At 42.5% G+C, this 144,179-nt stretch overlaps 2 protein-coding genes across 2 annotated transcripts; one reads left to right on the top strand and one right to left on the bottom strand.

Annotated features, from left to right (window-relative positions):
* Window positions 1–23,204: 23,204 nt before the first annotated feature.
* Window positions 23,205–83,970, top strand: ERO1B (endoplasmic reticulum oxidoreductase 1 beta). The gene is made up of 16 exons (XM_069484567.1): window positions 23,205–23,506; window positions 32,537–32,656; window positions 49,147–49,230; window positions 50,550–50,591; window positions 52,172–52,254; window positions 56,764–56,837; window positions 62,761–62,881; window positions 63,006–63,052; window positions 66,495–66,506; window positions 68,997–69,023; window positions 71,576–71,668; window positions 71,798–72,044; window positions 73,637–73,706; window positions 77,041–77,127; window positions 78,072–78,205; window positions 80,998–83,970. Exons 1-16 carry the CDS (start codon window positions 23,408–23,410, stop codon window positions 81,056–81,058), a joined length of 1,401 nt encoding a protein of 466 aa, XP_069340668.1. The 5' UTR covers window positions 23,205–23,407; the 3' UTR covers window positions 81,059–83,970.
* Window positions 83,971–88,992: 5,022 nt separating this feature from the next.
* Window positions 88,993–131,018, bottom strand: GPR137B (G protein-coupled receptor 137B). The gene is made up of 7 exons (XM_069484707.1): window positions 130,518–131,018; window positions 111,764–111,813; window positions 103,997–104,219; window positions 102,713–102,862; window positions 99,824–99,952; window positions 92,876–93,000; window positions 88,993–90,193 (listed from the first exon to the last, which is right to left on the bottom strand). The coding sequence occupies exons 1-7, from the start codon at window positions 130,929–130,931 to the stop codon at window positions 90,082–90,084; spliced, it is 1,203 nt and encodes a 400-aa protein (XP_069340808.1). The 5' UTR covers window positions 130,932–131,018; the 3' UTR covers window positions 88,993–90,081.
* Between the last annotated feature and the right edge of the window lie 13,161 nt (window positions 131,019–144,179).

Raw genomic sequence — 144,179 nt, 5'->3', positions numbered from 1 at the left:
GTCCCAGCTACTCAGGAGGCTGAAGTAGGAGGATCACTTGAGCCCAGGAGTTTGAGGTTGCAGTGAGCTATGATGATGTCACTGCTTTCGGGGCTGGGACGACAGATCAAGACCCTGTCTCAAAAACAAAAAAGATCTTTCTCCACTCAACATTTCTCATTACTTAAAGCTTTTAATGATTTAGAATTATTTCATGTTTTTCTATGTTGCATAGTAAAGAGAAGAAAGTTTTATGCTCAAGAGATATTTCATGGGGGAAAGGGTCTTTTTCACTTTGGTAATTTTTTTTTTTTTTTTTTTTTGAGACAGAGTCTCGCTCTGTTGCCCAGGCTAGAGTGAGTGCCATGGCGTCAGCCTAGCTCACAGCAACCTCAATCTCCTGAGCTCAAGGGATCCTCCTGTCTCAGCCTCCCGAGTAGCTGGGACTACAGGCATGCACCACCATGCCCGGCTAATTTTTTCTATATATTTTTAGCTGTCCATATAATTTCTTTCTATTTTTAGTAGAGATGAGGTCTTGCTCTTGCTCAGGCTGGTCTCGAACTCCTGAGCTCAAACGATCCGCCCACCTCGGCCTCCCAGAGTGCTAGGATTACAGGCGTGAGCCACCGCGCCCGGCCTCACTTTGGTAATTTTTTATTCCTATTACTTTTCAAAAGAAAGAGGTATCTTCAGAGAAGGCCAGAAGATGTAACGTCAAGCAAAAATTCACTCAAAGAAGTCACAGATATAAATCCAAGAAACAAATCACTAGTCTCCCCAGTGGAATAGTCCAGTCTTTGAAAGCACCAATATCCATCTAGTTCATTAATACACATTCAGCTTGCTATTAAAATGCAAAATATGTTATTACATTTTCATTCTAACACCTTTACGTTGAAACAGAACTGTTCACAAACTGTGTCCTCATTCATTAAAATAACAAGTCAACCAAAACACAGTCATGGTAGAATGGCAATGCATTTGCTAGCGTCATGGAAATGCAAATATTCAGTGCAATTTAAGTTACACGCTCTCTTAAGCATTGTATTATAGTAATCTAACAAGCAGCTCTGAAACCTTTGTTATAAAAAAACATCGTTAGCCATTTAAAATAGTGCTTCAGAAGAAAACCTTGAGCTAACAAGATCCCATACATTGGTACCGTTGTGTAGGATAAACATGAAGACATTTTGACTCGTATGACCATTTTGGAAGAAGCTATAATATCCTTTGTTAATGAAAGATCACTTCCATCTTGTTACCTTTTCCAGAAATGTCATATTTAAGTTACCTAAAAAAATAGGATATTGTAGAAACAAAATTCACATTTTACTTACAAGTAAGTCCGTTGGTTACATATATTGCCATGGCATATTGAACCTTAACAGCATTCCAGAGGAGAAAGTAGCTAAGAGGAAAAAGACAGCTGATTCAGATTAGAAAGATCATGCTATGTAAATGTGAAGTCTTAGTTTGTACTACATCGTTATAAAAGTAAATATTAAGAAATAATCAATAGCCTGCCCATAAATAAACTCAACTTATTTTAGCTAAAAAAAAAAAAAAAAAAGCATTTTTTTCTGAAACAGGTGTGAGGAAGACTGTAAAGACAAAGTGTCTTAGTACCTTCTGTTAACAGAAAGTGAATTTATGCTACGTACATACTGGTGAAGTTATAGAACAAGGTTATAAGGTCATAGATGGTGAACTGATCATCATAGTGATGAAGAACAGTCATACCTCGGTATTTGTGGGGGATTGGTTTCAGGACCCCCACAGAAACCAAAACCCGAGTATGCTCAAGTCCCTTACAAAAAAAAAAAAGGCATAGTATTTGCACATAACCTATGGTCATCTTCCCATATACTTTAAATCACCTTCAGATTGCTTACAATACTTAACACAATGTAAATGCTGTGTAAATATTTGTTATTCTGTACTATTTAGGGAATAATGGCAATAGAAAAAAATCTGTATGTGTTCTGTATGGACACAACCATCTATTTTTTTCCCCAAATATTTTTGATCTGAGGATGGGTGAATCTGAAGATTTAGAATCCTTGGATACAGAGGGCCAATTATATACAGTAAAGCTTAGGTGAGTAAGTTAAATTTTTACCATAAATGAATTTTAAAATTGTATTTTCCTATAATGAGCACATAATAAATACAGTATCCTGCAATATATTTGTAAACTTAGACTCAAAGTTAAGGGTTAAATTCCACAGGAGCAAGCAAAGAATTTTTGCACTTAAAAATAGATTATCATGAGATTGTTTTGTCCTTATTAAAAAAAAAATAGCCAGAAACTCAACTTCATGATGCTAAGAATCAGAATATGTTCAGACCTTTACCCCACTTGGCTAATGCTCGCTTCTTTTTGTTTTGTTATGATTACTGATAAGTAAATATTTTCCAGCCTTCTCTCTTTTCTCTGTCCAAGTGTAACAACAAGTTCAGTTTTGCCCTTTCAAAACTGCTCGCATCATTGATCTTTTTACCCTCTCAAGGAAATACTATCGTGATGATTTCTCCCTACGGCTTCAAACTTAATAAGAGCTAAGTCAAAGTCTAGGGTTTATAACCATCTCTTTACACGAAAGGCATCAATTCTAGGATGATCATCTGAGATAGCCTTTGGGATCAAATGGAAAATTTAAACAATATGAATGATTCGGTCAACAAATGTTTATTGGCAACTGTGTATAAAAGCTGTGATCAATAATCAGGATATTAGTGGCTACTAAATAGCTATTACATGAGGAACGACTTCTCTCTTCAAGGATGTTACAGTCTGGGTAGGCTCTGATACAAACACACCCATAAACGACAACTCACAAAGCAGAGCAGCTAATGGTGAGTAGTAAAGGAATGTGATGATGTCATTGAACTTCAAAGGAGAGAGGTTGCTTTGGCCCCTGGTAGTCAGGTTGGCTACCCCTCAGGGTAAAGATAAGAAACCCCTTGCATGGTATAGAGAGCAGTGGTTCTCAGGCAGTTGGGCAGTGTCTACTGACAGTGACTGTCACAACTGGGAAGGTGCCACAGTCTTCAAGTAGGTATAGGCCAGAGGTGATGCCAAACATCCTACAATGCCCCCAAAGGATGACAGTGCCAAGGCTGAGAAACTCTGACGTAGAGGAAGGAATGCCAAGACTTGGAACAATGGCAATACTGGCTTCGAACCATAGGTATGTCACGCTCATTCATGCCCCCTCATTATGTCCCCAACAAGGCCAAGAAGATTATTTATATCTCATTGTAGAGGAAGTTTTTAATGAAGGAGGCAAGACAACTTGAGATCTAGATGTTAATCCCCTTCTTACCTTGCCAACCCACTGTGCCAATGAATACATCATTCTTGGTGGTAAGGCTTCAAATTATGTCAAAGCACAATGATATGGACTTCGTATCACCAAAGCTGCCACTGCTGAATGCCTAATTTTCCTGATTTTCTGGCCACCATAATTCGTACCGAATCCCCAATCTGGCACCCTATCTCAACGTGACTAGCCTGGTGGTATGCCAGTGACTTTGGACTCCTTTCTTCTTGGAAAGGGCAGCAATTTTTCCTTCATCAGGACAGACCCTTTCTGCATTTGGATTTGCCTTCTCTGTCTGCCCTGTCTCTGCCAGCGACATTATCTGTGGATTCTTTTTTTGCAACAGGAAATGACCAAGAAGGAAGCCATGGCACTACAAGCCATTGAGGACTGTGAAACACAGTAGAACAGATCGGAAAGAATGATCAAACGATTTTTAGAGATCCTAAATCTGATACAAAATCATTTTGAGCCAGTTGAAACTTGGTTACTTATGGAAAGAGAAATAATATGAAATTGCAAGAGATCTATTACATTGCTTACAAGGGTGTTTGATTAGTAGTTGAAATGTCATAGAAGAAATTTCTAACTTTCTTTTTGGTAATTTGGAAAGACAGAATTCTGCTTTCATCAGTGTGCTTTTAAAATACATTAGAAACGATCTGGTTAAAAATAGGAATAAGGATCTGATAGCCCTGATTAAATATTTAAGCAGTGTTGTAGAGAAGACCGCCTTCCCTTTAGGTCTCAAGATGGCTGCTAGTAGCTTATAGGACAAGACATTTGTTCACTTGCCGATATCCCACTCATAGAATGAAAGCCCTTTCCCGTAAGTACTACTGGCCCAACTTTGGTCACTTATCCCACCCCTAAACCAATAATAGTTGCCAGGGGTTGTCACGTGGACAACTTGGAGATGGGGTTAAAGAAATGTAAAATTGAGATTGCAATCCACATAGATTTGCAGATGTGATATTATGATTGAAATGATACTGACATACAAGAGAGTGAAGATTTTGTTGGTAGCACCATGTGTCACCAACAGCTGTGACTTCAGAGATTGTCAGAGCCTAGTGATATCTTGAGTGGCAGAGAGCTTTGCAGCTGCAATTTCAGAGACTGTCAAAGCCTAGTGATGTTGAGTGGCAGAGAGCTGTGGGTGTCCTATAAAATAGAGTCAGCAGATGACTGCCGCCTTTTTGGGATACTGTGGTTAAAATGTCTTCTGAAAATTAAAGGTAAACAAAAACTATGAGTTGTCTTATAAATATTTTAAAAGGCAGCAAATAATTTTAATTGTGTCATAGGTCAACAAGGACCAGGATTGCAAATATAAGACTTCAAACTACTATGTGCACTTCTTGTTCTTTCTGGAGAGCACACCTGCTTGTCAGCAATGTTTTCTCATTCTTAGTTGAGAAATGATGAATTGTGATGCTTTTTATACTGTACAGTACACACTCTAAGCAATGCTGAATATAACATAAATCTGTAATTACTGATTACTTATGGGAGAGGCAATACTCTTAATTATGGCTTTGATGATACTGCTACCTCGGTTCATATCCACTTAAATCTGAATAGACTTTCACTATGGAGGAGACTATAGTTCTAGATTTTCCTGAGATCTTGATTAAATATGGTTTAACTATTATAAAAAATAATGAGACGTGAAGCACATCTAAAAGGAATCCAGAGTAAGATATTTTCTGAGAAAATATCAAATCAGGGGAAAAAAGATCTCAGACCACATATTCCAATTCGGAGGCTGAAAATTTTCTCATGAAGAATTATCATCCAGAAAATTCTCTCTATGAAAGATTCTGTCTTATTCACTTAAGCACATACTATTTCAGGAGTTTTTAAGAAACAATCCCTTAATAAGTCAGCAGTAAGTTGAACATCATTATAGCTTTTTGCAGGCGTGACTTTTGGAGTATATTATCAGTATAATTCTGGCATCCTGACTTACAATAGGCCAGCAGCTTGAATATAAATGTGAACTGCCTTATTGCTAAATGTTAATAACTAATTGAATATTTTAGAAGTCTGTAGGCCAACACTTGGCAAGCCAAAGAGGATAGTTCTGTGAGTTGTATGAGGCCACAGACCACCCGTGTGAAGCACTAAGGGTAGAACAATTCCTAAAGGAAGTTGAAGAATCTTTTTTTTTTTTTTTTGAGACAGAGTCTCACTCTGTTGCCTGGCCTACAGTGAGTGCCGTGGCGTCAGCCTAGCTCACAGCAACCTCAAACTCCTGGGCTTAAGCGATCCTACTGCCTCAGCCTCCCGAGTAGCTGGGACTACAGGCATGTGCCACCATGCCCGGCTAATTTTTTCTATATATATTTTAGTTGGCCATATAATTTCTTTCTATTTTTAGTAGAGACAGGGTCTCGCTCTTGCTCAGGCTGGTCTCGAACTCCTGACCTTGAGCGATCCACCCGCCTCGGCCTCCCAGAGTGCTAGGATTACAGGCGTGAGCCACCACGCCCAGCCGGAAGTAGAAGAATCTTGAGCACAAAAGTTACCCTCTTTTCAGTGGAACCGAGAGCTAATGGCACAAGAAATACTCACCTCTGCTCTTTGTGGACCATCTGTGATTAAGCTTTGCACAAGAAATGTTTCCATGAGCTAGGCCAGCTCCCTCCCTGAAGGTGGTGTTCAAAGCCAATATTCAACTCTCTCAACATTTTTAGAACAAGCAAAGGTCCTGTCTTGCCCAGAAGTCACAAGTCAATCTTCTGAGTTGAATAAAATCATAGGGAATGTTGCTGCTATTTCTGCCAGGGATTTAAGAGCATAAAAGTTATGAGACAGTTACCTTACTCCATATATTGATTAGTATGGCACTTGGCTTCCTCAATGACAAATTCCTGGGAGCTTGGCCTGTGAAAGTCAGGACAGGGAGTTGGGAGTTTGTGTTGTATACACTGCTAAGTCAATGAAGTTTCTGCTATGGTTAAGAGCATAAGCTCTGGACCCAAATGCTGTGTTCAAATTCTTTTTTTTTTTTTTTTTTTTTTTTTGAGACAGAGTCTCACTCTGTTGCCCAGGCTAGAGTGAGTGCCGTGGTGTCAGCCTAGCTCACAGCAACCTCAAACTCCTGGGCTCAAGCGATCCTCCTGTCTCAGCCTCCCGAGTAGCTGGGACTACAGGCATGCACCACCATGCCTGGCTAATTTTTTCTATATATATATTTTAGCTGTCCATATAATTTCTTTCTATTTTTAGTAGAGATGGGGTCTCGCTCTTGCTCAGGCTGGTCTCGAACTCCTGAGCTCAAACGATCCGCCCACCTCGGCCTCCCAGAGTGCTAGGATTACAGGCGTGAGCCACCGCGCCCGGCCCTGTGTTCAAATTCTGACTGTACCACTTATGTAGTAACTGTCTGAGCTTAGGCAAGTTGCTTAACCCACCGACAAAATGGAGATAATAAAATATCGAACTATTTGTTTGCTGTGGGGAATTTTTTTTTTCCTTTGGAGATAGGGTCTTTCTCTGTTGCCCAGGCTAGAGTGTAGTGGCATGATCATAGCTCACTGCAGCCTCCAACTCCTGGTCTCAAGCAGTCCTCCTGCCTCAGCCTCCTGAGGAACTGGGGCTACAGGCATGTGCCACCAAGTCTGGCTAATTTTTCTTATTTTTAGTAGAGATGGGATCTTGCTAGGTTGTCTAGGCTGGTCTCGAACTCCTGGCCTCAAGTGATCCTCCCATTTTGGCCTCCCAAAGTGCTGGAATTATAGGCACGAGCCACCGAGCCTGGCCTGGCCTATTGTGAGGCTTAAATAGGTTAATACTTAGAACAGAGCACCACATAGTTGTTTGCTATTACGGGGAAAATATTATTTTGAAAATTTGAGGAAACTGGTGCTCACGCTAATTGGCTTGTTCAAAGTCACACTGCCAAAAAAAATAGTAGGTGCTGGCATTTGAACTCCAGTTTGTTGAGTCCCAAATATAGTACTACAGGATTCTGTTTCTTTAACCCCACCCCGCATTTTCTCATGATGATATTGGGTTTGTCTGATTGTTTAATATAAGTGATATGAATTTAGTATATTATGGAAATCAATGGAGGTAACTCTAGACAAACAGCCTTCTAAATGATTGAGATCGAATTCTCCAAAGAGGAAAGCAGGTTTGAGGCAGTAGGTGAAGATTAATGAGCCAAAGCTGGTATAAGCCCTACAACCCAGAGGGCAGGGGAGAAAAGAGTCTCTCCAGAGACAGTGAACTCTATTAATAAAAAGATTTGTCCTTTTAGCATAGAAAAGTAAAAATTTTTCACTTGGTGCTTGTTTGGGACGTGGTAGGATAAATTCAAGGTTGCTTAGTAAACAGTCAGTAAAGCCCAGAGATCAAAAGAGGCCTCCTGAACTAAAGGCCCTGCAATATACCAGAAAGTTCTCTCAAAAACATGCGCAGTAGATCGACGTCTCTTTATCAGCAAAGGCCTTAGAAACAGCAGGTGCTCAAATAATAGTCATAAACCCTCAGCTCAAAAGTAGCTCAGGGATCATTTCCTTACAGATAAGGAAACCAAGGCTGGGACAAATGAACGACTTAGACAAGGTCACCCAGGGAGTTGGTGGCAGAATTAAAATTAGACTCCAGATCCCTCTATGTCAGTGGTGAGGCCGGTGACCCTGGAGTCAGATTCCACGGAGCCAAATCCTACATTGCCTCTTGTGTCCTCATTAGTTTGAGGAATTATAAACTATTTTGGAGCTTCAATTTCCTCATTCCTAAGACAGGAGGAAGAGCAGCGTTATTGCACAGTTGTTCTGAGCGTGAGATCCGTGCAAAGCATTGGCCACGAGGCCCGGCACACAGCAAACACTCGGATGTTAGCTGTTGCCTGCGACCGACTGCGGGCGCCGTGCACATTCAGCTGCATGATCACGTATGAGTCATTTAATAAATAAATGAGCAAAATAGAATAAAAGGATTGTTTTATTGGGCTGATACAGAGAGGTACTTGCAGGCCAGTTTACCATCTCCTGCCCCCATAACCCCACCAGCTCAGAGCAGTGAACACCCCAGACAACCCGCGCTTGCTAGGATTTACCAGGGGTGGGACTAGACTTCTCAAGAAACAGGTGGACTCAGGCATCCGGAGCCATCTATAATGGGTGACAAATGGGGAGTCCGTGAGGGCAGTCAGCCTCTGTGGACAGTAAATCTGGGTGCGTTTGGGTTAGCAGGCTGTGACTCCTTTCCCAGGCTGAGGGGAGAAAACCCAGCCAAGAGTAGCATTTGGCCTGCTGCTCTCTGGCTTTGAAGGTCCCTTTGCATGTCCCGGGTCACCGGCTCCCCTGGACGCTGAGTGCCTGCTTCTGTTTACTATCCAGGGCTGCTTTCTCTAGCCACTGTATCACATCCCTACTCTACTGGGGGACCTGGAGACCCCAGAACAAGGCTGCAACTACCACAATACAAGACATGTCCCTGCAGAGGCCTGGCCAAGGGAGAAGGAGCAGGCTTGGGTGTGAAGGAGGAAGGGAGGGTGCTGGGCTTTGGGGCCTTCGACTGGGGCTACTGGAAGCTGGAGGGGGGGATTTTTCAGGCCCTTTGGAGTGATCAAACTGCTAATTCTGCAGTCTCTCATCTTCTGAGATCTGTGCTCGTAGAAGGGAACAACCTGCGCCGTGCAGGCATCCACCTCCAGGGAGGCGCATTGCTGGGGACCGCAGAGGTTGCTGAATGGCTGCCGGTGGCTCTGGGCTGCCCAGGAAGCCCCTCGGAGGCACCAGGAGGCACAGGTGAGGCTCCAGCCCAGGCCCCCAGCACGGCCTGTGCCGCTGGGCTGGGCCCCATTGTGGGCTGGGGAAGGGAGACGGAATTCTTCAGGCCCCCAAGGGTGATGTCTTTGGTGGAAAAGTTAATGAAGCATGATGACAATAACGTTAATGAAATGCACGTGGACCAACATTAGGACTTTTAGATGTGTCTGTTATGCCTCTTTGGGTGAAATTCTTCATCGGTTGCTATTGTCATTCTCACTGTAACCCAAAGTGATCTTTTTTTATTGTGGTAAAATATGCAAAACATAAAATTTACCATTTGAACCATTTTTAAGTGTACAGTTCAGTGGCATCACATACATTCATAATGTTGTGCATCACCACTATTCATTTCCAGATCTTTTTCATCATGTCACACAGAAGCCCTGCACCCACTAAAGAGTAACTCCCCATTTCCTCCTGTCCCCAGACCCTGCTAACCTCCATTATACTTCCCGTCTCCATGTATTTCCCTATTCTGGGACCTCGTATAAGTGGAATCATACAATAATGTCCTTTTCTGTCTGGCTCATTTAACTTAGTATAATGTCCTCAAGGTTCATTCATATTGCAGCTATACACCAGAATTTCCTTGCTTTTTGAGGCTGAAAAATATTTCATTGTATGTCTACACTACATTTAGTTTATCTATTTATCTGTTGATGGCCTCAAATGACTTTTAAACAACTAGATATTTCATTTCCAAGATCCCTGTATTGTTACATGTGTGTGTGTGTGTGTGTGTGTGTGTGTGTTTGTGTGTATGTTTTTGTCCACAGTTCCTGGCTCAAAACCGCCATAGCCCTGGTTACAGCCTTTTGTTACAATGTTGAGTGTGTTGGGCGGCAGGAACAGGCCTCAGGAAATAGAATCTCTCTGGCCTTCACCTGTCCCAAAGGCAGGGCTCTATTTTGATTGTGGGTCAAAAGACCCTCATTCCAGTGAGGATCCTGCCCCAAACCCTGGAGGCTAATCACATTTCAACACGGTTGTCCATGAAAACCCAAGAGGACTGGGTTTGGGGAGCTTCCAGAGAGCTGAACACATGGAGGCTCTTGGAGGGTGGTGTGCCCATCCCCAACACCTCGCCCTACGCATCTCTGTCTGTATCCTTGGTAATGCCCTTTATAATAAACCAGTAAGTGTGTTCCCCGAGTTCTGTGAGCCGACCCAGCAAGTTAATCAAACTCAAAAAGTGCATTGTGGAAACCCCAAGTTGAAGCCGGTGGGTCAGAAGTTCTAGAAGTCTGGATTTACGACTGGCATTTGAAAGGGGAGTTTTGGGGACTGAGCCCTCACCCCGTGGGATCTGACCATATCTCCAGGCAGATAGTGTCGGCATTGAGTTAGAGGACACCCAGCTGGTGTCTGCTGCCCGGTGTGTGCGGAAAATCCCCCACATTTGGTCACGGAAAGTCTTCTGTGTTGATGATTGTTGTGTGACAGTGGGAGGAAAACCACGGTTTGAGTGTTTTTCCAAAACCATCCCTAAGTGTTTTTTAAAATACGTAACAGCCTTTCATGTATGTGATTTCTTCTCTTAAATTTGGAGACGTTAATTACACTTTTAACGCCCCGTGCCTTGTTTGCTCTGTAACTTTGTTTTTTCCCGAGTGGGTAATTCCCTTTATGTTCTCTTCTCCGTAGTGTCAGCTTGCCGCGGGTATTTGGCAGGTTTAGACCACGGGCTGATCTTTCTGGACGAGCCTCCCTATAGAACGTCCTTTATTTGTACACTTTCTTGGGAGAGGGAGTGAGAGTCTAGGCGAGCATCAGAGACTTGTGTCCTGGCCAATTTCTGGCAGAAAGAAGGAGGAAGCAGATGTGCTGCCCACCCTTGAATTCCAGCCCAGAGGCAGACCCCCCTCCCTGCTCATCACTCCAGGCCCAGAGGTCGGAAAGGGGAGAAGGCGGGTGGCTGGGCTTCCTTCGCTTCGTTTCCCAAGTAATCGGCTTGGCGTCATCCCAGGGCCTTTACCCCATGGGAGTAAAAATGGGTACGAATATAGAAAGAATGCTTCTAATAGATTAACATTAAATCCTTACTTTCTTTTCTTCAGTATTTCCACTAGAGAGAATCTTTTCTGGGATGTCAATAATGGATAATTAATTCTTCTGTGCACACTATGTATATATGTGTGATTTTCAGTAATGTCTATATTAATAAAAAGCAATGGCAATTTTTATTTTTTAGAAACAGGGTCTTGGCTGGGCGCAGTGGCTCTCGCCTGTAATCCTAGCACTCTGGGAGGCTGAGGCGGGAGGATCACTCAAGGTCAGGAGTTCAAGACCAGTCTGAGAAAGAGCAAGACCCCATCTCCACTAAAAATAGAAAGAAATGATCTGAACAGCTAAAAATATATAGAAAAAATTAGCCGGGCATGGTGACACATGCCTGTAGTCCCAGCTACTCGGGAGGCTGAGGCAGGAGGATTGCTTGAGCCCAGGAGTTAGAGGTTGCTGTGAGCTAGGCTGACACCACGGCACTCTAGCCCAGGCAACAGGGTGAGAATCTGTCTAAAAAAAAAAAAAAACAGAAACAGGGTCTCGCTCTGTCGCCCAGGCTGGAGTGCAGTGGTGCAATCATAGCTCACTGCAGCCTCCAACTCCTGGGCTCAAGCGATCCTCCCATCTCTGCCTCCCAAAGTGCTGGGATTACAGGCATCAGCCACTCACTGTGCCTGACCCAGGGATGGTGATTTTTAAATTGTTTTAAATGGGACATTATTTGGATGTATTTATTTGGAAGATGAGGCATTAGAAAATAGTTCTATAGTGCCAGCAACTTAGGGTTCATATTGCAACTTAAACTCACAATAAAATGATGATCCTTTCTTTTCAGGTAAAAAAAAATGTTCTCTTAAAGCTATATAAATAAGTTAATACTGGCTACTTAAACAAATATAGAACATTGGTCCAATATAATTATCAAATTAGTTCTTACCTGGGGCAATAATCATAATTTAAATATTGAACCAATGTTCTTGACAGAGAACAACTTTGTGGATGAAGATTTAATCCTCAGCAAATATTGATTAGGCAGAAAAGACAAATGAAATTTCCAAAACTCATAGATAGACTTATGAAAAATAAAATAAATGATGATGGAGTAGAAGACTTCAAACTAACAGGTTTCTTGTACTGTACTCCTATTTTAAATTATCATAATTTTTGATTGAATAAATTGTTGCAAGCCATCATAAAATCTGGCTGTCTAAGGCTGGGCATGGTGGTTCACATCTGTAATCCCAGCACTTTGGGAGGCCAAGGTAGGAGGATTGCTTGAGGCCAGGAGTTTGAGACCAGCCTGGGCAACACAGCAAGATCCCATGTCTACAAAAAAAATTTAAAAAAAAATCAGTGAGTCATGGTGACATGCAGCTATAGTCCTAGCTGCTAGGGAGGCTGAGGTGAGAGGATCTCTTGAACCCAGGAGTTCAAGGCTGCAGCGAGCTGTTATCCTGCCACTGTACTCCAGCCTGGGTGACAGAGGGAGACCTTGTCTCTGAAAAAAGATAAAATAGGATCTGGCTCTCTATAAGCCTGCATTCAAGACAGCAGCAGGTACTATAGTTCCCAGACTTTCTGGCCAGGCTCAGCTTAGTACAACCAATGCCAAGATCAGATTTTGTTCAAATTATAAAATATGATTGTTCTTATTTCTCTTTCCTATTTATCCCTTTTTCTTTTCACACAGAGGAACTGTTTGATTCAAGGATACTAAGTATTTTTGTCTGGCTCCTGAAAGAGAGAGAACTTTTTACAAAATGACCCAGAAATGAAAAATTTTACATCATTTTAAGGAAGTTCATTCAGTCCATCTTTTATTAAAGAACTGTGTAGCCTTTTAAAGAGAAAGAACAGTCACGAGGATCTGTAACCAGAACCGAATGAACCATGAACAAAAATCCACCCAGCAAACACTTTAACTTGCACCAAACCACTGTCTACTAAGTACCTATAAGGTTTGAAGAGCCAATGCTTTCCTTAACTCTATATAACACATCAAGTAATATATTGCTATTTTATATAATCTCTACCCACATTGTTCACATCTATATTTATGCAATATGTAGGCTTCAAAGTGAACATAGAATACTGCTTAAGCAAGCAAGTCGAGAGCAATTAGTATACATTTTCCAAATTCTTTCCTTTTTCACTGTCTTCCCCATCAGGTAGAATATTGAGCACTGCATTCAGATCCTAAGTATGGGTTACTTCATCAGAGTTCATTTCTCCATATAGATAACCAGGATGATGAATCTTCATCTCCATTTAACGAATACCTGTAGGATGACTCCTGTGTCTTAGTCTCTTGGCCTGGGGCTAAGCATTCAGTTGTGATCAACACAGACCCTGCCTGCTGATCTGATAGGAGGTGGAGCTCAGGCAGTGACGTGACCCATGGGGAGAGGCTGTAAATACGGAGGAAGCTTCTCACCACTCAACTGCTGTGCAACCAGGTTCCTAACAGGCCACGGACTGGGACCAGTATCGGTCCACAGCCTGGGGATGGGGACCACAGGTCTAGTCTACTTCCAAAGCTGGTAAAATGTGGCGACTGATTGCTGCATTCACTCAACTTGCAATTTATAGCTACCTTCCATTTCAGTGTATTAAATGTGGGCACACAGGACACTGGGCCACTTACTGAGTTGCTGACATTGATGTTCACGGTAAAATGGAAAGCAATAATTCTAAAATGTTTAATGTATGTTAGAAAAAGCTTTTTTAATTGGTTGGTTGGTTGAAAAAAGGCTCCGGTACAGCTCTCTGTTTTTTAGGTGGAGTCACTGAAAGTCGAGATTGAAAAACTCTTACAAGTCACGTGGCCCAATCATTCATGTGATGCTTGAGCACCCCATAACATCCCTGCTAAGTGGTTGTCCCTTCTTCGCTTACCTCTGGTGGCAGGAAAGTGACTACTTTACCTCTCCGCATCATAGAAATTAATGAACAAGAACGTGTTAGTAGGCTTCCCCTAAAAATGATTAAGAATTGTATGCAATGTTTTCGGACAGTCAAGATATCTTTCAGTTGTCACTCAAAAAATGTTTATCAGAGCTATGCTTTTTACCTAGATAAAAAATGGGGAAATGCAGGTGACATAGATACCTTGTGCAGCAGGCCGAGGTGCAGAGAATCCCAAGCTAATTCTGGTCTGAAGCACTAGTCACTCCATAGGTGAGGGCATAGAATGTGTGGGAAGTCTGAGTTGTAGGGTGCTATTCCAAAGCTGCCTAAGGAAAGTCACTGTCTTAGTCTGTCTGGGTTGCTATAACAAAAATAGCATGGACTAGATGGCCTAAACAACAAATGCTTATTTCTTACTGTTCTGGAGGCTGGAAAGTCCTAGATTAAGGTGCCAGCAGATTTGGCGTCCGGGGAAAGCCTGCTTCCTGGTTCACAGACCGCCATCTTCTTACTGTGTCCTCCCATGGTAGAAGAGATGAAGGAGCTCTCAGGAAGCCCATTTATAAAAGCACTAATCTCATTCGTGTGGACTTGACTTTCATGACCTAGTCACTTCCCAAAGGCCCCATATGTAAATATTAGGGTAAATAAATTTGGGGAGGGGGACACAAACATTCAATCTATAATGGTTACCATATCTTACTTTTCTTCCATAATCTTGACAGTGCTATGGATGCTTATCTCTAATTTAGCTCGAAGTACCTGGATTGCTGCAAGATTTAAAATCTCACTTTCCTGGTTCATAATTTTAGTCAGAAGATGGAGTCAATAACCATTAATTTTTAATAAGATAGCTGGACACAACTACTCATCAGTTTTTGTTTCTTTTTTTTTTTTTCTCTTGAAAGTACATCATACAGATAGAAAGAAGAGAAACCATTTCAGGCTAAACAATTTGATGTTTTGCTTTGTTTTAGTTTACATGGTTAGAATTAATTCCAGCTGATTGGGACTTTTCCAAGTGTGACAGAAACCTCAGAGTAGGAAACTTTATTAAATAATTATTTCACTGGGGGAGAGAGGAGTGAATAGGTAGAGTGCAGGGGATTTTGGGGGCGGTGAACCTATTCTGTATGATTCTTACAATGGTAGATACATGTTATTAAACATTTGTCAAAACCCACAGAATGTACAATACAAAGAGCAAACCCTAAGGTAAACTATGAGCTTGAGTTGATAATGACGTGTCAATGTTGGTTAATTGATTGTAACAAATATGCCACCTTGGTGGTGATGTTGACAGTAGCGAGACGGTGCCTGTGTACCGATGGGGACAGGGAAAGGTCATATGGGAACTCTTTGTACTTTCCACTTAATTTTGCTGTGAGCCTAAAACTCCTCTGAAAGATAAAGTGTATTGAAACTGATTTCACAAAGCTTTCAGATATAAACATATGTTTTGAATAAACACGTCTTCTCATTTTCAAAATGTTCTTTTTGTCATTAAAAATCTTAGAGTCTTTTTTTTTTTGATAAATTAGTTACTTTGCATACATGATAATTAAAAGTAGTACCATGAAGTCATTTGATAAGAGAACCTCTTTGGTAAATTACTTTGCACAGTGAAGAATCACTCTAGCATAGTTGTAGGATAAATACAGGAATGCCTTAAAAAATGACCACACATCAGGAACAAAAGATTTTAAGACATCATTAAAACAGATCCTGAAAATTGGGAGAACATACTTTCAAGTAATTATAATCTCTGAAATAACTGAACATGTTTTCTGTGTTTTCTGACTGTTTTTTAATCTGGTAGCAATTGCAGACTGGTGAAAATTTTCTAAGAAATAGCCAGATGATTTTATTAGATGGCAGAATAGAAAGCGAATCCCTGGAATCGTGGAAGAAAGGAGAGGCATAAAAGGCCTGTTTCATTCTTAGGGGGCCAGACAATTCCCTAAAATATAGTTTACTATGGTGGCTCATCCCATTCTTGTGGGTGAGACTGTATTAGTCACAAATAACGAGAATTCCACTGGGGTTCCAACCCTGGGAGGTATTAGGTAAGAGGCACTTAAGTGCCTTGCAGAGTACATGCTAAATCTTGTCTTCTTTCCAGAAAAGAGCACAGAGTTTTTATGTAACATTCTAAATGCAAGATTGCCATCCTGCTCAAGTAGAAGGAGACAATTTTTGAAGAATGTATATGAGAGATCATCAAAAAAGTCCCTAAATAGAACAACAGAACAATGGAAATCATACAAAATGGAAACCAGCAAGTAGGTGATTCTGTTAAGGCCAAATGGAATCCAACTCAGAGTCAAGATGTTGGTAAGCGAGAGAGAATGATACACAGGAGGTCAGGATCCTGCCCAACTGGGGCTGCACGATAAAAACCAGATTCTACTGGGGGGGGGGAAGGGGGAGGGGGATAGTAAGGCAGTGGGGGTGGGGGAGGGGAGTATGAATGTGGCCCTCTGAAAGCGGCAGCCTGGAATCAATGTATTTAATACATACTCAACTGAACTCAGGAAAAAGCAACTGCATTTGGAAAAAATAAACTTCTGGAGGCTCCCAATGACTTGGGGTGCAGATTGATAGGAGGGGAGAACTTAGTGCCAGCACAGAACCATCCCACTGGCCACCATGACCAGCCCGGCTGCGCCATCACCCTTTCTCTGTCTGCAGTCACTATCGCCATGACCTTGTCCCTTTCTACTTCCTGTGATGTTCATTCCCACACCGTAGACACTTTCACCGTGTCAGCTCTCACTGTGATTTGCCACAGGCCCTAAGGGTATTGGAATGGAGGAAGGGAGGGAGGAGAAGTCAAACAGTCCCCATGTGCAGGTAGTGACATACAATTTTGTGATTTTGTGAAGACTTTTGCATTATAGAAGTTACACAGGAGGTGGAAATTGGCAGAATTATGATTCTAGTTTTCCAAGTTATTTAGGTTTTCCCCATCATATCATATATTAACTTCTAGCATAGTACCACAATACGTTTGTTACGTAAAAGACGGTTTTTATCCAAACTACATATATCACCATGTAAACTCCTTTAGAAGTGAAAATAATTCCATTTAGAATATTTAGACATGGATAACTGATTCAAGTTTATCAGCTTTAATGCTATTAAGTGAAAATACTCAGTCACAGCTGAGTAAATATTAAAGAAAAACAAAGGAATACTTTAAGTAGAATTACTAATAACAAGCTGTAGGCTGGCCAAGTTCTTTGATTTAAATTACTTTTAATCCTTATTACTTGTCAAAAGACAAGGGGAAGAAATCCCCTGAGTAAAATTCAGAAATCTGATCACCAAGCAAAAATTCCCCTATAACTAAGTCACAGATGGAAATCGAGTTTTCTTCAAAAAATTGATGTGGTCAGTTGTTAACGTACCAGTGCTATCTACAAACACAGTTGTTTAAACACGACAGATTGCCATTACTCAGCAGGTTCATTAATCACAATTCCGCTTGCTATTAGGAGAGAAAATTACTGGTGTTATTAAATTTCCACCCCATTACCTTGACTTTTATTTAGAGCCATTCATCAATGACTTCCTCCTTTATTAGAAGTCACAAGTTAACTAAGCCATAAAGTCATCAAAGAAACACAATATACTTGATGATATCTTGGAGATGTAAAAGCATAGTGTAATTCTGTTAATTCACAAAGTTTCTTAATCTATTCAAGACAATTCTCAAGCCTTTGCTTCAAAAACCATTGGCTATAGACATTTGAAGTAGTGCTTCAGGCAAACTCTAGAAGTAATGGTTTCTAGTAATTGGCATCCACCAGTCTGAGGAGTCTGTTACTCTCTCAGTCTTTTTCACAGTCCCCAAGTACCCCTCTGTTTAAGGAACTGCAATCCCTTGCCTTAATGGAAGACGTTAGTTGCATTTTACTGCATTCTCCAGGAATATTCCTTTCCAACAAAGCCACTTCCTATCCCTCCACAGGAACGTTCAATGGCCCCATATTCAGGGTTGGTTCTGAGACGGATTAATCTTCCAAGAGAAACTGAGATCATAAACAGTATTAAGCAATCAACAAATATTTATTGACTACTGTTGATAGGGACAGTAGCCACTAAAGAGAATCTAGTACAAAAAGAGTCTTCTAAAACTTTACACTCTGGGGGGCTATAATACACATGTACACAGGACAAGCTAACTCTAACACAGAGTGGCACACTGTTAGTGCTGAATGAATTTGCGGGTAGGAACTGCCACGGGACTCTGATGACTCACTCTGGACTACAGGGGTGAGATGATTGGGCCATCCTCCCAGAGAAGAGGGGGATGTGGAGTGGGAAGGAAGGGAGGGGAAACAAAGCGGGAAGAGGGATGGGGGAAATCTTTTGTATTTGAGAGCCAAACAGAGTGAATCTGTAATAAATATAAATTTATTTTTGTGCATGGTGTCAACATGACTGCATTTCTAAAATGAATAAGACTAACAATGACTTAAGCACATTTGACACTATCCATGTGGAAAGGTGAAGCACACCGAGGTCATCCATGGTTGATTCTTTTTTTTCTTATAATAAATGAATAGTTATTAATAATTTTATAAGAAACTGCCAAACTGTTTTCCAGGTATTCCCAACAATAATGTATGAGTATTCCACTTACCCCACATCCTCACCATCATTTGATATTGCCATTTAAAAAAATTTTTTTTGTCTGTTCTAATAGATGTGTATCTGTGACATCTTTTTTTTCTTTCTGTCAAAATATCTCTTTTTTACTTTTATAATTAAAATAATTTCTTTTTTCTTTTTTTAATTTCAGCATATTATGGGGGTACAAAAGTTTGTTACGTATATTGCCCTTGCCCCCCCAATCAGAGCTTCAAGAGTGTCCATCCCCTAGACGGTGTGCATCACACTCATTATGTATGTATACGCCCATCCCCTCCCCCCACCCCCGACATCTGCCCAACACCCGATTAATGTTATTCCTAAATGTGCTCTTAGGTGATGATCAGTGAAACCAATTTGATGGTGAGTACATGTGGTGCTTATTTTTCCGTTCTTGGGATACTTCTCTTAGTAGAATGGGTTCTAGCTGTATCCAGGAAAATACAAGAGGTGCTAGATCACCATTGTTTCTCATAGCTGAGTAATACTCCATGGTATACATATACCACATTTTATTAATCCACTCATGTATTGATGGGCACTTGGGTTGTTTCCACATCTTTGCAATTGTGAATTGTGCTGCACATGGCTGATTCTGTTTGGCTCCATTGAGAATCACAGGAAATAGAGTCATGGTGGCCCTAGTGAATTGCCATCTGTGCTAAGGGCTGTCCAACCCCACCCATAATCTGTCTCAACCAAATCAATTCTAAATGATCATTGCATACAATAAGTGAGTTGTACTGATTGACATGGTTGGTCCTGACCCTTCTCAGATTAATAGATCTGGGGTCTCATAAATTCTTCCATTCAAAAAATATGGTCAGTTTTTCTGTACCCTTAGTTCCAGGTAATTAGATTCATATGACCTGGGTGGTGTTAGTAAATCATAAATGACATAAGCAACAATAGGCCTATTGTTGCTATTTCTGGTCAGCCAGTGTCCTGATGTGTGCTTTTTTGGTACTGCAGCCAGGATCTGTGATACTTTAATGAATATGTTAATACAAGCTGGGGTAAAGAAAATGAATTCAAATAGAGTACTGGATAAAAACACAAATTCCTGAAGGAAACATCGGTTGCTTTTGTCTGACCAGCATCCCTTCCCCTCTACTAAAAAGAGAAGATAGCAGCACTTGCTATTCATTTGTGCAGCTGCCCCTGGCACATTCCTTGTAGTCTTGTGGGATAGTGTATCAAGGTGCTTGCTTCCTCTAAACTCTGGAAGGAATGTGAGTTTTGACAGGAGGGACAAACGACTAAAAGTGATTGGAATTGATCAGTACAAAGGCAATGCCCTGGAAGAGACTGTCCATTGGTACCTGCTCCTTAGAGTCCCTTCTTGAATTCTGTCCTGATGGACTTCCCTTTTCAGAGACACTGAGTGGTGAAATCTTCCTCAGTAACATAAGTGATTCCACATTTTTCATTTGCTACTTTTTTTTTTTTTTTTTTTTTAACATTTAGCTGTATCTGACTTTTGTGGCTTGCAATCACAAAAGGGGTTTAGTATATGCACTTTTCCTCCGGTTTCAACTTCCAACCACAGCGTTAGGGATGGGAAGGTTCACACTGAGCATCATCTGCAGGAAGCACGGGTGATATCACATCATCGTTGCCTCTCACCGGTGCTGGTTTCAGTGTAGTCAATTTTAGAGAAAGCAGAGGTAAACAGCACAGGGTAGGAGAACAAAGAGGAACAATCCCCTCAAACCACTCATATCAATGAACACTAAAACAGATCGCAACATCATGACAAACACCTGCTATTTCCAATTTCACTCACCAAGAAAAACCTGTTTGTCCCTAGAAGTCGTGGATCAGGCTTCTGCGCTGAAAACAAACAAATATGGAGAGCATTGTTACCATTAGTTTCTGGATTAGGTAACTAAGAAGACAAAAGCTATCCGCCTCCGGCTTTAGCACTGCCTGTCTGCTTTCCTCCTTTGTCCTTTAATGGCAAATCTTTCAGGGCTCTGAACTGCAGGCCATGGATTCTGCCCTACTTATCAAAGGCACTAGAGAGCCATTAAAGGACCTGAAACTTTATAACAAGAAAACTTATAACCCACATTTTTAAAGTTTTACACAACAAAATCCCAGGAAGTGTTAACATCAAATGCAGCACAGATAAGGAATCTTGAGGAAAGCTCACCGGATTTGATAAGAGGAAAGCTTTCTCTTATCAAAGCACATTCATACCAGGGGAAGAGGGGAAATACATTCACACCAGGTGCATAGGAAGTACAGGTGTGGCAGAGAAAAGAAAAGGAGACACGGAAAAGAAGCTGGAAAAAAATCAAGCAACAATTCTTTTTGTTTTTAAGCTAGGGAAGATCTGGACATGTTTGGAGGCAGAAGGGAAAGAGCTGCTGAAGAGAAAAAGGGACGGACAGGGCTGGCTTCGTGGGCATGTGACCTGTGTAGTCACCCAAGGCCTGCATTTGACTTGATGCTCTGCTATCACTGTCTTGAAATTCTTGAACCAGGGCCCTGCGTTTTCATTTTGCATTAGGCCCTGAAAACTATGCAGGAAGTCCTGAGGGACAATACCAGGTTGTCTGGAAAGAATCCAGCCATGTAATATGAAAAATAGAGACATTTATGGAAGAGGATAAAAGGTACAAGAAACATTGTACATAGGACAATGAAGCTGCAGTCCCCTTCAAAGTAGGCACCTTGGGAACTCACACGGTTGTCCCAGCGTCTCTTAACCTAACCCATAGATGTTCAACATTCTCAGGTGTTCTGCTTGTTGCAGGCCTTCCAGAACGTGGATCACTTTCAATAGATTCTTGACCATCTTTGAAGCGTTTGTGCCACACTTTTATTTGCACTGCACTCGTTGCATTGTTCCCGAAAGCCTTCTGAATCACCTGGATAGATTCCGCAGAGGAATGTTCAAGCTTAGTGCAAAATGTGACGCAGATTTGTTGCTCTACTCGCTCAGTCATTTTTGAATGCGAGGGCCACACAGTGCACATGCTCACTCAGTGGCTTCTAGTGCTCCACTGACCTGTACAGTGAGGGTGTCATCGTTCACCCATGCGCATCCCAGTCCACTCTCCTTGGCTGCCAGATTACAACGATGTCATGCAAGCCATTCTCATCATATTAACAATGGCTGGATACTTTCTGGACAGCCTTCATATGTGAACGTGCTCTGAAAGGCATAAAGCACTATGTGGCAGGCTGATTAGTGGCCGTCCGTAAATGTCCACAGCCTAATCTCTGGAACCTGGGAATATCTCTGGTAAAAGGGACTTTGCAGGTGTGATGAAATTAAGGATTTTGAGATGGTGGATTATCTGGGTGGGCCCAATGTAATCACAAGGGTCCTTATTTGAGGGAGGCAGTAGAGTTAGTGACATAAAAGAAGGCATGTGACAAGGGAAGCAGAGGGAGTGAAGATGTGACCATGTGATGCAAGGTCACGGACCAAGGCATGCAGGTGGCCTCTAGAAGCTTGGAAAAGGCAAGGAAACATATTGTCCCCTAGAGCGTCCAAAAGGAATGCAGCCCTACGGATTCATTTTGGACTTCTGGCCCCCAGAACTGTAGAATAATAAATTTGTTCTGTTACAAGCCACTAAAGTTGTGGTAAGTTGTTACAGCAGCGATGAGAAACGAATATATACTACATAAATGTTAGATGACCTATTGCTATTTCTGTAGAAATCAAGAATATTAATAAAACTAATAGCAGTTACCATTTATTGAGCACTTCCTAGAGCGAGGCACTATCCTAGGGCCCTTTCTGTATGTAATCCTACAACCATATTTGAGGTGGGAATTAAGGCCACATAACTAGAATGTTTTAGAGCTCAAATCTGAGCCCAATCTATGTCACTCCAAGCTTTTCTGTGTGTTAATCCTCATTCCCATATTTCATCATAAACTTTGGGTTTCTCTCCATGCTTTAAAGTGCATTATATTTGCACGTGTCAACATAGGAGTGGGGGCAGGAACCGGCAGCAGGTGACATCCACGCCTGGGGCGTATAAAATAAAAGAGGAGCTGAAGCCACCTCTGTATGTTGCAGGTGACGTGAAGCTACAGATAAACTAATGAGACAAAGCAAGCGCTTCAGGTCGAAAGTCAAAGACCAGCCGAACTGCTGGTTCCTAACTTGGGTTCGCACTGGGCGAAACCCTGGAGCCTGGAGGCCGAGGTGTCCGGGAGCCACAGCGCTCTCGGGGACCGCAGCGGTCATCGCAGAGAGGCTCCTAGCCTGGTTTCCCTGAGCAACCGCCCGGGGCGCGGCACCAGCTGGCCAGGTCGGGGAAGAGGGCGCCCTGCTTCCCCGCCCGCACCTCCCGGTGTTTTGGAGGCCCGCGTGGTCCGGCCTCATTGGCCGCCGAAGGCCCAGGGGAGGCGGAGCGGCCTCCTCAGTTGTAGTTCCCGGGATGGCTCGGCCGCCGGCTCCGCCTTCCGGCTGCGGCGCTCAGGCGGCCGCCCAGGACCACAACTCCCACAAGGCTCCGCGCTCAGGGGCGGGGCCGCGGAGCCGAGGAGATCGGGGGCGGGGCCTCCCGGGGGATGAAGCGGGGGCGCTCGGCTTTCCGGCTTCACTTGCAGCTGCCGGGCGTCTGGGAGCGCGTCCTCCTGCCTCTCCACCGGCGTGCAGACCTCTGACCCTGGAGCCACTTGGTCGGCGGGAACCGTCCCCTTCCGTCGTCGCCTGGGCCGCCCGCCGTTCCCCGGCCCCGAGGGGCCCGGCCGGCCGCGGCTGTGGGAGAGGTCAGCATGAGCCTGGGGGTCCGCCGGGACGGCGCGCAGGGGGCGGCGGCCGCGGTGCAGCTGCTGGTCGCGCTGAGCTTCCTCCTGAGCGTAGTCGAGGCCCAGGTAAGCCCGAGTGATGGCGGGCGGGGAACCCCCGGCCGAACGCCCGTGGCCGCCGCGAACGGGCAAGCGGCTGTGGCGCGGAGAGGGCCGGGCCGGGCCGGGCCGGACCCGAGGTGATTTCTGACGAGCGGAAAATCGGGGGGGCAGAGACCTGACGGTCGGTCAACCGCTGGAAACGTCTGCGAACCGCCTGCGGTGCGCGGGGCCGGCGACGCTCCGGGGCAATGGCAGTCGTAAGAGGAAGATGGTGACGGTCCCGGGAGCTGGTCTCGGTTTTCTAATGTTTTAAGCGGCCGCGAATGTGGCGGGAGAGGGGACCGGGCTGAAAACCTCGGCGGTCTTGCGAAGAGAGCGCCGGTGCGAACGGTGACGTCCGTCCCTTCAAGAGTTAACGAGGGAGGGGAGGCCGAGAGTAGGCGGCGTTCTTAACAGACCCCCGAGGCCCGCCACGGCCGAGTGGGTTGGGGGGGCGACAAGACTCAACTTCCTTGAACTTCTGGACTTAGAGATTCCTGCGCCAGGTAGAGCATCCTCCCTTGCTCCAGACCGCTTGATTTTCCCCAGCTGCGCCGCGCCTGCTCAGTGGCTTCTCCCGGGTGGGAGGACCGGGGGTCTGAGTGTCGCCTCCTGGCCAGTGGGTGGAAGCTCTGGCTCTGCCACTAGTGAGGTGCCGGCTTAGAGTTTGGGGGTGTCTTTGGGAAGCGAATATTACAGACGTGTTTTCAACATGCTGGAAATCCGAGGGTTAGCTGACCACAGCCTTTTGCCTTAGGAGAAGTGTTTGCTTTTTTGTTAAATAGAATCTGAGAAGTTGAACAGATCGCCAGGTGCTGCCGTGTCGTGTCTGCACCTGCTGCTAAGTGGCAGCCCCGTTAAGACACACACACACACGGGTCTCAGGTGGCCTGATAATGAGGGGAGATGTCATTTGAAGCAGTTCATGCTCATCTAAGAAAAACTGAAGGCAACTGTGAGTGTAACCGCGTAAACATGTTTTCTTGACTTTATTGAGACACTTTTTTCATGGTTTTATGGCGCCCTCCACTAAATCCCTAAAAGACCTGAATATTCCGTTTGTAACCACGTTCGAATATGTTTAAATGAATGATTTCATAAAAATAAAAGAGGAAAACGTTTGATAGTGGAGAACATATTAAAATGCAGATGTTTCTGGCCCCACCTCCTGACGCACTGATTGAGCACACCTGGAAAGTGAGCCAGGAGTCAGCATTTTAAACAAGCCTTGAAAGTCAGTGACTGTAATGCTGTTATCCTTGGGACTACCTCTTGGACCCCACTTGGATAACACTGAAATAAATAGTGGAAATCTGGGCAGACTTGCAAAAAGTAAATTTTCTAAATTGTCTTTGGCAAAATTATTTTCTAATTACTAGTCGGGTGTTTGTTTTTGAGTGGAATTTACGTTTAGATGTTTTTCTAAAATGGGATTTCTCATTTTCCCTTTTTCTTTTTATGTAGCATATATTAATTGTATACTTTATCACCAATCTAGAAGGTTAATTTTAGATTTCTTCATCTACCACTAATTATGTGTAATTAATGTTTTTATAATTGCATCTGTACTTTTAATTTCATTATATTCAAATGAATATATATAGTTCAACAGTTAAAGACTCATACATATTCAAAGTAGCATTGCGCCAAACCGTCTTCAAAAGTGAATATATTTGGGCTGGGCGCGGTGGCTCATGCCTGTAAATCCTAGCACTCTGGGAGGCCAAGGTGGGCAGATCGTTTGAGCTCAGGAGTTCGAGACCAGCCTGAGCAAGAGTGAGACCCCGTCTCTACTAAAAAAAAAAAAAAAAAAAAATAGAAAGAAATTATCTGGACAACTAAAAATATATAGAAAAAATTAGCTGGGCATGGTGGTGTGAGCCTGTAGTCCCAGCTACTCGGGAGGCTGAGGCAGAAGGATCGCTTGAGCCCAGGAGTTTGAGGTTGCTGTGAGGTAGGAGGACGCCATGGCACTCACTCTAGCCTGGGCAAGAGTGTGACTCTGTCTCAAAAAAAAAAAAAAAGTGAATATATTTGGTTTTTGTTTTTAGTGGTACTTTTTGCTACAGTGTTTGATCAGTTTTTAGATAGTGCTTTAATCTGCAACATGTGTAAATATATGGCATCTCATTTTATTTGATACATCTCTTAGAAGTGGGGTCATTGAGGTAACTGTTCAGAAAGCTTAAAACTTGTTAAGTGAGTGACATTAAACTGGAGACTTAATACGGTCCCCTTTTGGTCTGTAAGGGTATGTTAGTATATTTGCTTCTCTATAGTATAACAAAGCAGAAGGATACCAGGAAAAGCAAAAGTGGAACTCAGCCAGTTCTTTCACTTCTTACATATAATAAATTGGTAGAAAAACAATAAAGAGAAAGGGGAGAATTAGAATTTTTGGAAAATATCTCTATTCACAAGAAATCAAAGTCATTTAAGACAGGTGTTTTGAATGAAATGCAAATATGCTTTGTAGTTGGGTGAAGTGGTAGGAACTAGAGGTATAGTGCATACAGGTGATATAACAATCTTCCTATAAAAACTAATTTTAGTCAGCTATATATTAAATTTTTCTAAATGCATTTGTGAGGTGGCATGAAATCAAGTAATACACAGATCCCCCCAACAAATGAAAAGCCAAAAAGTTGGGACTCCAGTAGTGCTGTGCCAGTCCGTTACTGAAGACCTTAAGTTTCTGCTTTAACACCTGCATGGGGTGGAGTGGGCAAGAAAGAACACCTGTCTCTGTCCAACAGGGGAAAACTAATAGGAGATATTACCATAAAGCCTGAACTCCAAACAGCTAGATCCTCAATGTGAGGGTAAGTGGGAATATGGATCCCACTGTGAGTAAGGGGAATATAAAGAAACTTGCTAGGAGAGGGAGGGGAAAAAAGAAAAACTCCCTTGGTAACCATAAGCCTGTCCTTACATAGATTTGCAAGTCAAATTCACACTACTCGTGCTGGGAAAATTTAATTTATAGCAGTTCCAGATTTGTATGCCCCAGGTTACTGGTAAAAGCAAATATCCATTCCCTCTGGAGGAATTTTTTAAGTCAAACCTTAAAGAATTCTCAAAGATAAAGTGCCAAGAATAATAAATAGCTAGCAGTAAAAAATCACAAAACACACAAGGAAACAGGGCACCATGAATCAGATATTAGAAACAGACACCAGAAACAGACACGTAATGACTTTAGATTCTGAAATTATCAGATAGATAATATTATGTTTAATGTGTTTAAAAAAGAGAAACTTGAAAGTATGAAAAGGGAACAAGAAATTTTAAAGAATGGCCAAAAGTATTAATAGTGAAACAGAAGTTCTAGAAATGAAATTAAAAACTCAGTGGAGATAAAACAGCTGATAATATACAGCTTAAGAAATGATTATTAGACAACCATTTCATGTCTGAAATTTTTCTTTCTACTTAATCATCATCACCGCCTCTTCTTCCCTCACTCTCAGATTCATTCCTCACTAACAAAATTGGAGAAATCAGAAGAGAACTTCCATAGAATAATTCACATCTATCCATTCACTAGTCTCTGTACTGACATATTTTGCCTTGGTTACCATAAATGACCTGTTTGTATTCTTATCAAAGACAACTCCCTCCACTTGTATATTAGGTCTCATTCCTCCTTTCCCACTCAAGGCCATAGCTCCAGCAATGTTCTTCTTTCTCTCTTGGATCATCAGTTTTTCCTTCTCTAGTGGACTTTCCTGTCATGATAAAATATGCTGTTAATTCTACTATTTTAAGGTTCTTTCTTGACCTACACATTCCTTTTGTCTCTGCCCCATTTTTCTGTTCCTTCTCTAGAAAAACTACTCAAAAGAATTATATTTATTCTCTCTTCAGCCTATTCCAGTCAGACTTTTGCCCTCCTATTCCTCTGAAACTGTTCTTGCAAGGTCCAAGGTCACTCATGTCCTGGTTAGTTCCTTCTTCTTTTTTTTTTTTTTTTTTGGAGACAGAGTCTCCCTCTGTTGCCCTGGGTAGAGTACAATGGTACAGTGGTGTCATTGTAGCTCACTGCAACCTCAGACTCCTGGGCTCGAGCAATCCTCCTGCCTCAGCCTCCCAAGTAGCTGGGATTACAGGTGTGTGCCATGATGCCCATCTAATTTTTCTATTTTTAGTAGAGACGAGGGTCTCACTCTTGCTCAGGCTGGTCTCCCAGTGGTTATTTCTTAAACCTTAGCTTTACCTATTGGCAGCATTTTTTCCCAGCTCATCACTCACTCTCCTTGAAATACTTTTTTATTTTGACTTCCAGGATAACTAAACTTTTCTGGTTTTCTTCCTATTTGTTGGGCCAGTCTTTCATAGTATCCTTTGCTCGTCCTCTACCCTTGACTGCTAATCATTTGAGCGTCAGGGTTCAAATCTTGTTCTCTTTCCTCTCTCTATCTTGGTTATCTCAATCTATTCTCTTGGCTTTAAATACCACCTATACTGCTGACTCTCAATCTGAGTCTCCAGACTGGGGTTCTCAGCTCTAGATCCATGCATCCAACTTTTTCCCCAACGTTTCTACTTTGGTGATTATTAGGTATCTCAAACTTTATATATCAGGAACCAAATTTTTGATCTCCCCCTCCCCCAATCTGCTTTTCCCATGATCTTTTCTCCCTTATACAAATGCTAGCCAGACTAGGCTCCTGTTGATCTCAAACATGGCAGATATATTCCTCAGGCCTTTGTAATAGCTGACAGAAGAATGAGTGGCCCAAAACTTAAGATTGGCATCTGAAGTTGGGGCCATCTTGTGGTTCTCAGCCCTTGTGAGTCTACGCTAATTCTGGATAGTGTCAGAATTGAATTGTTGGATACCCATTTGGTCTCTGAGAGTTGGAGAATGGGTTGCTGTGAGAAAACATCCCAGATTTAGTAAAAGCTAAAATCTTACTATCGTCTTCTAATTCTTTCCTTCTTGCCTATTGCATAGGGCAAACTTACTGCCTCAGGGTCTTTGCACTTAACATTTCCAATGCCTGGAATGCTTTTCCCCCAGATATCCACATGTCTTGCTCCTTTTTCTCCTTCAAGGTTTGCCAGAATTTCAGTGAGAGCTTCCAGAACTATCCCATTTTAAATGGTAGCAGCCCCAATTCTGCAATCTGTTTCCATTCCCTAGCTTTCTTCCATATCACTTTATTACCACCTAACACTTTATACTTTGTCCATTCATTTTTTCCCTCCCTTTTCCTTATGAGAACATAAACTCTTTGAGGGCAGAGATTTTTATTACTTTTTTCCTTCTAATTCTACATTTCCATCATTTAGAACAGTGCAAAGCTCATGTTAGGGCTCAATAAATATTTTGAATGAATGAAAGATAAGTGCAAATAAATTATTCAGAATTAAATCTAAAAAGACAACAGGATAATAAATATTAACGAGAACTTAAGATACATGGGGAATGGAATAAGAAGGTCTAATATGTCTAATTGGAGTTGTAGAAGACTATAACAGAATAAAGAAGCAGTATTAATTTCTACAGATCAGTATGAAAAAGATAATCCAGTAGAAAAATGAACAAAAGATATAGACAGTTCACACAAGAAGAAATACAAATGTCTTATGAAACATGTGAACATTGTACCTTATTAATGCAATTAAAAAAATGAGATATCCTTTCATGCTTACTAGATTGGCAAAAATGAAAGCATAGATTAATATTAAATATTAATAAGAATATGGCTTGACAGTAACTCTCATCCATTGTTGGTAGTGAATCGGTACAAATGTTTTGGAAATTAGCCTGCCATTCCCTAATAAAGCTGAACATGTACTTACAGCAATTCCATTCTTAAGCATCTAACCTGGAGAAACTCTTGTACATGTATATCAGGATATATGTACAAAAGTGTTTGTGTAGCATTGTTGTTTAGCCAAATCTGAAAACAATCTAAATATGGATTGTATTAATGTCCTGTTGCTGCTATAATAAATTGCCACAAACTTAGTGACGTAAAAGAACATACATTTATTAGCTTGTAGTTCTAGGAGTCAGAAGTCTGAAAATGGGTTTTACAGAGTAAAACTCAAGGTATCAGCAAGGTTGCATTTTCTCTGGAGTCTCCTTTTTCCAAGCTTCTAGAGTTTTCCATGATCTTTGGCTTACGGTCTCTTCCTGCATCTTCAAAGCCAGCAGTATACCATCTTTCAGTCTCTCTCTCTGACTCTGACCCTCCTGTCTCCCTTTATAAGGAACATTGTAACTACATTTGTCCCACCTGAGTAATCCAGTATTATCATCCCATCTCAAGATCCTTAATTTAACCACATCTTTCAAGTCCCTTTTGCCATGTAAAAATAATGTATTCACAGGCTTCAGGAATTGGGGCATGGACATCTTTGGGGCTGGTATTCTGCCTGCTATATGGATCAACAATAAAATGAATAAACTGTGATATTTTTATATCATGAAACACTTACAACAGGGAAAAATGAATGAACTACTGCAAACCTCCTCATCATAGATGCCAAAGTAAAGTGTTAGCAAAAGAAGTACATTACAGAAGAATTCACACATTACATTCAATTTATATTAAAGTTCAAAAACAGGGGGAAAACTCTTAAGTATATTGTTTAGGGATGCATTACAAAGACAAGTAAAATTAGTAACAAAAATAAAATTTGTTTTTACCTGTAGGGAGAAGGAGATAGATGTAATTAAGGAGGGACTTAAAGGATACTGGCAGTATATTTTTAAAATTTTGGTGATATACATATTTTTGTTTTGGTAGTCTTTAAAAGTTACAAATATGCACATGGTGATTTTGTGTACCTTAACCCATCCCATACCACAATTAAAATATTTTAAAGTGATAAAACATGGTGGTTTATAAACTAAAAGTCATAAGAAAGAGCAATCTTTTAAATTACTTTAAAAAAAAAAAACCTACAAAGTTTTTCGGTTTGTATTTTTTTCCCCTATTCTTATTTAGGGGGCTAGAATTTGAAGTCTTGTAGGCAGTGAGAGCAATGGGATGAAATTTGGGAGTTAGTCGTGGGATCCTGGTAAGTGAGACAGCAAAGCATGTAGAATTCCAGAGCTAGAATTCTTTTTTTTTTTTTTTTTTTTTTGAGACAGAGTCTCACTCTGTTGCCCAGGCTAGAGTGAGTGCCGTGGCGTCAGCCTAGCTCACAGCAACCTCAAACTCCTGAGCTCAAGCGATCCTCCTGTCTCAGCCTCCCGAGTAGCTGGGACTACAGGCATGCACCACCATGCCTGGCTAATTTTTTCTATATATATTTTTAGCTGTCCATATAATTTCTTTCTATTTTTAGTAGAGATGGGGTCTCGCTCTTGCTCAGGCTGGTCTCGAACTCCTGAGCTCAAACAATCCGCCCACCTCGGCCTCCCAGAGTGCTAGGATTACAGGCGTGAGCCACCGCGCCCGGCCCTCAGAGCTAGAATTCTTGATAATGATTCCCTCTTCTTTATCTCAAGATGATACAGCTCAAACTCTATGTTGTAGGGAGTTTGAGGACACATTTATACTTCTAGGGAGAAAGAACGAGAAAGAAATAGCTGGTAAGGACTGGTTTCCATTTTCTGATCATTGCTTGCGTATATTTCTCCTATGGACTACATGGATAACCTTTAACAGGCTCAGCCCCGTTTGTGTTTTTAATTAAAAATTTAAATTGGGATAGTTGTAACTTCATATGCAGCTGCAAGAAATAATACAGAGAAATCTCCCATGTACCCTTTATTTATCCCAATGTGTAACATCTTGTAAACATACAGTGTAGTATTATAACTAGGATATTGACATTGATAGAATCTACTGATCTTATTCAGATTCTGCCAGTTTTACTTGTTTCGTTTGTGTGTGTACGTATTAGTTCTGTACAATTTTATAACGTGTAGGTTCATATATTCACCACAAGAGTTAAGATACTGTACAGTTTCACCACACCACAAGGATCCCTACTGTTGCCCTTTTATAATCACACTACCTCCTTCCCACCACCCTTTGCCTCTTCAGCTCCCATCCCCTATCCCAGTCCCTAATCCCTGGCCATCAGTAATCTGTTCTCCATTTCTAAAATATTTTCATTGAAAACTCACAACTAATGGACGCGGTGAGCATTGTATGGGAGAAAGGGCACGCCTCCAATCCTGGCTTGGGTGAGGCAAAGTCATAAACATGTAACCAAAATGTTGGTACCCCCATAATATCCTGAAGTTTAAATAAAAGTTCTATAAATGTAATCAGATAGTATGTAACCTTTTGGGGTTGGCTTTTTTCACTCAGAGTAATTCCTGGAAGATAAATCCAAGTTGCACATATCAATCAATGAGTCCCATTTGTAATTTGGCCGAGGAATGTTTTATGGAATCTTTGGACTCTGAATTTACTTTGTAAATATCAATTTCTCTTCTTGAATTAATGTATACCCTGAGTACTGGATAATAGCATGGATTTTAAAGTCTGATTTGGGAATAAGTTCCATTTCTATTTTGGAAAAATTATTTTAAGGGTGCTAAACCTTAATTTCCTTGTATGTAATATAAAGATAATAATACCTTATTATCTGAGTAACTGAGATAACATAAAAATCTTAGCTCCACGCCCATCACATAAGTGTTCCGTGAATGACAGCCTAAAGGAAATATGAAAAATATGGGTTACTACAGCAATGCGTGTATTACTACAGTTTGTGACTTCTGGGTTAGTTTGGGAACAGCTTGGTTTAATGTTCCGTTGTTTCCTTGCATTTCATTTATGTTTAGGCAGAGGAAAGAATTGATTATCTTTCTTTTTGAACACTAAACAAGAAAGTTTAGTTCTTCAGAATGGGTATATCTGATCTTTCTATTTTGTATTTCATTGACCATAGTAAAAAGTAAGTGACTACTTTAATGTTATATATCTTAATCAGCAGATACTTGGCTAACTGGAATGAATAAATTATCTTTTTATGTAATTGATTTGTTAAGGTTGAAATATCAGTAATTTACATATTTTAAATTTTATATATGCATTCTAGGTTGCTGGAGTTCTGGATGATTGTTTGTGTGATATTGACAGCATCGACAACTTCAATACCTACAAAATCTTCCCCAAAATAAAAAAATTGCAAGAGCGGGACTATTTCCGTTATTACAAGGTAAGGTTATAATTTTTTATTCTGTTGATAGAAAAGATTTCTATGTATCTGTCTGCAGATGTGACTTTTATCACCCTTTTGAAAACCCATTTCAACTCCTCTCAGCACAGTATGTATAGCTTTTATCATTTGAATGTGTTAAGTATTGTAATGAAAACCTGCCAGTCTTTTTAAACACTAAGAATCTGAACTCCTTCCTATGTTAGAATTCCTTATCTTTCAGTTTGGGTTTTGAGACAGAGACTCCTCCCTCTATATAGAACCTGAAAATGCCAGGGACTTATTTTGTCAGCCGTGTATAGTAGGTTCCGCCATCTGGACACACCCAACCAGGCTTCGAGTTGTGCTGATGACAGTGTGCTAGCATTATTAGCAGTACAAAGTACCACAGCAGCAGACATTTGTTTAGTAGCTCTCTGCAAGGGCTGGCAAACCAGGCTGAGGCTACAAGTAGAACACTACCTATAGTAATATTGCAGAATTGGTTATTAAATCTAATAATAGTCTACCTTAGACCTTTACAAAATAACCACCGATAGTTTGAAGGTAGCAGTAGTCTTTAAATATGACAATAAGGCAATATTCAAAATAACAATATTTAAAATTTTAGAACAGCATTTTAAAAGCTGCTTTGCCTGTGTTCTTGCTCTCAGGATTCAATTGCTTTATAATTTCTTAGATTTTATTTTTTACTTTATTCTAAAAATTGAGCATGATTTTCTTTTATCCTGATTCTGTACAGGCTATCTTAGTTCTTTAAATATTTTTGAGAATAAAAAAATCCAGTATCTTAGCAGTTTTAAGTTGTGCAGAAAGATAACAAATTAGAGAATTAAAGATTTGGGAACTCATCCCCTTTCCCATCAGCACCAAGAATATTCAAAAAAGGTGAATATTTCTTCTCTATACAGAATCTTTTAGGAATGCATATTTCATGAATTTATTTCAAAGAGTAATCTATGCCTAAACAAACTACTGAGTATATATTATTTTAGGCATTTTATATACAAAATAAGACAAATGCTTCTTTAAATTCCCACCACTAAATCTATAAATCTGTATACATTTGTAGCTGCTTTCTCCTGCTTCCTTTCTACTATTACAGGGTGTCCCAAAAGTCTCCATACAAAGGAAAATTTTGTAAAATTTCGTAATAAATATTTTGTAAGTAAAGGTACATTTAGCTACAATTTCCCATTTTTCCTATGTTTGGTGACTTTTGGGACATCCCAATTCGATATTTTCATGGCTCCCAACTCTTTCACTCCTTTCTTGTGGGATTGTATCTTCTATTTCTGTATCTACAAGGCCTGGTCAATAGAAGTACTCAGATATTTGCATGAATATCTCAATTAATCTTCACATCAAAATTTTGTCATCAGGATTATCCACATTTTTCAAGTGAAGAAATAATGGTTTAAGTATCCTAGGTAAGGTATTTTATTTATTTTTTTTAAGAGATGGGGTCTTGCTCTGTTGCCCAGGCTGGAGTACAGTGGTGCAGTGATAGCTCACCACAGCCTTGAACTCCTGGGCTCAAGTGATCTTCCTGCCTCAGCCTCCTGAGTAATTGGGACTACAGGTGTGCACCACCATGCCTAGCTAGGTAGGGAACTTTTGTTGTCTAACAAAGAAAACAGAAGTTTTATTAAGAAAAGATATGGAATAGCTCACAAAATTGAACGATAAGCTGAGGAAGCATACTTCAGAAAAGAAGAAACTAGAGCTGGAACTAATGGCCATTCTTTTTAAGGCACCACCAAAATTTTGGATCAAATTAATCGTTTCCCCATATTTTTGCAACAGTTTATACAAGAGTCAGATTTCTGCAGGAGAGGGTCTTATTGGTTCTAGGTAGGGTCATGTGATCCCTTGACAAAAGAGGGAATGACACCTTGGTTGACAGTCCCATTTGCATGAATAAAAGTGGAGTTCTTGCTTCTCACAAGGAAATTAGGGGACTGTTACAGAAGGAAAAATGGAAGTTGGATAGACACAAATAATAATGTGGCCCTTGGCTACTCAACATAGAATTTATGCTTCCTCTTATATTAATACAGGCAGTTTTAAAATGTTCTAACCAACACAGTGAAATTATTCCATATGTACCCAAAACAGACTCATACCTTTCCCCTGAAGAGGATAGTGCCATGATCTAGTTAATGCATTTAGCTCCAAGTCTAGGATATTTGGGTGATCTGTCCTCTTCTTTTAGTTCTGTCAACCTATAAAATAAATAAGAAGGAAATTTTATCACTCCCAGTATATGTAGAATAGTGGCAAAAAAGGAAAGCTAAGAGAAGAGGTTAATTTTAAACACACACATACGTACTTATGATTCAGGAAGCAAGGAAATATAGATAGAAGCAGTAGTCTGCTTTTGTGCAGCTGGACAGTTGGCTGCTGTAGCTGGTATTTATAACTTCTCTTTTGTACTATCCATTCTATTCCTTTATTCACCAAGTATTTATTGAATAGATTACTTTGTGCCAGGTACTAGTCTAGGTACTGTGGATACAGTAGTGAATATGATGAAGAAAGCTTTATTTTGATTAGGGAAACATTAAGTAAACAACAAAGGTAAATTCTGTAGGGAAAAAAATCAAAGTAGGAGACAGGAAGTAATGGGGATTGGGAGTGGGAGAAGTAGGTACCCCTATTTTAAAGCAGATAAGAAAGAAAGGTATTTATGCTAATGTGACATTTGAGCAAAAACCTACCTAATGTGAAAGAGTAGCCATTACAAGATTTGGGAAAAGAACGTTCCAGGGAAGGGAGTAGAACAGCAAGTATAAAGGTCTCACACAGGCAATAAGCTTAGTGTGTTTGAGGAGTAGGCAGAAAGCTGGTGTAGCTGGAAGAAAGTGAATGAGAGGGAGAGTTGGAGAGATAGGTAGGGGCCAGATTTTCAAAAATAGGGTTTTATTGAGGATGTTAGATTTTATTCTAAGCACAATAAGAAACTTTTTTAATTTTCTTTTTTTTTTTTTTTTTTGAGACAGAGTCTCACTCTGTTGCCCAGGCTAGAGTGAGTGCCGTGGCGTCAGCCTAGCTCACAGCAACCTCAAACTCCTGAGCTCAAGCGATCCTCCTGTCTCAGCCTCCCGAGTAGCTGGGACTACAGGCATGCACCACCATGCCCGGCTAATTTTTTCTATATATATTTTTTAGCTGTCCATATAATTTCTTTCTATTTTTAGTAGAGATGGGGTCTCGCTCTTGCTCAGGCTGGTCTCGAACTCCTGAGCTCAAACGATCCGCCCACCTCGGCCTCCCAGAGTGCTAGGATTACAGGCGTGAGCCACCGCGCCCGGCCTATTTTTTAATTTTCTGCATAATTTATTATGATGTTAATTAATAACATCAAGTAAAACATTCATTGTCATCATTTGCTTCTGTTCATCTATTTTCTTGAACAGCCTGCCTTCCTTCTTCCAAAATGTTGCATGCCGCACTTGAGGCAAGAAGTAGTACTTTTAAAAACCACAGCTGAAGGACGTTCATCTGCAGCTACCTATATGCTCAGTACATGTGGTGGTGGTCCTAGTTTTTTCACTGCCATCTTCTATAAGTTTTTGGAAAACATTTGTCACAGTGACCTTTATACACCTTCTAAACTCATAGGCTTTGCTGCACCTCCAAGAGCCCAGCTACAGGTGGGTGCACAGGCTCAGCTGCTGTCCTGCTGGCATAACTGACGGTTTTTGCAAACCTTCCTCTCCCAACAACAGCTTGAGGGGCCGGTGGGGGGGAGTGGTGGTGGAAAAAAAGCACGATAAGAACTATTGAAGGGATTTTTGTGCAAAATAGACTGTAAGGGTATGAGACAGGAAATAGAGAAACCATTTAGAAGGCTATTGCAGCAGTTCAGATAAAGATGATACTGATTTGGAATAGAGTGCTAGAGTTGGAAGAGGTGAAAAATGATCAAACTGTGATTACATACAAAAGGTAACACCAACAAGCTTTTCTAATGGATTGAGTGTAAAGTGTGAGAGAAGTGAAATCAAGGATGATGCCTAAATTTTGAGCATATTAAAAAAATACATATCATGACCAAGTAGATTTTATTTCAGGAATACAAGGATGATTCTTTTAGATCTTCAACAAAATTCAACATACACTCTTGATTTTTCAACAAATTCAATAAATAAGAATGATGTATACTTTCCTAACGTGATGATTTCAATCTTAACATCACCATAGCCAGCATCTTACATATGGGGAAACACTAAAGGAATTCTCACTTAGGTTAGGAACCAAGACAAGGATACCCACTATCTCTGTTACTGTTGAATATGTTAGCCAGTGCAGTCAAATAAGGAAAACTAGTAGAGGCATAAAAATTTAAAAAGAATAAGTAAAACTATTTCTGTTTATAAATTAAAAGAGTATACCTAAGAAAAACTCAAAAGAATCAATAATAAAAATGAACATAAACAATAAAATATGCATTAAGAAAGCAGGCTATAAACTTAATATACAAAAAATCAATATCTTCATTAATGCAAATAAGAACCAGCTAGAAGACATAATGGAAAAGAAAAGCCCATTTACTTTAGCAATGAAAAATATAAAATGTATAGGAATAAATGTATCAAGAAATATGTAAAACCTGGAGGAAAGCTTCAAAACACTCCTGAAAGATACAAAAATAGACTTGAGCAAATGGAAAGATACCATTTGTAGCATAAAGATTTTAATTCTCCCCAACTTAATACATTATTTGATGTGATCCTAATAAAAATACCAACATGTTTTTGTCGTCTTCCTGGAGCTAGGTAAGCTGTCACAGGTCAGGTTCCCTGGGAAGCAGATTCTGAGATAGTGATTAGTGTGCAGGAGCTTAATTAGAGACTACACTTGGGACCAACAATTTGGGGAAGGAAAAAGAAAGGAAATCATGATTGGGCAGAGGGAGAAGTCAAGCTGTGATGCAGCCTCAGCGGAAACCTCAGGTGACCCTGTGGGGAATTCTTAAGATGGAATAACCCTTCAGAGTTAATTGTTCCCATTTGGGGTAGAGTTCTAGGCCTTTATATCCCACATCAATTAGACATTGGGTGAAAGCTACCATAGGAAGCGGGAGGTACAATCTCAGGTAAGGTGGCGTTCTTCAGCTGAGGTAGTCTGCCTGCAACATTTCCAAAGCTGGAGTAATTACAAGCCCTTCATTCTGGAAGGGTGATCTGAGCAGCATGTTACAGTGTACCACAGTCCACTGCTTATAGCATGTGTTAGTTATTTATTCTTGCATAACAAATTAGCTTAAAATTTAGCAGCTTAAAACAGCAAACTGAGAAGGTACCATTTGATGAAGACCTGAAGCAGGTGCGAAAGCAAGCTATGTGGATCTCTGGGGAAAAGAGCATTCTAGGCAGAAGGAACAGCAAGAACAAAGGCCCTGAGACTATAGTGTGCTCATGTATTTGAGGGACAACAAAGAGGTCAGTGAACGAGGGGAGGAGGGCAGGGGGACCAGATCATGTAAGGCATTATCAGCCATCATGAGATGAGTAGGAGGATTTTGAGCATTATTTAAAAGGATCACTCTGGTGGTTATGCTGAAAATAAACTGTACGAGGCCAGGTGTCGTGGCTCACACTTGTAATCCTAGAACTCTGGGAGGCCGAGGTGGAAGGATCACTTGAGGTCAGGAGTTCGAGACGAGCCTGAGCAAGAGTGAGACCCTGTCTCTACTAAAAATAGAAAAAAAATTAGCCAGTCAAATAAAAATAGAAACAAAGTTAGTTGGGTGTGGTGGCTTGCGCCTGTAGTCCCAGCTACTAGAGAGGCTGAGGCAGGAGGATCGGTTGAACCCAGGAGTTTGCAGTTGCTGTGAGCTAGGCTGATGCCATGGCACTCACTCTAGCCCGGGCAACAAAGTGAGTATCTGTCTCAAAAAAAAAAAAAGAAAAAAAAAAAAGAAAGGAAAAAAAAAGAAAAAGAAACTGTGTGAGTGTAAGGACTAGGTAGGGAAACCATTAAAAGGCAATGCCAATAATCTAAGAGAGAGAAGCTGATGGCTTGGACCACAGTGGTAACAATGGAACTGGTGAAGTATTAAATTCTGAGTATTTTTTTTTTTTTTAAGAAAAATGTGTATATTTATGGGATGTTTTGATCTATGTTTACATTGTAGAAAGATTTACTCAAGTGAATTAACATATCCACCACCTCACCAACTTTATCATTTTTTGTGGTGATAACATTAAAAATCTTTTAGCAGTTTTGAAATATACATTTTTATTAACTGTGGTCACCATGCTGTGAAATAGATGACCAAAACTTATTCCTTCAGTCTGTGACATTGTACCCTTTGATCAACATCTTCTCTTTCCCCACCCCAGCCGTTGATAACCACTCTTCTGCTGTTTCTGTGAGATAGACTTTTTAGACTCCACGTATAAGTGAAACCATACAGTATTTCTTTCTGTACCTAGCTGATTTCATTTAGTATAATGTGCTTCAGTTCCATCCATGTTGCAAATGACAGAATTTCTTTTTTAAGGCTCTATAGTATTACATTATGTATATATATCACATTTTTTTAATCTTTTCATCTGCTGCTGGACACTTAGGTTGCTTCCATATCTTGGCTATTGTGAATAGTGCTGAAATGAACATGGGAACGCAGATATTTTTTCAACATACTGATTTCAGCTCCTTTGGATACCCAGAAATGGGATTGCTGGATCATATGGCAATTCTATTTTTAGTTTTTTGAGGAACCTTCATACTTTTTTCAAAATTGGCTATACTAATTTACATTCTCACCAGCAGTTTACAAAGGGTTTCCTTTCTCCACATCCTAGCCCACACTTGTTATCATCCATCTTTTTGATAATAGCCATTTTAACAGGTGTGAGGTGATACTTCATCGTGGTTTGAATTTGCATTTTGCTGATGATTAGAGATGCTGACCAGTTTTTCACATACCTGTTGGTCATTCTTCTTTCTTTTGAGAAATGTCTGTTCAGATCCTTTGCCCATTTTTAAATCAGGTTATTTGTTTTATTGCTATTGAGTTCCTTATATATCTTGGATATTAGCGCCTTATCAGATGTAAGGTTTGCAAATATTTTTTCCCAGTCCACGGATTGTCTCTTTACTCCTTTGATTGTTTCCTTTACTGTGCAGAAGCTTTTTGGTTTGATGCAATCCTGTGTGTCTATTTTTACTGTTGTTGCTTGTGCTTTTGGAGTCCTATACAAGAAATCATTGCTGAAACCCATGTCTTGTAGCTTTTCCTCTATGTTTTCTTCTAGTAGCTTTATAATTTCAGGCCTTACACTTCAGTTTTAATCCATTTTGAGTTGATTTTGTATATGGTCCTTTCCCCATTGTGTGTTCTTGGCACTTTTGTCAAAAATCAATTGACCTTAAATTCTTGGGTTTACATCTGGGCTTCCTATCCTGTTCCATTGGCTGGTGTTTGTTTTTATGCCAGTTCTATGCTGTTTGGATTACAATAGCTTTGTAATATATTTTGAAATCAGGGAGTGTGATACCTCCAGTTTTGTTCTTTTTGCCATTCGGGGTCTTTTCTGGTTCCATAGGAATTTTAGGATTTTTAAAAATTTCTGTAAAAAATGACATTGTAATTTTGATAGGAATTGCATTGAATCTGTAGATTGCTTTGGGTAGTATGACATTTTAATATTAATTCTTCTAATCTCTGAACATGGGATATGTTTACCTTGGTGTGTTCTTCAATTTCTTTCAGCAATGTTTAGTCTACAGATCTTTCACTTCCTTGGTTAAGTTTATTCGTAAGTATTTTATTTTTTGGATGCTGCTATAAATATGATTTTTCTTAATTCCTTTTTCAGATAGTTCTTTGTTAGTGTATAAAAATGCTACTGATTTTTGTATGTTGATTTTGTAACCTGCAACTTTACTCAATTTGTTTATCAGCTCTAATAGTTTTTTGATGGAGTCTTTAGGGTTTTCTATATATAATGTAAGATCATGTCAACAATAGACACAATTTCACTTCTTTTCCTGTATGGATGCCTTTTCTTTTTCTTAATTACTCTGACTAGGACTTCAGTACTATGCTGAATAGAAATGACAAGAGTGGCATCTTTGTCTTTCTGATTTTTTTTTTTTATTTCACCGTATTATGCGGGTACAAAAGTTTAGGTTACATATATTGTCCTTGCCCCCCCACGCCTCCCTCCCAGTCAGAGCTTCAAGCATGTCCATCCCCTATACGGTTCGCATCACACTCATCCTCTCCCCACCCCACATCTGCCTGACACCCGATTAATGTTATTCCTAAATGTGCTCTTAGGTGATGATCAGTGAAACCAATTTGATGGTGAGTACATGTAATGCTTATTTTTCCATTCTTGGGATACTTCACTTAGTAGAATGGGTTCCAGCTGTATCCAGGAAAATACAAGAGGTGCTCTATCACCATTGTTTCTTATAGCTGAGTAGTAAAGCTTTTGGTGTTGAATAGAAGCTGCGAGAGTGGCATCCTTATCTTTCTAATCTTAGAGGAAAAGCTTTTAACTGTTCGCTTCTGAGTATGACGTTAGCTGTGGGTTTGTTGTGTATAACCTTTATTGTGTTGAGTTACATTCCTTTTATACCCATTTCGGGGGAGTTTTTTAAAAATCATGAGTGGATGTTGAATTTTGTCCAATGCTTTTGCTATATCTGTTGAGATGATCATGGCTTTTGTCCTTCATTTTATTAATATGGTATGTCACATTTATTGATTTACATATGTTGAACCATCCTTGCATCCTGTGATAAATCCCATTCAATCATGGTGAATGATCTTTTTAAAAATGCTTTTAATTTGGTTTTTGAGTATTTTGTTTGTTGAGGATTTTTGTGTCTGTTCATCAGGGATATTGGCCTGTAGTTTTCTTTTCTTTTTTTTTTTTTTTTTTTTTGGTAGTGACCTCGTCTGGTTTTGGTATCAGGGTAATGCAGGCCTTATAAAATGAGTTTGGAAGTATTTCCTCCTCTTCAGTTTTTTGGAAGAGTTTGAGAAGGATTGGTATTAGTTCTTCTTTACATGTTCAGTAGAATTCAGCAGTGAAGCTATCAGGTCCTGGGCTTTTCTTTGATGGGAGACTTTTTATTACTGATTCATTCTCCTTACTTGTTATTGGTCTATTCAGACTTTCAATTTCTTCCTGATTCAGGCTTGTTAGGTTGTATGCTTCTAGGAATTCATTTTTTTCTCTAAGTTATCCAATTTGTTGGTGCATACTTGTTCTTAGTAGTCTCTTATGATCCTTTGTATTTTTTTGGTATCAGTTGTAGTGTCTCCTCTTTTATTTCTGATTTTGTTTCAATCTTTTTTTCTTTGTTAGTGTCAGTTAAGGTTTGTTGATTTTGTTTTTCTTTTAAGAAACTTTTCATTGATCTTTTCTGTTTTTCTGTATTTTGTTTATTTCTGCTTTAATCTTTGTTCCTTCCTTCTGCCTTTTTCTAGTTCTTGGAGGTTTACAATTAGGTTGATTGAGAGCTTTCTTTTTTGATGTAGGTGTTTACTGCTATAAACTTCTCTTTCAGTACTGCTTTTGCTGCATCACATAAGTTTTGGTATGTTGTGTTTCCATTTTCATTAGTCTGGAGATATTTTTAAATTTCTCTTTTAATTTCTTCTTTGACCCCCTTGGTTGTTGAGGAGCATGGTGTTTAATTTCCACATATTTGTGAGTTTTCCAAGATTCTGTTGATTGTTATTGATTTCTAGTTCCATGCTATTGTGGTCAGAAAAGATACTTGATATGATTTCAGTGTCTTTAAATTTGTTAAACTTGTTTTGTGGCCTAACATATGATCTGTCTTGCAGAATGTTCCATGTGTACTTGAGAAGAATGTGTTGCCGTTGGATAGAATGTTCTGTAAATATCTGTTAGGTCCATTTGGTCTAAAGTGTAGTTCAAGTCCAATGTTTCCTCATCGGTTTTTCTGTCTAGATGATCTCACGTTGACAGGGAGGTATTGACGTCTCCTACTATTACTGTATTGCGGTCTTACCTCTCCTTTCAAATCTATTCATATTTCCTTTATATATTAATATTTAGGTGCTACGAAGTTGGTTACATATATATTTGTAGTTTTTGTAACTTCTAAATGAGTTGACCCCTTTATCATTAAAAAATGATCTTTTTTGTCTCTTTTTGCATTTTTTGCCTAAAAGTCTACTTTGTCTGATGTAAGTGCAGCTACCCCTGCTCTTTTTTAGTTTCCATTTACGTGGAATATCTTTCCATCCCTTCCCTTTCAGTCTATGTGTGTACTTAGAGGTGAAGCTGGTCTCTTGTAGGTAACGTATAGTTAGGTCTTGTTTTTTAATCCATTTAGCCACCTGATGTCTTTTGATTAGAGAATTTAATCCATTTACATTTAAAGTAATTATTGATTGGTAAGGACTCACTCTTGCCATTTTAATTGTTTACTCCCCTCCCCCTGCAATTTTGTTTTGATGACATGTTTTGTATCTTTTATAGTTTATGTCCCTTTACAAATTATTGTAGTTATAGTTGTTTTTAATAATTTTGTCTTTTAAACTTTCATACTAGAGATATAATTGACATTTACACTACCATTACAGTACTAGTAGTGTTCTGAGTTTGACTATATACTTGCTTTTACTAGTGAGTTTTACATTTTCACGTTCTAGTTAGCAACCTTTTCCTTAAGCTTGAACGATTCATTTTAGTATTTCTTGTAAGGCAAGTCTAGTGATAAATTTCCTCAGCATGTTTGTCTGAGAAAGTTTTTATTTCCCCTTCATTTTTGAAGGACAGAATGGCTGGCATATAGTATTCCTGTTTGACAGTTTTTTTCTTTCAGATTTTTGAATATATCATCCCATTCCTTTCTGGCTGTGGGATTGAAAAATCCACCTATAGTCTAAGGGAGGCCCCTTGTATTATGTAACAAGTCACTTTTCCCTTGCAGCTTTCAATATTATCTTTTTGTCGTTAACTTTTGAAAATTGGAGTGAGTCTGGTATCAGTCTGTTTGTATTCATTCTATTAGTTTTCCCTTGAGTTTCCTGGATCTGGATTTTTGTTTCCTTCCCCAAACTTGGGAAGTTTCTGCCATTATTTCTTTTAATATGTTTCTTTGCCCCTTTCTTTCTCTCTTCTCCTTCTGGTACTCCGGTAATAAATAAATACGTGCATTATTCCATTTGATGGCATCCTATATGTTCTTCACTCTTTTTTTTTTTTTTTTTGCTCCTCAAGATGATTTCCAGGGACCTGTCTTCAAGTTTGCTAAGCCTTTCTTCTGCCCTGTCTTCAAGTTTGCTAAGCCTTTCTTCCGCTTGATCTAATCTGCTCTTGAACCCCTCTACTGAATTTTTGAGTTCAGTTATTGTTTCTTCAGTTCAATGATTTCTGTTTGGTACTGTTTAATATTTTCTGTCTCTTCGTTGAAGTTCTCAGTTTGTTCCTGCATAGCCCTCTTTACCTCAGTGAGAATCTCTTCATGACTGTCCATTGGATTACCCTGGCAGGTAAATCACATATCCCCAGTTCATTAGGGTTGGCTTCTGGAGATTTATCTTGTTCTTTTCTTTGGGGAACTTGTTTTGTCATTTTCCTCAACTTTCTGTTTCTGCACATTAAAGAACCACCTTCCCTAGTCTTGTTAGACTAGTCTTGTGTAGGAGATGTTTCTCTCCAATCAGCTTGGTCAGGATTCTAGGTGCCTTTAAACTCTTTGTGCTTGTCTAACTTACTGTCTTTGTTCTTATTGGCCCCTAAGAAATTAGAGTGTCAAGTCATGCTATTGCCTTGAGAGAGGCAGGATAGAAGCCAGTCCCTTGGGTTGCAACTAGAGAGATTGGAGTGATACCTGTGTATTCTAGTTTCTTCTTTCCTTGCAGAGAAGCTGAGAGCCAGAGTTTATCTCCCATTTGTTCTGCCCTACACCAGGGAGAAGTCTGAGGCAGATACCTGTACTCTGGATTTGACTTCTGACTTTTAACCTGGGGGAGATAGCTGCTGAACATCTGTAAGTTTAAAAGTTACCTTTTTGTTCTCTGTGCTCTAGGAGACTCAGGAGTGCAGAGCTCCATCAGTTCCCAGAGGTAGCTGATTTGGAAACCAGTCCCTTGGGTGAAGGCTCTACAAGTTGGGGTGCTTGATGTGTTCAAAAACAATTTCCAGGCCGGGCGCGGTGGCTCACGCCTGTAATCCTAGCACTCTGGGAGGCCGAGGTGGGCGGATCGTTTGAGCTCAGGAGTTCGAGACCAGCCTGAGCAAGAGCGAGACCCCATCTCTACTAAAAATAGAAAGAAATTATATGGACAGCTAAGAAATATATATAGAAAAAATTAGCCGGGCATGGTGGTGCATGCCTGTAGTCCCAGCTACTCGGGAGGCTGAGACAGGAGGATCGCTTGAGCTCAGGAGTTTGAGGTTGCTGTGAGCTAGGCTGACGCCACGGCACTCACTCTAGTCTGGGCAACAGAGTGAGACTCTGTCTCAAAAAAAAAAAAAAAAAAAAAAAAAAAAAAAAAAAACAATTTCCAGGAAGAATCTGCAGATCTGTATTTATTGCTGGAGCCCGCAGGGAAGAAGGCATGGGGAGTACCCACTCTGCTATTCAGCCAAGCAGAAGTCTCACCCATTTCTAGCAGGGGAAGACTTCTGGTCTGGAGTTGTCACTGCAGCAAGGCAGGAGGAAGGCACAGGGAGTGCCCACTATCCCTTTTAGGCATGGAGAGGTCCCCACTTCCTTCCAGTGAGAGATTGTAGGAATTTATCTAGAGCAAGCTAAGGAAGAAGGCGTGGGGAGAGTAGTCCCTTCTGTTCTTGCTAGCAGAGGACCCTGGCCTCTTTCCAGGGAGAGGCTTCAAAGCTGGGATTATTGCTGGAACAAGCCAGGCAAGGAGGTACAAGGAGTGCCCACTCTCTTGTTCAAGCAAGAAGTCTCAGATGCTCCTTGCTGGGGGAGTCTTCTGGTCTAAAGTTACACTGAAGCCAGGGAAGAAGTCACGGGGCGTGCCCCCTACCCTTTCTGATTGTGGAGTTCTCCCTGCCTTCTTCAAATGACAGATGCAGAAATTTATCTCAAGAGCTAGCCAGGGAAGAAAGCGTGGGAATGCCATCCCTGCTGTTCTTGCTGGCAGAGGCCGCCAGTGTCTTTCCATGGAGAGAGTGCATGGCTGGGATTATCGCTGGAGCAAGCCAGGGGAAGAGGCGTGTGGAGTGCTGTCCCTCCCCTTCAGGCTGGAGTAGATTTATTCTTTATTGCTTCATAGGCTCCCAGGTAATGGCTTGTGAGAGACAGGGAGCTGTAACAAGCCTGTGGCTAAACCCTTTCCAGGGAGAAGGTGGGAGCTGGGCTAATCCCGGAGGCCACAGCTACTGGGAGTGCTTGCATGGTTCAGAATCCCCTTTGTTCTTATTCTTAAGGGAAATTCTCTGATTCCGATGTCCTGTCCCTGCCCTTCCTCAAGCACCATGATTTAAGAGCCAATAAATCCCCAGCAGGGACCGTAAAAGTTCAGCACTAATATGTGTGGTATAATCCTCTCACCCCTTGGGAAGAAGCTGGGAGTTGGTGTTTCCTTCCCAATAATAAGGCCATCATAAGGCCCTGTACTTAGGGTGGGATTGGTGTGAATGTATCTGCACTTTTTTTTTTTTTTTTTAAGAGACAAGGTCTCACTGTCATCCAGGCTGGAGTACAGTGGCATGATCATAGATCACTGCAGCCTCAAACTCTTGAGCTTGAACGATCCTCCTGCCTCAGTCTCCCCAGTAGCTAGGACTACAGACACACACCACCATGCCTAGCTAATTTAAAAAAATTTTTTTTTGGCCGGGCGCGGTGGCTCACGCCTGTAATCCTAGCACTCTGGGAGGCCGAGGTGGGCGGATTGTTTGAGCTCAGGAGTTCGAGACCAGCCTGAGCAAGAGCGAGACCCCACCTCTACTAAAAATAGAAAGAAATTATATGGACAGCTAAATATATATATAGAAAAAATTAGCCGGGCATGGTGGCGCATGCCTGTAGTCCCAGCTACTCGGGAGGCTGAGACAGGAGGATCGGTTGAGCTCAGGAGTTTGAGGTTGCTGTGAGCTAGGCTGACGCCACGGCACTCACTCTAGCCTGGGCAACAGAGTGAGACTCTGTCTCAAAAAAAAAAATTAAAAAAAATAAAAAAATAAAAAAAAAATAAAAAAATTTTTTTTTGTAGACACAGGGTCTTGCTCTGTTGCCCCCAGGCTGGTTTCAAACTCCTGGCCACAAGCAATCCTCCCGCCTTGGCCTCCCAAAGTGCTGGGATTACACATTTGAGCCACTGCACCCAGCCTTTCTCCTCTTTTTCTACCAGTTTTGATGTGGATATTTTCTCAGATATTGAGTGTGTAGGAGTCTTTCAATTGGATTCTGCCTTTCTCTTGGAGAGAATTGATCCTCGTGTAGGTGTTTCCTTGGTGTGGCTGTAGGAGGAGGGATAGTTATAAGCCTATTCTGCCACGTTGCTGACATCACTCTGCATTCTGAGTATTTTCTGAAGATAGAACTGACCAGATTTTCAGAGGTGTTGTATGTGGGGTGAGAAAAAGAGGCGTCAAGGATAATTCCAAGATTTTGTCACTAGGAACTAGAATAATGGAGTTGCTATTTGCTAAGATGGTGAGAATTACTAGAAGGAGCACAGCTTTGGAAATACTTAATTTGAGGTGCCTTTAAATGCCCCATGGAAATGTCTAGGAGACAGTTGGATATACAGGTCACATGTTTAAGGGAGGTATCCAGGCTGAGAACTTGTAGTCCCCAAACGTGCCATGCTGTTTTAAGCTTCTTTGTCTTTGAATATCCTGCCCCCTCTGTCTAGAAATCTTTCTCTAAAACACTTCTAGTCATATACATTTTACTTATTACCAAAGTCAGAGCTGATACCCTCTCTGTGTTGCCAATCTCTCTACCTACTTTTGCTTCTTCCTCTGTAATGTAGATATTGTTTACTTCACATAACACATACTTATTGAGGTGTCTGTGTCCTGGGCACTGTTCTAGGCCCTGGGGATTCTGGCAAAATTCCAGTCCTTACAATGGGGAGGGTGCAGACAATAAGTAAGTAAATGATATTCATGTAGTGATAAGTACCATAAAAAGAATATAAAACAGTATGTTGGGGTAGAGATTGCATACTGAGCACTACTTTAGAGAGCCTGGTCAGAAGGTTCTCTCTGCTGAGGTGGTACATGAGAGAGACCTGGATGAGATGGAGTGAGCTGTCAGAAGGTCTGGAGGAACAACAGGACGAGCAAAGAGAACAGCCAGTGTAACGGCCTTGACACACAGGGAGCGTGGTGTGCTCCCAGCAGGAAGGCCAGCGTGGCTGGAGGAGCGTGAGAGAGGAGGTCAGAGAGATGGGCAAGAGGCCAGGCTGTGAAGGGCCTTGTGGAGTTTGGATTTACTCTAACAGCAATGGGAAGCCACAGGAAGGTTTTGAGCAGGGATTGATGTGATCTGATTTGTTTTAAGGAGATAATTGTGGTTGCTGTGTTAGGAATAGACAGTAGAGACAGTTGCAGTAGTTCAGGCAAGAGGTAAGTGGTGACAATGGAGGGTGGTGAGAAGTGGACAATGAATTGTTTGAGGAGGAATAAGAAAAAGGAAGAAACAGAATAAAACCCAGATTTTTGGTATGGGTAATCCATCTGCAACTCCTATTGAACTCCCATAATGTTTAGAATATGAAATTCCATTTTACCTTGGTTAAAATGTCCCACATGATCTGTCCCTTGCCTACCTATGCCCTCATTCCTTGCCACCCTCCCCTTTCTGTACTAAACATCAGCCAGACTGGTGTTTTTCAGTTCCCAGAACTGTCCAAGCTCTTTCTAAATGCACACTTCCTCCAACCTTCATCCATCCTAAAATATTACCTCTTCAGAGGCCTCCATCCACCAGCCTAACTATTACAGAACTGGACTTTTCTTTGTAGTACTTAGCACACTTGTAAGTAAGCATACAAATATTGAATTTGTACAAATATTGAATTCTACTTCCTCCAATAGATTGTAAATTCTGGGAGGCAGGGAGGGAGCTCTTTTTCTGCCTCTTTATTCCCATAGAGAATTCCCCTAGCACAGTGCCTGACACCTAGTGGATGCTCAGTATGTACTTGTTATGTGAATGGATACATGAGAGAACACGGATTAATAAGGTAATATTAGGGGGTTGGAAGACATTAAAGTAGTTCTAAAATGCTTTCCAGTGTTCTTCAGATGAGCAGTGAGCTTAAACTTTCTTTTTTCAAGTGTCAGAGGACTAACAGCCATTTATTTTAAAAATTAATATTACATTTGGGTGTCTAAAAAGCTGCAGTCATCTTAAATTCTGAACTGTGTAGGTGCCACAAGGATAGGAAACTTTTCCTTCTTATTTACCACTATGTCACTGGTGCTCTGTACAGCGACACTCTGAAAGCATTCTATAATTATAATACGTGTTTGCTAACATAATTTATTCTTTCCTTCAAGGTTAATCTGAAGCGACCATGCCCTTTCTGGGCAGAAGATGGCCACTGTTCAATAAAAGACTGTCATGTGGAGCCCTGTCCAGAGGTATAAATAATTAAAAATAAAAGGGAAAAGCTTGCTTTCTCTTATACTTTCAGATAAGCATAACCTCTTTTATTTTAGGTTAATGTCAGTGGATTTGGACATGTCAACAAATTCATATGCTCTTAGCCCTCCCCTTTATAACCAGATTCTTGAGGACTCTATACTTGCCATCAAAATGGGTTTGAAGACACTTGTATCCAGTAATATTGGTGATTGGATGTGGAAAGATAGTCTGATTCTAAAAAGAAAGAAAAATAAGAGGCCTGGATCTACACTGGACTTTTATTTCATGCTTTAGTGAATCTGCATCTTGTTTCATAGGCAAAAAAAAAAAAAAACCCAAAAGCTAATGGACCTAAACTTGAAATTCAGAGTGGGAATTAGAGTGAGTAAAGTGGGTAAATGTCAGGCTTGGAATTAGATTTGTTACATTTACATTTTAAAAAAGAATGTGCCTATTACCAAGATAATGCTACATTTTAGACTTTGATTTTTGACATCTGGATAATTAACTATATTCTTCTCAATAGTAATTTGTTGTAAGCTATGTTTTCATTTCACTTCTTTTCTTACCTAATCTGTTTGTCTAGTTTTCTGTCCTTAAAAATAGGAAACAACATCTGGACCAGTGTCCCTCCTAAAGGGAAAATTTTAAAAATTTATTATCTTGATTTTCCTTTAAGAGTCAAAATATATATATTTTTTAAAAGTTATATTTGATAAATCAGTTGTAATAATTCAGATTTGTTTATTAAACCCTAGCAGTAATTATTGCTTTTATGGAAAAGAACATCAGACCTATGCACAGTTCTTTCTTTGGTAAACCCTAGGTTAATCATAAGGGCCAAAAATTTGACTCTTGCCTTCTAGTAATCTAAAATTTTCTAAATTTTAAATGTCATCTGAGAGCCCAAATTAAAATTATGCATAATATTTTTCAAATAATTTTGAACTTTTAAAAGCTTTCTTTTCTGTGGTAAGAAAGTTTATGGAAAAAGTGATTGTCAGTTTTTCTAATGTAAAAATTATTATAAACTATAAAGAAATATTACATGGAGAGTTATTAGAGCTGATTTTGGCTCTCTGACTTTGTATATGTCATTCAGTTTTCTATACTTTGATTTACAAGTCTGTATATTGGGATAACTCTTTACTTTTACCTCATGAGATAGTGTGAAAATGGAATTTGAATGGATGTGTATATGTTCCTCCTAGAATAAAATACTCAGTGAATTAGAGCAGTGCATTACCCATTTGTGAAGAAATCTCAAAAATAAAGATCATTTTTAAAATTATTATTATTTTTTTGTTCCTTTAAGAGTAAAATTCCAGTTGGAATAAAAGCCGGGCATTCTAATAAGGTGAGTCCCTTTCCTTCCTTGACTATTTCTGCTTCACATAGTGAAACTTACCATTTACTGATTGACAGTGGTTGTGATGGAGAACCATAATACAGTTGGTTAGTTGGGAATGGAGACATTTTGCCTCAGAATTCCAAATCCCTGATGCTTGCATCAAACAGAGATCATATATTCCTAAGCTTCTTTTGAAATTACTTCAGTTCTGTTTTTGGAATCTCTAGAACTATTAAAATGTAACTACAGTGTCAGATCACCTACTCAACAGGTGTTTTATCATGTAGGTATTTTTAGTCTTCTGTTTCAGTTAGTCAGCCTGGCAGAGGCAGGATTATATTATACAGAGAAAATAATTATCGACATATTTTTGAGCTGAGTACTTTCAAATGGTATTAAAATTCTCCTTTTTTTTAATGATTGCCCTTTTCCTCTTGTGAGCATGCCATAATTTATTTTGCTATTCATATATTTTAGATAACTGTTTACTTTTAGTTTTTCACTATTGTATTTAATATTATACATATGTAGTAAAGATCATCGTACCCTCTCTCTGCCTCCTTCTTGTGCATCCATCCTCTCTCCGTTTTCTTCTTGCTTGCTCTCATGTGTAGTCTTCTGTTTGTATTTACTGTCTCATATTTACTTTTGTTTCAGATCTGTAATAAATAAATTAAACTGTATAAAGGCAGTTGAAACCCCCTGAACTCCTTCCCAGTCCCATTCTACTTCCTCCCTCCCCAGAGTCAACCATTGTTCTGAAGTATCCTTCTGTGGTTTTATACTCTTATTGCATGTGTACCTACAGGTAATACACTGCATGTGTATCCACAAGTAATACATGGATTATTTTGTGTAAAATCTTTTAAATTGTTAAATAACATTTTGTATTCAGGTTAAAAAAATTTTTAGTTTGTGTTTTTACTCATTCTTAAGCTTTTGAGATTTTTTTTTCTCTGTTGCTATATGTGGATTTTGTTCATTCATCTTAATAGCTACATAGTATACACAGATTAGCCGCTCCTCTATCAATGAGCATTTCAGTTATTTCCAGTTTTTTTTATTTTAGACAGTGAGGCACTAGTAGTTTTGTTCTTTGTCTCAATGTGCACACATGTACACATGTAAGAGTTTCTCTAGGTCTATAATTAAAAGTAGGATTGCTGGAGCATAGGGTGTGCCTATCTCAACATTACAAATATAATACCAAATAAGGTGGTTGTACCTTCCTTTTAAATTGTTGCCGTGGGATATGGTCTCACTGGTAGGACTGCTAGTTTAAGGGTTTTTGTATTTTTACAGCTCTAGGTATATTTTGTCAAATTTCTTTCCCAAGAGGGTTTTTTCAGTTTATATTATCACCAACACATCAATGCTACTTTTTAAACTTTAATGTGTTGGCTTACTTAGTTGGTGGAAATTTGTACATCATTTTCATTTGTATTTCTTACATAGGATAGGGATTTTTATAATAGAATGTACCTATATTTAGTGTTTCATCATTGACAAATTGATTGTTCTGCTGGAGGAGGCTGAAATAAAAAGAAAGGTAATAATTATTACTAAACTTAAAAACTTCCTTGCAGTACTTGAAAGTGACAAACAATACGAAAGAATTAGAAGACTGTGAGCAAGCTAATAAACTGGGAGCAATTAACAGCACATTAAGGCAAGTTTTATTTTAGTAGTATTAAGAAAATATTCTCTGGTTTATTTAAATCAATAATCTTCTATTTTTCTTGTGATTTTGCTAAAACATTTTTGGTGACCATTAAAGTTTCAACTAATAAATTTTTAAAAGGAAGAAAAATTCCACATAGCTTGCCTCTTCTTGGCTGATTTGTCCTTAAATTTCTAGAATATGTCATTAGTAGCAAATCTACTAAAAAGTAGAAATTCAGAAGAATGGACCCTAGCAGGACCATAGATCCATTCTTCCTGATTATCATGGGAAATGGGGCTTGAACCTCTAAGTCTTTTATAAGTAGTAATGCAATATATATGTTACATTGTGAATGATAAAAGTTGCTGTTAGCATAACTGTTAAGTTTCATGTATCTTTTATTCTGTTAACTTTTCCTTATTTGCTTTGAGCAGAAACTTGCTTATGAAGGCCAACACAACTAATTTATAAATGGTCTCAGATTATGCAGTATATAATAACTGGACATAATCTATAGCTAGGAATGGAATATTGCAGAAATTCTTTTTAATTTCTGTTTAGATTTGTATTTTTATGTACTGTAATTGTTAATGAGTCATAATAAAGTTAGCAGTCTTATTTATTGAAGAAAATTATAGTAAAGAAAAGTAAAAGAGATAATATAGTAAACACCCACATATCCTCTATTTCAAATGAATAAGTGCTAGCATTTTCTACCATTTCTACCAAGAAACAACCAACATCACAGATAAATTTAAAATCCCTTATGTTCTATTCCCTAATCTTGTTTTCTTTTCTTTGTCCTTAGAAGTAACTACTATCATGAATTGGTGTGTAACCAGTCTATGTTTTTGGTTTCATCACGTATATATTCATATGTATAAATAACATACAGTTTTATTTTGTGTATTTGGTTTTATTTTTCCTTTATATAAATGATATAATACTGTATTTAACATTCTGCTATGTTTTTTCATTGTACATAATTGCTTTTTAGATCTATCCATGTTGAAATATATGGAGATTGTCTCATTCTTTTAACTGATGAATAGTTTTCATTATATAAATATATAATATTTTATTTATCGATTCTATCAATGGACATTTAGGCTATTTCCAATTTTTTACTTTTCAAACATGCTACCTTGAGCATTCCTGAATGTGTTGTTTGTTGTGCACTAGAAGTAAAATTGCTGAATTTTAGGATTGTCCTTTTGCAACTATTCTTGACATTGCCTAAGAGCACTCCAGAGTACTTGATGTGAATGTGCACTGACTCCAGTGCTGACAGAGCTTGTTTTGTTCTCCACATCCTTGCCAAAAGGTGATCATGTTTGGTGAGTGTGAAGTAGTATCTCATTTTTGTTTAATTTATACTTCGTGATTATGAGTGAGCATTTTTTATCTGTTTATTGGACATTTGAGTTTCTTATTCATTCAACAAATGAATACCTACAATGTGCCAAGCACTGTTCTAGGGTACTAGGAATACAGTAGTGTACATGATAAAATTTCTGCCCTCATATAGCTTAATCCTCATTGGAGGAGATAACACAATAAACAAGTAAGATACATGAGTAAAAGTAAAATGATGATGAGTGCTAGAGAAAAAAATAAAGCAGGGAAAAAGAAAGGAGAGGGCTAAGAGTGAGGAGGGTAGCACTGTTTTAACCTGGGTGGTCAGGGAGGACCTAAGTGATAATAGGACATTTGGGCCCATTACTGAAGAAGGTGAAGGTGTGAGTCATAATATGGCTGCCTGGGCGCTGGGTATTCCAGGTATACACAAGTGTTAGTTAAAAGGCCCTGTGGCAGGATCATGCCTAGACTATTTGAGGAACCACACAAGAAGGCCAGTGTAACTGGAGTACAGTGATCAAGGGCAAAGTAGTAGAAGACAAGGTCCAAAGATGCTGGGGATGGGGACAGGGGGTGAGTGGTGGGTGGAGATCTTGTAGAGCCCTGCAGGATATTATAATGAAAACTGCTTTTCAACTGAGTGGAATGCAAAGTCATTGGAGGATTTTAAGCAGGGGCCTGTGATAAGGGAGCCTGATGTTCTATTGTGGAAGACTGGTTATGTGACTATGGTAACACGATTAAGACACAGTGATCAGACCAGGGTGAGAGCAGTAGACATGATGAGAAGTGGTCGGGTTCTGGACATACTTTGAAGATTGAGCTGATGGGATTTGCCGAAGGATTGGATATGGGGTATGAAAAAGATGAGCTTTATGGATAACTATAAGATTTGAAACTATAAAAATGGAGTTGCCATTTTACTGAACTGTGGACATCTGCAGGAGGAGCAAGCATGATGGAAAATTATAGTTCAGCTCTGACTTGCTAAGTTTAAGCTGCCTGTGAGACATCCAGCTGGAGATATTAAGTAGGCAGTTGGATATCTAAGTCTCAATTGGGGGATAGGTCCTGGAGACAGTCAATATATGGTAATTAGTAGCCGTTAACCTGAATGAGATCACCAAAGAGAGAGTGTAAACAGAGAAATGATCTAGGGACTAGGCTTAAGTCATTAACAAGGTTTTGAGGTAAACTGCCTGTTCATATCCCCTGTCATTGTTTCTCCACTGGGAGGTTGGGATTTTTAAATTATTAATATTATTGATTTTTAACCATCCTTTATATAATCTGGTGATAATCTTTTGTTGGCTATTTGGGTTGTTAGGGCTTGTCTTTTAATTTTGCTCATAGTTTTTTTGTCGAACAGAAATTATTAATTTTTCAAACTTTTAAATTTAAATATATTAATACATACAGTAAAATATAAAAATCTTAAGTGTAAAGGTTAATTTAATGTTACAAAGTAAACTCAACTCTGTAGCCACCATCCAGAGCAATATCCTTGCTACCCAAAGATTACCATGTGAAATTTCCTAGTCACCGTCACCTTCCAAAGTTAACACTTAATATACTTTTTTGGTGTATGGTATTCTATAGTAAGAATGTGCTATGTTTCCATCCTACTGTTGATAGCTGGATGTTTTACACTTTGGTGCCATTTCAGAAATACTTCATTGAATACATGTATGCATGTCTATGGAGAATATATATCTAGGAGTAGAATTATTACACACACTACCAAATGGTTTTCCAAAATTTCTACCAAATTATATGGCAACTAGCAGTGTATGAGAGTTCCTTGTTCCAGACTTCTCCAACAACTGGTACTGTAATTTTTAAACAGCTTTATATTAAGGTAATAATGACATAAAATTCACTGCACATATGCAAAGTGCACAATTTGATATTTCAACATACGTGCACATCTACAAAACATCACGGTTAAGACGGTTATCATCTCTATCACTCCCAGAAGGTTTCTCATGCCCCTTGGTAATCTCTCCGTCCAGTCTCCTCTCACTGCCTGTTTCCCAGTTTGAAGACTGCTCCTTTAACCCCACAGCACCATCTTGACAGGAAGCCCTGGGTTAAGCCCAAGAAATTCTTAATGTAAATATTAGGTCATTAAGTATGAAATGTCCGATTTCCTTAAGTACTACGTTTGACAGTTGATATGGCCTCTTATATTTCAACTGAGTCAACTGATAGAAATTTTTCCATTAACTTTTACTGTTTAAGTTAGTTACATATTCCCATTGGGAAAAAATTCCAAAGAAAATTGAATTGGGAAGATGCATTGATGAAGTTGATGTAGAGCAGCACCCAGCCTTATACACTTCTTCATAGTGCTTATGTTATATAGCAGTGTTTCAAATACCAAATACATTCTTAACTGTGACAGGCCTGGATTTAGGAATTACCTGATTTGTACTTGGCACACAAGCCGTTTTTTGTATCTTGTTTTTTCCTTTTGTGTAATAAATAAAGGTAGGAAAATGATGCTTCCCTGATAGATGCTGCCATCATATGCCAAGACAGAGAAGGCCTGAATGTAGGTTGAAGTGCATGTAGATCAAAGTTTATTTGAATGAATGTTGTTGTTTCTTATCAGTTATTCAAGTTAGAAATCTCGATCAAAGATGTTGTTAAACGTGAGGTGTAGGATGTAAGTGGCATTGGTGCAACCAGTGGATACCACATTGGATGGGAGACAATAGAAATGCAGTTCTCGGTATTTGGGGTCCTGTAAGTGTAGGAGCAATTTAAAGAATTCCAGAAGTAAATTTAATTCCTACTTCAAAAAGAAATATAAACATTATTACAACTTCTAAGTCAATTGAAAAGGCCAGCTTGATTTTTGTGTTACATATTATATGTATTTGTAAATTTCTGGTGAAAATAATTATTATTGGACTAGGGCTAATAATAATTTTAGTGTAGTTAAGGAATATAAATCATTCATGGAAGTTAATATATGCTTTTCATATAACTTGTTTTTATCGTTCTTTCATGTAATCACTAATAACGGAATTTGTGATACCATCTAATAAAGCAGTGACCTCAGATTATCTATTTTAATTACACTAGAATACAATGTTAAAAGTTTCAGCTCCAAATTTAATCATTTTTCTTTTTTATTCCTCCTTCCCATAGTAATCAAAGCAAAGAAGCTTTCATTGACTGGGCAAGATATGATGATTCACAGGATCACTTTTGTGAACTTGATGGTAATAAAATCAAACTATTATAATTAAATTATTTTAACTTCAACCCTTTTATAAGACATTTAAATCAATGAATATAATCTGAGTTAATAGCTTTAATACTCGGTTTTGCTGAGCAGGTTTTATTCTTCATAATGGCATTTATTGAGAGCCTGTGTCCCAGGCCCTGTGTTAGGTGCCTTAAATACATTGTTTCTAATCTTTGCCAGCTACCTTAATAGGTGTGTATTATTTTCATATGTGAGAAAACTGAGTCTCTAAAAGACTAACTTGCCCAAGATTACACAAGACCTTCTATTGAAGCTACTTAGTTATAGGTCTGTGAACATATTATAAAAATGTTTACACTGGGATTTGCTGTAGGTCTTAACAAGTTCATGTGAAGATGCCTTCCGATACCGGAGAGAACTCTTTTTTTTTTTTTTTTTTTTTGGAGACAGAGTCTCGCTTTGTTGCCCAGGCTAGAGTGAGTGCCGTGGTGTCAGCCTAGCTCACAGCAACCTCAAACTCCTGGACTTAAGCGATCCTACTGCCTCAGCCTCCCGAGTAGCTGGGACTACAGGCATGCGCCACCATGCCCGGCTAATTTTTTGTATGTATATATATATTTTAGTTGTCCATATAATTTCTTTCTATTTTTAGTAGAGACGGGGTCTCACTCTTGCTCAGGCTGGTCTTGAACTCCTGACCTTGAGCGATCCACCCGCCTCGGCCTCCCAGAGTGCTAGGATTACAGGCGTGAGCCACCACGCCCGGCCGAGAGAACTCTTAATTCTACTTCCCCACAGCCGCCTTTCCAAGAGTCCTCTGGAATGGTACAAAGACTGGACACTTTGTGCCAGAGTAAAGACAACTTCTCTTAACAGAAGATAATTGCAGTGACTCAGAATTTTTGTCTATAGGATAATATTCCCAGAGATTGTGCTGAGTAGGCTGAAATCATTCATTTGGCCTCTCTTTACTTGGTATTGCATTTTTGGTGGTGGAAAAAACAATGTGGGATTCAAGCATGCCTCGTTGGAAACAGATAGCAGTTCTTCTGAAGTCTTCACGTATCTAGAGTGAGCATACTGCTTTCTAAAGGTTTAAAAAATGATTCACAGGTAGAATTGTGCTATTAATCTAGACTATAATGGAATAAGTTATAGTGAGCTTCTACTATAATATGGTAAATTGAGAAGAATGTCAGAAGATGGAAGGTTATCATGGTTTATATGGTTTTAGCAAGGAAATTTTTAAGAAATCTGAGCAAGAATATACTACTGGGCAATTAATGATATAACCACCTTATGATACTTAGAATTGCCAAAGGTTTTATCAAAGCAAGCCATTGTACCTCTGCTTACTCCTTCATTTGCTCTTTGGTTTTCATTCCAGTTATATTTGAGTACTTAACGCTCATAATCACTTCTTTCCAATTTCTCATTATATACCTCTTTTATTAAAGTAAAAAAATTCATACTGCTTATTTAACAGGTTTTTAGATTAGTAAGTCATTTCTGTAATATTTTACTGCGATAGTAAATAGGTATTTAATAAAAAATCCTCAATTGCAGAGATTGTTATAAATAAAATTATGTGCTATATAACTATAAATAGGGTTAACTATTTTTTAAAACATTAGTTTCTTAAATTGTAAAAATGAGAGTGATGTCATATAAAAGTTTATATAAAATCATCCTTTAAGTTTTTAGAATTATATTTAAAATAATCAGTAATTTTTCTCTTTAAGGTAATTCTTACACACATAAAACCATGGTACTTACTAATTGGATTACCACTACTCTTCTTAGTTCCATTGATTTATACCTGTAATATTTTTTTTTTTTATCACTGTCAGGGTAGCTGTAGAGTCATTGTTTAGTTATTCCTGTCATCTAAATTCAGTAGATTTAAAAAAAATTTAAAGAATATCCACCCCAGTGCATTAGGGAATATATCTGTATACCCCTGCTCCTTACTGTTTTGTTGTTGGTATTGTCTTTATTTGAATGAAAGATGATCCCTATAGAATAATTTAGCTGTTTGATATCCTTTAAGGTAAGCTGCCTTCCTCACTCTACCCTACTTTTGTTACTGTCTTTATGCATGGCTTGCTTCTTCCTTTGGTGCATATTTTTACTCAAATGTCACATCAGAGAAGCCTGCTTTCATCTTCCTGTATAAAATAGTAACCACTATCACTGTCTGTCCCTTTGCACGGTATGTGTCCACCCTCCCCCCCCATCTCCTGCACTCCCCCTTCAGCACTAACAGCTGCCTGACAACAGTGTGTGGTATATTAGTTTATTGGTTTGTTGTCTGTCTTCTCCAAGTAGATTGTGAGCTACTTGAGGGCAAAGTAGTATCTGTTTGTATCCTTACTGTATCCCTAGTGCCTAAACAGTGCCTGGACAATGGTAGGTATTTAATTAATATTTGCTGAATGAAGTAGTTGGTTCATAAATAGCCAAAACAGTGTGATAGATTTTTACTTTTATTTTGTCCCTTAAAACATGTTCATTAATAATTTAAAATGTTTAAAACAGCAATTTCTAAATTTGTGTATCAAAATTACTTGAGAGCTTTTTTATAAACTGTAGATTCTCCTCAACTGTGTAAATCATGTTTTAACAGTATTAGTGGCAATTTGGGATAGGGTTAGTGATGGAGGGCTATATGTTAAATCCTGAGTCCATAATATTAATATACTTTTTATCTGTGACCATAAGCAAAAAGCATGCATACTAAGTTGGCCCATGTTACCATTATGTTTTAAGGGATGTACAGGGTGAGGAGGCAGGGAGGAATGTGTAGCATCCTGGAAAATGTGGTGTGACCTCATAACCCTAATATTAGGACTGTGAAAAGAAAATTTGGTTGGGAAAAATGGTATACTTGAGGAGGAAAATTAATTTAGTTCAACTTGATGAATTCCCAGAATTTAGATTCATTGGAGTCTAGCAATTTAGATTCAAGGAATTGAGGAATTTAGATTCAATGGGAATTGTTTGAATCCTTAGGTAATAGCATGGTCAAATGGACAGACAGCTTTGGAGCAGCTTCGTAGAGGGAGGAAGAAGAGAAACTTTTGGTGGGAGGAAATAGAAGGCGTCCAGAGAGAATTATCTGGATGAATGGTGCAGCTGTACAAATGGAAAGAAGTTACAAGTTAGGAACAAATTAAAATCAGTGTCACAAGTGACGGAGTAAGGATGGGCACCAGCACTAGTGTGTTTGCAGGGAACTCAACCTGAATGTGCTTTCTCCCACACATGTTGCTCACTCTGGATGTCTGGAAATCAGTGTAGATCAGCGCCTGACAAGCTCTTTCAGTAAATGGACAAATAGTAAATATTTTAGGCTTCATGGACTATACAGTTTCTGTTGCAGCTACTCAACTCTGCCATTATAGTGTGAATGCAGTAATAAGCAAATGAACATGGCTGTGTTGCAAGAAAACTTTATTTACAAATATAGGCAGTGGGCCAGATTTGGTCCATGAGCTATAGTTTACAAACTATATAGGTTTGTATAGGTTAACAAAACCCACTCTTTTTGTGATTTGAAAAAGTATTAAAAGATCTTTAAAAAATGACTCTTGATTGAATTAAAGATATAAACGTTAAGAACACTGGAAATACGAGTTTTGCCTAAGAAAGTAGTCATAAAAACCAGCATCACTGAGCCAGGTGCAGTGGTGCACCTCTGTAGTTCCAGCTCCTTGGGAGGCTGAGGTAGACGGATTGCTTGAACGTAGGAGTTGGAATCCAGCTTGGGCAACATAGCAAGACCCCTGCCTCTTAAAAAAAAACCTGATATAGTTGATTTTACTATCATAATTGTTAGTTCCCTTAATATATATTTTAAATGATAATGTTTTAATATCTGAATTATTATTATTATTTTTTTTTTTTTGAGACAGAGTCTCGCTTTGTTGCCCGGGCTAGAGTGAGTGCTGTGGCGTCAGCCTAGCTCACAGCAACCTCAAACTCCTGGGCTTAAGCGATCCTCCTGCCTCAGCCTCCCAAGTAGCTCAGACTACAGGCATGCGCCACCATGCCCAGCTATTTTTTTTCTATATATATATTAGTTGGCCAGATAATTTCTTTCTATTTTTTTTTTTTTTTTTTTTTTTAGTAGAGACGGGGTCTCGCTATTGCTCAGGCTGGTCTCGAACTCCTGACCTTGAGCGATCCACCCACCTCGGCCTCCCAGAGTGCTAGGATTTACAGGCGTGAGCCACCATGCCTGGCCTATTTTTTTCTTTATTGGTTATTTAGTTGGTTTTAGAGTCCAGTCTGCCTATTCATAGATGACCCTACACATGTGCACACACAAATTATTTATGAATGTGTACATACGTATATATGCATCAGAAATATATATTTAATGTTTGTTTAGTTTATATAATTGAATCAGTTTTGCAGATGAATTTATTCAAAAACAGCTCAAAGAAATTAAAACAAATTAAATGAATTTTAACTTTTTATTGTATTTTTACTAAAAGCCATACTTTTAATAACTTCATACTTTGAATTTTTATTCTTAAATCAAAGTTTTAAAAATTATTGTTTTAGTCCTAAATCAGTATGTGTTCTTAGACAGTTTTTGTTTATCCATCTGTAAATTGTTTTCTTTGCCTTATTTTGCATAGTGAAATATCTTTATAATTTTATGGCTAGAAATAGAGCTTATATTCTTAAAGTCTGCAAAATCATATTTCCATTGTCTATAAGTTATATACAACCCATGTAATAATAGCAAGTTAATTATCTTTGTACTCTTCCTACATCATGAAAGTACCAGGTAATTCTTGGAAAGCATGAATCAAGATGCCATTTTCCCTTTATTACTATGGATAATCCCAATCTATGATCATTGAATGTCCAGTGAATATTGTTCACTGACAGGAATACATACCATCAGGTAATGAAAGGAAGAGGAACATTTAATAATCATATTTAGACCCTTGTTTTAAACCAGGTGCCTATGTACTATTGATTGAATCTCATGACAACAAAAGGTAGTAAGCAAATAAATTAAGGAATACATCTGTGCCAACATATAGAGCACTTGAGCTTATATGTATTATGATCATACATTTGTGAATCACAGTCATTATAATTTTTCTTTTGTTATGAAAGCATGTCTTTCCCATTTCTACCTAGAATGTGCAGAACAATAATTAAGACCATTTTTATCTTTTGTATTCCTCAAAGATCTCTATTAAAATGTCCAAATAGTAGAGATCTAGTAAATACTCATTTGAGTTTCAACGTGCAACAGTTACTTAATTTTAAATATTTCAACAAGTTTTTGAAAGTTGTGCCAACTATATTAGTTTGAGAGTGAAAAAAACACTTCAATATGTTAACATTGGTGAAAATAAGTAATATATATTTTTTTAAACTAGAGCATTGTGTAGCTTTATGAATAATCAGATTTGAATCACAAAGTTATTGAGCCATTTACTTCATAAGTCCAAGTAAAGAGTAGCAAGGAAATCTCTATTTTTAATACGATATATGTTAACAAAATGTTCGCAAGCATGTGATTAGGGAGGTAGGTATATGCTTAGAGAGGAAATTGCATAAAATATTAAAGCAGATTATGATGCTGTTTGGTCTTTTCAATCCTGGGTGGTTAAAAATTAAGAAATGATTAATGTCTTTAATAAGGTGAGGGATGTTACGTTACTTAAAAGAGCACTGAGTTTCCAATGGAAAGGGAATAGTTGTGTTTTTTTCTCCCTGAAGTAATTTTTCCAAGTTACTATAAATCCTGGGTCAAGTACATTTACAAGTATGCTAACCACTCTACATCAAGTTGGAGATTACTTGAAAAAACATAGTATTTCTTTACCCTAGACCTATTTGCTTTGTAACACTAAATTTCAGATAAATGGTGAAATATGGATGGTTTTTATGAATTGTTTCTTGCTCAGATGAGAGATCTCCAGCTGCTCAATATGTAGACCTGTTGCTGAACCCGGAGCGCTACACTGGCTATAAAGGGACCTCTGCGTGGAGAGTGTGGAACAGCATCTATGACGAAAACTGTTTCAAGTAACTGGAGGGGGTGGGCAGGAGGATACAGGGAAGATGAGGGAAAGGAGTATTTTTGTTGGAAAAATAATTATATATAAAAGTCAAACCATTTTCTGTTTGGGTGTTGTGCTTTCTTTTCCAGGCCCCGATCTGTTTATCGTCCTTTAAATCCTCTGGCACCCAGCCGGGGTAGGTGCTTTACACTTACATTTTCATGCTCTTTAGATATTGTTTGTAAAATACCTTTGCAACTAAACTTTACACTGAAAAAATTTTCAACTAATTTTTGTTTTTTCTTAATTTGATCAACAGAAGAATAAGATTCGTAGTCAAATCTCAAGATTTCTATGCATGTTTTATATAACTGCTGTCATTTATCAAGTACCTGCTATATGCCAAACTAGCAGCTTTTTTTTTTTTTTTCCCATAAAGGGCTTTTTATTGGCCTTACAAAGTCAACCTGATTCCTCAAAGCAGTCTAGGAATATTTGAAAATAGGCCATTTCAGTCAAGCCTTGGTAAAATATCCAGCATCTTTAATTCTGTCCCGAGTTTCTCCCAGTGAGGTTGGGGAGACAACTGAGCTGCCAAGGGCTTGTGCCGACGGCAGCGTGTTGACCTCCCGTCACAACAGGGGTCTCCCTGGGTCTCTTCGGGCCTCTTCATGGTGGCCATTGTTAACACTTCCCAACTTCTGTGCTGTCCTGGCATCCTCCCTGTGGATCTTCAGTACCTGCAAGTCACAGGGCCACAGAGGCTGTGGCAGTCACCTGGGCCTCCCGGAGCGAAAGAGAAAGAGCAGTAGAGATGACCGAGCTTGGCAGGCTGGCAGGAGACACAAAGCCCCAGGTTGTGGGAGCCCCACCCTCCTGCTGCGGTGCCTAATTGGACAGTTGCTACCCCAGTGACCCTGATCGCCTAAACTAGAAGCTTTGTGTAAAATAAATTAGAACATGTGAGCAATCCATATATATCAGAGAGTTCCTGGGGGCCTCTTAAGAATCTGGATGCCCAGGCCCTGCGCATGTAATTAAGTCAGAATCCTTGGGATAAGAACCCAAGCACTGGTATGTTTTGAACTCTTTAGATGGTTTCAGTTTGCAGCCAAATTGGAGAACCCATGGCTTATACCAGTGCTTCTCAAACTTCAGTGTGTATACAAATCACCTAGAAGACTTAGTAACATACAGGTTCTGATTCTGTAGGTCTTGGGGGAGGCCCAGGATTCTGACAAGCTCTGGGTGCTGCCTAGGATGCTGACCCATGTGCCACACTCTGAGTAGAAAGAATGTGGAGAAGTTTCAGAAACTTGGGCTGCCTTCGGGAGTGCTCTGCGGGGCACTGGCCAGTAAAGGAGGCAGTTACCACGTGGGGCTACTGAGCACATGAATGTGGCTAATGGGAAACTGACTTTTAAATTTTATTTCATTTTAGTTCATTTAAATTTAAACCGAAGCAGTGTAAACATATTATTACCACTAAACAGAACTTTATGGTTTTGGTAAGATTAACCCTTGCATCATGTGACATTATTGTTGTGTTTTAGGACGTGTACACATTTTACTTTTAATAATGAGGCTATTAGAAAAATTTTGCATTGCCTGTGTGGCTGGCATTATATTTCAATGGGACAGCATTGCTGCAGCCGGTTGGGCACATCCTCAGTCTAGTCTCAGCGAGGAACTGAACCCTGGGAATACTCTGTAATTGACCTACCATTCCAACGTTTTTTTAGACCAGGATTGATTGAAGAAATTGAATTTCCTGGTCTAAATTTGTATCTTTAGGCCTTCTGAGAACACAATAGACTTGGAAGGGTTGAACCATGGGCTGCTTTTACATGCTCACTCTATTACAATGTGGCAAATATTCTTCTTCCCCAAACTCATTTTGAAACTGCCTGGAAAAGGGAATTGGATCATTAAAAAGACGTGTGGCTTCTTATCCTTTGTCTCTTTTACTACTTTTACCTCATAACTTTTCTATTTTCAACTTAAATGTTTTAATGACACAAAATTTTATGAAAATTGAAGCAATACAGAAGTTATATAAAGTCAAAGGGAAAGCTCTCCCCCCACCCCCAATTTCTGTTCCATAGTACAGAGTTTGGAGGGCATTCTTCCAGAACTTTTCTATGGCCAGTTACTTTGAAAGCAGAAAATATTTTTGTTCAATTAGTAAAACCCTGGAGTTGTAGGAATACTTCACTTCCATGTTATGATAAATTAGAGACATGAAACTGCTGGAAAGATGAGGAGAGGAAGGAAATCACTATGTAGAAAAAGATGGAGGGAAGAAGAGAAAAGAAGAAAACAAAATATAGAAGAAAGACAAAAGACTAGGTAAGGGGAAAGAGAATGGGCCCTAGCTGTTACAGGAATACTCCATAAAGTAATTAAATAGCTCTTGCTGGTGCTATTTACATCCTGTCTCCATTGAAATTGTTAATTAACAGCTCTTCTTCAGTCTTACTGTGTGTGGGTTTTTTTTTGTTTTTTTTTTGTTTTTTTAGAGACAGGGTCTTGCTCTGTAGCCCAGGCTGGAGTGCAGTGGTTTGATCATAGCTCACTGGAGCCTTGAACTCCTGGGCTCAAGTGATTCTCCCACCTTTGCCTCCCAAAGTCCTGGGATTACAGGCATGAGCCACTGTGCCTGGCCCCTTGTCTTCTTAACTGTGTTTCTTCTATGCAATTCCTAAATTATAACAGGCTTCTACAACTATTTTTCCAACAGTTTTTGAGCAACAGAACCTTTTTTCCGAAAATGAAATCATACATCAGAATCCCCCATATAAAGCTGACACAGGTGGAGCTGCTATGGAGCCCTAAAGCCCAACCTTCTAGCCTGTTCCCTACCTCGAGGCAGCCCTGGAGCAGCACCACAGTGAGGGGGTTCATTGATTACAGTTTAGGAAGTACTCTTACTATCTGTGCTAAAGAGCAGTGATTGAAAAGAGGAAAGTATTCCAGCATGGAAACAAAAATGTTCAGAGAGTGTTGTGTACATGAAGATTAAAGGAGTGACTTTGGCCGGGCACGGTGGCTCACACCTGTAATCCTAGCACTCTGGGAGGCTGAGGTGGGAGGATCGCTTGAGGTCAGGAGTTTGAGACTAGCCTGAGGAAGAGCGAGACCCCATCTCTACTAAAAATAGAAAGAAATGATCTGGACAGCTAAAAATATATATAGAAAAAAAATTAGCTGGGCGTGATGGCGCATGCCTGTAGTCCCAGCTACTCGGGAGGCTGAGGCAGAAGGATTACTAAAGCCCAGGAGTTTGAGGTTGCTGTGAGCTAGGCTGATGCCATGGCACTCTAGCCCAGTCAACAGAGTGAGACTCTATCTAAAAAAAAAAAAAAAAAAAGGAGCAACTTTGTATATTTGCTAATTTTTGAAACTACTGGTTTTTACGATTATTTTTAGTTGCTTTCTGATATTATTTATTGCATCAGACATATGTGCAAATCTTACAATCTTATTTTAAGAGGCCTCATTTCCAGGATGACTACACACTGACCAAGGTTCATGATATAATTGTTAGTTGAACAGTTTTAATCCCATATTAAAATACATAAGTTGGAATCTGAGCTATGTAAAACATTTTCTAAAATCTTTTCTATTTTCTCTTTTAGGCGAAGATAATGGTGAGTGGAAACTCTTACGTTTGTGCTTTAAGTGTAGAGGAAATGTTTACAACTATCAAAATTTGATATTTCCTTTATGTAATGCAAAAGAAAGTGTTTATCCAGAAGATAACTACCAATGAATGGTGACAAATACAGATTATTCTTTATAGCATAAAGTTATCATATGTTTAAAAAAGTGTAAAGACCACTTTACCTAAATGTGTAGTTTGGAAACCAAGTTCACATTCCAAATTCCCCATTTTCTGGTTATTATAATCTATTTGAGTATGTTCTGGGGAAATGGAGAGAAATTAAGATAGTTTTATCAGATAATTTGTCTTGTTCCCTCTTTATTTTCTTATTGACTTTGAAATTTATAACTTCAGTTATCAATATAATACTTAATCTGATGATGAACAACTTATCAACAATTGGTTACTTCAGGTTACTGAATGAGTATCAGTCATTAGGTACCCTCAAAACAGCCAGAATAATTTATTTCAACTGGATGTTTACTATCTTTGTTCAAGGGCACTGTGATCTATTGTATTGTGCATAGTAGGATGTATAAAACATGATGCCTTCCCTCTAGGAGCTGACAATATGTAGTATAGTAGGAAGGAGAAGCACAATAGATAAATAATGGTAATGAAGTAAAAAAAATACTCCTTTATAGTATAAACAGTAGGTGATACAGCTCCTTGGAGGTAAAACAAATCATATCTCACTGGAGTGATTTGGGAAAGCTTATTGGAGGAGGTGGCATTTGAGATGAATTTTGAATAATGATACAGATTTAGGCCAGTAGAATTAGTACATGCTAGTTGGTGGAAATAGCATGAACCTAGGAGTTGAGAAAGGAAGAGTTAGGCATGTTTGGGGAGATAGTAAGGACTGCAGTCCCCACTCCCCAACCCCTTGGGTGCTGATGGCTGACTGGGCTGCAGAGCTCCACCGCCCCTACCCTCACCCCATGGAAAAATTGTCTTCCTTGAAACTTAGGAAAGGGGTGGGGGCGCCACACAGCAGGAGATGAGTAGCAGCTAGTAAGTGAAGCTTCATCTGTATTTACAGCCGCTCCATTCCCCATCCTGCATCACAGCCTGAGCTCCGCCTCCCCCCACCCCCGACTGGCATGGAAAAATTGTCTTCCATAAAACCGGTCCCTGGTGCCAAAAAGGTAGGGGACCGTTGGTATGGAGACTCTTAGCAGTAGGAGAGACTGTATAGTGGCAGTTTAAATTAGAAAGATGGGTTAGAGATCAAATTATTGAGGACTTTGGGAGTTAGACTTTTCCTATTGGCATTTGAGGTTTTTTGAATACACAAGTGAGATAATGATGAATGATCCTCAGGAGGTGTATGTTGAATGAATGAATCTGTAGAAAGATGTTTGTGTTTTTTTGCAAAGGTGGCAAAGTAATTGCCCATCATCTAATTTATCCTACAGACTCCTTACTCAGCTCATCTCTGTGCTGGGTTTTCTATAATTTCTATCACTCTCAATTTAAAAATAATAAGAAAAGGATAGGTAACTTAGGAGGTACATTAAACAATTTTGGTCCTTATTGACTGCCATCTTTTTCTTTCTTTCTTTTTTTTTTTCCCTCCAACACTCAGAAGAAGAGTATTGGGCCAGGAATAGTTCTTTTTTAAAAATTGACAAATAAAAATTATTTATCTTTATTGTGTCCAACGTGATGTTTTGAAATATGTATACATTGTGGAATGGCTAAATTGAGCTAACTAATATATACATTACTTCACAAACTTATCATTTTTGTGAAAACACTTCAAATCTCTCAGCAATTTCAAGAAATAATAAATTATTATTAACTATAGTCACCATGTTGTACAATAGATTTCTTGAACTTATTCCTCCTATCTATCTGAAATTTCATATCCTTTGACCAACATCTCCCCAGCAACAAGAATGGTTCTTACGGCATTAGCACATTGATTAGTCAAGCCCTTCCATATTCTATTCATTAACTTTTCTGAAGAATTATATTGAAAATTAAGGGAATTTTTATTGTCCCTTGAAAGTTAATAGATAATTAAGGAAATACACCTAGCTTTATTGTCTTAGGAAAAATGGAATAAATAATAATTGATTTTTATGTTATAATGTATTTTTTTCCTCAAATTTTAAAAAAATACTATGGCTGTTATTGTGAAAAGCAAATTTAAGATTGTTAAACTATTTACCCCCATGCTTTTGGATATTTAAACCTTCGATGAATAAGATTTGCATAATATTTTGAATGAAATGTTTTCTCAAAAATGTTAATAGTCAAAATATTACTTGTAAGAACATTATCTTAAAGTTACTTAAATCACTTGTGAGCTTTATTTTCTAGAATCATATGCCTATTTTTCCATTTCACCTGAAGCAGTAGACATTTCTAGAGATACTACTTAAATCTGTCATAATATTTTATAGACCTAACATTCTATAAATGACCATATAAAATATCTTAACCCAATTTTCTGTGCCTTTCTTTTTAGGAGAATCATTCTATACATGGCTAGAAGGTAAACTTAAAGTCTGTGTTTTAAATACATTGGCTTTTTGTAAAAATGTATGTTATTGAGCATAGTTAGTTTACATACCGTATTTTGTAAGTTTTAGAATTTTATTACCTAGACAACTAGTTTTGACGGTATTTGAAAGAAAATAACATTTGTTTTCGGTTGTTATATTTTGGGATAAAATTGTATAAAAAGTTTGAGGATATTGGTCAGCCAAAAACTAGTGTTATATAAATACACAGGCCAGATACTGTCATCACGTGTTCACAGCGGGGTCCCTGGTCTTGTTTCCATTCTGTGTGTAATGCTCATCCAAACTATTTTTCTAGTAACCAGTACGCAACTCTGTTTTTAAAGCAGAGATGTTCCTTTTGGAAGGAAGTACGTTTTATAGAAAAAACTGAAGGAAGACAAATTTGAATTTAAAAGGTTCTAACCATGTTCGCATGAGTTAATATAGTCTGAATGTGTCGAATTAAAAGATAAAGCAACATAGATGCCAATGTTTTAGGTACTTTTGCATTCTTGTATTTCCAGTGTTGAAAGTAAAAAATGTTATTAATGGAAAGCTGAAGTGTTCTAGGATTTTAACAAATTTAGGTTAATAACTGAATATATGGTGCTTTAAAAAATTTACTTTACCAAATTACTATTAGTTTGTGAAACTAAAAGTTAAAATATATTAATGAAAGATAAGCAAGTTGAATGATAAAGGAAAATTGATATTTCATAGCCATAACCTTATAGGAACTCTACAGAGTTAAACTAAATTGTTAATTCTGTTTTACCTTTGTTAATTGGTCATGTTATCTTATGAACATGATTTTTCTTTGTTTTTAATGAACTGTGTACTTACATTGGCCATTAATAAAGTGAACATTTTGATGTGCAAATACTGTTGAGAGTAATATTGAAAAATGGCCCATGTAGAAGATGCTTAGCTTTGTTTCATTATTAAGCTCTACTCTAAAGATACAAATTGTGGAAAGTAGTTACTTAGGTTACAAGAGGTAGTTGGAGCTTTGTTTTGCCTACTGTCTCTTCTCTAGTCTTCAGCCATTTCATTGGGCGTAAGTACTGCTTATAGAGATGTACATAGGAAAGAAAAGAAAGTAAACTTCAAATCTGATTATTTTGCTACTTGATAAAAGATCTGATGAACAGTTTTACTAGAGAAGCTAGTACTTAATGTTTTATCAAATTTATTCATATTGTTTTTATCTCTTAATATTGTAAACATTAAGAATTAGCCATATACTTTTAGGAGGAAGCTACAAAATAGAACTTAATTTCTATCTTTTGGTCCCCATCCATGACAGTTTGAATATTCTAGCAAGAATTCTGAATTAGGGAATGAGATCTCAAAAGAATTATTTTTTCTTATTAGAGGCTACTTGTTTCAAAGCCATCTATAGTAGGACATAAAAAGAGAGTAAATTGATCTAAAAGACCTTGAACCCATGCAAAGTAAGCCACATAAATAATCTTACATTTAAAAAAAATTCCCTCAGCATATAAATGAGACAGTATCTTACTTTCCACTATTGAAGACTATTTCCCTCCCATGGAGAGTGTTAAAAAACAAACTGTTGGATGGTGAAAGAGGAAAAAGCTAATTGCTCTGTATCCAGTGGCTTCTTAAAACTTACTTTTCTGCATTTTTATTTATTTTTAAATTTCCTATAAAGAATATTTTTCTTAAAAAATTTTTTTATTGTGGTGAACACAAAATTGACCATCTTAATTATTTTTTAAGTTTACCATGTAGTGATATTAAGTATATTCACAATCCGTGTTAGTATATAAGAGAAAATTTTTTTAAATGGAGGCAGGGGTAGGATAGGATGGTGGGATTATCTTGACCTCTGTCACAAGTTTTGAGCAAAAGCTTGTATGGGTTAAGAAGGCTGTGTAAAATAATTTCCTTTCATATATCCTGAACTCCATCTCGTATGAGGCTACTGAAATATTAATAAGTAGTCCACATACTTTTGTTATTAGTTGAAATTCCTAGATGTCTGTTTACCAACTTTCAGCTCCTTGCAAGTGGAATATATAGGTAAATGAAATTAAGAGAATTCCAGGGCAGGAAGTTAGTAAGACCCTTCTTTCTCCACTGTCAAGTAGGTTCAACAGAAGAACACATATAGAGAAGGGAAAAGAAGAAACAGCTATTGTTAAGTCAAAGCACTGACTTTATAATTGTTTGCTTTAATAAATTTTTAGCCTAAATCACAAAAATACCTGTGCTGTTGCCTTCTGGGTTACATGGGAACTTGCCAACTGTATTCATAGTGTTTGGACTTCCAGTAGCCCAAACTTTTCTGCTTTGTTCTGCATTAAGTTCTCATTATATTCGGTTAACTCCATTCTAGAGCCAGAATCCTATTTTGTCTTCTAGTAAAAGAATCTTGATCTAATTGTTTTCATGTTATTCCTTGATTTATTTTTAATATCTTTGAATCTTAACTTTGAAAATAAGCCTGAATCTCCTTGTTTCAATATTTCTGTTATCGAAATGGATGTGATTTATTTTTCATTATTTTTCTGAATAGGTTTGTGTCTGGAGAAAAGAGTCTTCTATAAGCTTATATCGGGACTTCATGCCAGTATCAATTTACATCTTTGTGCAAATTATCTTTTGGAAGGTAACCAGATTTTTAAGTGCAAGTTTTGCCTTCTAATAGTGTAAAAATTAATTGGAGGGAAATTCCTATCTCTAAAGCAAAAAAATATCCTGTGTACTAAAAAAGGTAATGTATTCTGTTTCTCTTTAGAAACCTGGGGTAAACCTAGTTGGGGACCTAACATCAAAGAATTTAAACGCCGCTTTGACCCTGTGGAAACCAAGGGAGAAGGTCCAAGAAGGCTAAAGAACCTGTACTTTTTATACTTGATTGAGCTTCGAGCTTTGTCAAAGGTGGCCCCATATTTTGAGCGCTCGATTGTCGATCTTTACACTGGAAATGGAGAAGAAGATGCTGACACAAAAACCCTTCTACTGAACATCTTTCAAGATACAAAGTAAGAATTGACTATATCAGGGATCTGAAGTTCTCCACTCTGTATTCAAATGAGGTAGCACTTAAAGTACAACAAAAACTGACTCCTAAAAGTTAGGAAAAGGGAGAATTAAAACTAAGAAGTAAAGTGATTACTAGAAATCAAGTACTTAAAAATATTTCTTGGCCAGGTGCAGTGGCTCACACCTGTAATCCTACAGTCTGGGAGGCCAAGGCGGGAGGATCGCTCGAGGTCAGGAGTTCGAGACCAGCCTGAGCAAGAGCGAGACCCTGTCTCTACTAAAAAAAAAAAAAAAAATAGAAATTATCTGGACAACTAAAATATATAGAAAAAAATGAGCTGGGCATGGTGGCACATGCCTGTAGTCCCAGCTACTCGGGAGGCTGAGGCAGAAGGATTGCTTGAGCCCAGGAGTTTGAGGTTGCTGTGAGCTAGGCTGACGCCACGGCACTCTAGTCCGGGCAACAGAGCAAAAAAAATGTCAACTAAAAAGCATCTATAGAGTTTTGTTGCAGAAACTTTCACACTTGAGAATAGACTATATTTTAAAATATCACTAAATTTTATGTAGTATGAAAATTCAATATTACCTGATGTTCTTTCTATCAATTATATATTATTCCAGTTATAAGATTTAAATTTAGATGATATTATATTAACATTGAGATGAATATGTAAGGGAACATTAGCCTTACCTTCTAGAATGTAACCTAAAAAAAATAAATTACAAAAAAAAAAATAATGCTTGGTCTATAAAACTTGGTTTACTGGTTGTTAAAATGAGCATGGAGGAATAGTTAGATTATGAAGTGTTTAAAGTAAATTATGTATTTTTTTTTTTTTTTTTTTTTTTGAGACAGAGTCTCACTCTGTTGCCCAGGCTAGAGTGAGTGCCGTGGCATCAGCCTAGCTCACAGCAACCTCAAACTCCTGAGCTCAAGCGATCCTCCTGTCTCAGCCTCCCGAGTAGCTGGGACTACAGGCATGCACCACCATGCCCGGCTAATTTTTTTTCTATATATATTTTTAGCTGTCCATATAATTTCTTTCTATTTTTAGTAGAGATGGGGTCTCGCTCTTGCTCAGGCTGGTCTCGAACTCCTGAGCTCAAACGATCCGCCCACCTCGGCCTCCCAGAGTGCTAGGATTACAGGCGTGAGCCACCGCGCCCGGCCGTAAATTATGTATTAAATTTTAAATTATGTATTAAATTTTAAAAGAATGTTAAAAGAGTTGCCTATTTTTCACATAAGTTGTTTTCAGTTAAATGTTTAGATTTTATCATGTAATTTCTATTTCTTTTTTTGTCTCTGCTCTAGCATTTTTTAAATTTTTTATTTTTTATTCATGTAATTTCTTTAAAAAGTTGCAATTTCTTTAAAACATTACAATTTCATAAATTACAAAACCATCTGTATCTTGCTTTAGTCTTTTATTAAATAGTTTATATGGGAACTGTTTGTCACCTTCCTACTAAACCTTACATATGAGTAAATAATGAATTTTAAATATTTATAGGGATAGAAAATTCTATCAGATTTCTAATACAATTGGATTTTTCATCTGTAACATGTAACTGTTGTTTTTATCAGGTCCTTTCCTATGCACTTTGATGAGAAATCCATGTTTGCGGGTGACAAAAAAGGGGCCAAATCATTAAAGGTAAAAAGTTCTTTATTAGGGGACAGGGTTGGGAGCAGTTTACTGGTTGTGTTTTCATCCCATTCATCTAAATTCTTTCCTTTCCTTGTTCTCCAACTTGTTGAAGTTGGTCTGATTGGATTTTACTATAAATGCTACAAAAAGGCCTCTCCATTATTTCCTTCTTAATTTCTTTCTCTTTTCTGGTTTAACCAACTACTTAGTGAATCCTCAGTTATCATTATGTACAATAAACATTACATCTTTATAAATGTCTTTCTAAACGATTTTTTGAGAGAAAATTTTCTTAGTTTACAATCAATGTATATTGTTGTTTTGATGCAGCTATAAAAATAGCTTTTAGCTACTTTGAGGACAATAAACAGTATATTTATCTAAAGTTTATTTTATGAAATGTTACAGTTTTTTAAACTATTATGTACAAAAACATAGCCTAAAAGGTGTAAAACTTACCTGTTAACCTGTAATATCAGACAGAGAATATATTTTAGGATCATCATCAAACTTACTAGGCATTCTTTGTTTTGATTTGTGTAAAGTACATTAAGAAACAAATTATACCCTTAATATGTTGATAAAAGTATTTGAAATTGGCAAATATTCTCCTAGTACAGCTTCACAAGCTTCTATATGCAGTTCTGGAATCCAGAAAGCTCCAAAAAGGCTAACATTTTCTCATGTTTGGTGCAAGGTAATTTGTTAGCAAAACCCGACCTGACCTGATGTAAGAATACGATAGGTATTCATAGTGGTTTTTTGGGTTTTTTTTTGTTTTTTTTTAAGAATTCTGCTTTGTGTGAATATTCTTACATTTTGCTGCAGAATCATTAATGTGTTTGACTGCAGGGTGTTGCCTCACACACTGGTGGGGAATTTCGTAATATATAGTGTATGTACTGTATTTCTTTTTTTTTTTTTGAGACAGAGTCTCACTCTGTTGCCCAGGCTAGAGTGAGTGCCGTGGCGTTAGCCTAGCTCACAGCAACCTCAAACTCCTGAGCTCAAGGGATCAGCCTCCCGAGTAGCTGGGACTACAGGCATGCACCACCATGCCCGGCTAATTTTTTCTATATATATATATATTTTTTTTTTTTTTTTAGCTGTCCATATAATTTCTTTCTATTTTTAGTAGAGATGGGGTCTCGCTCTTGCTCAGGCTGGTCTCGAACTCCTGAGCTCAAACGATCCGCCCACCTTGGCCTCCCAGAGTGCTAGGATTACAGGCGTGAGCCACTGCGCCCGGCCTGTATTTCTAAAATTTAAACAATTCTGAATTCTAAAACACATTTGACCCCAATGTATTTTAGATATAGATGTACTACAAGAACCAGTAAATTAATAGTGAGTGATTCTCCATTGGTGAGAATTTTTTGGTATTTCTGTAATGAATAATTTAGCTCTGACTATACTTTAGTGTTGGAGGGTTGTTTGGCTTTACAGTTGTTCTAGAGGTATATTGCTATTATGGTATTTAATATGTTATTTTATTTTTATAATGCTTCTGAGTATTCACATAAATATTCTACTTTTTATCTTCAGGATGCTATTGTGTAACAGACAGGGCAACTGTAATTATGTATATTTTTGTAGATGAGGAAAGTGAGACTAAGCAAGGTCTAAGGTCTCACAACAAGCTTTCAAGTGCACAATGCTGGAATTTTGTTAGGTACTCCTTTATATACCCTTGAAAAATAGCTAAGTCCATTTTCCATCTGCTCCAAAGAACATGCATTACATGAGAATGGCCAGCAAAGGAGTTTTTGTGTTTGCTTATATTATCTTTCTTTTGCCAAGGTATTGATTCCTTTCAACCCTTTGGGCAGCTGGGCAGGGCTTTGTGGTGGCCATAGTTTTCAGGCTACTTGCCTCCAGCTTCATGCAGTAAAATGTTTCCCTCAGTGTAATAAAGTAGTTTCTGCTTTCCACGGTTGCCATATGAAAACAGATGAGGAAACTTTGTCTTAACCAATGTTCCTCAGATAAGGTGAGACTAATCCTAGAGGCATATCACACACACATGCTTACAGGCAGAAGAGTTTCTCCTATGTAGGAAACTACTTCCACAAAATACAGGGATCCGGTAAAGTATCTGTGGAATCTGCATTAGCAAACGGGAGACAGTGGGACCATACACTTCGCCGAGGCCTGTCATTACGGATGTTAACTGAGCAACCGTGACAAACATAGTACTAAGGAGTGATAATAAAAATTGATCATTATTCTAGGACTAGCTTTCTGATACAGGATCACACAAAGCAAAGCATCAAAAATAAATGAAACACGGCTGGGCGCGGTGGCTCACGCCTGTAATCCTAGCACTCTGGGAGGCCGAGATGGGCAGATTGTTTGAGCTCAGGAGTTCGAGACCAGCCTGAGCAAGAGTGAGACCCCCGTCTCTTTTTTTTTTTTTTTTTTTTTTTTTTGAGACAGAGTCTCACTCTCTTGCCCGGGCTAGAGTGAGTGCCGTGGCGTCAGCCTAGCTCACAGCAACCTCAAACTCCTGGGCTCAAGCAATCCTCCTGTCTCAGCCTCCCGAGTAGCTGGGACTACAGGCATGCACCACCATGCCCGGCTAATTTTTTCTATATATATTTTTAGCTGTCCATATAATTCTTTCTATTTTTTAGTAGAGATGGGGTCTCGCTCTTGCTCAGGCTGGTCTCGAACTCCTGAGCTCAAACGATCCGCCCACCTCGGCCTCCCAGAGAGCTAGGATTACAGGCGTGAGCCACCGCGCCCGGCCGAGACCCCCGTCTCTACTAAAAGTAGAAAGAAATTAGCTGGACAACTAAAAATATATGGAAAAAATAACCCAGGCATGGTGGCGCATCCCTGTAGTCCCAGTGACTCGGGAGGCTGAGGCAGAAGGATTGCTTGAGCTCAGGAGTTTGAGGTTGCTGTGAGCTAGGCTGACTCCACAGCACTCTAGCCTGGGGAACAAAGTGAGACTCTGTCTTAAAAAATAAAAATAAATGAAACATAGAATAGCTATATTTATTATTGGTTGTGGGTAGATATCAAATGGAAGCAGCAGTTAAGGTCCTTAAAAGTAAAGACCATGTATTACTTGCTTTTGTGTCTCCCATAGTGCACATTTTGTTGTTTTGCATAAAGTAACCCCTCAGTAAAAAGTTTCTTGAAGTAACATATAGAATGAATTTTATTAACATCGTTTGTTTTATGTGCTATGTTATGCTATACAAATTCAAATATTTTTCTTCAGTGTTGAAAAACACAACTCATTAATAAACTTCAAAAACTTTTCTTATAGTTCAGCCAAATGCAATTTAATTTTAAAAGTCTGATTACACTGAAATTATTTTCTGCATGCTAGGAGGAATTCCGATTACATTTCAAGAATATCTCCCGTATAATGGACTGTGTTGGATGTGACAAATGCAGATTATGGGGAAAATTACAGGTCTGTGTGTTGTTGTCTTCTTTTTTGAAACTAATATTAATCTTAATTTTTTCCACTGAGGAGTTCAAAATTTTTATTAAAATATCCTCATTGTTCACTGAACTAGAATTAAGAAATAGGCAGATCCATGGTGTTTTTTGTTTTATTGATGAAAATTAATATTATTAGACTATGTGTATGTGTATATGTTAAAGATGTTTTTGTATTAGTTTGTCTAATGATTTTAGTTTTATTTTATGTTTCTCTCGGCACAATCTCAAGATTCATTTCTGAAGTTGGTAGTTATGAACAGAGTCTATAAAAGGTAAAATAATTATATAAAAAGACTTAAATATCAAACTTGGTTATTGAATTTGTTTCAATGATCAAAATAAGACCACCTAGTCACAAAATAGGAAGGCTCTGTAAAGCAGGCCCATTACCCTATATATTCAGTGTAAAGCAGACTGGTATTTTCTGTTATTTTCTTACAAAGATGATTATAGAAAATCAAGAGACAGAATTATAATAATGGAGGCTACACTGAAATCAAATTTTTCTTTTTCTGTAGTGCTAATAATTGAGAAATTAAGTGTAGGCATCACTAATCTCTGTGTTTTGAATTGCTAAAGGTTATAGAAAATACTTTTAAGGTTACAAATTGAACATTGTAATCCTAATGTGATATTTTCAAGGTTAAAAAAGGGCATTTTAGTAATTTGGAGGATAGTATGGTATGTATCCAGGAGTGTTAGACTATGCAGGTTTCCTTAACAGCTTGGATAAATTTATCATAAACATAATCTGTGAGGAAGTAGAAACTGTAGTTTAACATTTTGGTGAAAAGCCCAGTTCATATGAATTTCCCAACTGTTTTTAACAGTAGCTGTTAAGTATTCCTTTAAACTTTTATAGTAGTTATTATCATATAAAGTTGACTTTAAGTTTTTTGGTATTTTCTTTAGACTCAGGGTTTAGGAACTGCTCTGAAGATATTATTCTCTGAAAAAGAAATCCAAAAGCTTCCAGAGAACAGTCCATCTAAAGGATTCCAACTCACGCGACAGGAAATAGTTGCTCTTTTAAATGCTTTTGGAAGGTAAGAACCATTTTTACAGTGAAAGACTTTTGATTCCTCTTCGGGTTTCAACAAACTGCAAAGATCAGCTTCTCTGCTAAAGTAGGGCTTGTTTTGTTTTGTTGACAAAAAGATAAAATTATTATTTTATATTATACCTGTACTCTTAGAGTGGCTTTAATGCTGACAAGTCAGTTTCCCTACAGGTCATAGGAAAAATTAATAGTTTCTATTAAAATTAATAGAAATTGCCAATATTTCTCAGTTTGCCACCTTAATTTTGTGGGCAAAGTATTAACATTCTCCTAATATTAGTCTCTTTAGCTGGCTCCACCATATTCAAACACAACAGCAGGAGTAAGGAGGAAAGCTTGTTTGAGGCAATAAAAGAAAAAGATTAAATCCTTTATCTCTATTTTTTAAGCTGAGGAGTCATTTTTCTTTCACTCATTTCTACCCCATTTTTTTCTGAATACAGACATACAGTTTGCTTGCTTGTTTATATCAACAGTGGTTTAAAAAATAATTTGAATTTGTCTTCATAGATACAGGTACTACCAAGTGGGGACTACAGAAGGAAAAGAATCATAGAAAATAACACTATGCTGCCTTGGAAAAAAGGGCAAAAAGTGAAATGCAGGAAGAATTTTTTTTTTTTTTTTTAAACAGGGACCCAAGTGATACAGAGATTATTCCTTAATATGCATCTTAAGTTAAAAAGAAACAGTTAAGGCCGGGCGCGGTGGCTCACGCCTGTAATCCTAGCACTCTGGGAGGCCGAGGTGGGCGGATCGTTTGAGCTCAGGAGTTCGAGACCAGCCTGAGCAAGAGCGAGACCCCATCTCTACCAAAAATAGAAAGAAATTATATGGACAGCTAAAAATATATATAGAAAAAAAAAAAAAATTAGCCGGGCATGGTGGTGCATGCCTGTAGTCCCAACTACTCGGGAGGCTGAGACAGGAGGATCCCTTGAGCTCAGGAGTTTGAGGTTGCTGTGAGCTAGGCTGACGCCACGGCACTCACTCTAGCCTGGGCAACAGAGTGAGACTCTGTCTCAAAAAAAAAAAAAAAAAAAAGAAACAGTTAAATTAGAAATAGATTACACATTTCCCATCTTTTTTTTTTTTTTTTTTTTTTTTGAGACAGAGTCTCACTCTGTTGCCCAGGCTAGAGTGAGTGCCGTGGCGTCAGCCTAGCTCACAGCAACCTCAAACTCCTGAGCTCAAGGGATCCTCCTGTCTCAGCCTCCCGAGTAGTTGGGACTACAGGCATGCACCACCATGCCCGGCTAATTTTTTCTATATATATTTTTAGCTGTCCATATAATTTCTTTCTATTTTTAGTAGAGATGGGGTTTCGCTCTTGCTCAGGCTGGTCTCGAACTCCTGAGCTCAAACGATCCGCCCACCTCGGCCTCCCAGAGAGCTAGGATTACAGGCGTGAGCCACCGCGCCCGGCCACACATTTCCCATCTTAAAAGCAAAGATTTCACCTGTTGCTCCCCTATACTTAAAGATGACTATGTAGGTTGAGATCCCAAACATAAGATAGTCATAGAATGTCCATTGTTAATTAGTATTGATATTTCATGAAAAATTCAGTCCACCCACTCATGAGGCCTATGGAAAGATAACACAGGAGAAACTGAATGAAATAAATTATTTAAAATGAAATGTGAAATGAAAAGGATTTTAAACAACTTAGACATTTTAAGTCCAAATAAAATTAAATTGAGAAAGATGAAAAACATTGAATTTCATCAGAATTTCCCTGATTCTCAAAAAGAATATTTATAAATATAACCCTTCCTGCTCTAAAGTTCTGGAATCTTGGTTGCCTTTTAGTAGTGTGAGCTCAAGCATATCAGTGTTCTATATTAGCTTGTTTCCTTTCTCTATAAAATGAGGATGATAAAATTTTTCTCACTGGTTAGAATCCACCTGCTAGCCAGATAACTCTGGGTAAGTTACTTGATTTGAGCCTCTGTTTTCCTAAAATGTAAAATTAGGGTTACTTATATCTACCTATAGTATTTCTAATGTTAAAATAAGATCATAAATATGATGGGCTCACAACATTGCCTGACATTAAGCTCTCAATAAATGATAACTTTTCATCCATCAAGTACTTAAGAGTAAAGAAAGGAGCTAAATACTGCATACTACATCACCCTAAGTTATAATAAACAAAGAAAAACATGAGATTTTTCTTATATCAACCCTGAATTGTACATAAGGATAATAGAGCTTATAAAATTACTTTTTTGTGATTCCCATTCCAGAGTTTTACTGTTGGGTCTGGGCTGAGAAACAGTTCATTCATTCAGTCAGTCGATCAGTAATAATTTATCGAACACCGTAAGCATTGATGGGTACAGGGCTCAGTGGGAGAGTCTTTACCCTCTGGGAGCTAACAACATAAAACAAACTAGTGTGTTTGGGGAGAACGATAAAGGAGTGGTCATTTGGAGAGGAATGTGCAAAATGAATTTATAAAACCAAATGTAAATGATTTTCGAGGTTCTTATTCATATCACTGTTCCCATGTTAAGCTCACATCAGTTGATAATACGAGGTAACTGCCTTCCTTTGCCCGTTCTAAACCAAGACCAAAGAATCACAGCTCCATGTTGTGTTAATTTTTAATAAGAAATTCCAGCATACTAATTTAAAAGTAGAAGCTTCTATGTTTTTTGTTTTAGATTTTGCTTTCAAATTATAGCCCATGTAACAGTATCAGTGATTTGAAATATGTATGTTTCATGTACGCGGTATCATGCTGTACTAATGTGCTTTTTTTCCTCCTCATAGGCTTTCTACAAGTATAAGAGAGTTACAGAATTTTAAAGTCTTATTACAACACAGTAGGTAATAAAGGCTTTTGTATGTCTAACTAGAGACATAAAATGACTATGTAAAGCCTTTTAATCTTGGACATTCAGCAGAAAGAGACTAATCTAAGATTTCAAGAATTCTGAACTCTTAAAGAAAAAATTCAAATGCTCACTTGAATATTTATGATTCTTCATAGATTATCAACTAGAAATATTTATAAATGAAGTATATACTTTTAAAATATGTAAGTTATACTAATTCTGTGTTTAATTTCATGTGTTTTCATCTGTTGAATATTCTATTTTATTTGCTTAGAGTTGGTTATGTGTTTATTATCCTTTATATTTCCAGTTGTCAAACTTTAAATGACTATGTCTCCATTCTAATAACAAAGTTTACAGTGTGTTATGGATAAGAACTAGGGAGCAAACATTGCTTAGGGCTGGTATCAGTGACAAAAATTTATCAATGATTTTTTGTAATGTGTTTTTAGCCTTGCCTAGCTCTGTGTGTCACTTTCTATAATATGGATCTGTCACCGTGATGAATGGCCCTTTCATAGAAATTCCTTAAGATTCTCCAGGACTTCAGTTTCATTGGTTTTTAAGATTTTTAGTTGCTGTTGCTGTGCCGTTTTGTTTTCTGTCTAAACAACCTACTCTGGTAAGGTGAATAGGTACTCCCCTCTATGCTACCCAGCCAGATTTCAAGTGTATGTAGTGGGCTGGCTCAAGAGTATTTTGCTTAGAACCTTCTTTTGATTTTGCTTTTCTTTGTTCCTAGAAGCTTTAGAGACAGAGAAATTTTAGAAATTTTCAGTTTCTTTTAGAAAAAAAAATTGAATAAATATTTAACAGATTACTTCTTGATAAAATTTGAATGGGACTATATGAATTTATAATGCCAATTAAAAGCATTATATATACAAAATTTGCTATTTTAAATTAAAGCATTTTTACAGGATTTAATTTTAGAATGCAATCTATGCAATCCTCTCTCTCTGTGATTTTCTTTGGTAGGATATGTAAGCAGTTAGATTAAGTCAAGCCTCTGTCAAGCCCCGCCCCCGCTTTTCTTTTCATTTTATTTCATTGTATATAAATGGTACTTTGTGTGATTTGTACCAACAGAAGGCTAATAAGTCCTAAACTGGCATTTTCTAAACCTGGGATTTAAAATCTTTAAACAGTATTTAAAATCTTGATTCTTTTAAAGGTGTCAGTAGATAGAATATGATTAATCTGGAAGGTTGCATCTGTGTAGAAGTAATGCGGGTACAAAATCTAGAGTTTCTCCGTAGACTCGGCAGTCTTTTCTGAAGTAAAGAGTAAGTGCTCTTAAACCCTGTCTTATCCTGCCAAAGTCTGAAATGTGTTCATTGATGATTTTAAATTGTATTTAGTTGGCTCACCCCTCTTTTAAAAATACTTAGCCATCCCTTGGAGGATGGTTGAGGGAGTAAGGTCTCACAAGTTACTTTCTCAGTAATTTCTAACCTTTATAAACCTGGAGTCTTGTTGATGGTGGTGGTGGCGGCGGTTTTTAAGTTGAATAAAAAAGACTGGCTTGACTGGGGCCTCTGCCACTTTTTCTTTTCAGAGTTGCAAGTATTGTATGGTAGGGGAGGGGAGGGACCTTAAGGAAAAATGTCTTAAAAGTGACTATTCTTGATAGTAATTCAATGAGAATTATTAATTTAGTGTTCATTCGGAGTTTAAGAAAATGTGAAAATTTTGCACTTTGTCTATTATTACTGTAAATTTAAAGATCTTTTTGATAATGTTACTCTGCTATTCCCTCAGTTAAAGATAAATGCTACTATTTAAACTATTTACTTAAGAAAACCCTGGGTCATTTCTATTTATTGCCTTTTCTATAAGTGTGATTTGTTTTAATCTTTGGAAAAATAGTATATTAGAGTGTGTTCTAGGAAATTAAAAGATCTGGCTGGGATAAAGAGTTCTTTTTAAGGATTTTAACAAATTTTTTCATGACCAAGAAAATAAACAAATGAGGTATTCTTAACCTGAAATTCATTTATGGATTAACTTTATCTTATCATAAATTAGATTGTAGGAGGCAGCCTACATTTTTGTGTATGTGTGTATTTAAATGACAGTATGAGCGTGGTGACACTTTTATGGTCCTTGTGATATGAACTATTTTTCCAATTCACATACCTTTTGTTGTAAAGTGATACTAGACTGATGTTTGCATTGTGAAAATGCTTAGCTGGTGAATATCTCTTGGCATTTTGTTTTTATCTCACCACTTAATTTAAAAATCCAGCACTTGATAATATAATTGACAGAAATGATTGTACCAGCTGATGAAGTAATGAAAATGAAGGAAAATCTTCCTTCCTTCAATGGCATGAGTTTATTTTCCTCTTAAGTGGCATCTGTGTAAATCAGACAAATTATATATTAAAATTGGTAAATTTTGAATATTTCTCCTGTTTTGATTCTTACACTTTGAGGAGGATCAGACAGAATAGTAATAGGTTTCACAGTTTTGAAATTTGATTAAGTCAATGTTTTGACATTTTAACATTGTGATTCAATGTTTGTAATCTCTGTATGTATATGAAACACTGTGCCATGTTTTTCAACTTTGCCTAGGTGCCATTGTATGTAAGAAAGGACAGCTATTTTGATCTTCATCAGCATTGCCTTCAGCTGGAAATCTGGGAACAGTTCACAGTAAACCTCTCAGCAGTTTACAAACTGAATGAAGTACCTGCAGAAACCATAGCTATTCACCAAAATATAGATTAGGTGCATGGTATCATGGAAATTATTTGGTAAAAAAAAAAAAAAAACACATCAATCTATGTGTACTCTATTTTATGTGACATCTACAGGTGCAGCTTTGATTTTGAACAGAATTCCAAATAATTTACTGTTGTACCCACCAGAACCTAGAAAATGTGAATTAAACTACATGTTTCTGCGATCTTTTGTCTTGTTTTCCCCCTCTATTTTAAGTGTTTCTTTTATGGCATGAGGATTTGGTTATAATTTGTAGAGAAGGGAAAAAACATAAGTAATCTGAGGTTATTACTTCTTATAATAATAATGGCACACAATGGCAGGCACTGTATTAGGGCTTTACATGCATCATTTAACCTTCACAACTGCACTAGGTGGGTAGGTATAATTACTTCTCCATTTTATAAATGAGAAAACTGAGGATAAGAGAGGCTAAGCAACTTGTCCATAGTTACAGATTCTAATCTAGGTTGTAGAGCTAGAATTTAAGTCATAATGTGGTCTATTTGTGTAATTTCAAAAGTTGGCCTATTACCACTCATCTCAAAAGTGGGGACTTTGCGCATCTTTTGATTTGTATTGAATCATAACTCTTTTAAAATATGCTTATTTTATTTAGGTTTTTGAATAGGTAATACATTCACATGGTTAAAAACCAAATAATATAAAAAGTTATTCAGTGAATGTCTTCCTTCTACCTTTGGCCCAACTTCCTGCACTTACACACACACCTCCCGCAGTAAATTTCCCCCACTTAGTATTTCTTGGCAGTCTTCACATATCACTGGATAGCTTTCTCGTTTTTTTAGTAGCTGCTTGGTATTTTGTAATATGGATGTGCCATTGTTGAATTAACCAGTCTCCTATTAATGGGCAGTTGGGTTGTTTCCAGACCTTGTATATGTCATTTCACTTTTTTGTGTGTGTGACCTCTTCTTTATGGAACATTTCACATTTATGTAAGTATATCTAAATTTCCAAAAATGGAATTGTGGGTTCAAAGACTGTGTGCATTTGGAATTTTGAAAGATACTGGCATATTGTCCTCCATAGGGGGTAGTTACCAATTCATCTGAAATTTATGACAGTACCTGCTCACCCACAACCTCACTAACATACAGTACTAAAATGTTGGATTTTGGCCATTCTGATATATGAAATATACACCAATGTGAAAATTCTTATAAGTAAGGTTGACCACATTTTAATATGTTTAAGAGCCATCTGTATTTCCTTTTGTGTTTATAGCTTAAATTGTTGGTAGTTTTCTCATCAATTTCTAGGGGTATTTTATTTGTTAGGGATATTAACCTTTTGAATGTAACGAGCTGCAAATATTTTTTTTCCAATTTATCTGTCTTTGGCTTTGCTAATGATGGTTTTGCCATGTGCATTTTAAAAAATTTTTATGTAGTCTGATTTATCAATTTTTTAGTGGTTTCTGGATTTTGAGTCATAGTTAAGAATGCTTTCCTCACTCCAGAGCAACTGAATAATTTATCTATATTTTCTTACAGAATATTTATGGTTTTATTATTTTACATCTAAATATTGAACCCTTGGAGTATCCTGGTATAAGATGTAAGTTATGGATCCAACCTAACTTTTTTCCCCCAGATGATTAACCCAGTTGTTCTAATACCATTTACTTAACAGTTCATTTTTTCCTCACTAGTTTGAGAGGCTACATTTATCATTTCTAAAATCTCATACGTATTTAAGCTCTATATTTGGGTTCTGTTCCCATTTCATTGGTCTATTTAGTCACGTGCCAGTACCACACTGTTTTTATTAGGCTTTATTTTCAATATCTGGTACACTGGTCCTCTCTCATTCCCACCTTTTATTCTTGTTACAGATTTCCTAGCTGTTCTTATTTTCCCGTATGAGCTTTAAAAATGCCTAACATATGGAACATGCTAAAACTCTCTCCAACTCAGGTTCTCTCAAGAGTTGTACTTTTAACCACTTAACTGTGTCACTCTTCTTTTGCTAGTTTACCTGATGAAGATATACTTTTTACTACTATTTAATTACGTCAGTATTCTGTTTGCCAGTGCCCAAACAGGTAAAGGCAAATAGAGGCAGCACACAGTGCCTGTGTGGACAGAATTTCATCTCAGTGTTTCTGTTTTAAGGCTTAGTCTCCAGAAGTGATTTCAGGACTGTTTTCATATAAAACCCTATTTCCTTTTTTATTCCATTATGAATTGTTTGTCCAAAAGTTGGATATCTGTCAAAGATTCGTGTAAGAGGGAAGGGCCGTTACATGTAAAATCAACATGCAGTGAATAAAAGTGCAAGTGCAAGAAGTTACCTTTAAAAAAAAAAGACAGTATCTACCAAAAGAACAGGACTTGACTATTCATTCATTGTTGTAGGAGCTGGGAATATAGCAGTGAACAGAACGAACATTCCTGCCACCATGTAACTTACACATAACTAGATTAGCTTATAATGAGACTGTACCCAAAGAAATGTCAGCCTAAAGGGAATGGCCAAGATAGACACCGGTGGAGAAGGTGCCTTCAACATGAATGACTCTTCCTGACAGTGCCATCCGATTATCATTAATAGTATCAATTGATCATTTAAAGTCATTCCCCTACCAACTTGTTGGTCAGAGCAGAGTCACGTTGACCAAGCAACATCCTGGTATCATTTAACTTGCCCTGTGGCTTTCCTTCACAGAATCGACCTCCCCGTGGGTAAGTGTTCTCCCTTTGATGGGTTTTAAATCTGCAAATCTGAAGTTTCACCAAGGGGATAGCACAGTAAAGATACTCAGTTACACAAATTTAATGGTCCTGGTAAAGCATTATTTGTTTATCCTAAATGCACCCTAAGAAGGTATATGGTATAAGGTAGGTATAGGATAAAAGGTAACTGAAGCATAAAAGTACTTCAATTAATGCTTTCAAGGAACACCATGACTCGGGACTGCAGAGAGGCCAGAGGGACTGTCATAGGTTAGTGAGATTCTTGGAAAAAAGTCATAGCAACAGGAATCAGTAGAAAAAGGGAGGCATTCTGGGGAACTTAGAGGTTAAAGAGACACAAGTCACAGATCTAGCTCAAGAGTTAAGTATTTAAACTTTTACAGCCCTTGATGAGAAGAATTCTATTTTAGCCTGATCTTTTCCAACAGCTCCTCCATCTGGAAGTCTTAAGTAGCATTATGCACAGTTAGAAAGGTTTTTTAATAAAATTCTCACATACGATAAAAAATGAGAATACTAGGTGTGTCTCTGACCAGATCCATACCAGTCTATTTTTTATGCAGCAATCTAAAATGAAAGAAGGGTACTTTTTAAATAAAGTTTTAGTTAGAAATCTTGATAAAGTTTCAAATACTTAGACACAATTCTAATGTAAGTTCACGTGTACTGTTAAAAAATAAAAGCAATATTCTAGGAATATCCACTATATAAATATAAGTGAGAACCTTTTTCTGACAGTGCTTTTCAAGCTCTAGGGTTGTATTTTTTTCCCCTTAAGGGGGTAGAGGGGTTAAGTGCTCAACTAAGTGTCAGCCCCACACTAAAGCCAACAAAGAGCAATTGTCTTGGGTTTTAGTGAAAGTAAATCGGGGGCGTATTCCTGTCTAAGCAGCTAAACGTAATCAGCACAGCTATTAAGAATATTCCTGATACATTCAAGAGAGAATTGGTGTAACTAAATGTGATTAAAGTATATACTGTAATAGTCAAGACTTCTGATAGCCCACAACTCTTGTGTGTAACACACTCCAGATGTTTTAATCATCAGGTCAATTAAACAGGTTAATTGTAAAATGGAAAAAGAGCCAATGAAAGATATCTATACAAATCAGTTGGAATTCTTAGTTAGCTGCAGAGGTGGACACAGAAGTTATTTTCAGAAGTTACAAACATTCACATGCAGCCTTTTAATGTTGCATCAGACTTAGATAAATGATACAAATTCTCAGTGATGGTGCCTTTTCCCTTTATACTCTTTAATTTATCAAAGTTTTAATGTCATTGTGTTGCTTAAAAACAAGAGGACATTTGGGTATTTTAGAACCAGTAATCAACCTTCCTTTTCCTCTCTTTGCATTTAATATTCCACATAAGAAATTTTTTTCAGTGTACCTAGCAGAACAAGTAAATTAGGAAGGTAAAGGAAATTTTAATTTTCCTTTCGTTACCATTCCTGCAAAATATTTCACAGGGTAGACATAATCATTTACTATGAGAGAAAGATAGTTTGATACAATCGGTCTTAGTTTTTAATATCCTGTGTTTACAACACTCCTAAAGGTTTTAGCATTACTTTTTTTTAAAAGGGGGAAGAAAAAATAGGTACTTAGAACATTTTTATCCTTTCCAACAAAAAAAAGTTTAAATATTAGTAACTTTATCAGAAAGTAGACTGACTTTTATCAGTTAATGTTGAGTGTTTCAATTTTTCTACCAGTAATAGAATTATGTTTATATATGATTATAATCAATGATTTTAGTGATTCTTTTCATTGTATTTTTTAAAATATATCTGCCCTTAACTGATCTAATATTGAAGGGTTTTAAGCATATGCTGAGTCTGCCTTTAAATTCTTCCAAGAATTAGTAATAAAGACAGTGTGACCCAATAGGGTTTCTTAAAGTTATTTAGAATGACAACTTACTTTAAGGCGATCTGAATAACAGTGCAGGATTTGCTTCAGTGTAGAATTTTCCTTGACAAGCAACTATTTTATATGGTATGTAACCCAGCTTTACCCATGTACTGAAAGGCAAGAATGTTGTCATGTGGGATTATGCAGGCTAAACGTATTCTGTAAAAATGAAAAAACCCAATCATGACCCATTTGAAACCTGAGATCCTAATTTTAAATACCCCCAAAATAGAAGTAGACTTAATCTCTGTGAAATCAATGCCCAGAGATCAATTATTCCTGAAGACCAAAACGGTAAGTAAGAGTCATCTGATATGAGTTGCGTCATGTAGGCAGGACTTAGTAATGTAAGTTCCTCTGCATTTGCCCTTCCCTGTCTCAGGGTGGGATTTCCTAGGCGGAGCAGAAAGATGCTTTCTCTCTGGTAACAGTACTTCCTCTAGAACCTTATCTCTGTTTTGTAGAAAATTGGAGCATTTAACCACCCGACAGGCAGAGTTTTATGGCTCCAGAATGTATATAGTGGAGGTCTGAGAATGGCACTTCTGGTCAGGGAGGTAGTGTTTCATCACATGAAACTCAGGACTTGTAAGCAATTGTGTGGAACGTGCCCTTTACATGGCTAAGAGACAGGTGTGTCATATTACAATGCTGCTGCCATTTTAAATGTGCAGTTTCCAAAAGGCTGTTGATAGAGCTATTTAAAAATAAAGGACACTATTTTAAATATGGTTGGAGATTACAGACAAAATTATTACGATTCCACATAGTCTTAGCTCAAGGACTTGGGATATTTATTATTAATGCCCGTTTTGGAACCTCTTATTTTCTCCTTGACCATAGTGAATGTTCATCGAGTTGGGAAAGGAATAGTCTCGCTGTACTCCTGAGGTAATGGATATTAGATTTCACTGGGCTGAAGAAACTGTGCAAAATCTCTGATACAGCAGAGGAGGTTTAATAGTGTAAGTCACCGACAGTGTTAACATCATTGTATTGTATACACTGGTGCCCTACTGAAAGGAAGGACCCGACTTTGGGCACAATTTAAGAGATTCTTTGAGGCACCAACCCTACGGACCGTGAAAAACTCTACAGAGCCAGTTACCTCACAGTCTGTTGATACTCCTTTTCATTTTAACTTTCAACACTGGAGTTGCAATAACTTTCTAGATGTTAGGAGTCTACCACTGTGGCGCTCAGGATCTGAGTGACCTGAAGAGGTAAGGATTTGAGGAATACTTTAGTCCAAAAGCCTTAAAAAACTATTAGACCATATATTCTATACTTGTAAAGTGAATTATGCATAAATTCTGTGCAAACTGCAACACATATTGCAATAACATTCTCAAGAAAAAACCCTAGTATACTTTAGCATTATTATTTAAGTTATATAAAATATATCTTTATAAAAGTACAGATTTTCTTTAAACAGTTTAAATTATACCCACTGAAATAGCCAGGCTCACTTTTTAGTACTAAAATAAGAGTTTATCAAATCTAAAGTATTGCTTAGTCCTATGGAGCCATTAGAAACCTGTAACAAATAACAATCAAGTCCTAAGGAAAAGTGTCCTAAAAATTCAGCTGTCAATAGTTTGTCTCTCTGAAGCTTTTCAACTGAGGAATCGTCCATAAAACTGTTAACTGATGCTACCCATGGCTTGGTTTGTCAGGATCCAACGTTGAGTCCCGTTGCAAAGTTCCTGCTTGTGCCAGGAAGCTGTTAGTTTGTTGTCCCCAATCATAGTAGTCTGGAGCAAAACTTAAAAAGAAAAAAAAAATTTCAGTAACTTGAAACATTATACTATGTGTGACATGTCTAGTTTAGGTAGAGTTGGGATTTTGTGTAAACTATAAAGTAGCTTCTTGAAGCCTATTTTCCCACAAAACAGTGAGTGCTATGCCCACTGATAGAAACCCACCCACTAAACTCTACTGAAACTCTTTAAAGCCCAAACTAGTATTACTAAAACCTTAAACCAGTCACTAAGAGATTTTTTGTTTGTTTTTTACAACAAATTGTAGCTGAATCCTAACATTGGAGGATAGTTCACAGCCTATATGTCTTTGGACAAGTAACTTCTGTGCCTCCATTTCCTCATCTGTAGAATGGGAGTAATAGTAACCACGTTGGTGGGCTATTGTAGGGGCCAAGTCAGTTAATACCTATAAAAGGCTTAGAACAATATCTATTAATAACATAGTCAGTACTCAATACATGTTAAGTTGTTATTTTTCCTGCATAGTAGAAAGGGGATTCTTTTCTTTCCCCATAGAGCTGAGGGAGTCCTGACTACCTCTAAGTCATTTCTGGCAGGTGCAGGTTGGGGTTACTCTGGCAGAGTGTGGGTTTAAAGGGGCAAAAATAATTAACAGGAAATGCAATGGGGTAACTGGATAAGAGAAGAGTTCCAGGGAAGAGGTGAAGCTCAGAATCTGAGTGGCCTGAAGGACAACTTTGGACCTCAAGAAGTCCTCCTTGTAGCTTGGCTCACTTCCAGATTATGTTCTTTACCTCTGCGGGCCCTAGGGATTGGTCTGCTTGCTGCTTTTTTCTCAGCCACCATCTTTTATTCTCTCCAACCAGGATCTCCCTCCTCCCTGATCCACTGAGAAAACAAGGTATTCTCAGAGCTTTTCTTCACTTCTCCTGTCCCTAAAGCAAGGGCTCTTTTCAGAGCCCTTTTTGGGTTTTCTAAGGACTTTTACAGTTAGTAATAAGGAATAAAAAAGCAAGTATCATTTCACCCCAGGGGGGAAAAAATGTTAAAATGTTAATGATGAGTCTTTAATTCACCAAGGATTGCATAAGCTAAGTTTTCACTTGTAAGAAGCTCCCCTTTCCCAGGAGAGGGGTCTTGGGATGACCGGTAGAGAGGAGAGGGGTTGGGCCAGCACCAGGTCGGCCCTTTTGGCTCCTGTGACCTTGCTGGCCTCACAGTCCCAGATTCACAGACTGAAGTGGGGGCCATGATGGTCGTCGGGCAGTGGGGTGTGGCTGAAGCACAGCAGGCTAAGCAAAGGGGAGGGGAATCGCCACTGTCACTACCCTCCTGTGTGCAGACTGTGCCACCAGGGGCAAGGTAAGCAGACCTGCGAGTCCTGGGGTGGGCAGCTGCTGTGGTTGCAGCTCGTCTCACGTGCTCACTCGGTGCCTCCCTCTTTGTTTGCCTTCCCAACTTCGCTGAAAATTAGGTGACAGCAGCTCATTTATTGTCTTCCCCCTGTACGTATGCTGGTTTGAATTCGTACTCATGAATTGCCCTCTCCAAAATATTCTAAGCCAAATCTGCAAGTGGATATTCAAGAAAGGAGACTCTTCCTATTAAAACTCATAAGACAGTATAAACATAAGCATAGCTAAGACCAGGAGACAGGGTACTGAGATATATACAAACTCTTCACCTAGAGCACGGAAATGAACAAGATGGCCTGAGTTGGAATCCCAGCCTAACGACTTACTAGCTGTGTGACCTCGGACAAATCCCCCAACATTCAGATGCCAGTTTCATCTGTAGTATGAAGCTAATAACAGTACTGACCTCCCAGAACTGTTATGAAGACTAAAGGCGTTGCTACTTGTGAATCTCTTAGAACAGTCTCTGATACATAGTAGAGACTACGTGTTTACTACGTCTCTACTAAAAATAGAAAGAAAATTAGCCAAACAACTAAAAATGGAAAAAATTAGCTGGGCATGGTGGCGCATGCCTGTAGTCCCAACTCCTTGGGAGGCTGAGGCAAGAGGATCGCTTAAGCCCAGGAGTTTGAGGTTGCTGCGAGCTAGGCTAACACCATGGCACTCTAGTCCAGGTAACAGAGCGAGACTGTCTCCAAAAAAAAAAAAATATGCATTTGTCTACGACCAAAATAAATACCCTTCACTTAAATGAAATTTTCAATTAAGAATTTACATCATTCAAATTTGAAAATTTGGCCCTTATAAGGTATAATTTATTCTAATAAATGAGTATTACTCAATTTACTTTCTGGCTTTGGAACATGTGATTAAAGAAATTTGCCTGGATATCCCAAATCATGTTCTACTGAGTGATTCCATTCAAGGGCTGTATTTCCCTCTCGGAGCTTCAGAGTGCACGTTAGCATATCACAGGCTCTGAGAAATCCTGCAATTTTTTAAAAAGTTGATTTTAAACCATCCTTTCCATTTGCACAGCATAGCTATTAACGGAATTGTGTTCCATGAAATATTGTTTAGGAAACACTATTGTATATGATAATGCCAGGAGGCTTTTAGAGTTTTGATCTCGGTCCTTTCTCAGTCCTGAATGTTTCACATACGTAAAATGATCTGCTACCCCGTCCTACACTACTTCCAACTGCACGGTTTCTACGTAGGCATTTTCTTTCAGTTTGAATCCATTTCATTGGTGCAAGCCCTTCCCTCCTAATGAGGTCTCTCTGACATGAACCAGGATCTTACCTTCCCTGAAGTCCCTGAGGGGCAATGTTCCAAGCAAGGTCATCATCACTGTCATATCTTCGAGGGTTGTCAAAGAAATAAGATCTGGGACTGAATCCATGGCTGGGAACCATTCCAGGGTTGGTCTGGAAAGACAAGTAATCATTCAGCACAATTCCAGACACTGTGCCTTGCACTAGACGTAGATAAATAAGATCTCTTTCTTGCCAGATGTGGTGGCTCATGCCTGTAATCCCAGCGACTCAGAAGGCAGAGGCGGGAGGATTGCTTGTTTGAGACCACCCTAGGTAACAGAGATCCCATCTCTTCAAAAAATATTAATAAGAAACAATGAGCCAGATACGGTGGCACACACCTCTAGTCCCAGGTATTTGGGAGGCTGGGGCAGGAGGATCACTTGACCCCAGGAATTCACTGCTGCAGTGAGCTGTGATCACACCACTGCCTGGTAAACAGAGCAAAGTGTCGTCTCTTTAAAAAACAAACCAAAAAAACTTTCTTGCTGGAGACTGGAAATGTTCTAATCATCTCAACAGGGGCTGCACCTGCGCAGCCGGAATGTTCATTGCAGTTGCTTTTATGTTTAAGAGGGATTAACCTTTCCTTTTATCAGTATGGACAAAATCTTCTATCAGAGTCTCACATGCAACAGTGAATCCTCATTGTTTTAATCCCTTATTGAAAAACTAGACAATGCCCAAATTAGCCAGACTAAAGTAGACAGAACAAGTTGGATATAAATCTGTATAATCATGTGAGCTATTCCTAACAAAATAAGAAATATTAATGACGAGATCATTTTGGGAGGGTTTCTCATCCCATTTCCATATCCTGCCTCTGTAAATGATTTCATCTTGTTTCTGTCCCAAAGCTGAGTTCACCTCAAAAAATTTCCAATGACTGGCCTCAAGTAGATCCTAGAGATTACTGCCAATTTTTAAGATCATACTTGCCCTGGGGCAACTGTTGTGGTTTGAAAAGCCTTCTCCACCAGCAACTCCTAAAAAAATAAGTCCTCTTTGTCAGGAAAGATCTCAGATAAAGAGATGATCAGGACTAGATTATATGGCAGACCAAATCTGGCATACGGTTTGAAATCCTTATACATACCATTAGTAGACTACTTAAAGGTTAATCAATAGAGTATGAAATGAAGTGGTCACATGATAGATCTATATTTCTGAATTCCTGCTTTTCTAAGACTAGCCCTAAGGAGCACAGTGGAGCTTATACAAGTTGCGATGTCTTAAAATTTACTATTTTCAACAGTTCGAGAATGTCTATGAGCCACATGCAAAAGAATGAAGTTGGACCTTTATCTTACACCATATACAAAAAATAACTCAAAATGGATCAAAGACCTAAATGTAAGAGCAAAAACTGTAATATTCTTAGAAGAAAATATAGGGGCAAGTTTCCAGGGGTAAATACAGATGCTCCTTGACTTACAATGGGGTTAACATCCCGATAAATTCACTGTAAGTTGAAAATGCATACTTTAGACCTGTAGTTCCCACTCACCCCACCCCCGGCCCGGCAGTGGGCCAGTACTGGTCCTGTGGCCTGTTAGGGACCTGGTCCAAGAGCTCTGCCCCCTGGTCTGTGGAAAAACTGTCTCCCATCAAAGTTAGGAATGGGGGGGGGGTGCACAGAGCAGGAGGTGAGTGGGGGGCAGGGGCGTGTATTTACAACATCACCACCTGAGCTCCGCCTCCCCTCCCCCATCCATGGAAAAACTGTCTTCCATGAAACCGGTCCCTGGTGCCAAAAAGGTTGGGGACTGTATCAGTCACTCACCCCTGTGATTACATGGCTGACTGGGAGCGGTGGCTCACGGCCCAGGCATCTCCAAAGACTATCACACCCCCTATCACTAGCTTGGGGAAAGATAAAAATTCAAAATTTGATGTACAGATTCTACTGGATTGCTTTCACACCATTGTAAAGTTGAAAAATCCTAAGTCAAACCATTGTAAGTTGGGGACCATCTGTGTAGGATTTGGCAATGGATTCTTAGATGTGATACCAAAAGCATGAGCAACAAAAGATAGAATGAACTTCATCAAAATTAAAACCTTTTGTGCCTCAAAGGATACCATCAAGAAAGTGGAAAGACAGCCTACAGAATGAGAAAAAAAGAGTTGCAATTATATACCTGACAAAGGACTTACAGTATATCTAAAATATTAATATATAAAGAATTCCTACAACTCAGTAATAAAAAGATAAATAACCCAAATTAAAAATGGGCAAAGGACATGAACAGACATTTCTCCAAATATGTACAGATGGCCAATAAGCACACAAAAAGATGCCCCGCATCCTTGGTCATCAGAGGAATGCCAATCAGAAGCCAAAGTGTGATATCACTTAATACCCACTAGGATATCTAGGGTCAAAAAGGGAGATAAGTGCTGGGGAGAACGTGGAAGAATCAACCTTCAAGCACAGCTGGCAGGAATGCAAAGTGGTGCAGCCTCTGGAACACAGTCTGGCAGTTTTTTAAAAAATTAAACACAGAATTACCGTCTGACCCAGCAAGTCCACTCCTAGGTGTGTACCCAGGAGAAATGAAAGCGTATGTTCACACAGCAACTTACACACGAATGTTCACAGCAGCCTTACTCATAATAACTAAAAGGTGGGAATAACCCGAAGGGCCACTTGCTGTGGGTCATCGAGAAACTTGAGATGATCAAAAGGACACATTTAAGAGAAACCTAAAATTTTTAAAAACAAAACCCAGTGATGTCCATCAATGGATGAATGAATAAGCAAAATGTGGATATTATTTGGCCATAAAAAGGTATGAAGTACTAGCACATGTTACAACATGGATGAACCCTGAAAACATGCCAAGTGAAAAGCCAGTCACAAAACCACATACTATCGGATTCTATTCTAGAACAGGGAAATCTAGGCCTAGGGGGTGAGGCTGGGGCAGAGAGGGAATGGGGAATGAGAGCTAAGGGGATGGGGTTTCTTTCTGAGATGATGAACACGTTCTACAAGCGGCTGTGGTCACGGCTGCACATACCTGAACATACCAAAAACCACTGAATTTCACGTATCAACGGGGTGAATTATACAGTGTATGAATTATATCTCAGTGAAGTTGCTGAAGAAAAAGAATACGCTATCAACAGAGATCCTCAAACTTTACAGCACACACAGCTTACTGAGCGTGCTTATTAAAAACGTGGGCTCCCAGAACCTGCACCAGAGATTCTGATCTGGGCCTTGATCGTGATCTAAGAATCTGTCCTTGCACCCAGCGCCCGTGGAACGCCGCTACAGATGGTGAGGAGCCGCGTTCTGAGTAGACGGTTACGCAGGCTCTGAAGTTTGGCTCTAACGAGGCCACGTTCAGAGACTTACTGTACCAAATGAATTCTGGATGCAAATGCTAGCTAACACTTAAAGAAATGTTTAACCTCTGCAGTGTGCTCTTTTAAAGTAGATAAGTATAAATTAAATTATATATTTCCCCCAAAAGAATATTACACAGTTTTTTCTCCACGCAATTATGGAAGTTATATAGATAGTAACAGGATTATTGAATCATCCATATTAGGAATTTAATTTCCTCTCAAAACCTTATGACGCCAGGGAAAGACACGGTGTAGCACATTGATTAAAATCATGGACACTGGAGCCAGGCTGCTTGGTTTGAAGCCTGGCCTTGTCTCCCGCTAGCCATGTGAACTCGAGCCTCCATTTCCTCATGTAAGAAAAGAGTACAGTCACAGTTTCTACCTTACAGGTTACTTTGTGGATTAAAGAATTTATTTAAAGTGTTTAGAACAATGCCTAGCACATGTAAGTGCTATATAATTGTTAGCTGTGCTTACCAAATTCTGTATGTAACCATGGCATTAACTCTGGTAGTCTTGGCCAAGGATATTTTATGAACACACCAGTGCTTCAATCCAAATTTGCCCACTCAAATTACCTGCTAATGAATTACTTGATGTGTGAAGCACAAAAATGGAAAAATCGGCCGGGCGTGGTAGCTCACGCCTGTAATCCTAGCACTCTGGGAGGCCGAGGCGGGAGGATTGCTCGAGGTCAGGAGTTCGAGACCAGCCTGAGCAAGAGCGAGACCCCCCATCTCTACTGAAAAATAGAAAGGAATGATTTGGACAGCTACAAATGTATATAGAAAAAATTAGCCGGGCATGCTGGTGCATGCCTGTAGTCCCAGCTACTCGGGAGGCTGAGGCAGGAGGATCGCTTGAGCCCAGGAGTTTGAAGTTGCTGTGAGCTAGGCTGACGCCACGGCACTCTAGCCCGGGGAACAAAGTGAGACTCTGTCTCAAAAAAAAAAAAAAAGAATGTGCTTGATGAAGTAGTAAAAATTATTAATTTTATTAAGTCTCAATCCTTGAGCACATCTTTTTAATTATTCTGTGTCACAAAATGGGAAGTATGCATAAGTCACTTCTGCTGTACAACAGTTGTCTTGAGGAAAACAGCTTGTACAACTGTTCAAGTTTTAGCTACTTTTTTCATGCAACTTCATTTTTAGTTGACAAACAACTCAGACAAACCAAGGTTATTCAGACTTGGGTATCTGGCAGACATTGTCTCAGAAGTAAATGAGGTGAGCTGTCACTTCAAGGAAAGCAACTGGCAGTATTCGTCATCACAATAAAATTTGAACTTTGAGAAAAAATTAAAGATTTGGAAAACTTGTATTCCCAACCGTGACAGCTTCCCAATACTTAAAGACTTTTCTGAGATCAGTGGTGATATTAATGAATGAGACTTTGTTTTTTGGTTTTATACAATGAAAACTATTAGTAAACCAGTATTTTCCAAATGACCAGTGCATGATATTCCAAAACGATGCAGGGGGTAAAAGATCCAAACCGCAGGACAAACCAATGGATTTTAACATAGCAAACAATCTGCAGAGTTCATTGAGATGGTGTTAGATTCCATACTGCAACTAACTTTCAAGCCACATTTGTTGAGTTTGAGTATAGTGTCGAAGAGTATTCACAAACATGTTAAAAGGCTTATTAAAATACTGCTCTTTTTTGCAACTATATGAAGAAAATCAAGCCTCACAGAGATATAATTCATAATATCCACAACACTCACAGCAAACTGAATGCAGAAGCAGATGGGAGAATCCAGCCCTTTTAGGCCAAACATTAAAAAGATTTACAAAATTTTAAAACAATGTTACTCTTCTCATTCAGTTTGTTTTAGAAAACGTAGTTATTTCTCATAAAAATTTTTACTCTAATATACAGTGAGTTTACTATTTTTAATTAATGAATATTTTGTAAATTTCTTTTTTAACTTCTAATGTGATACTATACCCACACATCCTCCAAATGAAAGCTTTCTGGGGTAGGTCCTCAATAATTTAAGAGTGTGAAGTGTCCTAAGACCAGAAACTTCGAGAACAACTGCTCTCAATAATACCCTAAACAGTAGATACTTTTGAACAGAATACCCTTTATATACATAAGCGTGTATTAAGGATGACATGTTTCTCTGGATAATGAGATCTGAGAGTACAGATTAGACTATCAATTTTATTCTACATTCATTTAATAAAATAGTACTTTGAGCAACATCACATTAGCCTTTCACCCCTCAGGATTCAGATATGTTAATACAATCTCTCCTTCAGTCTGCCTTGGTTTAGGGCATGCAGTTCCTAAGAGCACTGGAATAATGAAACATAGATGCCGAAAACCAGGAAGGGATAACAACAAGAACGAAAAGCACACGGAGAAGCCCAGGTGAAGCCTCAGCAAGCACTGGGAGTTTTGCTAAGAAGACTCCTCACCTCTCTCTTGTTCAAACAACATTCCCAGATAAAGTCTGTCACCCTCAGAGAAGGAAGAACAAGGCAACTGGAGTCAACCTAGAGGCCGCTGCCTACCCCTTTCTGAAGTGTCTTTGCCCAGGAGGAGGAGGTTTTTAGGGCCTGGCTTTGCAGAAGCCTCCAGGGGGTCCCAGTGCAAGCAAAGGTCAGGCACAGTGCAGACCCACTGGAAAGGGAGCCACCTGATACTGCTATCTAGAGAACTTGCTAGATTTCATCCTGGCTGCAGCCTGAGCCGCTGCCATTCGAGGGCCCACTGGTCAGACGGTGCGTCACCCCTCCTCCCAACGCTGTTTCGCTGTTTCCCACGCCTGGCTCATGAGTGACTATCCAGAGATGAACAAGAAAAAGCAACACACAATTCAGTTACCGTCCGGGTATGAAATAAGAACTGTGAATTATCTGTGGAAGTCACTGGTCTGTGCTTTCCTCACCACCTAATTCTTTGCCCACATTGCCTCAAATCGACTCGCAGTACTCTTTTCTGTGTTTCACAGATCGGCGCATCAAAAACCTACCGCTGGTTCGTGTGGCTGGAATAATTTCTGGAGCAGGGCCGCTAGACCTTTCTCGCTCTACCCGGTTTTGCATTTTCTGTCCTGTCCCCACAAAGACATTTATATAAGGTTGGTTGAACAGAAATGGGACCAAACTAGGGGAGTGGCTTTAGCCTTCTTCACAATAATGTTTTTATTTCCCTCTCCTTCCATTCCCTAATCACCATCTGGCGCACTATAGAGGTGACATCTGAATTGCCACTCCCTATGTTCCTTGGCTAAAAGAAAAGCTCACACACTGGGTTCACAGCAAGCCAAGGATCCAATGCAAGCAAGGCTGTGTCGCATGAAGCAGTTAATCATGCTCCCCAGGCCCCGAGATGCAACTTACCTGCATTTCTTTGTAAAATAAAGCTAAACTGAAAAAACACATTCTCCCTCAAAAGAGAATTACAGGGAAGTCTCAATGAAACAGCCAAGGAATCTTTTCATGTCACGTTTATATATGGAAGAGGCTTTCTCCTCTATTGAAAAGCTAAGAAATAGTCTTAATTGCCGGTTTCATGATCAGAATTAGGAGACATTTTCTGAAAATGGTTTACTTACAAGGTCCTTTGCGGGGTTTCGAACTCGGAAGAAGTACACTACTAAGGTGGTAGGTAAGAGTTCCCAAACAAAAAGCACCACTCCAAATAGCACATAGCCGGCATCTCCCAGCTGGTTCTTCAAATCTGCCTGTGAGAGGGAGAAACGGAGAGTCATTATGCCCAGGGCAGCAGAAAGAAATTTCATAGATTCCTTCTACTGTGAACAGAGAATAATCTCAACACTGTCATTCCTTTCCCCTGAAACGTGCATATTGAAATCAGGTAACAGTGACGGTCCAAACCTGGCAGGGGCGGTATTTAAACCATAAGGGATAGATGATTATCTTCAAAGTACTCAAAGACAGAAATTCCCAATCTCTGATGGTTTAAAACTTCATCCTTCAAAACGGTTCCTTATGTCCAAATGAACTCTCACTTAAATCTAAGCTGATTTTCACCAATCGAACAGTGAGAACATCACATTGCTACCTTCTAAATTCTTGAGAGCAGCATGTAACTTTTACCCCTTCGTCTCATCTCTAGGATAAACGTGTCAGTTTTCAAACTTTTCTTCACATGAACCATATCCTGCTCTTTACTCTTTAAAGCTTTTTGCAGGCTAGCTTGTCTAGAAAACAAATCCCCAGAGGCCAGTGTTCGGCTTCTGCCCAGGGAGACGGCCGAATGGGCTTAGTGAGGCAGCGTTTGCCTTCTCCCTTCAGAACAGATCAAAGCTATTCGAGGAAAGTGCTTGGTGGAGTCTGGACAGCCCTATCAGAAAGGCCAGCACTTCCAAGAAAGATAATGCACCAAAATCAAGCCATCAAGTGCCAATTACCTAAATTTAATCCTTTTGCCTCCTCTATTAAAACATATTTAAAGTACAGTAACCTTAACTACTCATGCCACTCTTCAGAAAGAAGAGTGTTACTGCCCAACTTTGCACCTCCAGTTCATCCGTGCTATGTGTCTCTGTAGTATGTGCTTTTTCCACTGTACACAAAGAACGTGTGCAACTGTGGTCATTTGTTTTGCTTGCTCCGAAGTCATTTTAAAGGCATAAACCTATCTAGGCACAGGTCTAGATAGCCATAAAATAAATATCTCCTAAAAACAAAAGAATTTAAAAAATCGTGATCATATTTTAAATCCACTGTAAGTTCTTAATTGGAACAAAAATTGAAATAATTATTTTGTCAAAACCAAATCTTTGTTGTTTAAGGAACACATTAAACAAATGGGTGTTTCAGTGTCAGAAGATGAAAAAGTTCTAGATGGTCGTCATGGTTACAGAACAGTGACAACATTTAATGCCACTGAACCGTACACTTAAAGATGGTTAAAATAGTAAATGTTATGTATGTTTTACTACAATAAAAAACCAAATCCTCTGTGTATGATGAGTCTCTAATGGATCATTGTTTAAAGTTTAGATTTTTACGTATTTGATTTTCTAAAAGGACGGCATACCCTTAGCAGCGCCTTGCTCCCAACCTTCCCCCATTCTGTATGTGGGGTGTTGGTTTGGGTGAGGGATTCCCGTTGCTATTGTTGCTGTGCTGATCCTTTCTAACCGTGACACCTTACCTGTGCCTCTTGTGAATGTCACCCTGTCCTCACAGGGTTAGCGTATCATGGTCATTTTAGTCTTTCTTGCACTGTCTTAATTCAGCTCAGGTTTTGAGCACTGCCGAGATTTTAGAAGTGGATTTATTTGTAGTTAGGTATTCAATATCTTTCCAGAAAAATAACCTTTGCAAGTCAATCCAACAGGGATCCGATCGCATTAGGGAAGTCATGTTTCCTCGCTACAGTGGCTCGTTTGCATGTCTCTTTTCTGCAGCGGACGGTAAACTCCTACTGGGCGGGGAATGAATCTGTTCATTTTTGTATGAACTTTGTAGCACTTTGCACAGTGCCCGAGACAGAAAAACCCGGTATTTGTCAAATGAGTGAATGCTAGCTCACTCTCATTCATTTTTCTTTTGAGCTTTTGTGAGCATGACATTCCCCTACCTTGGTTTATTTTCTTTACAATTTAAGAATTTATATAATGTATTTTTAAAAAATAGAGTGTCATATTGAGGCCACTGGTATGAGCTTTTACTAAAACTGTAATATCCTTAGTCACTTTTGTCTGTATTTTCTCAAAGGCTGCGTACATGCTCCATTTAAAAAAAAAAACTCTGACAACTTCGTAGTTCTATATATCTTCTGAAACCTAAATACAATTTGGTTAACCTTTGCAAATTTCACTTTGATCATACTATCTTACATTTATATGCAAGTACTTTAAAAAAAAATTTAAGTACTGCTTGACAAGAGCCCAAGAGGTGGAAAGAAGTGTGTATGTGTACATCAGTGTATGTGTGTCCACACACACATGTTATCTCCCAGTTTTCTCAGAAGACACGTGAACAGGAACGAGGCAGATGCTATGATCCCATTTAACAGATGAGGATGCAGACACCACGCAGGGCAGTGACTGCCAAGGTCGCCCAGCTGTTCAGCAGCACAAACAAGGAGCTCGTCCGTCTCCGCCACACACCTGGCCCTCCACACCCTCAGGTTCCTCATGCACAGATTCAACGACCCGTGGATCGAAAATACTCAAAAAACACTTAAAAAAGAGCAATACGACAAAAAATTATACAAATAAAAAATGCCATATGACAACTATTTATATAGCATTCATGTTGTATTAGGTATTATAAATAATCTAGAGATGATTTAAAGTCCATGGGAGGATGTGCGTAGGTTATATGCAAATACTGCACCATTCTGTGTCGGGGCTTGAGAATCTGCAGATTCTGGTGTCCCCGGGGGTTCCCGGAACCAATGCCCGGAGGCCACTGAGGGACAACTGCAGTCCCTGTTCCGGAAACACCGCCCAGCGTCCCCCGCTGACCTGGTCTGACACGTTGTACCAGTCGTAGTCAAAGGAATGGACGTTCTTGTTCTGAGAGAATGACAAGATGAACAGGTTGTAGCAGGCCCGGGAGGTGTAAAGCAGGATCACGGTGACACCGATGGCCGTCACTTGACACACGGAAGAGCCCTGGAAAAGAGGGAGGAGCTGGAGAAATCACCCGACCCCTCCACAAGTGACAGAAGCAAGGCCTGGAGAGGCGAAGTGTCCAGGGCTCGGGTCCCCAGCCCCCCTGCTCACGAGGCTCCCGGGCTCAGGTTCAGAGTCTGTCAATGAAGGGAAACCAGCGGACAGGGCCCATCGGAAGCACTCTGGCCCCACGGCGTATTCGCATAGCTGCCCCTCTTTATGCCTCTGGGGAAACGGAGATTCTAGGTGACAGGCACAGAGTGAAGGAAAATGGGCCAGAAGCTTCCATCCCACGCAGCAGCTGCTGGGTGTGAACCTCAGCTTCGCACCTACTAGCTGTGTGACGTGGGGCGAGCTACTTGACTTCTCTGTGCCTCAGTTTCCTTATCTATAAAGTGGGGATTAAAATACTACCTACTCCCAGAGAGTTGTGAGGATCACATTGGTTTATACGCGTAAACTACTCAAGTGCTTATTAGAAGTGCCTGGGGCCCGGTGTGGTGGCTCACACTTGTAACCCCAGCACTCTGGGAGGCCAAGGTGGGAGAATCACTTGAGGCCAGGAGTTCAAGACCAGCCTGGGACAACAGAGCAAGACCCCGTCTCTACAAAAAAATTAAAACATTAGCTGGGCGTGGTGGCACATGCCTGTAGTCCCAGCTACTCGGGAGGCTGAGGCAGGAGGATCGCTTGAGCCCAGGAGTTCAAGGTTGCCGTGAGCTATGATCACAGCCATTGCGCTCCAGTCTGAGTGACAGAGCGAGAACCTGTTTCCAAAAAAAAAGCGTATGGAGCACAGTCCACACTAGATACGTGTTTGCTACTAATGTTATTAGTACAATCAATGCTACTCACTCCTTAATGCAGGTTAAATCACTGTATCTATAAATCAGAGACTCAGCTCTCTGCCAGGGATGCTGCGCACACCAACGCACTTTAAGCCATCAGGAATGGAACTATCTCGCACGCAAGGTTCAGCGAACTACATTCCCCCGTGTCGTGGCCACCACAGTATGGCTAATGGTTGGTAGGAGGTCAGGTGCGAAAGAGCTTCGCCGTGTCCTGTTTGCAAACCAGCAAACTACTGTCAGAACAAGTTTCACGGGAGGGATCTCGACCACATTTCTGCCCTACCTTGGACTCCAAGTAGATGTTGGCCAAGGACATCTTGGAGATTTTGTAGAGACAGATGGAGAGAGAGACGGCGCACAGCACGAAGAGCGTGTCGTTAATGGCCACTCGCACGGAGACGATGACTTTCCTCTCCCAATTGCCCGTCTTCACCAGCACGGCACAGGTTAAATTCACCAACAGGAACACGAGGCTGATGAAGAGCGAGGCCAGGTAGAGCGGCAACCTGGAAAGCACGAGAGGGAGTCAGGTGCCGTGCCCCGCACACCGGCTGCGCTCCCTCGTCACCCTAGGAGGACACTGCGACAGGTTTTGGTGAACCGCCGCCCGCAGATGCACCAAAGGTAACAAGATTTAAGAGCCTGGACCGTGGCAGGAGACAGTCCCGGATTTGAACTACAAGCTGGCCACAAACTGTGCCCCTGGAAGGTCCCCTGTCGTGGTCTACGGGAGGTTGTAAGGACAGAACTCGCACGTGTTGGCCGGCGTGAGCACGCCGTGGATGTCCCCCGCTCACAGGGACACGCAGGAGTGCAGCGCGCCAGCCCGCAGTCAGGGCTGCACGCGCGTCTCCCGGTCCTGCGCTGGCAGAGCGAGACTGGGACAACGTGCAGCCTCTTTGAGCCTCAGCTGCATCACCTGGAAATGGGAGTAATTAATACGCGCCTCGCAGGCTGCTGGGGAGACATCTATTTGCACAGTGAGATAACATGTGTCTAGTGTATTTCATACCCAAAAAGTCACTACTGGAGTCCAGGAGCGTTCACCATCGGGTGGGGCTGTCACTGTGATTGAAACCTGCTGCAGCGACTGCCCCATGGCAGAGCAGGTAACAAACTGTCCATTTGCCCGGCCACATTTTTTTTTTTTTTCTGAGACAGAGTCTTGCTCTGTCGCCTGGGCTAGAGTGAGTGCCGTGGCGTCAGCCTAGCCCACAGCAACCTCAATCAAACTCCTGGGCTCAGGCGATCCTCCTGCCTCAGCCTTTCAAGTAGCTGGGACTACAGGCATGCACCACCATGCCCGGCTAATTTTTTTCTATATATATAATTTTAGCTGCCCAGATAATTTCTTTCTATTTTTAGTAGAGATGGGGTCTCGTTCTTGCTCAGGCTGGTCTTGAACTCCTGACCCCGAGCGATCCTCCAGCCTCGCCTCCCAGAGTGTTAGGATTACAGGCGTGAGCCACCCCACCTGGCCCCCCGGCCACTTTTAACCAGCAGCTTCCCAGAGCTACGCGCTTCCTAAGTGACCCGTGTAAGGGCCATATACAGATGTCTCAGATATATTCACACTAAAATGGGCAGTTTCTCTCTGTGACGGTCCATATCATAGTCACTCCAGGTAGACGCCGTGCAGGGGACATCCAAATAAGGACCGGCCTCATTTGGCTCCAGAACAGACTGGTTTCATTGGAATGTTTCTGCAATTCAAGTCTGGGAGCAGAAAACCAGGAAGGGAAAGTTCTTTTGAAGCTAGAAAGTGATGGTGTCTTCAAAAGCCACCCTGGACTGGGACGCAGGAAACCCGGATTCCAGCCCCAACCTGACATGCAACTGACGACGGAGGTTAGACAGGAGAGGGACAGGAAGGAAGAGGAGAGAGAGACAGGCGGGGAGAGGGAAAGAGAGAAAGGCAGGCCAAGGTCACTGTCCGGCTGCAGCTGCACTTCCTGCCCTCAGATGCCAGTGTGACACAACCCTCTGCTCACTCAAGCTAGCTGGGATGGGATTTTGTGCCTTGCAACGAATAATTTACTACCCACTGGCAAAGTCTCTCGTGCAATTTTCAGAGCCCACATCCTACCAAAGGAACTTAACTTTGCCTACCTGGCTCCTGCTCACCCTTTAGCTTAGTTCACGCAGCACCCTGCAAAGGTTTTGCTGCCTCTCCCTACACACATGCCCACACGCACACACACGCACACGCATGCACACACACGCACACGCATGCACACGCACGCGCACACACACACATGCACACACGTGCACACACACATGCACACACGTGCACACACACACACGCACACCAGGCTTCTCAGACATCTGCTTTCCTGGCTCCCTGCACGTTCACTTCGCAGACTTATCACAGTTTAGGCGGGCGACGGTCTGGTCAATGCTGCTGCCCCGCCCCCACCCCCGACGGTAAGGTGCAGGAAGACGGAGCCTGTGGCGCCGCTTCGGCCCCTCTCTCTGCACCGCAGGGGCAGGGGCTCCGTGAGCAGGTATGAAGAGGGAGGGAAGGAGGAAGGAAGGGGTCGGTCCAAAAAGCGTGGCCTTAGACACCTGGACAAGGGCCGCCCTTTCATTTCCCACGACCGCTCTCCACACCACCTGCTAGACCTTCCCCTGGCTGGCGGGGACACAACCTAACCTGGAGGAAGGACACTTTCCAGGCAGGGCGGAAGGTCTGCAGGCGCCTCCCCGCACAGCCCCGTGCTGGGGGCTGGTCAGCGTGTGCGGAGAATGAGGTGGAGGAGTTCAAGACCAGCCTGAGCAAGTGCGAGACCCCGTCTCTACTAAAAAAATAGAAAGAAATTAGCTGGACAATTAAAAATATATAGAAAAAATTAGCCGGGCATAGTGGCGCATGCCTGTAGTCCCAGCTACTCGGGAGGCTGAGGCAGGAGGATCGCTTGAGCCCAGGAGTTTGAGGTTGCTGTGAGCTAGGCTGATGCCATGGCACTCTAGCCTGGGCAAGAGAGTGAGACTCTGTCTCAAAAAAAAAGAAAAAAAAAAAGGTCAAACTCGGATTTTGACTGTGCAATGAGGTTGGTGGCCCCAACCCCTGTGTTGTTTGGGGGTCAACTATATAATTAAATTGTGGATGTAAATTTTTATTCTTCTTTCTTCATTATGGAAGCCATGCAAGACCGCCAGCGGACACTGGGGAAGTACCAAAGGATAAAGGCAAGGAACCCGCCACAACACCCCATCCAGCATGGCACTACTGCAGGTAGTGGGGTGTGGCTCCCTGCTCTCCTTTTTCCCTCTTCGCTTCTGCACCACGTCATCAGCCTCCGCTCCACCCTCTCTTCCTTCCCTCATCTGCCCAGCGTGACACAGAGGCTGTGAGACGCAGAGAGAGCTGCGACATCATGAGCGCCTGTGGGCCACTCTGAACTGCAGTCTCCTCATCTCTCCAGTAGAGATGTGACTCCGTTCTTGCCTCAAAGAGCTCTTGGGAGAATTCAAGGGGACCCACACCTTGCTTCTCTGCTTTCTTTTCTCTCCTGTCCTCAACCTTCAGTGCCTCCGTGTTTCACCCTGGCCTCTCCTTTGTTCAACAACTTCTAGAAAAAGCCTTCACCTCCGCCCATCACCACGCAGAGCCCTCATAAATGGGCTCCCGCTCATCCCCCTGCTGACTGGGTCCTCCCAGGCCCCACGACCTCCTCACTAGCCTCAAAGGGTCTCTCTTGGCCTCCGTCCTTCCCAATCTTCCTGGGGCCCACCGCCTTGTCCCTGGATGACCCCGGTTCCTCTTTCTCCTCCTCTTTCTCCCAAGGAAGGACGTCCTGGGCTCTCTGCTCCACACTCTCTTCCCTGGGACACAGGCTCGCTCCTCCAGCTTCTCCCACGACTTCCGTACAGCCAAGTTCCGAGATCTCTGGTCCAAGGCCACCACCCCCGCTGCGAGCCCCAGACTCAGCTCCCAACGTCCCTGCTCTAACACGTCTCTCAGCGCTCCTGTCTCCGTTAAAGGCACCATCACTTTTCACAGACTCCTAAAAGTCACCTTGGATTCCACCCCGACCCCTGCCGTCAAAGTCAACAGGTTCTGCCCGCCCACTCTCCCGTCTGGGCCTCCCACGGCAGCCTCACGACACCGGCGACACCGCCTCGCGCCTCTGGCCAGAACTAGTGTACAGTCCCCGTTCACCTCCACCCCAAACCCCGGCCTCGCACCTCCAATCCACAGGTGGATGCGTCTATGGAACCCCACATGCTAATTAAGCCGGTCTACCCCATGTCCCCAGACCCAGCCCTGCGTCCCCAGCTCCCTGTCTCACGCAAGCTGACGTCTCTGCCTGAAACCTTCCTGCCCCTCGATTTCTTTCAAATCCTATTCTCTGAGCCTTTAGGAGGCCTCCCTTGGCCTCCCAAACGAAAGTCTGTGATTATCTTAAAGAAGCAGGCTATGCTGGGAGATTGGAGACAATATGGAAAAAAATACGTATGATCTAACATTAGGTTAAAAAGTCAAGATGCAGGATTGTACCTAAACCTCAACTTTGTCTTAGGAAATGTACATAAAACCTGCAATGGAACACATCTTCCAATCTCCTTAGGGCTGAAGGGGATTTATATTGGGAGGAAGAGGAGTTCAGTAGATTTATTTTTTTTTCACATATCTATAGTCCCAAAACTTCATGTTCCATTTTATAATTTTTTTCCCAAATAAGCCTGTATCCCTTTCATACAGTGAAATTACCTTGCAAGTCTAACCTTTTCCCCGCAGACCTTCAGCTGTGGTAGAAGGGGAGAGATCTGGAGGTGTGGACAGTGAGTTTTAAAGAGGGGGCCAGAGTAGACGGTACCCAAACAGTATGTTGCCCTAGGAACAGAGTTTTGTACGTTGCCCCAAAACTACCTCTGTTCGACCCAAGCCATAGGGTCAGGACAAACAGCTCATCCTGGCATGAGGACAGGAAAGACAAAAGGAAAAGCAAATAGCATGACCCGGTGTCTGGGAAGAAGACAGGGCTTGTGGGATTGGAGGGCCAGCGCCCTGGTCACCAAGTGCAGAGACAGATGAGTCTTCAAGGCAGCCCGCAGAGAAGGGAGGCGGGACGTGCGTGCTGCCCGCTCCCCAATACCACAGTACTTTAGTGTCTATTGCAAAGGTTGTTTAAGTTTCTTAAAGAACGGGAATAGCAAATCCTGGCTTATGACATGTTTTTTGTTTATTAAAACAAAAAGTCAAAGATGGAGGGCCAACAGTTGAAAATGTTTCAAACCAAAGTCCTCTCGAGCACTCGCATGCCCAGTGTTCTCATTTCCCAACCCAAAGAGATGAAAATACATAGACTGCAGGAAGAGAAAAACACGAATCAACCTGGTACCCACTCCAGCAAAACTGCAAGCTAGCTGATGTGGGAGGGGAAGGGGAGCTTTAAGTGGAAAAAAAAACTAAAGGGATTCTTGGCTGGGCTGGATAGAAATTATATCCAAAACCAATGCATTGCTACAGGAATAGCTTGGGGTGAAAAGTTTCAACTAGTTCTACACCAATGGCTTGGGTTGCATTTCAAAGGAGTCATGATTACATTGGGGAAGTCAGTCTATTTAGAAGCCAGCATTACCAACACATCTCAAGGGATAAATCGTGGCCTGAGATGTTTCTAAGTGGCATCTGGTTTAAGAGAAACGGGTAGTTAAACAGATGAGATTACAGATGTGCCTACACATGAATAAATTCCTAGGATTTCTTTCTACTCGGCAATGAAATTATCAGGCCTGAGTTAACAGGTTTCTCCCCCTGCTTCAAGAACTTTCTACCCTCTCTGGTCCAAACATCTCACTTTTTTTTTTTTTCTTCCCAGCCTCCAGAACTGCGAGAACCATTTCACTTTTAACATCTGGATCTAACTGCAGTTCTCCCCATCGTCTGCCTTCGTCTCTGCAAATCCCCTCCCAATAAAAACAGCCCTATCAGCCCCGCGTGTCTCCGGGGTGTGCTCTGCTTCGAAGAGCGAGCAGGGACTGTCTCCACGCATACGTCTTCCCACCTGCAGACCCCAGGGGCTCAAAACTTTGTAAACCATTTTCTTTCTGACCAGTGCTTTCACATTCCACCTTCTAGAAGACACCCAATGACCCCAGCCCTCAACCATTTTCAAGATGACATCAGTTCCACGATCCCATCGGTGTGTTCTCCTATCACCCCCATCTTCACTCATACTTTGACCTGTGTTCTGGCTGAGGGGATGGGAGGCAAAGATTATGGATGCAGAAGAAAGGTTTGCTACCCGAGAAGACAGGGAATTGTCTACTTGGATTTACTACAGGTTGAACATCCCAAATCTGAAATGCTCTAAAATCTGCAACTTTTTGAGCACCAACATGATGTCACAACTAGAAGAGTCCACACCTGAAATGTAGGTGATGGGCCACAGTCAAAACTTTTGTTTCATGCACAAAATTATTTCAAGTATCATATAAAATCACCTTCAAGCCACGTGTATAAGATATACATGAAACCTACATAAATTTTGTATTTAACCTTGGGTCCCATCCCCCAAAACATCTCATTGTGTTATGTTAATATTCCAAAAATCAGAAAAAAAATCTGAAATCTGAAACACTTCTCTGATTTAGGATTAGACATACTCAACCTGTACTTTAAATTGCCTTCCTTAGGATCAGCATCATTTCATAGTGGACGCCGAAGTTCCATCCCATAGTCCGGTGGAAACAAGAACTGAACTACCCAAAAAGCAGGGAAGGGAGGTAGCAAGATTGGGTGAAAAATAAACCAAAGCACAGGACGACGAATCTCAGGACTTGTATCCTGGCCTGAGCACCATTGCTTAACTTTCTGAAGTTCAGAGAAGCTTTCTGAACTTGTTTCCTTGGCTATAAACTGGCGATTAAAATATTGCACTTTCAGAATTTTAACGAAAAAGTCTTTATAAATTTTCACGTGTACGTATTATATATTTTAAAGTAACAAATTTTTTTCATTTTAACTTAAAAAGGTAACTGGCCAGAGGTGCCTTTCCAGAAACATCTGCCCGCGGCCGTGGTGTTCTCCTGGGCAGGCACACGAGAGCACCCAGACTCACGCTGCGCCACCTCACCCCTTCTGGAGGCCTTTCCCCTTCCCCGCTCTAGGCAAATCTGACCATTGGTGAAGCCACTGGTTCTAGGCTTTTGGGAAGTCACAGACCTCGTTGAAAATCTGGGGAAAACTATGAACCCCCTCCATAGAAAAAGCACGCAAATGCACCTCTTCACACAAATTTGGCACAGAACTTGAGAGGTTCCCTTCCAGATTACAAGCCTCTCCTGTACACCCCACCTGGCATGAGGCCCTCTTCTTCCACGCAATGTCCACGAGTCCCCCAGCCCACAGTGGCCCCGGCAGAGATGGTCCCTGCTGTCGGCATGTTGCACACACTGCTTTGCCCGATTCTGGAAGCTTCGGTGTTGAGACATCTTTACAAACAGAGTGTATATATCTCAACGACGCGTCTTCCTTGTGGTGCCCGAGTACCGAATGGTCAGAACTCCAGATGGATACCCGGCAAGCGGCTGTGTAGCAAGTCATGGCCACTGTACAGTGGGTGCTGAAGTTCTACAAACTTCTAGAAGTTCTGAAGTTCAGCAGGCAGCGACAAGGGGGCTCAGGTCACGAGGAGGGGAGCCAGGTACTCCCAGAGCTGCACGTGCAGCCAGAGCGGGGGATGGGGAGGGAGGAGCCCCAGGCATCTTCAGGGCCCCGTTTCCTTCTGCTGAGGCCCTTCGCTTCTCAGGTGCCTTGGAAAGGTCTAGAAGCAACACAGCACACATCTACTCTATTCCTGACTATTTCCTCTGGGGTTAAGAGAGGCACCAGCCTCTTGATTCTCAACAGGGTAAGCAGGCTGCAGGAGCCAGGGAGCCGAGTCCCACGGGCGACAGATGTGACGCCTGTGGGCAGTGAGCAAGCAGCGCCACACCTAGTGGCTCGCAGAGGAGCAGCGTGTGCAAAGCCCAGGTGCGGCGACAGGTTTCACGTCTGCGCGCTTTGACCTGCGATCACGGAGAGGAAGCCCCGGGTACTTACCGGTACTTGAGCAATTCTGGAGAATACTTTGACTTGGCTTTGAAAATCACCTGCAAAGACAGAAGAACATGGCAGGTTGGGGGTGTGGCACGCTGACCCCGACCAACGGATGCCACCCCTCGGGGTTCCTCCTTCCCTTTATACCCAGGTGCTGGGGCTCGTCGTCCGAGAGCGAGGTCTAGGTTTTGTGACAATGTTTGTTATGCCAAATGCTTTTTTATGCCGTGCACACAATTTTAAAAGGAAGATATTTAAAAATAGTTAAAATGGTTAAAAAACAAAAATAAAGGTGTTACTCGTCTACTCCTGCCAAGTATTTCTCTTAAGATTTTTATTTAAGACAAACAGTCCACCCTCTTTTATTAGAATTTTTGCTAGCACCAAATTAACACTGTTGAATATAAGTGTCCGCAGGCTTCAAATTTTGCAGTATGTTTAAAATTATAAAACGTCTTTGGACCATGGAAGTATCCAACTGGGCTGTTTTCTATAAGAGAATCATTGCAGACTGGAATTTCTCAAGCTCTTTAGAAGCCCACACAACTGCTGAAATTCCCACGCACGGCGAGCGCGGAGCCTGGCCCCTGAGAAGGCAAAGAGGAGACAGAAAGCAGGTGTTGGCCAGGTGCGGTGGCTCACGCCTGTAATCCCAGTGCTCTGGGAGGTCAAGGAGGGAGGATTGCTCGAGGCCAGGAGTTTGAGACCAGCCTGGGCAATACAGCAAGATCCCATCTCTACAAAATATTCTATAATTAGCCGGGCATGGTGGCACATGTCTATAGTCCCAGCTACTCAGGAAGCTGAGGCAGGAGGATCGCTTGAGCCCAGGAGTTTGAGGTTGCTGTGAGCTAGGCTGATGCCACGGCACTCTAGCCCGGGCAACAGGGTGAGACTCTGTCTCAAAAAAATAAATAAATAAATAAAATAAAAAAATTAAAAAAAGAAACAAGGTGGGGGTGATGTGCGTGGCGGGTATGTTCATTAGCCTCGCTGTGGGAATCGTTCCACTGTGTGTACGTATGTCAAGGCAGCACACTGCACAATGTGAATACATATAATTTTTACTTGTCAACTATACCTCAACAAAGCTGGGGGGAGAAAAGTAAGACCCACATTCCTTACTTCCCAAGCAACCAGTTCCCCGTGGAGCGCCTGCACGCCCTCGACCTCCAGGCCTTTCCTCCTGTGGCCCCCTGAGGCCCAGCCCCTCCAACACACATCCCTCCTGGACCCCTCGCCCTCGTCAGCGTCCCCGTCACGCTGGCTTGTCCCCTCCTCTCAGCTCTCTCTGCACACGGCACTGCTCTTGGGATCTGCCCAAGGGACAGAAACCTATCGCCGAGTGCCAAGAGGAGCGTGAGCTTTGGTTCTGGTGGGGGAGGGGACAGGCAGCTCTGAGCCCCACGGGGACACTCGAAGGGTTAGATACAGTTGCTCCCTCGTCTGACGAGAAAGCAGGAGGACATCCATTTGCTGGACGGGAGGGAGATTTGAAAGTAACCCCAGGAAAGCCGTCAGCAGGTTTCACAAGGCGGGGACCCACGCGTGACGCCGCAGGCCAGTTCCCAGAATACCCAGGCAATGGGAGGAGCCATTTCCCCTCGGGAACCTTCTAGAAGGCATTTTTCTGAGGCCCTACAGTGGTCATTCTTGGACTTGTATGTGCAGAAGAATCACTCGGGGAACTTGTGAAAAACACAAATCCCAGCTCTCCCGCACCCCCCCCCCAGAGATTCCAATCCAGCGGGTCCAGGGCCGGGCCCAGGAATCTGCATCATAAAAGACCCCCCTGCATTTAGTAAGTCCCCCCGGGGTGATTCCAACGCCGCCAGCCCAAGGACCAGCGCCTGAGAAATACTGATCTAAAGAGAACAACATTGCCTGACCTAACATTCTTGAACAGTTTTGCAATCATTCATCTAAAACGTGCTAAAGCAGGTGTTCACGATAACCGGACAGCATATGAGTCAGAGCAGGCGTGTGGGGGTCAGAACACGGGTCAGAGAAACATGGAGTCCACACACCCCCCCACCTCCAACTTCCAACACGTGCTGCCAACACAGAGCTGCTTCTTCAGACGTCAAAGCGAGAGGAAACCACAGTATTAAGACATTATCTGGCCTTGTCGAGGGAAGATGTGACTTTTGCTTTCTTATTTTGCCACCCGTCTCGGGGCTTACTTGGGGGTAAGTAACTCAGCCCAACTTGCTTGGACTACTCTTATCTGAGGCACGGCTTCTCAAGGTGTTCTAGCAGAACTGGAAATTAGTAATAAACGTCACCGGAAATAAATGCCGTGTGATCAAATTTAGAAACTGCTGGGAAAGCTGCATTTTTCTTCCCTTGCAGGAATTCTCAGAGCCTTTAAATGGCTGACATGTTGTCGATCTTCAGGAGAAACATATGGGATACAGCAGTTTTCCAAATGTACTTGACCACTTATAGTCTTCCTAACGAGTGTTCCAGGGAACAGAGTTCGGGAAACACTGCCCTGGGGAACTAAGTACGGACGGAATGTTCACCGCAGCCTTAGTAACAGCAGTAACAACAACAAATGAGAAGCAGCATGAACTTGAAGATGATGTTTAGCCTCTACCCCATGAACATGAACGCACATCAAGCAATGGACTGAGTATGACAGGCCCATGGGGGTCTTCAGCCCCGCAAGGGAAGAACGACTTATGCAGTCACAGAGGGGGCCACTCACAGATCCGGACTCATTTCATCATAAAGGCCACATCCCTGCTTGGAGGAAAAAAAAAATCACCAGCAGGGAAAGGCACAACCTGAGATTAAATAGGTCATTTTGATCCTCCCAAGCTCAACACCAAGGTGCTAACAACAACATCAAAATCAAAGCCTTGACTGTGGTTTTTAATTTTTTTGTTTGTTTGTTTGTTTGTTTTTTGAGACAGAGTCTCACTCTGTTGCCTGAGCTAGAGTGCCGTGGCGTCAGCCTAGCTCACAGCAACCTCAAACTCCTGGGCTCAAGCCATCCTCCTGCCTCAGCCTCCCAAGTAGCTGGGACTACAGGCATGCACCACCATGCCCAGCTAATTTTTTCTATATATATATTTTTAGTTGGCCAGCTAATTTCTTTCTATTTTTAGTAGAGATGGGGTCTCCCTCTTGCTCAGGCTGGTCTCGAACTCCTGAGCTCAAATGATCCGCCCACCTCAGCCTCCCAGAGTGCTAGAATTACAGGCGTGAGCCACCGCACCCGGCCTTGACCATGGTTTTTAAAAGCTCTGTCCACTCTTTATCATTTGTGGCAATTGCATCTTGAATCCAACTGGGCCTCTTCAAGCTGTGCTCAGAAATGCTTCCTAATCCTCCAAGTTAATCTTTAAACTTAAGTTCCTTAAAGTTGCATTTGAATTCCTGGCATTTAAAACTGAAACGGTACATATGTGCTGGTATTATCTCCATGTATAATTTATTAAACAGACAACATCAGCACATATATAGACATAATTTCAGCACAACTTTTGCCTTCATTAATTAAAGGGCATAAATGTCTGAACCAAGTTTTAAAAAACTAGACCCCCACTCTGCTAGCCCCTCCTGTCTGTGTTCCAAGAGGCTTCGGGAAAAGACCGATTAGTGTCCGGAGCTTGAGCCAAACCTCCCGGCCACTCCTCAGGCCACCGGGCTCCCCACCCGGCTGCAGGTCTCTGCCATCCTGTCCCGGCACCCGGCGACCTCAGCAGCTGCTGGACGGGAGGAGGCAGAGGCTCCCAAGAGGAGGCAGAAAAAGATTAATGTCGCTGTCATGTTCTGCAGGGCAGGCCGACAGTGTGGCCACTCTCTGCTCGGCGCAAAAGCAGAGGACAAAAACGTCAAGGAGGAAGACGGCGAACGTGTCAGGGGCTAAGGGATAAATGAGGCCAGATAAAGGTTCAAATCGTCCCAACTTTCAGACCAGTGGTGTTCAAGCCAGATCAACCGACAGTGGGCACCGAGTCTGCACCAGACGCCAGGCCAACTGCTGGGCTCAAGACTGTAAGAAATAAGAGCGGGTCCCCTCCTGGGGACACACACAGCCACGCGTGTCAGCAAGCAGGCCACAGTGGTGTGAGGAGTGAGAAGTGTGAGGAAGTGTGGGAAGTGTGAGGAGGTGTAAGGAGGTGTAAGGTGTGAAAAGTGTGAGGAAGTGTGGGAAGGTGTGACCAGGTGTGACGAGGTGTGGGGAGGTGTGTTGAGGTGTGGGAATTGTGAAGAGGTGTGAAGAGGTGGGGGGAGGTGTGAGGAGGTATGAGAAGGTATGGCAAGTGTGAAGAAATGTGGAGAAGTGTGAGGAGGTGTGACAGGGTGTGAAGAGGTGTGGAAGGTGTGAAAAGTGTTGAGGAAGTGTGGGAAGTGTGACCAGGTATGATGAGGTGTGGGAACTGTGAAGAGGTGTGGAAGGTGTGAGGAGGTGTGAAAAGTGTGAGGAGGTGTGAAAGTGTGAGGAAATGTGGGAAGTGTGACCAGGTGTGATGAGGTGTGTAAACTGTGAGGAGGTGTGAAAGTGTGGGGAGGGTGTGGGAAGTGTGACCAGGTGTGATGAAGTGTGGGGAGGTGTGACGAGGTGTGAAAAGTGTGAGGAAGTGTGGGGAGGTGTGGGAGGTGTGGGAGGTGTGAGAAGGGTGTGGGAGGTGTGAAAATTGTGAGAAGTGTGAGGAAGTGTGGGGAGGTGTGAGAAGGGTATGGGAGGTGTGAAAATTGTGAGAAGTGTGAGGAAGTGTGGGGAGGTGTGGGAGGTGTGAGAAGGGTGTGGGAGGTGTGAAAATTGTGAGAAGTGTGAGGAAGTGTGGGGAGGTGTGAGGAGGGTGTGGGAGGTGTGAAAATTGTGAGAAGTGTGAGGAAGTGTGGGGAGGTGTGAAGAAGCGTGAGGACCTTGAGGAGGGGTGAGGAGGTGAGCAGGGAAGGTGGCCCAGGGAGCTGGGCTGGGCTGTGGACCGGGCTGGGAGGCGACAGTCTGAAGCCAGTCAAGGCGTCCCTTCCCTGGACAGGGCACCACAGAGGCTTTCAGGACAGAGACCGGGGCTGTGTCACAAGACAGGGGCCCGGGGTGCGGGCCAGAAGCCAAGGGCCTGGGCTGTGGGGGGACAGAGAAGGTGAGAAGGCAAGTGTGTGTTTAAAGGCAACTCACAGACATAACGCGGCTCAGTGGGTGCCTGGGTCTGGGGGACAGCTGGGGAGAAACGGGGACTGACCACTAATGGGCACAGGGTTTCTTTTTGGGGTGACAAAAAAGTTCCAAAAGGGACTGTGGTGATGGCTACACAAGTCTGAACACAGTACACTTTTGAATGGGGGAATCATATGGAACGTGAATCTTAATAAAGCGGTCATAGGCCGGGCGCAGTGACTCACGCCTATAGTCCTAGCACTCTGGGAGGCCAAGGTGAGAGGCCTGCTTGAGGTCAGGAGTTTGAGACCAACCTGGGCAGCATAGCAAGACCCCATTTCTACCAAAAAATTTAAAACATTAGCCAGGCGTGGCGCTGCACACTTGCAGTCCCAGCTTCTCAGAAGGCTGAGGCAGGAGGATCGCCTGAGCCCAAGAGTTGGAGGCTGCTGTGAGCTGTGATGGAACCACTGCTCTCTGGCCCTGGCAACAGAGTGAGACCCTGTCTCGAAAAAGATTTTTTAAAAAGCTGTTATAAAACCGAAAAAGAGTAAGGAGGAGGTCAAGGAGTGGCCCCTTCAGTACTCAGGGCCTCAAAGCGAGCACAGGACAGAGGCCGGGGCGGTGCCCAGTGCTGGCGAGCAGGCAGGATCGAGGTGGAGAAGGAGGACCCTGGAGGGGGAAGTGGGCAGACGCTGGCAGGAGGAAGTGGCAGCGGTGAGTCAATTCTAGAGCATGAACTGCCCTTCACAGACGCGCGTTTGGGAAACGCAAGACAGAGCTTACTCGAGGCTGCAAGGACTTTGCTTTGAGACCAGGAGACGCGAGCACGCTTGTGGGCAGAGCGCGGAGAGGCAGGAGGGCAGGGGCACAGCGGAGGGCGGGGAAACTGAGGCAGCAGGAAGGGGGCCAGAGGGAGCGTGGGGGGACAACAGTGGGAGAAGGGATGTCAGGCGGGGGAGCCCCGGCTGCTTCTTGGGGGAACCTGATCAGGAGCCGAACGGTGAGTGCACGAGGGTCCCTCCTCCTCCCCCGCCCCTCCCTTGGGCGTCTACGCGGTCTCCGAAAACACCAGGGTTTTTCAGGGCTTCCGCCACGGTGGTAAAAGGGCTGGGAGGGCAGGGGAGGCAGGACCAGGCTCGGAGGAGAAAGAGGAAACAGCAGCAGCCGTCATCTCACGAAAATAAAGCATTTTCCCCCCAAAGGCAAATTCCTTTTGGTTTTCGCATCAACTTCTGCTTTTGCAAGTCCTACCTAGGACAGGTCAGTGGGTGACGCTGTGAGTGACCCCGGCCCCCCCTGGTGACGGCTGCAGGACTGAGCCGCAGCTGCAAGATGCCGCCCTCTGGCCGCTGGAGGCCGGGCAGGAACATGCGAGAGCCCACATGGGTTTCTCTCCCACAAGGGGCCACGGCCCCCTCAGTAACCCCAGGCTTTCAGACGACACGGGAGGGCCCTGAGCTCGGCGTGTGACGTGCTTGTGTCGACAGCAGCGGAGAAGCTTCCGAGGCGGCGGCTGAACCCTGCCCGCTCCCCTAATAAATCAGCTGTTCACGCGTCACCGGTTTGTTCCCCGCTTTGAACCCGTCTGCCTATTTTTTTCAACCGCTAACCCAAGCTTGCATTTGCTCTCGATCATTTTTACTAGTGTCACGTTGGTGTTTGTGGCAGAAATGTCCCCTGCTACTTACTCTCTGTGGGTATGACGGGGTCCCTCGCGCCGTCAGCGAAACTCCAAAGAGGTACCCTCTGCCGTCCTCTAACTTGCAGTTGATTCGGAAGTTTTCTATGCACCATCCTGCTTTGCAAATCCCCCCAAAACACAGCCCATGTCTTAGAGTCTCCACTTCCGTGACACCCCTCTCTGGACACGCCACAACCCTCCCACCCTTAAGCAGCTTTGCGTCCTGACCCTGGGTGCCTGTGCGGGGACCCGCCACTCAGTTCCAGCCTTAACACGTCGCCACGTTTGCTCCAGCTGGGTTTTGCTTTTAACAAATCAAAATGACACAGCTGAAGCCCCCAGCCCACCCCTCCCTGGTTCCATTCTCCCCCAGGATAGTAAGCTCTACCCTGAATTTGGTGTTTTCACACCCAGGCAAGATTATACTTTTGCTACATACGTATGTATGTATTCACAGAGCTCCGTCTTGCACGCCTTTGTACTTCATATGAAAGTAGCAATACCTTCCACAGCCTTCTGCCGCTTTCTGTTCCCCCATGATTACGTCTGGAACGTGTCTATGTTGAAACACACGGCTCTAGTTCACGCATTTTCACTAACGCACCGGACAGCTGGCCTTGAGCAGCACGGGCTTGGACTGCCCAGTCCACTTGTACTCGGATTTTTTTTTCAACCGAATGCGATGGAAAACACAGTATTTGCAGCATGTGAAACCTGAGTATGCAGGGACAGGGGCAGCTCGGGGTCCTGGAACCAATCCCCCACGGATACAGAGGGACGACTGTGTCTGCCACTGCATGAACAGGACACGGCTGTGCGTCCGTCTCCAGCAGAGGGAAACCTAAAGACGGTTAAGACTGTGAACTCTGGAGCTGGCTGACCTGGGCTTGAATCCTGGCTCTACCAGTTATGAGCTGTGTGACCTTGGAAAAGTCACTTGACCTCTCTGTGCCTCAAATACCTCGTGTGTTAAATGAGACTAGTAACAGTAGCCACCTTACGGGTTTCTGTGAGGATCAGGCGAATGCATACACATAGGGCACTCAGACAAATGCCTGCCACCCAGTAAGCACTACGTAGGCGTGCGCTGCCCCGCGGCTGCTGCTGTTACACGTCCTTACGTGTGTTTCCGGACCACGATTCTAAACGCACAGCTACTGAACTGTGATCGCAGGTGCTTTCTGGACCATAGAGGGAACTGTCACACTCAGAAAGGTTAGGAGCCACTGACACATTCGGTATTCGCTCCCGTGGTCTCTCTGCGTTGCTACTTCCTGATATATTGGGGAAATGATGCCAACCCCGGGCAATAGCCATTAGTCAGCTGTTCCAGTCTGCGTTTCTACGTGCCCCAGAGCAGGGTGACAGGACAGTCACAGTCCTGCAATCCAGACTCCCTTCCTGCAGGGTCCCCTGAAACATACCAGGTGGCCGTAGGGAGCTCTGCACTTGAGGTCGACTGTCCAAGACAGCAAGGGCAAGGGCAGGGCCCCTGTGTTTGCGGTGAGGAGTTTTTCTTTTCTTCCGCAGGTCCAGGGACTCAGGACCAGGGTGACTACGGCGGCCCCACTCCCAGTCCTGCAGCCACGGTGGTGGACGGAGAAAAACGCGCACACTGACCAAGCCGTGTAATTCCGGCTGGGGGCAGCCTGAAGCCAAGGTACGCCCAGGCTGCGTCCTGGGCTGGCCAGGGTGAGGGGCCCCCAGGGAGGTGACTGGGTTCCAGGGTCAGGTCTTTACTGTGTCACTTCCCACCTTTGAACTTGGCAAGCATGTGGCCCAAAGAACAGGCCTCCTATCCGAAAGCTGCCAAGGGTCAACCTGAGAACATGTTGAATGCTGGCCCTCTGTGGCCCTGTTTCTCTGTGCTGTCTCTTGTCACCTGAGTTGCCTGGATTCAGGGGCAAGGCTGGTCTGACCACCACGAAGCTGCTTTGCCGGCCCCTGATTAACTCTGTTTACCTTTCTTGGCCTCAGGGTCTGTCCGTGAGATACAAAGTTAGTACAGTCACTCATCAAGGTGCCTTTTCCTTAGAAAGTTCCACGACATGAGGTGCCGTCCCAGAGGGCAGCCTGCGTGCTCTGCCCTGCAAAGCCCCCCAGGTGGCCACAGCGCGAGAGGGCCAGCTTCAGTCACAGAAGTACACTGTCCTGCCCTCCTGCCCCCGGCCTGGGCGGAGGCTGTCGGGCAAGCAGGTCCCCGCTGACGGGTACAGAGGTGGGGACGGGTCATCCCACCCGCAGGATTCTCCCTCTGCAGCCTTGTGGACGACCCGGGCTGGTGGCCGCAGGGGGCCCTGTGATCATGACGGTGTTTGTTAAGTTCTCTGCCACAAACTGCAGTTCACAGCTTACCAGCCAGGGACCTGCCCGTGATCGTCCCAAACGTACTTAAATAAAATGACACATGAGAAGCACGGAGGACGCAATTCTCACCGTGGGAATAACTAGCCAGCCGGGCCCAAAGGCGGCGTGAAGGAGGGTCCCGTGCGGTGTGGCAGCCGTGTGCCACGTCTCGCCACGGCACCACAATCCCTGCTGGCAAACTATGCAAAAACTACACGACAAGTTAGCAGGTACAATGGCCCAGTTTTTTTTCACTCACGAACTAACGTTCCGCTTCAGAAGGGACGAGGATCTGAGGCTTTAGACTCTCCTGGGGACTCCTGCCCTTGTGGGCACGCTTGGTATTAGACGACGCTCCCCGTGTCCTGCCACGGGCAGAACGGCCACCGGGACCTCCTCGAGGGGAAGCCACGTGGCATGACAGAAGGAAGCACCTCCCTGGGAGTGAGACCTTTGGTGCTGTCCCCAGCTCACCGTGGGACACTGGGTTGGGACTTCAAGGACAGCGACCAGGATGGTGAGGGACAAACCTACGATCCATCGGTAGTAACGAGAGGAACTGAGATTTGGCTGACCCCAAGCAGAGAGGACTTGGGGAGACAACAGACGCTGTCAGATCTGGGCCAGGCTGTCTGCCCGGGGAGGAGGGATTCTGTGTGCCGTCGTGGATGGCCCCCAGGGGTGAGAAGGGGAGCTGACCAGCACCACCTTCCACGCCGATGTCGGGCTGGACCCAGGATCTGCCGAGGACAAACCCGGGCAGGCCACACGCTCCAGCCTACCCTGGAGCAGGGCTGTGACGCTGGCTTCCCACACACAACCCAAGATCAGCCAGGGAAACAACCCAGAATCCAGCTGCGGTCTGAAGACACCCTTGTGTCAACCCACATCTAAACCTTCACCCCCGACGCGTCGCAAGAAATGGGCTCTCGCAGCAGGACCGGGCAAACACGGGTGGAAATCCAACCACAGGCAGCAGCTTCTACCAAGAGCTATTCCCTCCACCATAGTGCTGGCAGCTCTTCATAGCGAACGCCTGGCTTTGGGAAACAGTTTTATTTCATGGCAGTGAGATTTATTTTGATCATAACAAGGTTTACTGCAAATGGATTTGACTTACACTTAAATAGGAGCAAAAGCCACTAGTTCTTTTCAAAGCACATATGCTAGAGGGAGAATCACAGAGATGAAGGAATGGAGTTAGCTCCCCACTTTCCTTTGCAAACACCTCACACTTCGTGTCACCACCGGAAGGACTGTCACTAAGTAACATCGGCCTATCAATCCCACACTGGGGAAATTATTTACGTAAAGTCTGTTTTCCCTGCTTTGTGCCAAGTTCCACGAAGGGAAGAACAATATTTGACCTTAACCAGATTCTACAGAGTGTCTGGAGTGCAACAGGCAGTCAAAAGTGTGCGACGGAACCACCTAAACGCCCATCGACGGATGAACAAAACGTTTATCATTTTGCAATATTCTTCAGCCACCGGATGGAACGATATTCTGATACATGCAACAATGTGGATGAACCTCAAAACATCATGCTAAGTGAAAGCAGCCAGACTGAAAGGATACATATCGCGCGACTCCTCTGGTATGAAATATCTGCAATGCAGAAATCCACAGAGACGGAAAACAGACGGGTGGCCGCCAGGGGCTGAGGTGACAGGGATGGCCAGTGACTGTTTAATGGGTATAATTTCTTCCTGGGGTGATGAAAATGTTCTGGGACTAGATAGAGATGATAGTTGCATAATATTATAAATGTACTCGATGACACTAAATTGCATATATTAAATGGTTTTAATTTTATGTCATGTTGGCCGGGCGCGGTGGCTCACGCCTGTAATCCTAGCACTCTGGGAGGCCGAGGTGGGCGGATCGTTTGAGCTCAGGAGTTCGAGACCAGCCTGAGCAAGAGCGAGACCCCGTCTCTACTAAAAATAGAAAGAAATTATATGGACAGCTAAAAATATATATAGAAAAAATTAGCCGGGCATGGTGGTGCATGCCTATAGTCCCAGCTACTCGGGAGGCTGAGACAGGAGGATCGCTCGAGCTCAGGAGTTTGAGGTTGCTGTGAGCTAGGCTGACGCCACGGCACTCACTCTAGCCTGGGCAACAGAGTGAGACTCTGTCTCAAAAAAAAAAAAAAATTTTATGTCATGTCAATTTCACCTCAATGGAAGATTTTTTTTTTTTCCCTAAATTAAAAAAAAAAACAAACAATTGTTGAATGCATGAAATGAGTCCTTGTGTTGCTTTGTGGAGGCTGGGAGGACAAGGACCTCTGGCGGGGACAGATGTGTGCTGTCTTCCCAGCAAACGAGTGTGGTCCTGAGGGGGCCTGGCCCACGGTGAGCCAGAGTTGTCACACCCTGCCCACTTCTCTCCTTACCTGCCGCTGGTCAGGCACCGCAACAGACCGTCACAACACCCTCATGGGACAATGTGACCTCTGACAGCTATGAGGTCCAGGACGCCAGGGAGAGCAGCACGTGAAGTAGGGTACAGCCCAGGAAGCTGATTCCACCGTGTGTGTGGGTTTTCACCCTGTGTTTTGCAGACTGTGTGACCCAGCAGGTGTATGTGACATTTAAAAATTGGGGGGGTGGGGAGGGGAGAGAGCAGATGACAAAATCACATGACATCAAGATCATGTCCCCAGGCCAGGCAGCCAGGTAGTGGGTCCCTCCTGTGTGCCGTGCGTGCAGGTGGCCCACGGCACTCTCGTTTCTGCTTATGTCTGTCCTTCCCAATAGACCATGGCCCTTTGGGGCCGACGTCCCAACTTGGTACCTCTGATCCCAGACTCTGTGCCCAGGTGGTCACTGTTGGTTTATTCACTGAATGGGCGACACTCCCTGAATCGTGAGAGAAGTCAAAGCCTATTCCTGACTTCCCTGAAGGACCTGCCCCAGCAAAACTAACAGAAACGAAAGCGGTAGTGGAGGGAGGGTCTCGGGGACAATCACTGGGTGTGTCCTAACCCAGCGGTTGGCAAACCAGCCCACAGGCTGAGTCTATCCCACAGGCTGTCTCAGTGAGGCTGTGAGCTGTTTAAAAAGAAAACGGGAGACGCAACAGACCACTTGCGGTTCTCAGGCCTAAAATCTTGACCGGGGCCCACCGTGACTTCCTCTCCTGCAGCCTTTTGTCGGGCGAGCTTGAGGACATCAACCCACTTGTAAAGCAACATTATTTGGGCCTCTTCTGTCCTCACACGTTAACAGACTCTACGCTTCAACCACAGGATAAATAAAAAGTGAATATTTAAGAGCCTTTGCAGACCGCAGGGAATGCCTGTGGTCCCAGGTACTGTCTGAACCGTTTGCTGAAGCTATTTCTGTCCCGGGAGAACCGGCCGCCGGCATGTCAGGACAGGGGCAGGCTGCGAACCAGGAAGCGGCTGTCGTCCTCTCGCGGGGAAGGCACGGCCGCAGGAACGGCCTGACCAGAGCAGCTCTTGGACTCACATGATTTTGCTGCTTGCAGCAAAGGGAGCTCGCGGTGCGATTCCGCTGAGGAACCTTCTGTCCTGTTGCTGTTCTTCCCTGGGCAGCCCTGCCCTGGGGGCTCAGAGGGTGGACACGGCGGCAGCCCTCGGGTGGGGGACGGCTGCCGTCAGACACAGCCATGGGTGGGCTCTGGAACTCACCTGGGAACCTGCACCGGCCTTAGGACGGTGCCCTGTCCCTACCAGTCCCTGCCTGTCCGACCCTGGAAAGGCAGAGGAGCAAAACGACACAGCAAAGCCCGCGAGCGCTGCAGCGCACGGTGCCAACAGCAGGGGGCTCCTCATGGGGACAGGGGCGGTGGTGGCAGCCTCAGCCCAGCCTCTGCTGTGGGGCTGGATTTCAGACCTGCTGAGTCTGTTCCCAGAGTGCTGAGGGCGCTAACAGAGACCGGGTCCCCTCAGGTGGCCTGAGACACTGAAGCAGGGCGGCAGGGACAATATAAAGAGCTCAGGAAACGGAGCTGTGAAATCAGAGAGCAACTTCCTGGGAGGTGCTGGGCGGCGGGGGGGGGGGGGGGGGGGACAGCGGACCGAATGCCAATGAGGAAACCTCTCCACCCGCCCCCACACACAGGTGCACAACCTGCCCTGGTGGGTGCACACCCTGCCCTGGTGGCCGTGAGTCCACGAGTGACCACAGGGAGCCGGTGCCACAGGCCAAGACCACGGGTGTGGGGACAGAGGCCAGGCTCAGCAGGATCCCCGCCCCTGGACCGCCCTGTTTCCTAAGCATCTCATGTCTTCACCACCACCAGGAGGCCTAGACACTTCCCTCTGCACAACTCCTAGATCCCAGCCTGGCACGCGACAGGCATGTGATAAACACTTCTTGACTGAACTGACTGCCGAGAGCCACAGCAAAAAACTGCTTATTCCTAGAATCACCCACCTCCCTTCTTCTTGGGTGGGGGGTTTGGGGGGATGGTTTGGATTAGAGCTTCGGCATCTCCTGGCAGGCACAGGATCGGTCGGTCAGAAACCTGGGGCCTTGTGCTGCCTCCGCATGCCGAGCTGGGTGACCAGGGACAAGTCCCCTGACTTCTCTAGACGTTGGCCCCCTCACGTGCAAAATGAGGGGCTGGGCTGCTGGACCTTCCAGTGCCTTCTGCGGTCGTTTCAGGCGCTGCAGTTAGGCACGGTTGACTGGCCGTACTCTCCCCCTATGCCAAGAGTCACTGCCACTTTACAAACACAAACGTTCTAACTTGGTAGCAAAAGCTTTGATGGCACCGTGCGTTGGTAAAGGCCAGGGCCAGCCCCGGGGCCTGACCTTCAGGACAGTGGCCAGGTGTCTAAGCAAGACCCTGCGTTCAGGGCTGCTGGGAGATGCAGAGTGAGAGCCCTAATTTAACTAGGACAGAAGAAGAACAAAGGGATTCCATGTAGACTGCGTCTCCTTCACCCCATGCCAACCCGCAGGAGGAGCATATGGTTTCTGCACAGAGAGGTCAGTAACCGGCCACGGGACCCACACCAGGGGCAAAGGCAGGATCTGAAGCAGCTCTGCGCCCCCTCCTCCCACCGCCAGTCCAGAAGCCTTTGCTGGCCCGGTGCCCACGATGAGCCTCCAGGCCCCTGGGTGACCCTCAAGCCCCAGCCATGAGCTGGCACCACCCCATAGCAGCACGTGACTGACAAACCGTCCCTGCTGCAGCTGAGCGCGGGGACGCGGAAGTCCCTAGCCGGGTTCCAGAACAAACCAGGCCTGACAAATGCCAGGTCCCCATCTGCCCTCAGTTCCCAGGGCAGCGTCTGTTCCCCACCGGGAGGACTGACTTCTCCATTTCCTTCCGAGAACCACCCGGCTGACATGGCAGGGGTTTGTCACAGGGCACGGGACAAGGCTGGACCAGCCCGTTGCATTCAAACAAATGCGGGACCTCGAGTCTGAGTTCCAGGCTGATCATCGAGTCTGAGTTCCAGGCTGATCATCGGGAGGGGGAAGGCCTGGAACACGTGGCTGCCCAGGTGTCGCCGAGCCCCTGCCACACCACCCTGTGCACAGACCCGCTCCACCCAGGAGCTGCTGCCTTTACTTCTGAGCCTGCACCCTAAAACCTGGAGTTGGCGGGCACCATAGCACCTCATGAGCAGACACCCCCGCAGGCCTTGGGTTTCAGGGTCCTGCACCCCTCCCCCGCCCTCCGCCCCATGAAAAAGGCAATTTGACATGGTGCTTAGAGCAGGCCCTCGGGTCAAAGGCCTGGGTCCTACCACTTCTGGGTGCAGCAGGGAGCCGAGTGGGAGCTCAGCTGTACCCAGAGTCGGCACAAGGAACCACAGCTGCCAACACCGGGTGCACGACACTCCAGTGTTCTGAAAAAGCCCCAAAGATCTGGGGCCAAACAGGTAGACACCGACACAGAGGGCACTCGGGGTTAGCAGAACTTGTCCCCTAGCTGCCTCCCCACCTTCCCGGGCGATACCAGGGGGAGGAGAGTGGAGGCAGACTGCAAGAGTCAGCGGCCGGCAGGAGAGCACCTCCGTCCAGGTCACTGAGGACAAAGCCGAAGGGGAACCACTCACGGGGGGGTTAAGAAGAAAGGCGCGGGGCAGATGCTTGCCGGGCTGGGGACGTGCAGGCCCAGCGGGTAACAGCCACCGGAGCAAAGCAGGTTTGGAGACGGAGTCCTGGTGGGTGCCGACCTGCGCCCTGGAGGGTGGTGTCTGCTTCCACCTGGGGTCTCTGCAGGGGAGGGCCCCTTGGCAGGCAGGGAGTGCAAGGGGCCAGGGTGGCGGGCCCAGAAGACACTGGGTGGGCACCCAGCCTCTCACTGGTGTGGCCACGTGGGAGTGGGGGGGGGCCTCCGTGGCGCTGGGCTTCAAGAGAAAAGGAACAGAGTCAGAAAGGGGGCCTAAAGCCGCGTGGCTGCCCCAGCAGAAGGGACTGCGACAGAAGGGAGACAGCAGAGGGGGTCAGGAGGAAGGTGGAGCCCACCACGTGAACACAGCCACATGGCAGAGTCACCCGCAGGGGCAGAGCAGGGGAGAGACCAGAGGCTGACACGCTGGGAGCCATGGGACAATGTGTCACTCCCCTGGCCAGCCAGGAAGACGGAGGGGCAGAGGCCAAGAGCACAGGGCAGGACACACCCTTGACGCCAAGCCCTGGGACGAGAAGCCTGGCTTGCCCAGGACAGGGTCAGGAGAGGAGCTTTAAACTGGACAGAGAGATTCAGTAACTGAGTATGACTAGAAAGCTGTAAGGTCCGTCCGAGAGGTCACTGGGAGTGGAAAGAGAGACGCTGCCTAGCAGAACTTAAAAAATAGTGATTTGGAAAGAAAGTAAATCAGACTGAGGCTGCCTCACGCTCAGGTCACCTAAGATGTGTGCGTGGGGGGGCGGGGCTGCTTCCTGCTGCGCAGCGCTGGAGGGAGGTGTCAGCCGGGGGCAATGGGACCGAGGGGGACAGGACCGACCCACGGCCACCTCACAGAGGGAGGGGCCACGGGGCACTGTGGACAAGTGTCCTTGTCTCTTGGAGCCTCAGTGGGGAGAGTAACAGTACCCTCCTTATGGGTCCTCAGGGAGGCTGAGTAGGTAAGTCAAGGCACAGCACCTGGCATGAAGGACTCGACAAGGACAGAAAAAAAGCTTCCTTCACCTCCTGGACCCCCCCCCCTTCCAGTTCATTCCCAATTTCAAACCCGTGTCCTGCTGCTGTCTTCCCACTGCCCTCTCCTCCTTCCCGCCCAGCCCCGGGACCCACGTCCTCTCTGAGGACATAGGTCCCACTAGAGTCCCCTAATGCTTCAATCCCTTGAATCGTGACTTAACTATGTGGCATACTTTGTATCTCCCCAACTCAATTGCAAGCTCCTGGAGCACACGGTGTTACATGCAGAGAGTTATTCCCTCGTAAGAGGTTTCCAATACTGTACCATAAAGGACAAGCCCCACACCGACAAGGCACGGATGCAGGTGTGAATCCTGGCTCCACCATACACAGCCAGTGTGACCTTGAGCAAGTCCTTCATGACCTCTCTGAGCCTCAGTTTCCTTCTCTGCAAAATGGGAACAGCAGGGCTTTCTTTGCACGGTTGTTGTAAATGATACAAATTGCTTAGAACTGTGCCGAGCAGATAGTACGTGCTTCTTAATTGCTACCCTCCCCCTAAATTGAATTTACTTGGTGTGAGACAGGGGCCCAGACAGCAGCAATTCTAAAGCTCCCCACTTTAGGCGATTGCAATGGCTGAGAATCTGGGTAAGGGAATGAGCGAGAGGAGATTGGAGGCAGGGGCTGGGTTGGGGTCAAAGGGCAGACCCCTTTCTAACTCCCCGGAAGCATCACAGTTTTTGTCAGGAAGCCAGGAATGACTTTGTCCTGCCAGGGTCTGAGATGCCAGCACCTTCCATGCCACCTTCTCCTGCCAGCCACTGTGTGCCCACAGGCGAAACGCCCTCTGCTGTGGTGCCCACTGACCTGGGAGCTGTAGAGGAGACAGCGCCCCCGTGACTTTGGGCCTCCCGGCCAGAGTGGCTCTGTCCGCCTGGTCACTTTTTCCCTTGCTCAGCATTTACTCACCAACCAGCAGATGGTGCAGAAAATGCGCGGCCCTGCCCCTAATCCGGCTCTAAGTTCAGAATGTGCATGTGATTTCCAGAGCGCCACGGCAGTTCCCTACATTCTCCTTTCTGTTTTTCTCTCAAAAAGGGACAAGAATGAAGATCTCAATGTGCGATATTACCAATGCCACAGTTCTTGGGGTACCACCGCCTTGGCCTGACTTTTGCATCTCCCTGGAACCACCCCATTTGGATGCAGTGACAAAGCCCCAGTGTCTGTCTGCAACGCAGCCGACTGCCTGAACTGGTTTGCAGGTTCAAAAGCCGCATTTGGACAGACAATACGCGTTACTCTCAGACTGGAAAATACGCTGATACACTGGACTTAACGAGAAGGTTCTGACTTGTAAGACCCATTTTTACAGGATTATAATATCAACTAAATATCACACAGGCTAATTTTTAGCCAAAAGTGTCTGCTCCAAATTTTCAATCTGTCGCTCCCAGTATATACCAGGGCAATTCTTTTTCTACCTTTTCTTTTCTTTCTTTTAATCAATGACGGTTTCTTTTGAAAACTAGAGACACTGTTATAAGAAATAAGACGCCTGCTTGCGTGGCGCCTCTGCTCATGAGACAGCTCTTAAATTACCCTCACCAGGTGACACGGTTGGCACCTGCCCCTTGGGCAGAGTTCCAGTGAAAATGGACATTTTAGTGCTCGGAAAGCTAATGGGAATCAGAGATGACAATGATGAGAACACTGTGTTACTAAACCTCTGTGCGATGCTTTCCAAAGTATTTGCAAAGCGCTTCACAATTACCGTGTTCCCATTAAGCCAACCACCACCGACCGGTAAAGAAGCGGCCAAGTCACTTCACACGCTCTCCCACGCTCTCATTAATAACATGCCTCGTAAAATGATTTTTGTGTGTCTGTAAAAAAGGCCCGGTCAACTTTTATGGCTTTTTCCTAGGGCCTGCGAGATGAGCTCAGACAGTACCGCCCGATCTCCGGTTGCCGCAGCTCGGGGCTGGGTGTCACCCCAGACTGCTGTTTAGCAATCCGGAGGAATGAGTTAGTTAAGTCGCAGTTCGGTTGGGCTCCTAAGCCAGAGGTTCAAAACATCCAAGTCAGGACAGTCCCACCCTGCCATCACTCAAAAAAAAAAAAAAAGGGGGGGGGGGAGCATTGCCTGGCCCAAACCTGGAGGCCAACAGGCAGATGACCTGGGCAGATGACCAGGCCAGGGGTTAGGTGTCTCGGGACAGAGGGGAAGTTCTCGCGTTCGGGCCTCCCCGGTGGGCACAGAACAGCAGTCCCGGCTCTGGTGTGTGCAGACGCTGCCGCGTCGCCCGTGCACAGGGAGGCGCCCGGTACCCACTGGGCGATGCGAGTGACCGGTGGCCTCCCTTCTCCTCGCCTCTTTCGGGAACGGGAGGGGGTCACCTAAGAGAGAGGCCCGCAGGGAGGACCCGGCCCGACGAGCCCAGAGCCCCAGCCTCGTCCCCCACTCGCCCGGCCCCCGCGGCTGCCAGGCGAGCGCCCCCCGGAGCCCGCGGGCCGCGTGCGCGACTCACCTGCGTGAAGTACAAGTTCATCAGCGTGAGCGTGAAGAACTGCAGGCACACCGGGAAGCAGTAGAGCAGCCAGAAGACGAAGGGGCTGAGCGAATTGGCCGCCACGAAGTCTTTGAAGTAGAAGGAGAAGAGGACGGTGCGCAGGGAGGCCCAGAAGAGGCAGAGGAAGAGGAAGACGCTCTGGTAGCTGAGGCGCTTGTGGCGGTAGCGCAGCACGAGCCAGAGCTGCACGTAGATGAACGCGAAGAGCAGCGCGTAGAACACGGTGTAGACGACCGTGAGGCCGAGCTTCACGTAGGGGGGCACGGCCGGGGTCAGCGTGGGCTGCACGGAGTCATTGCGGACCGGGACCCACGGCGGGGCCGCCATCGGGCCGGGGACGCTGCCGCGCGGCCGGGGTCGCTCCGGCCTCATCGGGGCTCGCGGCCGCCGCCGCCGCCCCCGCGGGGGTCTCCGCGCATCGCGCTCCGCCCGCAGCCGGGAGACTGGAGGGAAGAAAACAAGCCGCACTTCCTCCCCCGGCACCACATGATTCACTGGGGCGGCCTTTGTCTGCGATTGGCGGCGCCGCGCCCGCCGCCCCCGCGCGCCCCCCGCCCGGCGCGTCCCGCCCCGCCCCGTCGGCGGCGGCCCGCCCCCGCCCCGCGCCCCCGGCCTGCGCGCCCCCGCGCGCCCCGCCCAACCCCGGCGCCGTGCCGCGCGCGCCCCCGCCCGGCGCGTTCTCCGCACTGACCCTCGCACTGCGCGCCCCGGGACCGCCCACCCAACCCCCACCCGGGGACCGATCCCCGCACTGCGCGCCCCGGGACCGCCCACCCAACCCCCACCCGGGGACCGACCCCCGCACTGCGCGCCCCGGGACCGCCCACCCAACCTCAACCCGGGGACCGACCCCCGCACTGCGCGTCCCGGGACCGCCCACCCAACCCCCACCCGGGGACCGACCCCCGCACTGCGCGCCCCGGGACCGCCCACCCAACCTCAACCCGGGGACCGCCCACCCAACCCCCACCCGGGGACCGACCCCCGCACTGCGCGCCCCGGGACCGCCCGGCCCGTCCCCGCGCCGCCGGGGGAACCGTGTTCCCAGCCTCGCCCATTTTGCTGATGACTTGTTTTGCAGAAGTTAATTCTTTAAAAAAAAAGAACAAAACATACATTACAAGTTCCCCCCCCCAAAAAAGTAAAACTTGACGGCTCTGTGGCCACGCACTGGCCAGCGTCTGGAGGGACGTTTATTTCTAAATCCAGAAACGCCACAGACAGGGTTTGCGTTTTTGAGGTCAAGTGTGTATACTCACGGTAAGCAAACGGACGGCCCCCGCGAGCGCGCCTGGGTCTCGGGGATAGGCTGCACGGCTTCCTCCCAGGTCCCCGCCGTGCGCCCAGCGACGCAGCGGTGCCGGGACGCGCGCGGGCGGCGGGTCCGCGGATGCAGCCCCCCGGGCTCGAGAGGAGAGCGAAGCGGGCCGGGGACGGCGTGCACCCTCCCGTCGGGTCCAACCCGCCCCGTCGGTGGCCTGTCCGCCCGCCCAGGAGCGCTTCTCTTTCGCCGTTGCTGAGCAGGTCCCTGCCGCTCCCGGAGGCGGTAAAGTTGGGTTGGTTTTTGCCCCGGGGCAACACGCTGCCCTTGCGCTGGGACTTGGGACGTGTTCCGGGCCGAGAAAGGAAGCCAGGCTGCCTTCTGGAAGCATTGCTGGCCAAGCAGTTTGGGTAAAGAGAAGAAACTGGAATTTCCAAGGCTCCAGTACTTTCTTGTGATTTCTTTTCTCATCTTAAATTAATACTCCACTTTGTGCCTAACTGTGTGTTCTTTTTCCTAAAGAGGATCTGGAGGAGCCTGAATCCTCAGAATTGGTGTTCACAACACTCCCAATATATTCCAGGTGATTCCTCGGGGCCCAGCGTGCCTTCGGTGTCCACCTCCTGTTCTCGTTTTTCTAATCCTTTCTCTCTCTCCCCATGGCTATTCAAGAGCAAATACGCAATTGGCTCAATCAGGTCTGCGCAGAGCAGCTGGGCTGATCTTTCTAGAGAATACATCTGACCGAGTAACCGCCATGCTTACTTCCCTTCACTTGCCACTCACTGTTCTGAGGGTAAAGTCCAAAGTCCTACCCGAGTTCACTTCCCTTACCTAGCTCTTAAGAGGTGTTAAGCAGTGTTATTTAACACCTCTCAACTCCCCTAGGCCAACAGCTTCCTCCAACAACTGGCCAAATCCACTTTCTCTGTAAGGGTGTTACTCCCTGCAGACACCCCTTCCAGACCACACCAGCCACCACACTCAGGGTCAGGCTAGGTGCTTTACCTGTGTGCCCACTTGTTAGTCACCCCCGCTTGTTAATACGTTTCCTTCGGGTAGAAACTATGCCTTGGTTGCTGGTGTCTTTTCTGACACTTTGAAAAAAAAAATCTATATACATTTTATTACATTGAAGGAATATAGTTTGTTATCAGAGGTCCCAGCTCTGATGTTTCTCCTCCACTGTGCGTGGGCTCTATTCACAAGACTACCTCATGATGGAAGGTGGCTGCAGACTCTCCCACCATCGTGTCCGCATCCCAGGCTGGCATTAGGAGGAACAACGGAGGAATAAAAGGCGCTTGTCCTCTTCGGTTTCTGGAACCGCCCCTGAAGTATCACGTGATGTATCCACGTTTAGCTCGTTGGTAGAACTTAATTACCTTAGTCAGCTAGTTACCAGAAAGATTGGGAAAGGTAGTTTTATTTCCACATGGCATTGCGCACAGCTAAAAGTCATGGTTCTGTAATTAGAGCAGGCGATCCTTACAGCACCTTCAAAGCAGCTGGAAAGAATGCCAAATGTCTGCAGCAGTCCGCCCCTTTGGCCACCCGGTGTCAAACGTGCTCCTTCCCATCCGCACAATTCTGAAAACAAAGGAAATATACAGTAAAGGTGCTTCCATTTAATAAAATGCAATATCGCTCGTTCAGAACACATTCCCTCCTCCCCTCAAAAGGTCGTCATTTTCTGTATTGAGCTCCAAGCTCAGGAGCTCTGGGTGACAGTCATCCTCTCATTCTGTCTGATCTCAGTGTTCTGTGTCTCATGGACTAAATGATTGAGTTATGCGTCACAGTTTGTCCTGTAGATAATAGAGGAAAAGGGGCTGGGCACAGTGGCTCACACCTGTAATCCTAACACTCGGTCCTAGCACTCTGGGAGGCTGAGGCGGGAGGATCGCTCGAGGTCAGGAGTTTGAGACCAGCCTGAGCAAGAGCAAAACCCTGTCTCTACTAAAAATAGAAAGAAATTATCTGGACAGCTAAAAAATATATATAGAAAAATTAGCCGGGCATGGTGGCACATGCCTGTAGTCCCAGCTACTTGGGAGGCTGAGGCAGGAGGATTGCTTGAGGCCAGAAGTCTGAGGTTGCTGTGAGCTAGGCTGACGCCATGGCACTCTAGCCCGGGCAACAGAGCAAGACTCTGTCTCAAAAAAAAAAAAAATAGAGGAAAAGGAATGGCAAGAAAAGGGCAATTAGTTAACATGTAACACATACACATAAACTACTGCAAGGAAGAAAATATAAGGAGAAGTTAGAGTTCTTGTTTTTGCAGCTGGTCATACAGCTATAATTGATGTTTATGACTCATTAATGCGTGTCACAAAATCCCGCTTTCTCTACATCAGGCATCTCAGCTAGTCAGGGGTCACCCTCATTTCTGAAGGATCTGAGTTTGTTAACGTTGGACATTAGACACGCCAGTAGCTAGAGGCATGGCCATGACTGGATTTTACCTTCTCGCCTCCTTTTGACCACCATGTAACAGCAACCCTTTTTCCCTTTGGTTGTCTCTGTCATCGCAGCCGACACTATACTAGTTTTTGCAATTCACCCACTGGCATGAGGAGTCTGAAATAGCCAGGGTTTCAATTTCCACTTCAATGAAATCTATGCTTGAATCCCCAGGTGGAAGAATTCCTCCTTGGGTACTAAAACCTTCAAACTAGCAGAGCCCAGAGGGGAAGGAACAGAAAGAAAAGAATTGCAAGTAAATCGTTGGCTGTACTAGTGAGAGGCGCTGTTCTCTTGGTTCCCGTAGTCGTGTATTCTGACTGCAGGACAGAGAGCACCATGGATCAGCTTTGGGTTCAGAAGAGATTCTATATGCTGTAGGACAGTGACATTAACTTTCCAGGCACTGTCTTCTTGCAGTCACATAGCTAAGTCTGCAATTGGTGCTCTCACCATTCTATAAGGCCAGCTGCTACTGAGGGACAGAAATTGGGCCACTTCATTTCTTATTTTAGTGTAAAGTGAGGTCCTTAGTCAAAGGCAATATTGTGTGGGACGCCGGGATGATGAAGAAGGCATTTGGAAAGTCCAAGGATGACAGCGCAGCCGGCGTGGTGGGCAAGGAAGGTCAATCCAAGTTCAGAAGCGTCGTCTGCTCCAGTGAAGACAAATTGCTGATATCCTCCGTGATTAGAGTGGTCCATGTAATCTACTTGCAGGTGGCTCTCGGGACCTCCCACGAGTTTGGTACTTTTGGGGAGACTCAGAGTTGGCTGGTGATGGGAGGGGCAGTCCAGATTGTTAAAAACGTGGGTCAGTTCAACCCCTGCCTGCCTGCATGGTCTCTGTGTCCACGAGCCCACTGAACAAGCAGCGGGCCAGCTGGGGACAGATGGGACTCACATCGACAGGGCGCGTCGACTCACCCGCCCAAATGCTGAGAGTCTCCAGTGTAGCCGGATCTTTGGTGAACCGGACTTGGTGGCGTGATGGATCCAAATAACATCCCCGGCCCAAGACGGGCAGCTCAGAGTGCACGGCACTCGCATCTCCTGGATCAGGCCCGTGGTCTTTTCTAGAGCCCAGCAGCAAGCCATGTCTTTTTCTCAAAAGGAACATAGTTATTTGACAGAGAACTCTTACAGTTGAGCCTGTGCGTTCCATGGTGAGAAGGTCTATGCAAACCTGTCCCCAAAGCCTGAGGAAGCCGAGGGGCCAAAGAGAGAGGCCAACACATCCCGTTTCTCAGGAAGAAACATTTATTAGGCACTTAGGAACAGAAGCTATGTCTCAGTGGGTCCAGATGGTGGGTCCCCACGCCATTGTCCCCCAGACCTGCGTCTTGTATGCTGTAGGGAAGGAAGGCGTAGGGCAAGTGAGGTCAACCCCTCAGGGAAAGACAAGAATTTGCCTAAGGGAAGGATCTATGGTAAGTGGGGAAAGTGGAAATCTCAGAGGCATTCCCCAAACTGAGGTTAATCAGAAGTCACCATGGTGGAGGAGCATCCAAGATGGAGTTGCTTTATCCTCCACGTGTGATTCTTCTAGCAGGGCTTGTCACAGATGCCATACAAGGTACCGCACATTGGAGGTACCCTCTAGTATGCCATTGACACTTTGAGCACCATTAGACCCACTGAGTCACAGACAATAGCCACCACTGTAGTTAGTAACCCACAGACTGCCATGTGCGTTGTATTTAACTCAGGCTAGTTTTGAGCCCAGGGCCTCATGAAGCAAAACCCTGTAGCTGGTTCGTGAAAATCTTACTTGTGAACGTTCTTATTGGTACAAGTAATATTGACCATTTAATTCTAAAACGTGGACTGCGTTGCATATAACTCACACACAGTAAACAATAAAAAATAACAAATTAGAAAGGATCGTTTTGTTTTAATAAAACACCATGGCTCCAGGGAAAAAGATTTTTTCTAGTGTGGCAGTCAATGTGTTAAGCTTATGATAATCTTGTTTTCATTCTCCGAGATCCCTCTGTCTCCTATGCCAACTGAACAGCTCAATGGAGAAGTGATAGGAATTTTACCACTGCAGGAAGTTTACACTACAGGAATTTCTGTAGCATTCGCGTCTGAGAGTCGGATGTGGGTATAACACTGTCTGTTGCAATGGCTTAAGTCAGACCTCGAGAGTTTTTGTTTTGCTTCTGTCATATGGATTAAGTGGGGCCATAGAGGGCTGCGTGTCTATTTTTGTCCTTTGGGATCACGATCAGTTAGTTTCTGCCAAAGATCTCTGATGTGCAGCAATTCTGATTCCCAGACTGCCGCTGGCTGGGAACAGTCGTGGGCGTCCTGGCTTCTGCTGAGATAACCTCTCCCTCACTGGTGGTTGGGACACCGTTGGCCTCTGGACCCAAGATCCCAGCAAACCGGAGAGAGTCCGTCAACTCCAGCAGGTCTGAACAGCAGCCCTGGTGTCCATAAAATCGTCATGACAGTGCTTTTGCGAGGTCAGGGGGACCTCTCTCCCCAACATATTTCTTGGCGCCTTGACAAAGCCCCCAGTTAGGGGATGGGTGAGCGGGCCACAGCATCATACATCAACACCAGCATTCCTATTTCCTCGGATCCTCCTTCTACGTGATGCCGGAGAATGTCAGGCATTTCAAGTCCTCTTGAATGGTGTGTGCGCCCAGCAAGTCCAGGTTTCATTCAACCCATGAACCAGGCAAAGTTAGAACAGCTCTCTCTGCTCCAGGAAGCACACTGAGATAGAACCTCTCGGTCAACAAATGTTCCTGGCCTCCTTCCCTGGTGGAGCACCCTCAGAATCCATTCTCACATGTATGCCCAAGACTTTGGACAATACAAGGAGCAAAATCTTGCAGTCATTGTGGTGTGTAAGCCTCCTTCCAAGTTTGGCTTTTGAACGCGAAGGGTATGTTGGTATCTAGTTCTGTTTTTGTCTAAAGAGCAGTAGGGAGGTACGAGGGAACTTGAGTTCTCCCTGCGAAGTGACTTTCTCAGGCAAAAACCTCGTGGTTTTTCAATCAGGGAAGGAGCAGTCTGTTCGTACCGGGAGAAGGGGCTACTTCCTGCGACAAAAGCAGCTTTGTACACTCTGCGTTCTCAGTTCCTTTTGTCCCCATTTCCAGTCTCCCCATTCCCGCTCTTGCCAATCTGTCCCCTGACTAGCACAGAAGAGACAAGAGGAGGCTGGGCATTGAGCACATGCTGAAATCAGAAACCCCTAGGCTCTCCCTTTTGGTTTGGTTGTGGTTGCAAAAGATCAGATATTCTTTTAGCATAGTCACTGAACGTCCTTGGTTTTCAGTCTGTGCCTTGAACTAGAATTTAAGTCTTTGCTATTCGCTTCTTGAGCTATCCAGCCACTGGAATCGACCACTTCCCCCCCCAGTTCTTGCATTCTCAGTGCCCTTCATACTGTTGTCTGGCAGCATCCACGCTGTTTCTGAAAGCTTTAATTTCAGTAGGATCTTCATTGCACTGCGAGACCTCTACTGCGGGTGACCACAAATGATAATTTGTGCCATGAGCTATCTTAACACTCCCTGAATTTTCATTGTCCTCTGACCCAACCAGACCGGATAATCAATCTCAAATTCTCCTCACTCTCTGAGGGTGTGTTGCTGCCCTGGTGTCAATTTCTTTATTTCTCAGAGTTCTTGGTTGCAAGCAACGGAAATGAGATTTGGTTAATTTAAGCAGACACAGAATTCATTAAGAGGCGTATTATGTAGCTCACGACATCTTCCGGAGTGCTGGAGGAGCTTGGAGGCTAAGAAGGAGGGATGACACCCACAGTAATGCTGCAGAACTGGTTCCATAATAATATCGCTGCCACTACCGCTGGCTCTGACGCTGATAGTTTGCACCACAGACAATACCAGAGCTGGATACTGGAAACTGCCTGTATCAGTTAGGCAAGAAGATAGTTTCAAGGAACAGAAATCTGGCTAATAACAAGTTAATAATAAATGTTTATTTTTCTTAACATATCTAGATGTCAGTTGTTGTAAGCATTGATTCAATTGCCGCCGCCCCCGCCCCCCCAAAAAAAACCTGCCAGGGACCCTGGCTCTTTCTGTCTTTCTTCTTTATGACCTTTAGTGTATTGGCTTTAATCCTCAGCGTTGTCCTCTCATGGTTGCAAAATGGCTGCTACAGCTCCAGCCCTTACACTTGTATCCAAGGCAGAAATTAAGACAGAAAGAATGGCTTCTATATCAGGAAGGCAAAGGTTTACCAAAAATCCCAAGTCAGATCTCTACTTATATCTCCCTGGCCAGAAGTATTCCATAAGCTATGGAAAGATACAACAGAAGCCAAGAAAGCACTCATTTGGCTTGGCCGTCTCTATCATAGGGATAGGCAAAGGAAAGGGATTATAAAGGATGATGGGTGAGGATATCCCTCTCTAGAATAGATTATGCAGTTCATGCTTCTTGGAGTCACAAGCCTCTAATTCAAAGTCTGGGGCAGGGACATTTGATTAGCACAGCCTAGACCATGTACCCATGTCTTAGCAGCAAGAGTGGCTGGAAACATGACAATCTGGTGACAACCCAAAATAAGTCTGTGAGGCAAAGATCTCAAGCAACAGAGGTTTATTAAGCAAAGTCTGAGGACCCACCTGGGAAAAACACAAACCACAGACTAGATCTGTGACTGTTCCTCCAAAGGGTAATTTGAGAACTTCAGTATTTCAGGGGGAGAGGATATACAGAAAGCAAAAAGGAGCAGGGGATGGGTGGGGAGGGAAATGGTTCTTTCTTGTGAGGCCCAGGAAACCTACATTTTACACAGGATAAGGCAATTGTTAGAAGAGATGAAGGGAGTGGAGGAAGCATCGATTACGTAGATGGCCCCGGGCAAGTGGAACAATGATCAATCTTGTCTTGTCTCCGTTCTGCACCCGGGAAGATAAACTTACAATTCATTATTAGTGTGAGAATCAAACACACTTTAGTTTTAGGAGCTAGACTTTGCCTGCAGACCTAAAGTTACCTTTTGAATGTCGTTGCTATGAGAAGCCAGCGAAGAATTTCTCTATGAATGATCCGTGGGGACGGTCCTTCCCAGATGCCAGAGGCCACTTCTCTTTCCATGGGCATCTGGCTGATGCATGAAGTTAGTAACAGTTATTCATCTGGAAGCAGATGTCGCATGACTCAGCCTCCGGGCTCGACCTTCCCTTTTACATAAGGAATGGGGGTGGGTCCTGAGCTTCTGCTTTTCCTTTACCCTGGCATCTGCAGCTCCTATGGTGGGAGCTTCTGCTTCGTGAAGCAGGGAATTCCCCAAATCTAAGAAGAGAGTCCCCATGCTGGGAGGCCAGCATGGTGGCGAATACCTTTCCATATTGTTCGAGATCTTCCCAGATTATTTTTTGCATGTATAAAGTTGAAGATTCACTTTTTGGAAAATGGATATGACATTTGCATGAAATGATCTTTTTTCTTATCTGTCCTCAGGAATTCTTTTATGCTTCCTTTTCAATATTTAAGGAGAGGAAGGCTAAAGAAGGGCTTCCTGTCTTGCCTTTTGACTGGTCTCGGAGACCCAGCTACCTATGGGCGTTTGTCACAGCCCCGAACTTCCTACCCTGACAGTAAGGTTTTTGGATGGTCGGCGCCAGAGGAAGAAAGATGAGCAGAGTAGAAAGGGGTAAGCAACGAGGCTTTATTTGAGCGCTCCCAGGCGAGGGTAACGAGTCCCAAGAGAGGGGCCTGGGCAAGGTTCACGGGTCCCGAGAGAGGGGCCCGAGAAGTCACGCCGCCCAGAAGTTTTGTGTGGGCTTATATATGTTTTAGAGCAGGGGGATGGGGTTTTTTTTTTGGTTCCATTACGGTTTTAGGGTCCTATTGAGAACTAGGAGGGGCTGGTGGTACGTATGGATTCCAAGAACTGAGACCCTTATCAGGGTAACCATCCAAGTGTGGCTATTCTTTAACTTAGCTAGACCCTGCAGACATTGTTTTCGGCAGGTCTCGTGGGCTGCTTCTTTTTTTTCATTAGGGAGGGGAGGGGTGCCCGCCACCAGCCTTACACTGACTATCACTCAGGTACCAAGGAACCCCCAACGTGAAGCTGCCCGAGGCCCGTGACCACAACATGGGGGTCCCCCAGACCTTTGCCACACCCCCACCCATGCTTCCTTCTCAGTAAAATGTATTTGTCTATGTTCCACTTCAGAGGACTAGAATTTCTAAGGTGGTAAGTGGCTCATTTCAATAAACAAATCCACACTGATATTTTCCTGGGAAAGAACACTTTGTACTGTCTGGTACTGCTGATTCTAGCCACAGAAACGAATTATCGTTAGGAACCACGTAACCAACCGCAGCCTGCTCAATCTAGAAGGAACACACTAACCAGAAGGAATATCAGTCCACTAAGGGGGAAAGGCCCCTTAAAAAATGGAAACCTTTACCTAACAATAGAGGATCACCAGAATGTGCTTGTTTATATTCATGGATCTGAGTTGTTAAACTATTTCAGCAGTAACAGCGGCCAGAGAATTAATACTTTTTGTACATTTTTAAAATTCAGGCCTTGAAAGCTTAGTGTCATGTGGCTCTCAGACTCCAGATTCCACCCATAAAAGACTTTTTGTTTGCCCTAGGCAATGACAAGCCCGGCGTTACCAAACCTAAAGTGCTAGAAACACACGGAGATCTCCGCATGTCCAGGATCAGCACGTATCAGGTGTTGGATTCATTATCAAATGAACATCTGATTGATTGTTCTTAGCCACTCAGGATAAAGTCAACATTTCTTGTAGGTATTTCCGTCTCTAAATCACAATCTTAAAACTGAATGCTAAGAGTGGCAAAGGTTTCAGGAATGCTGAGATTCAAGGAGTGGGTGAGATAGCATAAGCGATAAGAAGGGTTTTGCAAGCTGAGTTTATTCTTGTGTAAAGGCCAGAAGTTCTTCTTTTTTTAAAATAAAGTTCCTATTTTAATGAATAAACTTACTTTTTGTAAAATAGGAATGAATTATCTACGTATTTTTGTTGTTGTTGTTCTCATGCTTGTAATCCCTAAATGGAAAGACCATTAACCATATTGTAACAGAAGGGATGGTGTGGAAAAAGCAAATGGCAAAAGATGTTTTCTGTCTCTTTAAAATTTCCCCCACTCTTTTTCCGGAACTGAGAACTGCATCCCTGCCTTGGGCAAGTGGCCGGGAGGGGCTGGGGAATGTCTTCTTTTCTGTTCTTTGTGCTCCAGAAGAGAGCTCAGCTAAACTGTCTTCTCCATCCCAGGCCCAGGCCTGGCAGACGGCTAGGTGGGCTGCCCAGGTGGGCGGAGGTCGCAGCTTAGTCTTCGACAGAGATGGGATGATTTTAGAATCATTAACTGTAGTTAAAGACAATAGCCTGCAACAACTGAGGCCCTCCCTTTAAAAGCTCTGTATTTCTGCTTATGGAGAAGAATTTGGATTTTGAGATGATAGTCTAGCATTTTCCTCCTTGGCCGGCAAAGTAATAAATTTCTCTTTCCTTCTCCTCAAACCACTTGTCCCATTCTCCTGATGAGGCCTCATGGAAAAATACTGAACTTTCGGTAAAAATATCAAATTTTTTTTAAATTTTATTGAATCAAAATTCATTCATTTCAAGTGGGTCGTTTAGTGACTTCACCAGGTGGTGCAACTATCACCATAAATCTGTGTTAGACTGTTTTCATCCCCCCAATAATAAGTATATCAGATTTTAATTTAAGTGGGATTCTTTATAATAAACTCCAAATCTAGGACGATCCTTAATTCATATCTACGCAAACAGGCAGATGGTAGGCCCTCCTAGGAATACTCAGAAATGCTCTTTTAATGATTCAATAATTTCATTAAAACTTCGATATTAAGTGGATCTGGGGTAAAAAAAAAAAAAGGGGGGGGAGGGAATTTGGTATAAGCTGGGACTCACGGAGGTCAAGAGCATGGAATATATCCGGTTTGCTTGAAAACCCGAAGGAAATTTTTCCTACAAATGAATCCCAGGAAGTACATTAACATCATACTGTGCCCCGGGGAGGCCATTATAAGTGGTTTGCTCAAGTTTCAAGGGGAAAAAACTAGATCCAGTTCTTACCAGAAATTCTTGGAAAGGCATTCAAGCTGCCTGGTAATGTTCAACGTTCTTCTTAATTGGGTTCCCATTTTCATGTCCAGGAAAGGTAGCGTTTCGTGTAGCCCATGCAGGAAGAGACAGCTCGTGCACCCACGGAACTTCATTATGTCTGAGGGCCTGAGCACTGTTCACATCTTATTTTCAGGGGCGTAAGACACATGCACTGCAGGGAAAATGAGCTGCTCTGATAGCACCCCGGGTCTCTGGGGGCACAGCCCCTGATAGTGGTTGGAGTCTCCAGGCTGAGCTCAACTATGCAGGGCAGCCTTGCCTACAGCCTGAGGGCCGGGCAGAAGGGATAAAGGTGAGGGACTTGCTGAGAGTCATTCTGAGAAAGCAATTCAAGAAGAGTTCCAGCCAGATCCAGTTTTATGGGGCCCGAAGCTTATTGAATATTAGAGATCTTCTTTAAGGAAAGAAAAAACAGAATTACAAATACAGACTTAGGTACCAAAGTGAATATTTATATAGAAACAGAAAGTTGTTTAGAACAAGTTGCAAAGTTTAAGAAGCTGACCGATACTACAAATATCACAAAATCCAGAAGGATCATGCAATGGTTTTGCTTAGTAACTGTCTGAGGTGTCCCTAGGTACCCTTTCCCTACATTTTTGTGGCCGTATATTCCTCTTTATATAAGAATATGCTGCAATATAATTTTCTGTAGAAAGAACAGAAAGATAATTCTATTCTCCAGCACAATGGATTAGATTTTTTTTTTTTACGACTATTTTTAAAGTTCAGGAGAGTTTCTTTTGGCTTCATAACTCATTATTGTTAGTCATGTAGATTTTTTAGGGTGGGTTTTGAAGTTTGGGGACATTTCAATGAAGCTTTCTTTCATTTATGATCCATAAGTGTTTAGGGCATTTCAAGTTTTCTTATGCAGTGATTAATCTTAAATAGTCTTTGAACTGATGACATTTGTTACCCAATTTGTTGTGATGTCCACGGCCTGGCTTGTTATGAGTTTTAAAGACGCTTCATATTTCGGGCCCAGCCTGCTGAATGGAAAAAACAAAGGCCACCCCAGAAAGAATGCAGGCCAGCATGGGGGCCCCCAAGGACTGGCCACACCCAGAGCACCATTTGCATTTTTCCTGTGCAAGGCCCAGCACAGTGACTGCTTTGTGCTGAGAACAGGAAGAATGACCTCCCACTCACAGTGCCAGCGAATGTCCTCTTGGGGGAAGAACGATCCTACGTCCTCTCATCTGGGGACCCATGAAAAGGGGAGACAGAGGAGGCAGGAAGGCAAACCGGGGGGCCCTGCCAGCGGGACATTCCGGGCTCCAGGAAATCAGCGCTGGGCTGGGCCGGGAGGATTTGACTGGCAGAGGCCTCGATTCACACACATGACCTGGGAATGAACTGACCCCTCCTAGAGGAGATAGAGAACTTAAACGGGGTCCAAGAGCATCTAGAAGCAGACTCTAAACAAAGTGCTTGCTAGGTTATGCTCTCAAAATGGGAAAACAGCACCAGGGATAGGAATTCCAAAAGGAGTGATGCTTGATCGCTTACATGGAGAAATTAACTAAAAGGAGTTAGCAGAAGGGGGAGGGGAGAGCCTGGGAAATCGCGGGGCTTTGCCCAGAAGAAGTGGAGTTAGAGGGGTTGAGAGGCAATTGGGACGTCAGTGGGTAAGTCAGCGGGTGCAGCAGCTGTGGCCTGCCCGATCTGTGCTGCCGGAGCATGTCCAGGGTGCAGGGACACTGCCACCCTTCTGCTCTGACAACCTCGGCAAGCAAGCCTCAGCGCAGTCACCTACGACAGGC

The sequence above is a fragment of the Eulemur rufifrons genome, chromosome 11, assembly GCF_041146395.1.
Source record: "Eulemur rufifrons isolate Redbay chromosome 11, OSU_ERuf_1, whole genome shotgun sequence".
Classification (NCBI taxonomy): domain Eukaryota; kingdom Metazoa; phylum Chordata; class Mammalia; order Primates; family Lemuridae; genus Eulemur; species Eulemur rufifrons.
This window is presented reverse-complemented; position numbering and strand designations above follow the sequence as displayed.

Coding starts and splice junctions, on each gene's coding strand:
- GPR137B (XM_069484707.1), bottom strand. CDS start 130,931: ATGAGGCCGGAGCGACCCCGGCCGCGCGGCAGCGTCCCCGGCCCGATG. Junction 102,863..103,996: donor ACATCTACTTGGAGTCCAAG/GTAGGGCAGAAA, acceptor CCTCTTTTCCAG/GGCTCTTCCGTGTGTCAAGT. Junction 93,001..99,823: donor GAAACCCCGCAAAGGACCTT/GTAAGTAAACCA, acceptor TTGTCTTTCCAG/ACCAACCCTGGAATGGTTCC.
- ERO1B (XM_069484567.1), top strand. CDS start 23,408: ATGAGCCTGGGGGTCCGCCGGGACGGCGCGCAGGGGGCGGCGGCCGCG. Junction 50,592..52,171: donor AAGCCGGGCATTCTAATAAG/GTGAGTCCCTTT, acceptor ACTTCCTTGCAG/TACTTGAAAGTGACAAACAA. Junction 77,128..78,071: donor GATTATGGGGAAAATTACAG/GTCTGTGTGTTG, acceptor TATTTTCTTTAG/ACTCAGGGTTTAGGAACTGC.